This window comes from Phoenix dactylifera, chromosome 1 (assembly GCF_009389715.1).
Source record: "Phoenix dactylifera cultivar Barhee BC4 chromosome 1, palm_55x_up_171113_PBpolish2nd_filt_p, whole genome shotgun sequence".
In the NCBI taxonomy this organism is placed as follows: Eukaryota; Viridiplantae; Streptophyta; class Magnoliopsida; order Arecales; family Arecaceae; genus Phoenix; species Phoenix dactylifera.
Window position 1 is genome coordinate 12,229,467 of NC_052392.1, and position 121,896 is coordinate 12,351,362.

General features: G+C 39.6%; 4 protein-coding genes and 2 long non-coding RNA genes across 9 annotated transcripts; 3 read left to right on the forward strand and 3 right to left on the reverse strand.

The window, feature by feature from the left end:
* Positions 1 to 8,760: 8,760 nt before the first annotated feature.
* LOC120110852 (methyltransferase N6AMT1-like) lies at positions 8,761 to 13,371 on the forward strand. The gene is made up of 3 exons (XM_039126706.1): positions 8,761 to 8,891; positions 12,109 to 12,196; positions 12,356 to 13,371. Exons 2-3 carry the CDS (start codon positions 12,131 to 12,133, stop codon positions 13,118 to 13,120), a joined length of 831 nt encoding a protein of 276 aa, XP_038982634.1. The 5' UTR covers positions 8,761 to 8,891; positions 12,109 to 12,130; the 3' UTR covers positions 13,121 to 13,371.
* A 13,659-nt stretch (positions 13,372 to 27,030) lies between these two features.
* On the reverse strand, positions 27,031 to 35,677 carry LOC103699172 (spermidine synthase 1-like). The gene is made up of 9 exons (XM_008781228.4): positions 35,283 to 35,677; positions 33,261 to 33,337; positions 33,019 to 33,141; positions 31,078 to 31,182; positions 28,562 to 28,634; positions 28,038 to 28,109; positions 27,766 to 27,961; positions 27,537 to 27,666; positions 27,031 to 27,455 (listed from the first exon to the last, which is right to left on the reverse strand). Exons 1-9 carry the CDS (start codon positions 35,482 to 35,484, stop codon positions 27,390 to 27,392), a joined length of 1,044 nt encoding a protein of 347 aa, XP_008779450.2. The 5' UTR covers positions 35,485 to 35,677; the 3' UTR covers positions 27,031 to 27,389.
* Positions 35,678 to 59,258: 23,581 nt separating this feature from the next.
* LOC120105135 lies at positions 59,259 to 63,903 on the forward strand. The gene is made up of 3 exons (XM_039117422.1): positions 59,259 to 59,529; positions 59,627 to 59,709; positions 63,604 to 63,903. The coding sequence occupies exons 1-3, from the start codon at positions 59,475 to 59,477 to the stop codon at positions 63,901 to 63,903; spliced, it is 438 nt and encodes a 145-aa protein (XP_038973350.1). The 5' UTR covers positions 59,259 to 59,474.
* An 8,030-nt stretch (positions 63,904 to 71,933) lies between these two features.
* On the forward strand, positions 71,934 to 100,146 carry LOC120110853 (methyl-CpG-binding domain-containing protein 9-like). Of its 3 annotated transcripts, none has more exons than XM_039126732.1 (10): positions 71,934 to 72,590; positions 76,995 to 77,706; positions 78,113 to 79,252; positions 79,385 to 80,056; positions 82,454 to 82,762; positions 83,588 to 83,920; positions 88,023 to 88,121; positions 90,105 to 90,536; positions 94,212 to 96,548; positions 99,196 to 100,146. In XM_039126732.1, the coding sequence occupies exons 1-10, from the start codon at positions 72,106 to 72,108 to the stop codon at positions 99,436 to 99,438; spliced, it is 6,762 nt and encodes a 2,253-aa protein (XP_038982660.1). In that variant the 5' UTR covers positions 71,934 to 72,105; the 3' UTR covers positions 99,439 to 100,146. The 3 variants fall into 3 exon arrangements, with proteins under 3 accessions (XP_038982660.1, XP_038982656.1, XP_038982666.1); XM_039126728.1 differs by having other exon boundaries at positions 71,936 to 72,590; positions 99,187 to 100,146; XM_039126738.1 differs by lacking the exon at positions 71,934 to 72,590 and adding an exon at positions 72,972 to 73,037 and having other exon boundaries at positions 99,187 to 100,146.
* A 12,166-nt stretch (positions 100,147 to 112,312) lies between these two features.
* Positions 112,313 to 112,929, reverse strand: LOC113461434. The gene is made up of 2 exons (XR_005506586.1): positions 112,843 to 112,929; positions 112,313 to 112,717 (listed from the first exon to the last, which is right to left on the reverse strand). It is a non-coding gene; the product is annotated as an uncharacterized LOC113461434 (long non-coding RNA).
* Positions 112,930 to 113,269: 340 nt separating this feature from the next.
* On the reverse strand, positions 113,270 to 114,927 carry LOC120104114. 2 transcript variants are annotated; one of them, XR_005506594.1, is made up of 4 exons: positions 114,845 to 114,927; positions 114,643 to 114,729; positions 114,496 to 114,565; positions 113,270 to 113,807 (listed from the first exon to the last, which is right to left on the reverse strand). It is a non-coding gene; the product is annotated as an uncharacterized LOC120104114 (long non-coding RNA). The 2 variants fall into 2 exon arrangements; XR_005506593.1 differs by lacking the exon at positions 113,270 to 113,807 and having other exon boundaries at positions 114,404 to 114,565.
* Between the last annotated feature and the right edge of the window lie 6,969 nt (positions 114,928 to 121,896).

Genomic DNA, 121,896 nt, shown 5'->3' on the forward strand with positions numbered 1-121,896 from the left:
TTCTCCAAGATAATCCAAACTCAATCCAATCTCCTTCTCTCACTAGTACTTTGTCTCTCAAGAGTTATTCAGTTGGTCAAGCCTTCCAGTGATCATGCTCATTAGAGGAGGATCGAGCTGAGTCGGATTATTGTACCTTAGGAACGAGATCGCTACAAATCCACACGTAGGGAGCAAATCACGTTCTTAGGACAGTATATATCACACGCCTCGATTTAGACGATCTTTTTTTAAATTTTTGAATTTATTTTAATAAATTATTCTTTTGTAATATTATTATAATTAAAATAACAATATAGCAGTTTTTAGACAATAGTTTCCAACAAATTTACCCTAAACTAAACCATTGGTAATTAAGAGAGTGTCGGAGCGAGCATTCTCATATGCAGGGGTCTTTAATTAACATGATCAGTATATGTAGTCCACATATTCCCTGGCGTGTGCAACCACCTCTCTCGATCGCATCTTGTTAATAATATAAGCATGATAATAGAAGGAGATCATAGCATGTTATTTATGCTGCACCAAACCGACCACAGGGATCAATACAACACGATCAGAATATCCATATGTTTTTTTAATTATATACGCTAATTCATTGAACGAAAGCTTGTTTTGGAAGAAGAGAAGGTGGTGGGAGGAATTGTTCGGAGTCTTAACACTTCTTTTGAAGGGACGCGGACGCTGAGCGTCTTTGAATAACCCTCTGTTTTAGTTTAATATTATGTCATGTATTTTAAGGTCCAAATTATTACAGTCGACGTTGCATGTCGTCCATATCCAAAGAATGAAGACAAAAGTTGATGTAATATTTCAGGGGCCCACTTTTTCCTTTTAACGATTAGCTAAGAAAATAGACCGTTGCCCACGGCCATAACCAAGCACTCCGGCCATATCATGGTTAAAAAACAAAAAAAAGTTTACAATGACCGTTTTTTAGTCGTAATCATGGCCATAAAATTAATGGCCATTATCTTTTATATTTCTCTAAAAAATGATGATTATTGAATGATTTTGGAGGCCCATGCAATATATAATACCTCCGCAAACAAAAAGGCACTTGCACGCCCAAACCTTTCACCACCCCATACAATATTATTTTAAAAAATTAGTAATAGAATATGGATGGATAAAAATATTATCCATTTTTTTTGGATTTTTTGAGGGAATGCCCAGTATTTAATTATTATCTTCTTAATAGAATTATTTGTATAATTAAAAAGAAACAGTTGCCTGCTCTTTGAATATTGTGTGGTGTGTGTGTATATATATATTGTATGTGTGCATGCAAGCTTTTGCATTCAAAACTCTTGATATTACCAAAGATACGAAGGAGAAATAAATTTTTATCATTATTTTTGCAAACCTTGTTTTATAATATAGGTACAACCTAATGTGTGTTAATGTAATGTGTTCTCTTTCAATTGTGCTTGGGTTAAAAAAAACTGTTGACTAACCCAATAGTAGCCATCATTTATTCATCTAATTAAAATTGATGTTTTTAAATTCAAATATCTAATCAACTAGAAAAATATAGTTATTAGTCAAGCTTCAAGGTTGTCATCCTATCATCACCATCCATAATATTTTAGACATCAGGGTGCCCGCTAGTTCATTTGATATTGTTACTGGAGATGGATGTCAATCAACTAAACTATTAAGTTGTATGTACACTACATAATTTGTTAACTTAATATATTAGATGGAGGTCAGAAATCCTTTTTTATTGTCTCAAAAAAATCAAATAATTCAAAATGGTGTGTATATATATATATATATTGTTATAGCAGTGCGGAACAAATAATTACAATTTCAAGGGGAGGACAGCTTTGGATTGGAAAAATTGTGTTATTGAAACTGTATTGCTTCATCTCCCGACATCGGAAAATCAAAAGTTTATGGGGAAAAAAACAAAAATGGAGAGTAGAGAAGGAAGGAAGCAGAGAGAACCAATATGAAGAGACTGCCTCAGTATCTAAAAGATATCCATCGATGAAGGAAGATTAAATACTTTATTTTATTAAGATTGCTTCATTTGCTTAAGGCAAGGCTGATCTATTCATGGGTTGGAACATATATATATATATATATATATATATATATATATATATATATATATATATATATATATATATATATATATATATATATATCTTTTGGCAACCTAACAGCTCTGAAGTCTATTGGCAAAATCAAGAACACAGCTAATCCAATAGGTCACATAGTCACTGTCTTGGAACCTCTGTCTACCAACCATTATATATTTAAGCATGTCTAATGGAATTCGGAAAACTAGTAAGAAACTAAGCAAATGCAAGAAAGCGAGCAGACTTGGTCTTCATGATTTAGAAAATAAGCAGACTAAGTAGGGCCAAATACAAAATAAAATAGAATTTCTAATGATTTGGGATCAAGTATTTCACATGAAGTAGCCAACTTGATCATTTGCTAGCCACCTCAGAATTTATGGAAGGCAAAAACTATCATGAAAGAATGGCCATTTTCACCTTATTTGCATCATATTATATACCAATATGATGAACCATGATTTCTCTCAAAAAGAACGAGATCGATGAACCATGCCGCTTATGTTGAAGTGTGTCAAAACTGGATCATACGTGCTTGAATCCTGCAAAGTGTGCTGTGATATATCAACAAGTGCATGAAGTGGTCCTCATGTGATGTTACATTGTTGTTGAGCCGTCACGCTCACTCTATGTGTCTCCTGATGAGCTCTAAATAAGCTACCAATATCCACGGCACTTTTATGTTCTCCAGTAACTTTAGCTGCTTTTGATCTTTGTTTTTTTTGGTGGGGTGGAAGGTAAGAAGTTGCTTTTGAATTGATGGTGGGTAAATTTGTAGTTCTGTCAAACAAACGTCTACGTCTCAAGGTTTTCATAGGCAAACATCTCTTTTTGAGATCAATAGACACCATCGAGATTAAGCTTATTAGTGTAAGCAAACTATTTTGGCTAATTTTATAATCCAAATATTATGATTCACTAAGCAAGCAACTTCAGTATACATGCATGACAAGTATTTTAATATGATTGTCGTGCTTTGGAGCTTGGATTTTCTCTATCTAGGGAGGCAATAGGTTTGAATCGTGCATGCTTCGGAATTATCAAATTATTACATGTACGGTGCTAAATAGAGTTCGGATCCTCTCCAATCTGGATTTTAATTGGAGAGGGAGCCATCTAAATTGGCCTAGTTCTTGAGAATTTTGAAGTAACGTGCCTTAAGGTAGGTACGTAGGTTCCTCCAAGTATAGCCTTTGAAGGTTTAATTAGCCACCACACAAGCAATCAAGCGTGCACTCAAGCACGCACAAAGGCCTACACGTACCCACACGCATACATATAACAAAAAAAATAACAAAAAGAAATGGAGAGGAAAGATAAGTACGAGATAGAACATGATAGCTTTGCCATGATGAACAAAATGAAAACTAGATTTACCTATTTTATTGTTTCATTGTTACAATTGCATGGCCTTGGAAAAGCATTTTTTGTATGCAATTGCAAAAATATTTGCTTCCTACGGCGCCGACTTTAAAGCCGAAAGGTCTAACCATCAGCAAAGTTTACTTCCTAACTTCCCATGAAGAAAATAAAAATAAGTAGCTTTTTTTTTTCCGCAAACAAAACGTGTTTTAATCAATGAGCTAGGGATCTCTTCCCTCCAAATATCTCTAATCCCCTAATTCAAGTGAAAACGGGATTCAACCCTAACTTCTTTAGCCAAATTAAGCTGGCACCTTCGAAAATAATAGTTTTGAGAATTAAAAAAAAATCATACATGGGAGTGTCAAGCTTGCAAAAGATTATTCATGAGCTATAGAAACTTTCTATCTTAAAGTTCTATGCGCATTGGCCCTCAAATCTTTCCACATATTCAAATCATACTCTTCTGTAAATAGACTCATCCGATCCAACTCATCTTGTTGACCGACTTTTTTTTTTTTTTTTACTAAAACAGATGTATCATATATTACGGGTATGAAAACAACCAAAATAGTCGAAAAATAATAGGTTCCAGAGTGCACCAGATAACTCTCTCTCCCCATCCAAAGAGTATTTTCGACATGATTGGCTACATAAGATGCCACCCAATCCGTGGCTCCGTTGGCTTCTATATACATATGCTTCGTCTGGCCATCCCACCACAGACTATAGCCCGGATGTCCCTAAGCAATGAGTAGTAATTGCCCCACTCTACTTACGTTCTTTTGGATCCAGCCAACGATTGTCGCTGAATCATCCTCAAGCAGTACAACTCTAACCTGCAGCACCCGCCAAGCATAACTCGAGTCAGCTCAAGTCGCTCTCAATTTAGCCCGAAGTGTGAAAAATTTGGCCACCGTTGTTTTTTTTTTTTTTTTTTTTTTTTTTTTTTTTTTTTTTTGACAACTATACTGCATCAGACAAGCATATTTCGGATTTCAGATTCCAGATAAGAACCTTTGCTGATCCAACAATGACAATAGGATGTGTACGCACCAAAGGTCACGTTACTTGCGAATTTATTCAGTCCAGCTCCCAAGGTTACTGCAATGGAATTGAGCCACATGTTCCAGGGATGGGACCGGCATTTTGGCAAGCACTCAGAGTTCATATCAGACTCTTCTCTCCCACGAAGAACGTGGCAGGGAGAGAGAATGAGATCAGAAACTGAAGAAGCCTCCGGAAGGCGGTGGGAAGGCGAGATTTTGCACAGCCAAAAACAGTGGCGCGGATGGAAACCGACGCATCGCTTTCTCGTCGTTTTCTTTCGCTAATAAATTCGACTCTCGAACGTCAGTCCAAAAGTTTAAAGACGGAATGATTAAAGAAATCAAGGTTATGAAGATTAAAGAAATGGGAAAAGAAAAGGAGCCTAAAAGAAGGGTGTAATAAAGGGTGGTCCATCTTATCTGTGTTGAAACCCCTGTATGCTTTTCTGACTGGCTTCCCACTCGTCTCGTTCTTGCGTGTACTTCACCTGCTCTTCCTCACCAACTCGTAGTAATCAATTGCTTAACTCATTATTCAAATGTACATGTTTATATCAGCATATAGTTTATTTGATGGGTTTAGGTCAGCAGTCGGCACACACTCTCTTTCGCCGGATTTTGCCGCTGATTCGTGCAGCTGCCGGTGGCGGCGCTATTCAACTCTATGGCCTGGATTGAGCTCAGCCAGTTTGATTCTAACAGGCAAAACTGAAATGTTTAATCCAGCTTAAGCCCTGATATGCACATAAGAGGCTGCGAGTGATTTTAAGTAGAATTGGATTTGATATAAATAAATTTGGATCATAAATAAATCAATCTATCTAAATCTGTTTATTAAATAAGTTAAATTTAAATTTAAACCTTTAACTTGTCAGGTCATAACTCAATCCATTTAATTTGTTTAAAATTTATTTAATTTGTTTGAAACCTTCTTTAACCTATTTCTAATTTGTTTAATCCGGTATGCTTAACTTATTTGACCTGTCATTAAAAATCCATCTAACCTATTAAATCTGATTTGACTTATTTAATGAATCGATTATGTGGGTTGGGTCGGATATCTATTTAATAAACACGTGGGGTTCAAATTTGAAATTTTGACATGTTTAATAAATATGTCAGATATAGGTTGATGAATTTTTCAACTCGATCCGATTGCCACTCTTAGATAGAAGATATATAGCATGCTTCTTTGTGCCAGTATAACATCTAGGGAAGGTAATGTTAACAAAAATAAAAAAAATAACAAACAAGAGATTTTTTTCTTAACGTGGCTTACTTTGACGTCTCAAGGGCCACGGCCCTACATATTTGTTATATATATATAATTTTATTTTATTCACTTTAGCTGCTTCATTGTTAACTTGAAAAGAAAGGAACAATGAAACAGATTTGTAGGGCAAGGAATTTGAAATGGGAGGAAAAAAAAATCTTTAACAAATCCAAAGATAGCGGTTTCGCGTGCAGTTTAGGTCCGACACCCAGCGTTTGATCATCACCAAGACCCATGTTTGCACGGGCTTCGAATATTCGCAGCCCAAATTGCATCGGAGCCCGTCTCAGCGCGGATGACCTGCTGGGGCCCCAGCAGTTTAAATGGGACGGAGGAGCCTTTGCCCTCTGGGAAGAAGGCTTTGGCTTTCAAGCCTATTAAACCAAAATGTTTGATCTAGTTTTCTTCTTCTTCTTCTTCTTTTTCTTTCCTCTCTCATGCATTAATTTCAACTACCCATGAAATAAACTGATAGGTTTTCTCACCCTTTTATATCTAAATAAAAATATTTCCTGTACATCTAAAAATAATATTAAATTTTGTAAGAAGTAATAATTTGAAAGTAATAGATATTTGCTTGTTACGTAACACTAGAGTAGCAAATAGCAATGAACACACAACTTTCGCAAATTATAGCTCAATTGTCCAATTTCTTGATCTCATGATATTGCAATGAAATCGAGTTCAAACCATTATAACAGCCATCAAATCACTAAAAAAACATTTATCATAATAACCAATGATCATTTGTAAAACATTGAATAATCTATAGTTGTCTAACATTTTTGGATATTGGAATGCTACGAGGAAGGTGTCTAAGAGTTTCCAAACCTAGGACAAGAAGAGGAGGCCTTCTTTGTTGGCGACGGTAGTTCGATGGCATGTGGAAATAACGTGACGAGTTTGAGATCGATCAGATTATGTTTAGTAGTGTCAACTCTTAGCACCAGATAAATATAGGGGGTAGAATCTTATTTCACCTTCTGTACCAATGAGAAGTGGTGAAAAACGAAAGGGGGAGGAACGCGGAAGAGAAGGGGTGCATTTCGGAACATTCAAAAAATAAGAGATGAAAATAGAATATATTTTCTTTTCAATAATGGCTTACAGCATTGGGCGTCCAAGAGGCACAAGATCACATTAAACCATTTTACTAATGTTAGAAATCAGATTAAATTTTCTTAACATCTAGAGGTACTAAGGCCCTATTTGGGGGAGCTTTTGGAGGGCCAGAAAGCACTTTCTGGCCCTCCAAAAGTACTTTTAGATGAAAAACTGTGTTTGGTAAATTTTTCAAAAAACTGTTTTAGCTTTTGCGGAAAGCTGAAAACAGCTTTTGGGAGGAGCTCCAATTTGGAGCTTTTGGGAGGAAGCTGTTTCAGCTTTTTCGGAAAGCTGTGTTTTTGACAAAAATGCCCATATTAAAATAATATAATTATATAGTTTGTCCCTTTATAAACCTAAAAATCTGCTGGAGCCAAGAACCCTAGCCGTCAGACTCCCTTCCGTAAGAAAAATGTATTTTTCTTTTCAATTTTTGTATGCATCTCTTGAACCACATTTTAGAAGAAAAAAAATTTAATCCTTTTCCATACCTTCCAAAATTAATCTATTGTTTTTTTTTTATTATCAACCTCGCGGCCCACGCTGAGGTCCTCCTCGAGCGTGGACCACGAAGAAGAGCCTTTGGACCGCGGAAAATTATTTTATAAAAAATTATGAAAAATTATTATGAAAAATTATTTTATACTAATAATTATAATATTTTATACCTTTATTTTTGTATTATACTATAAATATAATATCAAATTATATTATATCATAATACATTAATATGTTATGTTAAATAATTTAATATTATTTTATATTATGAAAAATTAATTTATACTAATAATTATAATATATTATACCTTTATTTTTGTATTATACTATAAATATAATATCATATTATATTATATCATAATACATTAATATGTTATGTTAAATAATTTAATATTATGTTATATTATGAAAAATTAATTTATACTAATAATTATAATATTTTATACCTTTATTATTGTATTATACTATAAATATTATATTATATTACATTACATTATAATACATTAATATGTTATTTTAAATAATTTAATATTATGTTATATTATGAAAAATTAATTTATAATAATAATTATAATATTTTATACCTTTATTATTGTATTATACTATAAATATTGTATTATATTACATTACATTATAATACATTAATATGTTATTTTAAATAATTTAATATTATGTTATATTATGAGAAATTAATTTATACTAATAATTATAATATTTTATACTTTTATTATTGTATTATACTATAAATATAATATATATTACATTATATCATAATACATTAATATGTTATGTTAAATAATTTAATATTATGTTATATTACCAAATATTAATTTACTCTAGTAATTATATTACTATTATGCTATATTAACATAATATTATTTTATATTACAATAATATTATACTATATCGTATATTTATGTATTAATTTATGTTATGTTTTATTATGTTCTGTTGTATGATACTATGCAATATCCTTTATGGTAATTTTGTCATACAAAAGTACTTTCTCAGTTTGTTTACCAAACATACCACAGCACTTTACGAATGTAGTTACTAAACAGCAAACAGCTTTTTATAACAGCTCTACTTCAGACAGCTCTACTTCTAATAGCTCTACTACCAACAGCTCCCCCAAACAGGGCCTAAGTAAAACTTATTTTTTGATAATTTTCTTACACTCATATTTTAACAACTATGTAAACCCAAAAAAAATTTCCGGTTCAATGAATGCCGCCCGCACCTACCCATTTTGGAATCTCATGTCCAAACTGACCGAATAAACCAGCTTTTGGATCTGAATTTGGATTAAAATCAGGTCGGATTAGATTAAATTACTGACTCTACGGAACGGTTAAAGAGCGCCATGTAACTTGAGCCAATCTTTTAATTAATAAATCGAAATTCTCCCCCTTCCCTCTCCCGTCTCTTGGGTTTTACGGCCGCGGACCGCCCAGAAACCCTAATCCTATTTCCTAAAATCGCAAGGGGGTTTTCTTCTCCGGCGAGCCGTCCACCAGGGTAAGCCGATTTTTCTTCTTGCCTACTTCCTCTCCTCCTTTTGTTCTGCTAGCTTTGGTCTTATCTTCTCTCTTTCTCTTGGATTGGTTCGTAGTTTAGTTTGTTCGCAGAAAGGTCACTATTCTGTTTGATCCGTAAAGCAAGAATTCTCATTCTTGGAGAGAAAAAAAAGTAGAAAGAGAGTTAAACCAGTTAAACCAGTTTGGTTGGTTTCGAGATGGAATTTTTGGAGATCAATCCGTTAAACCAGTTATGTTTTGGTGGATCTTAATGATTCTCGGAGGGAGTTGACGCATCATTGTTCATTCTCTGCACCATTGCATTGATCCGTGCTAATCTTGGCTTAATCTTCGTCTATTACCTGCTCCAGCATCGTAAAAACTCATGTTTAGATTGTTTTCTATGGTGAAGCCTTTCGATGATATCGATACGGAGGGATAAATGGCGGTTTTTTAAGGACTTCTTGATTTTTTGGCCTGTGCCATATGACGAGGTTTTTACCTGTGAGGCCTTCTTGTCCCTTTCTTTAATAGTGGTCGGTCAATCCATAATTTCTTGACTCAATTTTATCTCTTCAATTATTCATATTGGAGCAAATTCAGCTGTAACTGAGAATACAGTGTTTTATCTTTTACATTAGAAAATAATATAAATCTCAAAGCTACTTAATGAAAATTTTCGAAGTTATATAAAATGTCTAGTATTCCATAAACCAGTACTCTGTTACTTTGAAAATATACTGTGCTTCAAGCTTGTGATTTATGTGTTCATGAAGATGTTAATAGATATGTTAAAACACATGTTCTTCTGTAAATAAGTATTCTACATCGTGGCTAAATTAGCATATGCAAAGAACTATAGATAGTTATACAGCATATTGATATAAAACTATAATAATATAGCTAATATTGTAGCTTCAATTATTCTTATAAGCATCCAATGAAATCTAAGTGGCCTGGTCCAGTGTTACCGGTTTCCAGCAGAATTGAGCAATATTCGATGAGGTGGGCTGAAATAGGTTTGTATCCTTTAAGGAACCCCATTTTAGTTTGCTAAACTTTGATACCTTGGGAAACCCTCTATATTATCAAGTCTTTTATTTAAGATTTTTTAATTAAAGTGTAACCCTAGAGTGCTTCGTCATAGCCTCTGCTTACAGATATCTGACATCTTGGAAGGTATCTCCAAATTTTTTGGGCTACTCACATGTTTAGAGCAGCCAAACAATCAGCTGATCGGTTACCTGGTGCCAAACAAGCCCTTTATTTCTCTGCAAATGATTTTGTTGGTTTTTCCTTTTTCCTTTGATCTCTGCTGATTGTTTAGGTTGTATTTTTTGTCCGCAATTGAGGCTTAGCCTCCCTTTGATGACAAAAAATAGAAGAAACCTATCAGGAAGTAGATTTTTACCGGGTTTGGTAGATAAGGATTTGTTTGTTTTTGATTGATATCCATCAATGCAAGCAACAACCTATAGAATGACCTGAACATGATGTAATTTACGATCTTGTGGAAATAAGTTAATATTAATTAACCTAGAAACCTAATCCAAGAGGATCACCATATTTGATATGGACTATTTTGGTCATTATAAGTATTCAGGAGGATCATCAGACTTGATGTGGATCACTTTCGCCACTACGGATATCCAAGAGGATAACTTAACTCGATGTGGAGCACTTTGGCCACTACGAGCAAGGCTAGACAGGATTTAAGATGAAGATTTGCTACAGGGTCTGGAGGGCGGAGCCCCTCCTCCAACCCGCCCCCTCTCTCTCCTTCCCTCCCCCTCTCTCTTTCCTCTCTTTCGTTCTCCCTCCCCCTCCTTTGGTGGTTTTTCGTTTTGAATATCGGGACCGTCTCGGTTCGCTACTAGCACAGCTTGATACACTCTGAACCAGGCAGCTCGGGACGGTTCCACATTTTTTGGATATAATTCTATATAAAAGGAAGTTAGGGTGTCTTTCACATTTTGTTTAGCTAATGGTAAATTATTGATGGAGATGAACATATACTTTGGAGCTCTGAAATGTTGTTCAATGGAGACAAGTTTCTCCATGCAGCTTATAGTGGTTTTGTCACTATGGCTCTAAAAAAAAAGTTGGTCGGGTGTAGTAGTTTTTGTTTTCCTCTTGTGAGTTCAACGAATTATAAGAATATCTTGTAACTTGTAATGATTTTTTTTTTTCAATTCTGAGTTTTTTCAATCTTGAAGTTTGTACCAAGTTTACAATGCCATCCGTTTGAACTCTTAACCTTTTTTAAAAAAAATATTTTTCCTTTATTCTTTTGTTAATTGTCTTTCTATTTCTCTCAAACTTGCAAGATCCAGATTCGCAAATTTGTGGTTGAGCTCCTACAATTATCATATTTTGAAAATCTTACTTCTGGTGGGCTGCAGCCATTTGCTGGTTGGTTTTTTTTCATGTTCTCTAAATTTATACCCCCATTATTGTACACTATTGATACGGTAAAACACTACATAAAACCAAACCAACTTTCACTTTAGTAAATCACAATCCTGTGGCTCTTAAGTAATCGCCATTGTTAATGATTGGTACAATCTAATTTTGTTCATCACCACTATTCTTATCGGCAAGTAGCATGGGATGTTATATAGCTAAAAAAATCCAGTTTGTCTTATGATCTTCCAGTGCTTGTCTCTTAGACATTCTTATCAAATCTCTCGAAAATTGTGATTCAAGTCACCTGATGGTGCGAACGCATACTTATCCCAAAAATGTCATGTTTTACTAAAACTATTTATCTTATGTGCTGACATTACATTCTTCCTAGTTTTATTGCTGTTAAGCTTTCTAATGTGTAAATGGAGTTTTGTCCTCTTTTGTCATAACTCATCATAGCAAGTATCATAGACTATATCGCAAGGTTCACCATCTTGGTACCGGATCTTGTACCAGTACCATCCTATTACAGTGTTGTCATGCAGTACAGTACAAGATGATGAGATGTACCGAGTGTCGGTACGGTATGAGCATGCGTACCAGTAGCAATATGGTACAGTATTGATTGGTACGGCTATTATTCTTTTGGGCTCATTTGCATCAAGTTTATTTATACCTTATTGATTTTTGCTATGTTTGAAATGAACCAATGATATGAGAAATAAATATGCATTAATTTTGATGCATTCAGGTTCTCTCCATCATGTAAGAATTGTGCCGTTCTAATATGTGGCATCTATTTATTTGGCTAGGTTCTTATGCCGGACAGCTGCCATGGACTTTGGTATAGATATCGGATCCTCTAGTTTTCCCACAAAATGCAAGTTGAGCAGCAGAACTGTAAGCTAGAACCAGTAACATCATGCCTCATGGCAGGGAGGGGAAGGATTGGGATACTTGAATTATTTAGACCATTTAGTTATGGAATAGAAAATGGATGTTATTTGTGAATTTCGCCTTTGAACTGATTTCTGAAACTGAAACTGTTATTCTTGGTAGGTTTCATCAGAGTCGTTATACAAAACTGCTCAGATTCGACTCCTCAGCTGCCACCCTGAGGTGTATGAGCCATGTGATGACTCATTTGCCCTAGTGGATGCTCTTCTAGCTGATAGAGCAAATTTGTTGCAGCACAAGCCAAGGTTATGCATGGAAGTGGGCTGTGGGAGTGGCTATGTGATCACATCTTTGGCCCTCATGCTTGGGGAAGAAAACTCTGGAGTCCATTATTTTGCAACTGACATCAACCCACATGCTGTGGAGGTGACTCGTGCGACACTTGAAGCTCACGGTGTACATGCAGAGATCATCACCACAAATATTGCTTCCGGGCTTCACAAACGCCTTGCTGGCATGATAGATGTGGTGGTCGTTAATCCTCCTTATGTGCCAACACCTGAAGAAGAAGTTGGCTGTGATGGGATAACTGCTTCTTGGGCTGGAGGAGAGAATGGACGCAAGGTGATAGACAGGATCCTTCCTGTTGTAGATGAACTACTTTCAGGTAAGGGTTGGCTTTATATGGTCACCCTCACAGCCAACAATCCTTCTCAGATTTGCCGTTCAATGAGAGAAAAGGGGTATGCATCTCGAATCATTGTCCAGAGGTCGACTGAGGAGGAGAGCCTCCATGTTATCAAGTTTTGGCGTGAAGATATTGCAGAGATGGAGGGGGCCAGAGCTGTTGCTTCGGGATCTGAGTCATGGGTATCGCATTTTCCTCTCAGATCCTTCTGGCGTGGTAATAATGTGAGTAGTGGCTGAATTGAGGAAAATGAATGCATGGACCTCTAAACTTGGTATCTGTAGTTAGCTTTTTTTCTTTTGATTCATCTGGATTGATTGATCACCTCTTTGCCTGTTTGTTTCACCAGCTGGTGTCCTTTTATCTGGTAGGTAATCATCTGCTAATATTGTGGGGGGTGATCTGTAATATTTGGATGCTACCAATAGCAGTCTTGCTGATTGATGCTTGTCAATGTGCACGAAAGGTTCTATTCAGGAGTTGTACATTGTATGCATCATATCTAGTATAGGATATTTGTATCAGGTGTCTTTGAATGAAAAATTATGGGTTTTGAAGCCTGTATCTCCATTTTCACTCAGGAAAAGGGGAAGCCTTATTTGTATGCCTCCTATGCTGGCTTGTTAAGCAAGCAGGAAATTGGCCTCATTTGTATGATCTATGCAGTGTTTGGATGCAGTCTTAACGGACAAAACTCCACCTCTTCTACAATGAGTTAAAACTCCCAAAAATCCAAATAAAAAAAGAAGGCTTTTTTAGGCTTCTACAAAAGCAGCCGCCGCAAAACAACACAAAAAAGGAGAAAGAGAAGTCTATTGTTAAAACCCCCCAAAATCCGAGAAAAGATGGCGAAAGCAGAACATACAACCATTACCCACCTAGAACCTAGAAGAGAACAAGGACAAGAAAGAGAACTCCAGCCAATCTTGAGGAAGAAAACTGGAAGCTAGCTGGGGAAAAAGATCCCTTCCTCGTTGTGGTCTTCTCCTTTCCGTCTAACAACGGCTTCATGTAGGTTGCAATGGTTGAGGATGGAGCAGCCTCTTTCTCATCGAGCAAGAGGATGATGAGGTCAGTGAGGACCTTAAGGTTACGATGGAGCTGGCTCTAACCAAGGGTCTTGTGGGAAAGACTTAGGGCTTGTTTGGTTCGCAGAAAAAAAGGAGGAAAAGTGTGGTCAACGGGAAAGTAATGAGATACCTCTTGTTTGGTTGGAGTTTTCAAAGGAAAGAGATGAAAAAGTTGTATTCCAATGAGAATATGATTCTCATATTTCATGGAAAAGTTTTTCCCATGAGAAACATGAGAAAGTTACTTTCCCATGAGGCGGAAATTACTCCATTTTTATTTTTTTCCAAAAAGGCCCTTCAGCATTAAAGAAGCATTAAAGAGGCATTAAAGAGGCATTAAAGACCTAATTTTTATTAAGGGTATAATAGAAATTATAAATAACTTTTCCAGGGAAGTGGATGGTCAACTCAACATAAGTACTTTAGAAATTTGTCACTTTCTCATGGTTAACCAAACATGTCAAAAGTACTTTCCTAGGCATTCTCTTCCTAGGAATCTACTTTCTAGGAATCAAACGAGCCCTTAAGGGAAAGAAGGACAATCTTGGAGAACTTCTTGGTTTTAGTCAATCACATCAGTAATAGCATTGCGTAGGTTTGCTTTTATTTTTTTAATTTTTTAAGGCAAAGGGAGGCAAGGAGCTACCCGTGATACATCCCTAATAGCATTGGAGATGTAGAGGACTTTGACGCTATGCTCGAACAAGTTGAAGATAAGATGGTTGAGGGGGATGTGAGAGAGGATCCCTTGCTCTTGAAGAGGATTGCACGAAACTCTTCTTGGAAGACGTGGAAGGTGTCTAAGAGCTTCCAGACCTTGGACAAGAGAGAGGAGGCCCTCCTTGTTGGCAACGGAGGATAGGTGAAAGAAGAGGAGTACAATAGTTTGATGGCATGTGGAAATAACGTGATGAGTTTGAGCTCAATCGAAGTACGTTTAGTACTCCCGACTCTCAGCACATGGTAAACATGGGGATAGGCTCTCATTTCATGGTCTCTACTGATGAGAGGTGGTAGGAAAGGACAAAGGGAGGGACTCTAGAGAGGAGGGGCGTATTTTGGAAAGAAATAAAGAAAATATGAGACGAAATGATGGTAATTATGTCCTTTTAGATGGTGTCATAGCAGTATCGGGTGCCAAAGGAGGCATAAAACCATATTAAACCACTTAACTATTGAATCACTTTACTAAAGTTAGAAATCAGATTACAATTTTTTTAATTTTAAGAGATACCAAATCAAGCTGACCCTAAATTTAAGGGAGTTCCAATATTTTTCTCTTTCTCATATTTCAACAACTATATAAACCAAAAGAGAAGTCCGGTTCAATGAATCTTGGCTCGGACCGACCCATTTCAGAACCTTATGCGTGGTCCGAAGCTAACCGAATAACCTAAATTTTGGATTTGGATCTGTATTAAAATCAAGCCGGATTAGATCAATTTATTGACTCTACGGACCGGTTAAAGAGTCGCATGCATCTCACATGTCCTGGAGCCAATCTTTTAATTAATAAATCGAAATCCTCTTCCCTCTCTCTTCCGTCTCTAGGGCATTTGCATTTTTCGTTACTATTATTACTTTTGATTGTTATAATAACCAACTCATGAGAAAAGAATCTTGCTTATCCGTGAACAAAAGTGCAAAGAGAAAAACATCTTACCGCACCAGTGAGAAGCAATAAATCAATTTTAATTATTCCTTCATGAAAAAGTAGGTTGCTGAGACTACTACTTGGTCGCATACCACTTTATCCTCTTAATAGTATAGTTTGTGCAGAATGATATCTTCGGTGCTATTTGATGGGAAAACAATCCAATTAGTAAATTTGTAATCTTTTTTTTTAAGGTATGCTGTGTTGGAACCGGGCTAATTGGTAAATATGTAACCTTTTTTCTTGGTCTGCTGTACTGGAACTGGGGCCCGGACCGATTGCTCGGTGGCATGGGTCAGTACTCCCCCGTACCATTCCATGCAGGAGGGCCTGCGGAGGCCGGCAAGCTCACAAAGGAGGTGGAGGGGACCTGGAGGTGAAGCCCCTCCTCCGCCTCCTTCGCATAGCTCACCAGCCTCCGTTGCCCTCTCTCTTCCTTCCTCTCCCTCTTCCTCCCTCCAAAGCCCCTCCTTTGTCAAATTGACTGAATTCCTTTTCTCATCTGTGTGAGAATCTCATTAAATAGAAAAAATGTATAGAAAAATTAGCTATAGACAGCTATACATGGCAACTAGCTATAGACAGCTATACACAGCAAATCTGCCAATTAGTTCTGCTAACTAAATTAGAAAAACTAAGCTGTACAGAGTTAATAGAAATAACAAAGGAAGTGAGTAGATTATGGAAATAATAAAGGTAATTAAATTTGTTATGAAAACCATAAAGAAATAGGATCTATCGATCCTATTAACATCCCCCCTCAAATTGATGCTGGCTAATCAAGAAGCATCAATTTGCCAACTAGATACTGATGACATTGACGAGTCATAGCCTTGGTAAATATATCAGCAATATGAAAATCCGTGGTGATATGAGGAAGAGTGATAACACGTCGGTCATAAGCCTCACGAATGGAGGGACAATCCGCCTCAATATGCTTGGTTTGCTCATGAATGACTGGATTAGCTGCAATCTGAATCACACTAGTGTTATCCACATGAAGAGAAGTGGGCTCTAATTGAGGGAACCCAAGCTCAGCCAACAATCCATGAAGCCAAATAATCTCAAAACATGCAGAGGACATGGCTCGATATTCAGACTATGTTGAAGACTTAGAAATATGGTCATGTTTCTTACTCTTTCATAAAATGAGTGCATTGCCAAGAAACATGCACCAACCCATAACTGAACGATGCATATCTGGGCAGCCAGCCCAATCAGCATCACTGTATGCACTCAATTGAATAGGTGAACCAGCAAGAAAGAATAAACCGTGATCTGGAGCCTCTCAGATAGCGAATGATATAGCGGACAACAACCAAATGAAGGTGCTAAGGAGTTTGCATAAACTGACTAACTTGCTAAACAACGAAGAAAATATCAGACCGAGTTATGGTCAAATAGTTTAGACTCCCAACTAACTGCCGGTACAGTGAGGGATTAGAAAGAAGCTCGCCCTCCTCTCAACGATACTTCACATTCACCTCCAAAGGTGTGTCAATAGAAGAAACATCCCGAAGTCTAGCCAAAGCAGTCAAATCCTGCATATACTTATGTTGATGCAAAAAAGGACCCGCAGTTCTAGACTTCATCTCAAGGCCCAAGAAATATTGAAGAGAACCAAGATCCTTCATGTGAAATGAAGCCCGTAGGTGCTGTTGAAGCTGCTGAATCAACACAGAATCTGTCTTCGTGATAACTATATCATCGACATACACTAAAAGGAGAACAATAGCACTCTTAGTCTTGCGGAAAAACAAAGAAGAGTCATACTGACTTTTGACAAAGGAAAAACCAAGTAATGTGGAGCAGAACTCATCAAACCAAGCACAAGGAGCATGCTTCAAGTTATAGAGAGAGCACTTCATCTTGCACATATCAAAAGATGGGGTAGTGAATAAACCTGGTGGAGGTGTCATAAAAATTTCTTCTTGAGATCACCATGCAGAAAAGCATTTTTAACGTCCATTTGACATAGGGCCCAACCTTTAGAAGCAGCAATGGTAAGAACTATCCATACTATAGTCATCTTAGCTACCGGAGCAAAAGTCTCATCATAATCCTCTCCATATTCCTGCCTATTACCAAGAGCAACCAACCGAGCCTTATATCTTTCCACAATCCCATCAAGACGTAGTTTTACAAAGTACACCCATTTACAGCCAATAGTTTAGCATCAGAACGATCGGGAACAATATCCTAAGTGTGATTCTCTTGTAGAGCCTAAAGCTCATCTTGCATGGCCTTCACCCAACATTCCTGCTTAACTGCTTGGGAATAACAAGTAGGAATCATGATGGTAGACATAGTTGCATTGAGAGATGTATGTGAGAATCCATACCTATCTGGTAGATGGGAGGCTCTGGTGGACCTCCGAGGCGCAGGGACAACAGGCTCAGGTGGTGGATCAGTGTCGAAAAGGGGCTGAGGTGGCCAACGTCTCTCATACACAATACCTGGTTTAAAGCGCTCAATAGAATGATATATATCATCAAAGCTAGGAAGCATGCCAAGATCAGATGATGAGGCAACATTGAACTGAAAGAAATACTGATTTTCAAAGACATGAAGCCGGTTATTAGCAGCATCATAACACACAAAATCCTTTTGAGCAGTACTATAACCTATAAAGGCACACCGAACCGATTGGGCAGAAAGCTTGTAATGTTCATTAGCAAGTGAACAAAGTAAACACATCTAAAACTTTGAAGCTGGTTATAACCAGGATGCTTGCCATAGAGACGAATAAGGGGAATCAAAGTCCAAAATTTGAGAAGACAGTCGATTAATCAAATAAACTACAGTAGACAAAGCTTTAACCCAAAATTTAGGAGGAATAGAGGATTCAAGCAACAAGGTGCGAACAATATCCAATAGATGGCGATTCTACATTCAACAACACCATTTTGCTGAGGTGTATAAGGACAAGAGCGCTGAGAAATTATACCTTTCTGATGTAAGAACGCCTGAAAGTCATAAGACATATATTCTCCGCCTGAATCAAACCTTAATACTTCAATACAGGTTGAGAAATGAGTCTCAACATAAGGCACAAAGGTTTGGAAAACAGAAAATATTTCGGATTTGGAGCGGAGAAAATACACCCAAGGGAAACGACAATAATCATCAATGAATGTTACAAAATATTTATATCCGACATAAGATATTACAGGAGTAACACCCCAAACGTCACTATGAATACTATTGAAACATTTTTCAGCTTGACTACCATGATTAGGAAAAGATAGAGTTTTGCTTTTTCCGAGTTTACAAGTAGTACAATCAAAAGACACGCTGTGAGAAGAGAACTAATCTTTATTGCCCGAAAAACCATGCTTCAATAAATGAGACAAAACAAGAGAGTTAGGATGGCCTACACGTTTATGCCAAACCTCACTCTGATTTGTTACAGCAGTACAAGCCAAAGACAATAGACTAGGAAGAGTAAAATGCAAAGAAACAATCTTCTAAAACAATCCTCCAACTTTAGGTTCCTTCGCGATCACTTTTTTCGATGCCTGATCCTAAACCTGACAATCATTACGAGAAAATGCACACCACAGTTGTTATCAACCAATTGACTAACTGAAATTAAACTAGTAGAGAGTCCAGGTGACACAAATACATTGCGGAAAGGTGAACTAAGATCTCCAACAACAGTAATAGGAAGATTACTTCCATTAGCAATTTGAATGTGTTGTGTACCCTTATAGGACCGAACATTATGCTGAAAATCATAACAGCCAGTCATGTGATTCGATGCTCCAGAATCAACAGACCAAGGATGAGAAACTGTCTTACCATTACCTTGAAGTTCCAAGGTTGAAAAGGCTGAGATAATCATCTGTTGCACCATCTCTGAAGTAAGAACAACTTGGCTAGGACCTGCTGATGTGGCTGCAGTAGATGCGATACTTGCAGACTGATCCACAGAAGTAGAAGAACTGACCACAGCTTGAAAAGCATTGGCTTGGCGATTCTGAGGTCACGTAGGACACTCCTTAATGATATGCCCGGATTGCTTACAGTAGGTGCAGATATTTTTGCTGCAGTTGCGAGCAATATGGCCAAATTCCTTGCAGCAGTAGCACTAAACCTTATCCTTGTCCTTTTCCTTCCCTTGAGCAGCATATGTAACATTCACAACATCTAAGGACAGCTTCTCTTGTGCCATAACAACCTGAGTAAAAGTACGTTGCTCCTCACGAAGCAATTCACCAAGACACATCCAAAGAGAGAACAAGATCACTGTTTAATAGCGCAACCCTAGTAACTTCAAATTCAGGCATGAGTTTCATCAAAAATTGATCACATCTGTTGGTTGCATGAACCTCTTGAATAGCGGATATTGCTTCTTTTGGCACTTTAGCATGAAGAATTCCGGAATACTCGCTCCACAGATTAAGAAAACCAGAATAATACACCTGAATGGAAAGATTACCTTGGCTGTAATTTGCAATCACCAACTCCAAGTGAAACCACCTTGCAATGTTGTCTTGGTTGTAGATACGCTTTAAATAATCCCACATCTCCTTGGCAGTCCTAAAGGACTGCATATTGTTCACCATGTGTGGCTCAACGGATCCCAAAATCTAAGAAATAATCCGAGAATCCTTGGTCTTCCATTGAGCAAATTCCTTAGCATCAATTGGTGCTTTAGAAGAGCCATCAATATAATCCTAAAGCTCCTTGTCTTTGATAAACATCCTAAATTGAAACTCCCAAGCAGAGTAGTTCTTCCCAGTGAAACGAACACAAAAGGCTTTTGTAGACATTGTAACCAAAAGAAAGAACACCAGAAAGAGAACTCCAAGAAAGCCAGAAACCAGAAAATTTTGCTTGTGAATTTAGATTTCTTTCTTGCCCTAATTGATCATGTGATATGCTTATTAAAATTTTGGATTTTATTAGGATCCAAATGGCTGCATTTTCTCATTCTTGTACTATCGTAGCGGACCTTTGTTTGGTTTTATGTATTTATTTGGGAAATCTCTTTTAGCCCTTTATGTTTTGCTGTTTTATATTTGAGGTTTTCTTAATTTTTGATGTAATATCAACTACAAGGAAATCTGATAATGATTGATAAACAACTTCTTATTTACTTTTTATTTATGATTTCATGGTTATATGGTTTCTGAATACAAACTTGATTGGTATCAAATATAGCATTACTTGGCATCTTTATATTATTCCATATGAAATGGATCAAAATTTGTTCCCTTGAATCTATCAAAATGTAAGATATTGTTTCCTGCTAGTTTTGCTTAAAAATTCTTTAATTTTTTGTTGATATAAATGGTGTTGTTAACCGTTTAAGGCACTCTCATCTTGTGGGATTCATAGCTTCTCTCTCTCTCTCTCTCTCTCTCTCTCTCTCTCTCTCTCTCTCTCTCTATTCTGCTCCTGACATACGCACATAATGGATGTCAAAAAAAAAAGTAGAAACATTGCTATCGAAAGAAGTGAGCCGTGTATGCAGTACATTCACCAAATCAATGCATCACATGCATTTGCATGTGCTTGCTTGTATGTGTATATGTATGTATGTATGTATGTATGTATGTATTTGTGCGCATATCATAGGTACTTCTTAGTTGTGATATTTTGTAGTACAATAATTTGACTGTTAGTTCTGCTATAGCCTGTAGCCTATGAAGTAATGTAGGCTTTCATTTTGATAGTGCTGAAATGTGGTGGCAAAATGTATGACTATTGCTGAATACATCAACCTGCGGTGTTATACTTAGTTTCAACTGAAAACGTAGCATTATATTCTAATCAAAATGTTCACTTAACTGCAGTGTTTGGGTTGCTCGACGGCCACCTGGCTATGCATTTGTCGAATTTGATGATAGAAGAGATGCATTGGATGCCGTCCGTGACTTAGATGGTATGTAAGTTTTTATGCTTCTCATTTGTGAGACGATCTATGGATCCTCTAGATTGAAATTTAGGTTTTCTTTCTGCAATCTGATATTCATGTGGAATTAAATGTTCAAATCCATTACCAGAAGTGCTTGATATTTGTTCCATTAATCTCTACAGTGACACTATCTCAATATATATATATGGTGGATTTTTGATTTAGGCATATATTTTTATGAATGCTGAAACTGAGGGCAATGGTTGTCCAGCACTTGGAAAAGAAAAAGAAAAAAAAAACGAAAACATCTAAACTAGTTTCATAACTAGTATCTAAATAAAATTTCATCCGAGTGCAATGGGTTATTTATGGTGCCAAATAACAGTTATAAACATCAGCATTGATGTTCTCCTACTTTTGCTGATGCTCCTATTTCTTACATTAATATGAACTTTGTAGTATTTTCTTTCTCATCATTTTTTATATGTAGATGCAATGAAAGGCGTATTGCATTAGTTTTTTACATAACATTTTATCATGATATATCTGTCCATAATATTTTAATAATTTGCATAATATTCTTTGGTTTAAAATTTCATATAGCACACAATGAGAGGAATTCTAGAAAGTAGACGTCCGTTTGCATTAGCTGATGCTATATGAAAGGATTCTACTCTGTCAGCAAGCTCGCAATAGTTGCATAGGTCTCAAAGGTCTTATTTTATCTAAGTCCTAATAATAATTGCTGTAAATGGTTTAAGGGAAACATGGTTGGCGTGTTGAGCTTTCTTATAAGCCTATGGGTGGTGGCGGTGGCCGTGGACTCGTGGTGGACGTGGACGTGGACATGATCAGGACGTGTAGTGTTACAAGTGTGGCGAACCTGGTCATTTTGCATGGGAGTGTCACGTTGCTTGCGCATTGGCCCTAGAGGATTAGGAAGTGGAAGGCGTCGAAGCCCCAGCCTTCCTCAATAGCCATCTCTTTCTATAATTCTGTGGGGTGGGACGTGGAGTGAGAGCATACCATACCAAACTAGATGGTACATACCAAATGTACCGTATGGTACCGGTTTGATACCAGTACCGATGGCATACTGCATACCGTACTGTACCATACCGACGCTATAATAGTGTGGATCAGTATAAGGTTCGGTACCGGTACGGTGAATCTTGAGTGGGAGTACGCTTGGATCAAGATTCAATTATGATTATCTAGTCATGTTTAGTCCGATTTCTACGTGGTACCATTATAAGTTGGGGGGAGGTAATGGGTGTGCCATCCTGCAGAGACAACATCCTTCCTCTGCAATTTAATGCTTGGGGGAAGGAAGCCTAGACCAACTTTGGGTTGTCCAAGTAAGAAAAAAACAAAGAAAGATAAAAAGGGTGGCATAATACAAAACTCCTTGTAGACTGTAGTCTATGTAAACCATCGCAAAACCAATCATGATTTGGAGAAGACCACCAACATCACCAATCATCACAAGTTTGGAATCAGCCTTTCACCATTTCTGCTGCATCCAGAGCTATCAAGTGCATTGACACTGCCACATCTTGACCTCTGCATCCTAGATATTTGTACAACATCCATGTCCTTTGCCTGCTGAAGACCTATCCAATGCTGTAAGATTTGAGTCGATCTAAACGACCATGGAGGGGAATCAGAAGATATTTGAACTATGTTATTTCTTTTTGTCCAGAAGGACCAATTTTAGTGACAGCAATTAACTGCTGCAAAGGTCTAAAATTTTAAGTTCCTCTTTTAGGACGATTATGTTGACAAAGTAAGAAAGGGAGCTGAGGTTAGTTACTTTAGCTGACCTTAAACATGACATGAAATCTCCATTGCTTGTTATGATTTGTTTTCCCTATTTTCTAAATTATTTATCTTTTCCTTCTCTTGGTAGCAGGAGTTACAGCCCACGTAGAAGAAGAAGGTCCCCTCGTCGTCGCACCCATTCACCTTATCGAGGCCGGAGCTACAGTCAATCACCATCCAATCGCCGTCAAGATTTTCCTGACGCCGCAGCTATTCACCTCGCCGCAGGTCACCAGCATATCACCATGAAGATTCACCTCATTCTAATGGGTAAATCGGTATATCGCTTCTGTGTTGTTGAACCTGTGACTGCTGCTTATAGTTCCTTTTCTTTATTATGCCATTTATATTTGCATCACCTTTGATTCCTGGCAGGGTTGGACACGGAAGTGGCAGTTGAAGTGCACAATGCTTTCTATAAGAACAAAATGATATCCGTCTGTTACTGTAGTCATTCAAGAAACTTTGCCTTGTTAGACCATTGAAAATGTCCTTTGATAAATATTTGGCTTCAGCAAAGTGGTTTAACTGCAATGTGAAGCTTGTGGACTCCTCGCCTTTACTCAAAAGCACTCTCCTCAGAATGCTGGCGTTTGGAGAGGTTGCCAACTCTACTTTAGTATGTATTGTGCTTCTTCTCTATTATAAATCTTGAATATTCTACTTTTGGTGGCAGTCGTGGATTAATTATTCTGTTTGCTTTTGAAATGATGTTTATTAAAGCCTTTTAACAAAGGCATGTCCCTTTTTCTTTGTTTTAAGGTGCGGTTCCGCTAAAGCCTAAACGGCAACACCCGAGGGATCTTCTGCTCCTCATTGACATGGGTTTTTCTGCATCTGTGCTTACCATTTCGCTCGCTACTTCGCTCACCTGCAGATAGGAGAAAAGCTTGGAAGTTTAGTATGCCACTCACTCTGGCCGCCACCAACAAACCCTAGTTTTGGCCCATTACTTAGTTGCCTTGTCCAGCATTGTGGGTATTTTGAGGTAACGTCAGCATGGTGGGTGTCACGCCCCCGCCTGCGCAGAGCACGTAAGGCACCCAGTGCCCACATGGAGAACACATGAGGGGGAAACACGAAACTTTCCTGATAGGTATTGTCCGGTTTCGGGGCCTGCACGCGACACTCAGACCCCTCTCCGATTTTGTTTTCCATCCAAAACGCGTCTGTAGGATTTAAAGACACCTGTCTCATATGCCCATGCTCTGAAACGAGTTTAGCTGATATGGAATCTTTCATTCACCCACCATCGGATTAGAGTCGTCCTCGGCTCTGATACCAAATGTCATGCTTCTGCCTGCGCGGGGCACGTGAGGCAACCAGTGCCTACGTAGGAGCCACATAAGGGGGGAACACGGGCTCTCCTGCCAAATATTATCTGGTTCTGGGCCCCACACGCGCCACTCATATCCCTCTCCTATTTTGTTTTCCATCCAAAACGCGTCTGCAGGATTTGGAGAAATCCGCCTCATATGCCCAAGCTCTGAAATGAGTCTAGCCGATGTAGGATCTTTCAGTGGAGGCATGTTGTTGTGCCTTGATTCGGTCTCCCTCATGTCCAACCAATGTGGTCACCATTGATTGATGTGCAAATGTTAATATAAACGATTTGTTTCAGGATGGTATATATGGAGCTACTTGGTTTTCCAAAAGCAGATTTGGATGAACTCACTACAATTATCGTGTGTGCATGACTGCATGATAAATATTCATGAGCTAGTAGGGCTGGAGATGGATGGGATATAATCAGGTGGCATATATATTATCAGAAAATGGCTCTATATGGATATCTAGTTGTTGTGAACCTTTTCCAGATATGCTGATATGAATACTCATACCTATCTATATATGGATATTAATATCTTGAAAAATGGTTGAAAATGTAGATGTTGACATAAAAAAAAAAAAAAAAATCTGTTCGCTGAGACGGAGTCTTTATTTTTTAATTTTAATTTTTATGTTTTTCGAATCTAATCAAATTATTAGTTTTATATTGGGCCATACTAGCTTGTTCTGATTTGATTTCTTAATTTGTTGTGTAATTTACCTATGATATTTTTAGTGCAAATATTGATAATACCAAAATGGGAGTTGCGTCTAGGCTTCGTTTGGTTGCAAGTGGGTGAATTTTTCTGTAGTTTCAACCATTCCAAGTAATCTTCACTAGTGTTTGATTTCATGTATTATCTGACATAATTGCAGCTATTACAAACCCAACATCAAATTTTTGACCGAGCAAATTTCCATTAGCAAATTTCCATTAGCAAGCTTTACAAGGTAGTTTTGACGTTATTCTACCAAATGCTTGGCTGGCATTAGGTTTCCAAATGCTTGTAAGAATATTTTTTGGTCTTTTTTTTCAACTAACAATTAAAAAATTACAAACAATAATTTTATGTGAGGAACTACAACAACTTTCTTTATAGTAATTATATTGACCATTACTAAGTACCACGAGTACAATTATTATCATCTGAATACTGAGTACTTGCTTGAATGATTCTTTGCCGCTTGAATTTAATGGTTTCATCCTTCGCTACTTGGGCAAGAGGATGGAGGTTCATTTTCAGTTAAAGCCTATCCTCCAATGATGGGATGGGCATATGGTAGAAAGCATAGTGTCTGGGTATATAGTAGAAATCATGGTGTCTGTGTGTGTATGTATATATGTATGTAGCAAGGTAAATAAAGCAAGATAATTAAAAGGTAAATATAAAAACAAAGTAAAATAAAGATAAGAAAAATGATAGATATTTGATTGGTCAAAGATTTGCATTTTACAGTTACATTCCAATATTTGTACGGCACATTCTAAAATGGTTAGGTAATCCACCAGCTCTTAGTATCAATAATCATTCATGCTTGCCGCGATATTGCTATTGTATTTTAGTAAAATCTTGCATTTCGGTTGGTGATATAAATATACTACAAGCATTATACTTTATGTTTTATGCAGGTGAATGATGAATACTGAAAGAACCCTTCTTTGTATTTGTGTGTGTGTAGGTATGGATGGAAGAATGGATAGATGGATGAATGGATGATGCATGCATGTTTGCATGGATATATCCATTAACATGGATATATGTGTATAGATGTATGTATGTATGTATGTATGTATGTATGCATACATGCACGCATGTCTATGCATGGGCAGATGAATTTATGCATGTACATATGTGTGCACACATGCATGTAGAAACTAATGTTTGATTCAAAACATGTTTGGTAAGCATAAGGCATGCTCTAAAGACCCCTGGGTGTTGAGAGCGCCGTATAACCAAAATCATGTTCTCTTGCCTATTTATAGGATTTTACTAATATGTAAATTATGTAAAAGGTTTTAAATTATTGTTAAGCAGCAATCCGCAAAGGCTATCCCATATGCTCCCCCCTTGTTCTCCAACAAATAATAGAACGCCCACTTGTTCTACAACGCATTAGAACGTAAAACAAATGATTGCAATATGCCGCACGTCTCAGGTATCATAACTGGAACAGGTTTTAAGTCAGATTTCAAAGAAAATGCTGTAAGTCAGCATGTCATAGGTTCAGATGCGACATATTGACTTTTTCATGAAAAGATTCAGGTGCGATTCACAGGGTTTACCTTGACCCCCTGTCGCATGCCAGCTCTCCATTGTAGTTTGATGATAGGAACGGGCAAACGTTGGTAATAGGAAGGGCCCCTTAACAATGGTCAACAAGAAACTTGACCCATCAATAGACCTACCAGAGTAAATAGCAATGTAATCTAATTTTTCCAAAGATACAATACTAGCACTAACCACATGCCGCCACGCAATGAGAGAGACGACATCGAAATGCGTTCTGGATGGGGAAAAAAAAATCTTGTCACAAGGACATCCAATAATATCTCAGATCATCCATAGAAGGAATCATAATAAAAGCTGCTAAACATATTGCTTCTGTAGATTTGACTTCTGAAGGGGGCAAGATGACCCACCAAATCACAGTCAACTTATTTTCCAGCCATACATTGCTAACATTTGAAGAGAACATATATGCAGGTTGAGCTGCTCTGATATTTTGCAGTCATATCCCCATCCCGCACCTATTCTCTCTCTGGATGAAGCTTAGTTGGCTGTAGAGTCGATAACCCTCTTTGCGAAGGATGGCAAACAAAATGCGGCAGAATGTATCTGAAAAAATGCAATCCGAATAAGGAATGACGAGAATAAGAAATCCTATAGAAACAAAAGAGAGACAATAGGTAAATGTACCGCTTTGTTATAAAATTTCAAGGGCCTCTTTGTTTTGTTCGATTTCTCATCCTCGTCTATATTATACACAGGATGCTGAAAATCAACTGGTGGACCCTCAGTGGAACAAAGCATGAAACCAATCACCCCACTGCATGAATGAACTGATACTTCAACACATGTCCATTTAATAGTCTAACTTAAAGAGAAATTTTTGAAAAAGAAGCAATGCATTTAGAGTCGAGCATGCCTTGGATATGTTGGCACTGTTGTCCAAGCGTAATTCACAGAGCCCTTAAAGATTTGACGGCAAATATTAACAATATCTTCAATGATGTGCATATGTAGCCATATGCTCTCTGCCTGAGTGCATACAACTCCACCCGGACGAAGAGCTCTAGCTACAGATTCAAAGAAAGGCTTCTCAAATAGTTCTTGAGCGGGACCTGATTGACCAAAGAAAGGAGGTTAGAGCTTGTGAGAAGCAATAAAAACAAGTTAACTTCACCAATCTTGCCATACCTATCGGGTCAGAAGAATCCACGATGATTGCATCGTAAGTACCTTCTGAAACACTTTTTAAGAATGCAACTCCTGTATGTTGGTTATCCAGTGAGTGAAAAAAGCAATAAAAAGGTCTACCATGATTAAGTTCTCACTCCAAGTCCCTAATAAAGGTACACCCAAATCTTATAAACATATGCATATGAAGTACTTAATGAAGTTAACAAGCAAAAACGCAAGTGAGATAGTGAGAGTTGAAAGACATTTAAAATAAAAAGGTTCATCCTCACTCAAAATTGGTAAAAGGTATTATAGTTCGCATAAAATTGAAGCTACTCTTTACTGCAAGGAATGTGGGTTGTAACTGAGCCCCTTCACCATCACATTGAATGTGCAAGAATCTTAATCACTTCAAGTGGCAATTTCAATTTTTAATACAAATCATTGGCCTCAATGTTAAAAGAATGGGAGGTGAGGATTTATTTATTGTTATGCTCTTGATTTATACGAGATAACTATTCATAATTAAAAAAGCATCTCACCATCACCAACGTGAAGATTCACACGAGGATCATCAAACCCAACAGCCAAGTGGGGGAAAAATTGCTTAGAAATCTGCAAGAAAAAACAAAGCAAATAAGCGCAGAATTATAAGTAATATATAAATGAATTGTAAAAAGATACAGAATTTTATCTAGACTGTTTAAATGGCAGAGCTTACAATATATGAAGATGAGAATAAATTGTTATGTCGACTTATAATCAGAAGAGAGCAATAGCACATAAAATGTTCATCATAGTTCAGAGGTCTAAGTAGAGTAGTAGTGTTAGCTGTAGCATGCGAGTAAATCAGAATGCTATGTACATAGCCAGCCTTCAAACTTTTGATTCTTATAAGTTTTTTCACTATTATCCATACTAGGAAGTACCACATGCAATGCACATGGAAGGCTCAGCAAATACAGAGATCCCATTAAGAAATAACATGTTAAGTTTTTCCCCCTTTCCCATTATTTATCACAACTGGCTAATGCACTCTCATATTTGGTAGATGTCTTGTTTCTGTCTTCCCAAGACATGTTTGGTAGATGTCTTCCCAAGATATGAACAGAGAAGGGTACCAGGAAAGGTGTTTTCCTGATGCAAAGATGCACTCGTCTTTCATTATAATATAAGGTGTTAGCTTAGTCCAGGGTTGTAGCATTATATGTAATAGAGACGCATATCTATTACCTGGTGAATTGACTCATCCCATACATATTTGTGTTGTAATTTGTAAGTTTTAGATGAATAACGGTAAAATCTTTGGGGTTGGTACCAAGGACCTAGGTTTTAGTCCCGCCTCCCCCGCCCCCGCCCCCCTGGATTCTGGCTGGGATTTCTCCTATTCTAGTTCTCAAAAAAGAATAGAATGATAGTCTTAATACCTTTATTGGTGTTTTTATTTTAATTAAATATGTAGATACAATTTTCAATCCTATATAATAGCCAAAAAAAACAAGAGGAGGTCCTTGACTGAGAAAGGGCAAAAGAGAACAACAGGAAATGACTTTTTATATGAATGCTATTTTTTTCAACCTCATTTTTCCTTCTGCATTAATCACATTTCATTTAAATAAAATCCAATGCCATTATTTTGGAGTTTGCATTATGATCTTGCTTTATAGTGATTCATATAAAGGGCAAACTAGTTACGAAGCAACCAAAGGGGGAAAAGAGAAAAAGATTGAGCTATTAGGAACTACAATTGAGATCATCGTAACACTCATTTAAAATGATGTTGAGAGTAGGAATCAACATTCCTTTCAAGATCTTCTTAATATATTAAGAATTGAAAGTGGATAACAGGCACAGACATGGCTCCCTGAGTAGACTTCATACTGCATAGAGTAATTTTTTAGCCCTAGTCCCATCCCCCTCAAAAAGGGAAAAAAAAAAGGGAAAAAGGAATAATATAAAGGTTGTTAGACTATATCACATGCTCCTTATTCATGACTAAACGGAAAATCATATTTTCTTGCATAATTTGCAATTTGCACAAATTTCACATCACTTTCATGACAAATGAGAAATAGCTAAGTAGTGTCCTTTTTGGAGCATGGACTAGCATAGATTTTTGAAACATCAGTCATATAGCATGTGCAGAAAAAGGAGGCGGTGTATTGGGTTGTGCCTAAAATACTAGAAAAAAATATTAAAGGGAAATTCTTAACTAGTCTAAGCAAGCTGAGGTTCCCACCAGTCTTAAAATTAACTGCAAGCTTAACCAAAGCACTATCATTTTACACACTCATAGAATCTACCTCTAATCAAATGTCCAAAATTCGACCCTTGATTGACGTTTCTGGGAAACTTCCATTTCATACATTCCAGAGCAAATAGGGTATGCCAATAAAGTCGCTTTACGTGATGTCTAATATAATCGGATAAATTTCATATGAAATAGAAGAGTCCCTACTAGATCGCTCAGTAGACTCTTCAAGCAAGATGAAGTATTAGATTGTGGGAAAAGATTCAACAGAAAACAGCAATGGTGTCGTAGAAATATTTTCAGAGTCCCAAACAACCCATATACTGGGAGTGGGAAATATCACCTGTACAAGCAGTAAACCAAGCAGCAATCAAACAGGACAGATGATAGGTGGGCTTCAATTGGTTTTTATAGAATATAGGGTTTGGCTTATCTATATGATTCTCTTTACATGGAAAATCATGTGGAAAATCAATAGATTATAAGAAAAATTGCAGGAACCAACTTATATTATGTAAAGTTAGCTGGGAATTTCCCTAAACTAGATATGTAATTGTGAATGATACTTGTATCGTATTCTATGTTGTGTAGATTAAGGAACATCATTAAATAAACCAGTGACATTCATTGTTACAATTCGCTGAGTAACTTTTCATGATTGAGCACAACCGCATGCTGGAAGCATCATGTAAATGCTCAGATGAAAGATGAACACTTTAGTACAAGAATCACAATTTTATTATTTTTATGTTGCAATACAGTAATATTAAAGATAAAAGGGCAATAAGAAGAGTTTAAATTACTCACATCCACAACCATTTTATCAATTTCACATATGTCTATTTGCTCCACGGCAGAATAGCGTGAAACTTCACGTAAAACGCCACCATCACCTCCACCAATAACCAACACCTGCAACAGTAACAGCTGTTTCAAACAATAAAGCACATGAAAGGTTTCAAAATCTTAAAGGAAGAAGCATGCTTATCAATTTCTTGTCAGTTTGTAATAAAATATTAAACACAATGCCTTCATCACCGCATGAGTAAATCAATGGGAAAAACTAGAGGAAAATCATAGAAATAAGCTGTACGAGTGACATGTCAAATATAGCCATGAATTAATTTATGGACTAACAAAGACGAATTAACTTTGCCTGGAAACAGAATAATATCTTCAACAAAACTGGTGAATTTATCTATGCATTGTGGCGCACACCGCTTGTTTGTGAAAGACCTAATTTAAGTGTGTAAAAAAAATTCTCTATCGAAACTGGCAAACAAAAATAGAGGATAGGTATTGCTAATTCAGTATCAAACTGTTCTATTATCATCAAGGCTAGGTTTTAATTAAAGATGCCAAGATTAGTCATGGCAGAGGAAGTCCATCCCTCACCAAAATGTGAATGCAGTGCAATAGCATGCTTGGTGCTTTGTGTGGAGTAGGTTAACTAATAGTAATGACCAGTTGTTACTTGAATGTTACAACTTTGAACTAGTATGTTAATGGGTTTGCTCAAATCAAGTTAGATTCAACCAAACCACACCTGACCAAATGTTTCTTTAGCTGAATCAAATCTACTACATCCTGACCGGTATCAGTTAAGTTTCTGCTTGACAAGATATGATGGATAAGTCAATAGGGCATGAAGAGAAAGATGCTATTTGAGTGTTTCCACAATTTCTTTTGAGCTGCTGAGCATCACATAGTTGAGAAATCAGATGGAACTAGACTAAGTTAACAGTCCTTTAGTAGCTCCTTCTTCATGCCTCAATGAGGAGGACTTTTAATTCATCATGAGATCAGCAGATTGAAATGCAACCATAGCTTGAACCAAGGGTTTAATTATTCTTCCTTGAGATGGAGGAATTATGCCCTTAATACTCTCAGAATGCTAAAAGAATAATTGATAAATCAAGTGCATTGCCTGATAAAATCATTCGACACCTTAGCTGATCTATTATCCTTCTTATGATTTCCCAGAGACTAATGTTACCTCATGATGTGCACTCTAATGATAACCAGTCAACGATCTTCAGATGAAAGAAATTCAAAACCTTCCAACCCTATAATAATCAAATTCAAACTCATTTTTTCAAGAATTATTTCAGCATTTTTCAAGAATTATTTCAGAGAACTATCTTGAAATGTGTCAATCGAAGAAAAAACTCTACAAAAGGTTGTCGATAATTAGCCAAGTCCACTTAGACCAAGCACATGTTGTCATTAAAACACATCTACTTTTCTCTCTAGATGAAAATGGAGATATCAAAATGCAATGATGCCACTTTGACTACTCAATACGAGCATCATTACATATTTCACAACATCAATCCTCTGAAGAGGCTCCACTTATCAATCTGCAGTTACACGAACAGGAGTTATCACATGTCAAATTGAATGAAAAAGTAAATCCAGAATAGCTTTAGCATGATGTGTCAATCGCAATCAAGTGGTGCAAGATGAAAAGTCCAACAGCCGAAACTTTAACTTTCATCCATAAACACTGATTCAACCATTTAAAATGAAAAGAAACTCATCCACGTATTCATTTAATTTTCTTCAAAGAGATCATAATGCATACATGAAATCCTGAAAGAGAATGTTCCCCATTTGGAATAACAGACAAATGATGTTTAACTTAATCAATGAGACAACATCTAAAGCAAGATTTCAAGACAAAAGTTTTAGTCTAAGATAATTTACAAAGATAAATATGGAGCATTAAGCTTAATATGACAAAGCTACCTTTTTAGGATTTGGAATAGAGCAAAGTGGTAGGTGAGTAATCATCTCTTGGTAAGCGCACTCATCCCTCTCAGTCACTTGAATGACTCCATCCAAAACAAGAACTTTGCCATAAGTCAATGACTGAAACCATAATAGCACAGGCATGTTATTCACAGTACAAGTATATCTATAAAAAAAAAAAAGAAGGCATGCATTACACCTACAGAGAATATTCAGGGTGTCTCAAAGTGGTGAATTACCTGAAAAACCATGACATTTTGGTATTCCGATTTTCCTTGGAACAAAATCTTCTCTACCTTTAAGGAGTGAGCCTCTCCTGTAAATGGTACGAGGCATTCTTAAAAATCAATTGTTGTCACAGAAGACATCAAGAGCGTGACATCACCAGGCTTTAATTTATAATAAGCATAACACGATGAATGCAGAAATGTTGACACAATTTAGTCATTTAAGAATGTATGGAAACCCTAAAATACATAAACATTGAATTTAGTGAAGTTTGAATAAAATTACAACATAATCTAGCATCATTTTTCCACAATCCCTTATATGTTCAGGAGTTTATTTTTAGCTTAGTAGTGTTAGAATTATTTTTAATACTCAACGATAATTTCCAGACTCATGCCTTCTAATATCATTTTATTCTCAGAGCCAGAGAAGTCAATCAACAGTTGAATATTCACAAGACATATTCCTTGTTTCTCTCTCCAATAACTTGTTAAATAGCAAAAGAAAAAAAAAACTGGGAAATTTTTAGCAAACCCTAATAATCCTACAAGACCAAATAAAAAGAAGCCTTCGATCAGGCTCTGTTTTGATACTAGGAAAGTAACAGGAAAAGACAATGGAGGTCTTGATCGGAGCAATGCAGCCATGAGTAGCAATTATTTTTCTTGTTTTAATTTCCCTTACTTTCTTGGAATCCAAACCAAACCAAACCAAAGAAATGCATTGACAATCATTAAAGCAAAAGATGGCCTTTTTCTTGATCTGCAAAAACAAATTTTCTTAAACAATAGCAGATCCGCACACAAAAGACAAAGATATTTAAAGAGCAACAGTTGTCCTGTAATAATCAAAATCTACTTAACATAAAGCTAAACATCTTACAAGACCGAGAACAGAACAAAGTGCTTAACATGAACACATGATAGATATATATTTATAAAAAAACATGGAAAGCTTGCAGAGGATCTTCAGACAAAGTTAACCCATGGAGCATCAGTCATGAGAGTATACCTATCCGGTACGAAAATAACAGCAGTGACCTTCACTAAAATTTGGAACAGATAAACATTGTGGAGTTTTTCCAATAAGAAATAGTCATTGGAAGGAAAAAAAAGGAAAAAGGAGACCCAACATTCAGCTAAAAGGTAATATGGACACACACACACACCAACTAAACAAGAAGCAACGGTAGTGAATTAAATTGTCAAACTTTTAAGTATAAGCAGAAAAACAATAAAGCTAAAGGAGTCTTAACATCCAAGAAAATAACAGATTTTTCAATAACTTTTTTGAGTTATGCTTCGACCCAAAACAAATGAAACACAGAAAGGTGGATAACCAGAGTAGGAACTTATACTCGGATTATTTCTTGTCTCTGTTATTCGGTGAGACAATTATCCCACCATCCTCTTAATTCGATCCACAAATATACATAGATAGATATAGATATAGATGCTTGGCCCTTCTTTCAAGCATCATCCATTTGTAGAGAATTAAGAAAAATAAAAATACAATAAATAAAATCCAAAGAATATTATTTTCTTGAGATAACTAAAAGAAAAGAAGAAGAAGAAGAACATTTCAAGCAACTCGAGTCTTTACAACCAAAAAAACAAACCAAATAACCACAAAAAAATATTAAGCATAATATAGGTCAGTTGCATGTGTAAATATAAAAAGAGATCCATCTATCATCATAAATTAAACAGTTAGAAGAGAAAGAAAAAGAACTAAACCATCAAAAATAAAACTACTCTTCTAGACGGAGAAAAAAAATAGAAGACTCGATCTTGAAACACAGGACATAATATTTAGTGTAAGTTAAACAGTTCCAGAAGGGAATAAAACCACATTAAAAAAAAGACTCTTTTAGCAGGAAAAACTATAAAACACAACCTTGATAAGCAAAACAGAATTGTATCCAAATATAGATTTCAATATCAAGATCCATGACAAGAGAGGTAATAAATAAAAATTATCCAGAATCGGCCTCAGTTTGGAAGAAAACCCAAGAACCAAGATCGAGCACCCACCGGGCCACATGGGGCTGATCTCGGAGAACCACCCGGGGATGACAGCGGAGATGCCGTTCACCGGCTTCCCGTCCTCTGCCGCCGCCGCCGCCGCCGCCGCGGCCCCGTTCCCGTTGTTCTCCACGCCCTCTTCGCTCGCCCTCACCCTCTTCGCCGCCACCTCCTCGCCGGGCGCCACCGGGACTCCGCACTCGGCTTCCATCGGATATTTCGAGCTCTCCTCTGTCCTTCTCACCCGCTCTCGGCCACAGAGGCTCCCTCTCTCGCTCTCTCTAAAATCAAAAGCAGGGTGGACACGGACGAACGGCTTTATTTATTCTACTCTCCGGGATTGATAGCGTATGTATGATGGAGTCCTCAATTAGGGTTTTGGGGGCCCGGGCCCTTTGCTTTCCGGAATCCTATTCTCACTCCACTTTCCCACACGCTTTTTATATATATATATATCAATAAAAGATTATAAATATTCAAATTAAAAAAAAAAAAAGGCGTTGATGGCATCGTTGGCTTGTCATTATGGGTCAGCGGGGTTTGCGTCGTTCAACCGATGATTAAGGAGATTGCGTCCACTCCAAAAATAAATTTATAATACTTTCACCTCATAAATAGAAATAGAGTAATAAGCATGAAAAGTTCTATATATCCATGGCGGAAGATTATCAAAACACATGTAAATTATTGCTAAATAGAATAGGAGGTTAATGTTAAGTTGCTAGGTTTTTCGTGGTGCATGTCATGAGTGCCGGCCCAAGAAATCTTAATGCTGTCATCCAGTTTTGCAATTCTTCTGGCTAAGTTATATATAAAGAGGGCATATATAAATATATACAAATATCATTTCAATATAATTGAAGTTATATATGTTAGAGTTTTAATTAAAAAATAAAAATATTTAAATTTTCTTATCTCCTAATTTTTAATTATTTTAAATGTTTTAAAATACTCTTTTGTGAGGCACAACAATTGTAACTCTTCAAAAAAGAATATTGGATAGAGTCTATAAATAGACTCCTTGATTAATCCAAAACAATTAAATCTTTCTCTTTCTTACTTGTACTTTATCTTCTAAAAGTTTCTTCTAGAGATAAACTTCTTTTACTCTTTAAGTTTCTGCTTTGTCTCTTTTTCCATGTAGATTATTCCTTTATAATATTTTTATAAAATAAAATCTAGATAATCTTATTTTCAACAGTATATATAAACATTTCTTACATACAAAAGAATTTGTTAATCTATATAAAAATTGACACAATAAAATATTTTTCTACCGCCTTAGTAACTTACATATAAAGAGTGCATATATACAACTATCTTTTCAATATAATTGATGTTATATATATAAACATTTTTTACTTATGAAAATTCCACTAATCTATATAAAATCTCACAGAATAAAATATTTTCTATCATATTATCATAAAATATCTAACGTTTCTAATTTGGAATACAGTGTTTTATTTTGCAACCAATAATTTTGTCAATAATAATTCCTTTTTTCTTGTCAGAATAGTAATAACAAGTTGATGGGTTTTCAATCTTTAGTTATAATAAAATTTTCTTAGTTGCGAGATGAAAATTGTAGATAATACTAACAAAATAATAAAAATAATAAAAAGATCATTGCTTATACATTAAAAGTTGATTATAATTGATATCTATGTATATTTATATATGAATCAAATATCAAATCTATCGTCCATCATGACAGGATCAATCAATTGGCCAATTTAGATTATAACAGCGGTTTCTATGAGATATAAGCAGAGCATGATAAGCGGCATCCATGAAGTGCTCCCATGCGACAAATAGTTTTGATACTGGCACTGCTGTCGGCCTCCCTCATGGTTGCGGGACCCACACGAGTGGATGTTATTCCACGTGCATCGTAGGTGAGAATTGGCTTGTTTTATTATTTTAAAATAATAACAATGATAAAGAAGAAAGAAAAAAAAAAAAAAAAAAAAGGCAATCTCTGGTTTTAGCCATCCTGTCCCTCGTCAAAAGTGAAACGAGGTGCGTGACTCCATGACGAAATGGGAGGTGTGCTTATCAAAATCTTCGTGGACCGTAATTTTTGACTCATTTGGCCATCGGGTGACGAAAAAGCTGGAACAGTGGCGTCGGAAAGCTACGCATGTTTCACACCACGATCAGATCCCGTGAGATGGGTTTCTTCCCCAGTCGTACGCTGATGTTGGGATGTACTTTTTTTTGTAAAACTTCCAGTGCTCCATGATTGACCGAATTATTGGGTATCTCTTCCACCGTCTGATTTGCAATTGGCCGGTGATTTTGAAGCTCCGTGCCATGCCCTGCGGGGCCCAAAGACTGTGCCAACTTCAAGATCCATGACGTACGTGCGATAGGTGCAACTCCTCGGGCCGGCATGATACGTTGAGTTGTGGTTTGACGCCCCCAACGAAACGTGGCAATCAAAAGCTTCTTAAGGATAATAACACCTGTTCCTTGAGCTTTTTTTTTTTTTTTTTTTTTTTGTTCAGGTAACATGTGAAAGACAATGTCCCATGCGCGTCGACTGGTTCAAGTTATCCAGATGCAACTTGTTCTTATAAGCGAACCTATATTGTAATGTGAATTTATGCCTAAAGTCGTATTCATGTGCAACTTCTAATCTGGTTGGATTTGATTAAACATGACCTGGTCTAAATTGTGTGTGGGTCGAGGGATCTAGAGTTTAGCCGGAATTAGAATTGGGTGGTCGGGTCTAGGTTGGGTTTTGTCTTGAACCTAGTTCGGTTTTTAAGTTGGATTACGTGCTAGAAATGGGTCAGGTTGACCACGAGAAAATACAATGGGAATCAGAAGCTATAAGTGGCTTCGACTTACAAATCAAGCCAATTTAGTAAACGAGTTTTCGTTCGGTTTCTTCAAAGCCTGTCTAGTTTTGGTCCAGCCGGTGGAAATCTTACTCTCAAAGGAAGAAATGTCAAAAGTTTACTATATTTTTTTAAAAAAGGAAAGTATAAGAGGTGATACCAGATATTGTTATCTGCCTGCATAAGTCAAGGTACCTGCAAGGTCTCTTTGAACCCTCCACCAAATCTAGTAGATAAGACACAAAGATGGCGAGAGTTATGTGACGCATGCTCCTAGTAGCGTCAAAAGGGCCAGATCAGCCTAATAGGCAAATAGGTCCAGTCCGCTGTTTTAAAATGAAGCCAGATAGCCGTTCAAGCTGCATTGCATCAGTTATTTGACCTTGGGCCCAGATTGTGTCGAGTAGACTTTATTTTCTGCATCAGTCTAATAAAGCTAGCATCATCTTCAGCTTACTGCTGCCAATAAATAAATAAATAAATAAATAAATAGCTGAATCAGTGAGGGTCAATTTGGCACCGTTTTTTGTTTTTTTAAATAATATTACAAAAACCAAAATGAAAAACATTTTGATACTATTAATTTTACCTTTTTATTTCCAAATATGGTTTATTATTTCTAGAAAAAATAAAAATTAGAAATTTTTATTTTTATTATTTTTAAAAATAAGAAATTTATATTTTTTTGTCAACATCTCTGATGGCGCCATCATCTATGCCACCATTCTTGCCACCTTTGCTATCCTACTTTTTTAACTCTACTAAGATAGCCACATCAGTACCATCATCATCGTTGCCTCTATCATATTGCTGGCATCCATTCCACTATCACTGCTGTCAGTATTGTCTCTGCCACTATCAACAATGTCAATGCTTCCTCCGCATCTCAAATGCTACTACTATTGTCTCCATTATCATTATCAAGTTGTATTTTAAAAAAATACTTAACTATACCAAACATGTCAATTTTTTAATTTTTTTTAAAAATATTTTTTTAAGTAAAAAAAGATGGAAGTGGTGCCAGGCAGCATATAAGCCACTCTATTTTAAGCTCTATGTCAGGCACCCTTGGACATGGATTTTAGAATAGCTAGAAAGGCAGTATGTTCATATGTCCAAGCATAGCTGAAATTTGATAGCCAACCTTGTGGGTTGAGTTAATAAATACAATATTAGTCGGGCACATAACTTTGCACCTTTCTCATCATGGCAAAGTTTTCAGATTTGAACCCTCCAATGGTGTTGAGCCCCCACCGAACTGGAACAGGAAAAGAAGACTGTGTCCCCACAGAAGGTATTGTCCGCTTTAGGAAAGTGCGTACGTATTACGCGACGCATGTCGTGGACAGCTTACTCTCCTCATGGTTTTGCCCTTTAAAAGGCACCTCCTGAGGGAAAAATAATCGGGCCCTCCATTTAAGGCACAGACCTTTTCGCTATTTAGTCGATGTGGGACTAAGTCTGAGACCCTTTATTTCCACAACAAATGGTAACTTTATTGGAGTCCTGGATTTATGCCACCTGCAAGAGCGTTTCATTGATTGCTCAATGATGGAAGGAGTGTAGATCAAGAAGGCCTTGAAACTTTATCTCAAAACGGATGAGGATCATTAAACATAGAAAGATGGTTTTCTAAACCGTGAAAGACAGATTTTTTTAGCAAAACGGATAGGTTTGATGGGATGTCTGGTTACTCTATTGGACTCAATTACTAGTTTACTACCAACTATTTGACTACTGGGACTGAGGCGTACAGTATCCGCTTGAATTTTTTGCATCGTAACGAGTAGGCCAGCATCACTGAGCCTGCCACTGTCAAAAAAAAGTAGTAAGTAGATCAATGAATGTGTGGATCGCACGCTTAGCTCGGAGGTTTCAGGCTCGGTGGCTGAACATCCTTGAATGTATGAATGTTCAGGTGTGTCTTTGCACGCCAACGCATCAACCTTATCACCTCCTGCCACTCCTCTTCTCATGTAGTGCACGCTTAAATCGCACTCCGGAAGTCCCTTTGCCTTTGCTCTTCTTTCTTCTGCAAATGCTTACTAATAGGAAATTAGATACATGTTAGGAAAGACCCTTTACTAGATAAAAAACTTTCCTATCTTTGTGCGAGTAGAATGAGAATACCACAATAATTAATCAATGTAAGAACTATCAAAAAATCAAACTATAAGAAACCACAAGTAAAAGACAAGAATTTTTTAGGTGGAAAACCCTCTAATGTGAGGAAAAAAATCACCGGACCTAAGTCCACCACAAACCTCCACTATCAACAATAATAGGTTTATAAAGTAACTTCTCTAGGCTAAGCTAGAGGATCACATACATCAAGGATCTCTTCCTTGGATCACAAACAAAGAGTTTATATGGAAAAAGAGTTTAGGTTCCAATAATAAAATGAGAACAATTTCACCGAGTGTAGGTTTGCACAAGGTTCTTCTTTCTCTAAAGATGCCTTGAATAAGATCTTCACCTCCTTCTTGAGATGGATTCCACAAGCACTTCACCAAGACGGCTGCCCTCTTTTTCTTCTCATCCACCCTCTAATAGAACAATAAACCCTAACCTCTCTTTTCCTTCTTTTTGTTTCCTTTTTTCTTTTCTTTTTTTAATTTAAATTGCTGGGTCCCACCTCACATAAGGTGGGACTCGGCCAACAATTCTCCCCCTCCCACCTTATATGAGAGGCTCCACCAAGCTTACTTTAAGCATACAAATATCATGCTTCTTCTTAGGCAAGATTTTAGTCATCATATCCGACCCATTCTCATCGGTATGGATTTTCTCTAGATGCAAAAGCTTTTCTTCCAATACATCCCGAATCCAATGATACCTCACATCAATATGCTTCGACCTTGAATGAAAACTAGAATTCTTGCTAAGATAAATGGCACTGTGATTATCACAAAGAGAGTATACTTTTCTTGTTTCAAGCCCAATTCTTGGAGGAATCTTTTCATCTACAACATTTTCTTATATGCCTCTGTCACTGCAATATATTCAGCCTCTGTAGTGGATAAAGTAACACATTTCTACAATTTTGACTGCTATGAAATAGCTCCCCCTACAAAAGTCATCATGTATCCCGATGTAGACTTTTGAGTATCAATATGACCACCCATATCTGCATCTGTAAATCCCTCTAGCATAGTTTTTTCATTTCCAAAGCATAAGCAAGCTTTGGAAGTACCTCTAAGGTATCTAAGTATCCATTTGACTGCAGCCCAATATTCTTTGCCAGGATTCGAGAGAAATCTACTCACAACACCAACTGCATAGGCTATGTCTGGTCTTGTACACACCATGGCATACATCAAACTTCCTACTGCTGAAGCATAGGGAATCTTTTGCATATCCTCTTTCTCCCTTTCACTTGTAGGATATGCTTGTTTGTGAGTTTGAAATGATTTGCAAGTAGAGAGGAAATCGGTTTAGCCTTTTTCATATTAAACCGCTCAAGCATCCTTTCAATATACCTTTTTTGGGATAGCCAAAGCTTCTTGATCTTTCTATCACGAGAAATTCTCATGCCAAGCATTTGCTTTACGTGCCCCATATCTTTCATGGCAAAAGACTTGCTTAAATCTTTCTTCAACCTATCAATTTTTTTATTATCATGGCTAATAATCAACATATCATCTACATAAAGCAATAGAATGATAAAATTACCATCACTAAACCTTTGCACATAGACGCAATGATCGGATTTTGTCCTCTTGTAGCCGTGGCCCATCATGAAAGAATCGAACTTTTTATACCATTGCCTTGGTGCTTGTTTAAGCCCATATAAGCTTTTCTTCAACTTGCAAACAAGATGTTCTTTGCCCTTAGTTTTAAACCCCTCAAGTTGCTCCATATAAATTTCTTCCTCCAGGTCTCCATGCAAGAAGGTTGTTTTCACATCAAGCTGCTCAATCTCAAGGTTCATACTAGCTGCCAAACTCAATATAATCCGAAGAGATGACATCTTTACAACTGGAGCAAAAATTTCATCAAAATCTATACCTTTCTTCCGACCAAAGCCCTTGACATGGTGTACAAAGCAAGACTAGTACACCAACTGCCAGGATTTCATTTCATCTTGCATAGCTTGAAACCATTTATCCTTGTCCTTATGATTCTGCACTTCTTGGATGCATTCTGGCTCCCCCTCATCTATAAGAAGAGCATACTCTGAAGCAGGATATCTAGATGATGCCCTGTGTTGTCTAGTAAACCTTCTGACATCTGATTCTGTCATTTCAGACTGACTTGACAGCTCACCATGTTCTAAAACTTCACTGTGACCATTATCACCGGTAGAACCCTCACTAGCACCTGTATCACTATGCTTACTGTCATCCTACACATCTCCCCTATCATCATCATGTACCATAGGTGGAGGAACTAGATCAAGATTAATTGGAGAACTGTTCAAATACTTCAGCTTCTCTTGCTTTCCAAAGTCTTTAAATAAAATGGTCTTCAAAGAAGACAACATCTTTACTCATGATCACCTTTTTGTCTTTTGGATCCCACAACCTGTATCCAAATTCTTCATGGCCATAACCTAAGAAAATATATTCTTTAGACTTTTCATCAAGCTTAAACCTTTCATCTTTTGGAATGTCAAAAAATGGCTTACATCCAAACACCTTCAAATGACTGTAAGATACATCTTTTTCTGTCCAAACTCTCTCTAGCGCATCACCATCCAAAGGAGCCGACGGAGAAAGATTGATCAGATCCACTGCAGTCCTCATAGCTTCACCCTAAAATGGTTTTGGCAACTTTGCATAAGAGAGTATATATATGATTCTCTCAATAATTGTTCTATTCATTCTCTCTGTAACTCCATTTTCTTGCGGTGTTTTAGGAATTGTCTTTTGGAGCTTGATGCCATAGTCTTTGCAATATTTTTCAAATGGCCCTCTGTATTCACCTCCATTATCTGCCCTGATACACTTTAGCTTCTTGCATATCTCTCTTTCAACCATGACATGAAAGTGTTTAAATATATCCAAGACTTGATCCTTGGATTTCAAAGCAAAAGTCCATACCTTTCTAGAATGATCATCAATAAAGGTAACAAAATAAAGTGCAACACCAAGAGTTCAACTATCCATCATGCATACATCACTATGTATCAAATCTAGAATGTTAATTTTTCTAGATATAGGTGTTTTATGAAATGCAACTCTATGTTGTTTTCTAACTAAACAATCAACACGAGTTTTTAAGGACACACCTTTGGTATTTGGTAGCAACTCCTTCTTGGCTGGAATTTGAAGTCCTTTCTCACTCATGTGCCCAAGCCTTTTGTGCCAAAGCTTTGTAGAGAAATCATCATCAATTGCATTCACCTCTCCTTTCTTTAGCTTTGCTTGCATCATGTAGAGAGTATTAATTTTCTTTCCTCTTGCTATCAACAAAGAGCCTTTCGTGAGCTTCCATTTTTCTTCACTAAAATGATTGCCATAACCTTCATCATCAAGCTTGCCGGTAGAGATTAAATTGAGGCGGATGTCCGGAACATGTCTAACATCTTTGAGTAGCAACTTGCACCCTATATTGGTCTCTAAACATACACTTCCCATGCCAACAATTTTAGATAAACCATTATTTTCCATCATAACATAATCAAAATTACCGGAAGTATAGGATATGAAGAAACCACCATGTGGAGTGATATGAGAAGAAGCACCGAAATCGATCACCCAGTTACTATCTTCATATGCAAGATTGACACAACCATCACTAACAACAATGACATCTGCATCAGCTGCAACTGCTGTAACATCCTTTTTCTCTATCTTTGCTTCACCTTTTTTCATGTTCTGCTCTCTTTTCAATGCTCTGCACTCTCTTTTCATGTGTCCTAGTTTGCCACAATGATAGCATTTTATACCTTTCCTTGACTTTGATCTACCCCTGAATTTATCTCCATTGTAAGGATGCTTGCTTTTTCTTCTATCTTTTTTCTGTCACAAGTGCCTCAACTTCAGAAGATATTTTCTATTTCTTTCTTCTAACCTCTTCATTTAGCATGCTATTCTTTACTATATCCAAAGTGACTTTGCCATCAGGTGCAAAATTGCTTAGAGATACCACAAGAGTCTCCCAACTGTCTGGCAAAGCACTAAGAAGTAACAAAGCCTGCAACTCATCATCTAGGACAAGCTTCATTGTAGTCAACTGATTCACCAAGCCTTGAAAGTCATTCAAGTGTTTTGTCACACTTCTCCCATCTTTATGCTTCAAGTTGACAAGCCTCCTAATCAAAGAGGCTTTATTCTGTGCAGTCTTTCTCTCATACATGGCCTCTAATTTCTTCCACAAAGAGAATGCATTGGTTTCTTGAGCAACATGATGAAATATGGTTTGATCAACCTATTATCTAATTTATGCAACTGTCTTTCTATTCATTATCTTTTATTTTTTGTCGATCTTCTCTTTTGGCCTAGCCTCATCTCCATTGATAGGTTCATACAAATCCTTACAATAAAGGATATCCTCCATCCTAGGTTTCCAAATGGCATAGTTGGAAAATGTCAATTTGATCATGCCTCCCATAGAATCCTCCATTCGAGTCACACAAGAATTTTATTAAATATCTTGTTGGCACAAAACATTGCTCTGATACCATTTGTTAGGAAAGATCCTTCACTAGATAAAAAACTTTTCTATCTTTGTATGAGTATAATGAGAATATCACAATAATTAATCAATGTAAGAACTACAAAAAAATCAAACCACAAGAAACCACAAGCAAGAGACAAAAATTTTTAGGTGAAAAATCCTCCAATGTGAGGAAAAAAAACCACCGGACCTAAGTCCACCACAAACCTCCACTATCAACAATAATGGGATTACAAAGTATCTTCTCTAGGCTAAGTTAGAGGATCACATACATCAAGAATTTCTTCCTTGGATCACAAATAAAGAGTTTATATGAAAAAAGAGTTTAGGCTCCAATAATAAAATGAGAACAATCTCATCGAGTGTAGGTTTGCACAAGGTTTTTCTTCCTCTTGAGATGCCTTGAATAAGATCTTCACCTCCTTCTTGAGATGGATTCCACAATCACTTCACCAAGACAGCTGCCCTCCTTTTCTTCTCATCCACCATCTAATAGAATAATAAACCCTAACCTCTCTTTTCCCTCTTTTTGTTTCCTTTTTTCTTTTTTTTAATTTAAATTGCTGGGTCCCACCTCACATAAGGTGGGACTCGGCCAACAATACATAGATGGATCCAGAGCCTGGTTGTCTACTTCCCCTGCCCCGTATATATCGAGCAATGCAAGCTTGGTCTCTATTTCATTACGGACTCAGACCTGGCGTTGAGGTCTTTGTGGCTTTTATAACACACAAAAAGAAAAAGAGAGAATCATACAGGATAGGCACAAATAGAGCATGCATTACTTTCTTTTTTTTGTGTACCTGTTTATTTTTAACTGGATTGAGAACTGATGGATCTAATCCAACTAATATTTTTTTATGCGACTCCAAAAAAATTGCGCACAAGATGCACTTGAAGACATTGCAGGAGGGCACAAGTTGTAAAAGCGGGGACTGATTGCTCCTTCACCCATAGTGCAATGGAAAGTTGGACGTCCATGTGAAAGCAATCGCCTAAATACTTGAGTTTAGCAGAGCAGAAGGGGTGGATTATTAGTTGGCTTCGGGCGTTACGGGTGAAAAAAAGATTGGGCTAATAATTGAAGAAAGATCGCGCTGCACCAGTAGACGCTGAGCCACACACGCGCCGCCTTCTAGATGCTAATGTGAGCCAACTGTTGCCATCATCAAGATCATCGCTTTAAGGTCGACTCTGAGCTTCAGATGTCAGTAATGATGAAGGAAAAGATGTTGCTGACAGCGATGCAGAGCTTGCGTTGAGTGTGGTGTCAACATCTGCATCAATGATGACAACATAAGCGTCGGACAAGCAGCCGGCTACGGTGGATATGGGGCTTGGAGAAGTCTTGGCGGAGCTAGGGGATATGCGCAATCGGATGAGCTCCCCGATTTCAATAATGATGGAGGTTGGTGGAGACTAGGAGAACAGTGATGAGCATGACACTAGCTCGGCAGGGTAGGAAGTCTAGTTTTGCCCCCTGGTTGGCGACAGTGAGGATCCGAACGCTGAGAGTAATATATGAGATGCCAAGGATTAGAACGACAACTGAATCAACCCTTGAGTCATCGAGGTTGGTATCTTTCTCATCACAGCCGGGCTCCCTCCTAACCGTCCGAGTTCACCAGTTCACTATCAGACTCGAAGAGAGGGCAGAAACCGACGATCGCTCCCAAAAGATCGGGTGGTTGAGGATGGCAGTGACCCGAGTGCGGCGACAACTCATGTCGGGCTTGGGTCTAGGTCAAACTTCGACCCACTTAGAAAGTTGAAAGCTGGTTGACTCGGCTGGGGAGGAGAATCGGGCCGAACCATGAGAGAATTCAAGCCGCCTAGGAGCCCAATCACAGATGGGGCTAATGCGGGCTAGCATGCGGGGGAAGCAGGCTGGTTGAGCATCCAGGAAGAAACTAGCCCGACTAGAGGCTTTGTTGCGGCCTAGAGGGACAAGCTCGCGAGGAATTTTGGGCTGATCCTTGTTGACGAGCGGGAGTCGAGCCCGAGCTCGCCTCATTCCTTGACCTCAACAGAGAGGGAGGGCCCAACGGCAGGACGGATGGCCACAACATCCAATGGCCCTCAACTGAAGAGGGTTGGGGAAGCTTCTTTGATGTCGGTGGTGGGTGTTGGGGTATGTGGGGACCTTTGGTGATGAAGAGAATTGAAGGAAAATCAATTCTGCATAGTTTTCTGTCTGGCGGACTGTCGGAGTCGACTCGAGCTTCAGTCGAGTCGACTCGGGAACAGTCGAGTCGACTCGGGAACAGTCGAGTCGACTCGAGGTCTGTCGAGTCGACCCGAGAGGAGAAAGCCGCAAAAACCATATTTCTGTCTGGACTGTCAGAGTCGACTCGAACTACAGTCGAGTCGACTCGGAGCATCGTCGAGTCGACTCGAGATACAGTGGAGTCGACTCGAGATCGTGCCAGTTAAACTGGAAGTTGTTCAGACGTGCCAGAGTCGACTCGGACTTCAGCCGAGTCGACTCGGGCTCGCGAAAAATCGTACGGACGATTTTCTTTTGGTGTTTTTTGGTGGCGTTTCGACGGCTATGATCATCTGAAGGTCTTGAGACTATATATAGGACTCATGAGAGCCCTAGGGTAAGATTATTGGCCGTATATTTGAGAGAGACTCTTGTTTGTGAGGCTAGGGTTCTAGAGAAGAAGAGGATTGGGATCCTACTTCTTGTGCAAAGGGAATTCTGTGTGAATCTCTTGTAGATCAATCGCTTGTGATCGTTCGGGTGTGTGCTATCTCTGTAATCAGTTCATCCTTATTGAGATTTGGAGCGGTGGAGGACGTAGGCTATTTGTAGCCGAACCTCGTTACATTTTTTGTGTTTGCTTTGCTATTTTCTTCCTTCTTCTTCCTTTGATCTTTGATAATCCGTTGCGGTGCTCAAGTGTTTTATCCTACTGATACCACGGGGTAATCTTTTGCCCTTCGTAGGCGGAGCGAAGAGGTGATCCTTGAGTCCGGAGTCGAGGGAGCGAGAGAGTGCTTATCCGTTTGTATCTCTCTTGCTTGTCCGACGTCGGTGGCGGCGCTGGTGTGAGTGGGTTCCGGTGCGGGGCGCCGACAACAATTGGTATCAGAGCTATTGGTTATTCTGCAATGGCAGATGAAGGGAAGTTGCGAATTGAGAAGTTCAATGGCACGAACTTCGGGTTTTGGAAGATGCAAATAGAAGATTACCTTTACCAGAAGGATCTCTATTTACCTCTTGGAGGTAGAGCAAAGAAACCAGAGAAGATGTCCGATGAAGACTGGGAGGTCCTCGATCGGAAGACGCTCGGCACCATCAGATTGTCACTTGCATCCCAAGTGGCATTCAACATCAAAAACGAGAAGACGACGATGGAGTTGATGGCAACATTGTCGCGGATGTACGAGAAACCCTCAGCATCAAACAAGGTATTTCTCATGAAGAGGTTGTTTAATCTTCGTATGAAAAATGGCGGCAGCATAGCAGAATACCTCAACGAGTTCAATGGACTCACGGCCCAGTTGGAGTCAGTGGAGATTAGTTTTGACGATGAGATTCGGGCATTGCTAATCCTCTCCGGATTGCCTGATAGCTGGGAGGGCCTGGTGATGGCGGTGAGCAACTCTTCGGCAACGGGGAAGTTGATTTTTGATGACGTTGTGGAAGTGCTTCTGAGTGAAGAAGCAAGAAGAAAATCTTCTGGAGCTACGGAGTCGTCTGGAAGTGCACTAAACACCTCTGACCGGGGAAGACAAAAGAAGGACGGTCGATTTCGAAGCGACTCGAAGTCGAGATCCAGCAGGTCTCGAGCACCTCAGAACAAGGGAGTGAAGTGCTGGAACTGCGGGAAGACGGGGCACTTTAGGAGGGATTGCAAATCTCCTAAAGGGAAGCAAGGCGACCACACCGAAGGAGTCAGCAAGGATCTGGCAAATCTTGCTGAAGACGGTGATATGGATGCCCTCGTTCTATCTTTGTCTACCTGTGACGAGTCTTGGGTGATAGACTCGGGCGCGTCTTTCCATGCTACATCCCAACGGAAGCTTCTTGAAGGATATGAGAAGGGAGACTTTGGCAAAGTCTACCTAGGGGATGGAGAGCCTTGCACCATACAAGGAAGGGGAAGCGCGGAAGTGAAGTTGGTTTCTGGATCTTCACTTGAGCTTGAGGACGTACGGCACGTACCTCAACTGCAGAGGAATCTGATTTCTGTTGGACAGTTGGCGAGCCAGGGGTACAAGGCTACTTTCACAGCTGATCAGTGGAAGATATCCAGAGGTTCGTTGACGGTGGCTAGTGGCAAGAAGGTTGGGACACTTTATGTCACCAACAGCACGGAGAACTCTATTGGAGTTGTTGCAGCAGATGTGGACACCAAGTTATGGCATTGTAGACTTGGGCACATGAGTTATCAGGGACTGGAGGTGATGCACCAGTTGGGAAAGCTGCAGGGTCTCAGGAGTGTTGAGATGGACTTCTGTGAGGATTGTGTTCTAGGAAAGCAGAAGCGTGTTTCATTCAACAAAGAAGGTAAACCTCGGAAGCAAGAAAAGCTAGATCTCGTGCACACGGACGTGTGGGGGCCTGCACCAGTTTCTTCCATTGGTGGATCTCAGTACTATGTTACTTTTATTGATGATGCTACCAGGAAGCTTTGGGTGTTCTTCTTGAAGCACAAGTCAGAGGTATTTGGGGTCTTCAGGAGATGGCAGGTGATGGTAGAACTCGAGACAGGAAAGAGGTTGAAATGCCTGAGATCGGACAACGGTGGTGAGTATTGTAGCAGGGAGTTTGAGGACTACTGTGCAGATGCTGGGATCGTCAGGCAAAGGACAGTTCCAGGAACACCACAACAAAATAGAGTTGCTGAAAGGATGAACAGAACAATTAATGAGCGTGCCAGGAGTATGAGGATACATGCTGGATTGCCACAGCAGTTTTGGGCGGAAGCAGTTAACACTGCTGCCTACTTGATCAACAGAGGGCCATCAAAGAAACTTGAATTTGGGATTCCTGAGGAAGCATGGACAGCGAAGAAGATTGATTTGGCGCACTTACGAGTATTCGGTTGTACCAGTTATGTCCATGTTGATTCCAGTCAAAGAAGCAAACTAGACGCCAAATCAAAGAAGTGTATTTTCGTTGGATACGGAGGTCAACAGTTTGGGTACCGGCTTTGGGATCCCGAACACAAGAAGATCATTCGTAGTAATGATGTGGTATTCAATGAGAAAATGCAGCAGAGCACTGAATCAGAAACAAAACCTGTTGAGCCGTGTTTTGTGGATCCTGAAGAGGAGTCTACAAATTCTGGTCAGAAGACTCAGTCAGAGCAAGAACCTGAAGCATTGGCACCCCCTCCACAACTAAGAAGGTCCACTCGTAGTACTCATGGGAAGCCTCCTCAAAGGTATGATGGGACTCTTAGTTATTTGCTGCTCACAGATAATGGCGAACCTGAATGCTTCACGGAGGCATTGGAGGTTGATACCAGGAAGGAGTGGGAGTTGGCCATGGATGATGAGATGAAGTCATTGGAGCAGAATCAAACGTGGGATTTGGTGGATCTGCCCAAGGGGAAGAAAGCACTGTCAAACAAATGGGTTTACAGGCTGAAGGAAGAGCAAGGCGGGAAGAAGCGATACAAGGCCAGGCTGGTTGTAAAAGGATTTCAGCAGAGAGCAGGTATCGACTTCATAGAGATCTTTTCTCCTGTAGTCAAGATGAGTACTATTCGAGCGGTGCTGAGCATGGTGGCAGTAGAGGATCTTCACTTAGAGCAGCTTGATGTGAAGACGGCCTTTCTCCACGGAGATCTCGATGAGGAGATATATATGCAGCAGCCGGAGGGATACATTGCAGCTGGCACGGGTGACTTAGTCTGCAAACTAAAGAAAAGCCTCTATGGTTTGAAACAGGCACCCAGACAATGGTATCTCAAGTTCAATAGTTACATGCTTGAGATAGGATACAGGAGATGTCAGGAGGATCACTGTTGCTACTTTCGGGACTTCGGTACATCTTACATTATCTTGCTATTGTATGTTGATGACATGTTAGTTGCAGGAGCTAGCATGCATGAGATTGCAAAATTGAAGCTGAAGCTGTCAAGAAAATTTGCAATGAAGGATCTAGGAGCAGCAAAACAGATCCTTGGGATGCGGATCAGTAGAGATAGGTCTAAACATATCCTCAGACTATCTCAGGCGGAGTACATCAGCCGAGTACTCAGGAGATTCTGCATGGAGGGTGCCAAACCTGTTGGCACACCGCTGGGTGCCCATTTTAAGCTCTCAAAAGGGCAAAGTCCGAAGACGCGGGTGGAGGAGCTCAATATGTCAAAAATCCCGTATGCATCGGCAGTGGGGAGCTTGATGTACGCTATGGTGTGTACGAGACCAGACATTGCTCAAGCAGTGGGAGTTGTGAGTCGCTTCATGAGCTGCCCAGGCTTGGAGCATTGGCGCGCAGTCAAATGGATACTGAGGTATCTGAAAGGCACTGAGCACATGTCATTGTGCTATGGAGGTTCTGAGATCCGGTTACAGGGCTATGTGGACTCAGACATGGCAGGGGACTTGGACGGCAGGAGAAGCACGACAGGGTACTTGTTCACCTTGGGCAGTGGAGCCGTCAGTTGGATTTCCAGGTTGCAACCAGTTGTTGCATTGTCGACTACGGAGGCGGAGTATGTGGCAGCCACAGAGGCGTGCAAGGAACTAATATGGCTTCAAGTCTTGATGAAGGAGCTTGGAAAGGAACAGAAGGATTGCATGTTATATTCAGATAGTCAAAGTGCAATTCATCTGGCAAAGAATTCAGCTTTCCATTCAAGGACGAAGCATATTGACATACGGTACCACTTCGTGAGGTCATTGCTCGAGCAGGGACTCGTCAAGTTGGAAAAGATTCATACAAGTCAGAATCCTGCAGATATGTTGACGAAGGTCGTCACGGTGGAGAAGCTGAGGAGTTGTTCAGCTTCTGCTGGTCTTCATGCTTGAAGACGTTGAGGAGGCATCGTACCTATTTCACTAGGATGATTTAGTTTCAGTGGGAGCACAGAGGAGAGCCAAGTAACAAGAGGATATACCCAAGGTCTCCAAGTGGGAGATTGTTGGGGTATGTGGAGACCTTTGGTGATGAAGAGAATTGAAGGAAAATCAATTCTGCATAGTTTTCTGTCTGGCGGACTGTCGGAGTCGACTCGAGCTTCAGTCGAGTCGACTCGGGAACAGTCGAGTCGACTCGAGGTCTGTCGAGTCGACTCGAGAGGAGAGCCGCAAAAACCATGTTTCTGTCTGGACTGTCAGAGTCGACTCGAACTACAGTCGAGTCGACTCGGAGCATCGTCGAGTCGACTCGAGATACAGTGGAGTCGACTCGAGATCGTGCCAGTTAAACTGGAAGTTGTTCAGACGTGCCAGAGTCGACTCGGACTTCAGCCGAGTCGACTCGGGCTTGCGAAAAATCGTACGGACGATTTTCTTTTGGTGTTTTTTGGTGGCGTTTCGACGGCTATGATCATCTGAAGGTCTTGAGACTATATATAGGACTCATGAGAGCCCTAGGGTAAGATTATTGGCCGTATATTTGAGAGAGACTCTTGTTTGTGAGGCTAGGGTTCTAGAGAAGAAGAGGATTGGGATCCTACTTCTTGTGCAAAGGGAATTCTGTGTGAATCTCTTGTAGATCGATCGCTTGTGATCGTTCGGGTGTGTGCTATCTCTGTAATCAGTTCATCCTTATTGAGATTTGGAGCGGTGGAGGACGTAGGCTATTTGTAGCCGAACCTCGTTACATTTTTTGTGTTTGCTTTGCTATTTTCTTCCTTCTTCTTCCTTTGATCTTTGATAATCCGTTGCGGTGCTCAAGTGTTTTATCCTACTGATACCACGGGGTAATCTTTTGCCCTTCGTAGGCGGAGCGAAGAGGTAATCCTTGAGTCCGGAGTCGAGGGAGCGAGAGAGTGCTTATCCGTTTGTATCTCTCTTGCTTGTCCGACGTCGGTGGCGGCGCTGGTGTGAGTGGGTTCCGGTGCGGGGCGCCGACAACAGTGGGTGCCCCTGAGCCAATCCCTCCCATGGACTGTTGGGCTAAGGCTCTGTTGCCAGTGGTGCTAGCACCCTGTCCAACGACTGCCACAAAGCTGGTCAGGGGCGATGGCGGCGGCGGCGGGGGGGGGGGGGTGTGTGGGGAGGGAGGGCGATGGGTGAGGCGGTGGCTGACGGGGGGCGGCGGGATAATCACTTGTTCGCCGAACCTAGGGAGCATGATGCGGCGGTAAGGAGGGTGAAGGGCACTTTGGGCTTGGGAGAGAGGGCTGAGGGCTCTAATAGTGGGCCGGCCCAGCTACGAGAATAGGAATAGTGACCCATTGTGAGGAGGAGCTAGGTCCACCAATGCCTCATGTGGAGGAATGAAGATCTTGGTCTGGAATTGTGGGGAGGCCGGCAAGCCCTCCTTCATCTCTTCATTTAGAAGACTAATTCAGGTGCATGACCTGAATATCTACTTTCTTTGTGAGACACATCTATTTGGAGGTAGCCTCTTATGGATCCAGCAGCGTTTTCTGTGACTTGGGATTCTTATGCCATTGAATCCTAGGGCTTAGCAGGGGGTATTATTGTACTATGGAAGTGGGGTGTGGCTTCAGTGGATATCTTCCACAAATGCCTTCAACAAGTTGTAATGGTGATTTTTGAGACTAATAGATCTCTTTGGATCTTGTCGGGTGTGTATGCTAGCACTTACTATAGATCGAGATGACTAAGCTTATTGGTCAGGGGATCCCAACCTTAGTTCCTGGTGCCTTCAATTGTATGCAGGGCCCTTGGAGAAGAGAGGAGGCAAGATCTACTCTGACAAACTTAATAGAAGGAAGTTTCGAGAATTCATTGGAGCCAATGGGTTGGTAAATCTTGGCTTTTCCGAGCCAAGATTTACCTGGTGCAACAACCAGACAGATAGTACCAGAGTATGGGGGAGGATTAATAGGGCCTTAGCCACAATGAACTGATCCAACGCTTTTTCGTCTATCAGGTTCGTCACCTCCCTATATTGCTTTAGATCATTGCCTAATGTTGATTGGCAGTGTCACCAGTACCAATCACCACAACCTTTTTTGCTTCAAGAAGCTGTGGCTATCTTACTCGTAGTCATGGGTTATTGTCTAGGGATCTTGGAGGGTCCCAGTGCGAGGGTATGCCATGCGCAGGGTAACCTGCAAGTTGGAGCTTGCTAAGCGGAGGTTGTGGCGATAGAACCAAGAGATTATGGATGATATATTTAGGTGTCTGGATGAGGTGGAAGTGTCCATTGCTACCCTTCAAGGGAGGGAGGATAGCAATGAGAGTGTGTGGTTGATGAGCTAACCAAACTTCGGGAAACCTGACATTGCAACATTATCTTCTACGTCAGCAGGAGGTCTTCTAGTGGTAGAAGTCCCAGATTCAGTAGATCAGGAAGAAGGAAAGAAACACCAGATTCTTCCATCAACCTACCATCGTCAAGAGATAGAGGAATTTGGTTCGATCCTTGAGAGATGATACTCGGAGGACAGTGGAGGAGGAAGGCGAGATTAGATGGGTGATGTTCGATTTCTTCAGATCTAGATGGCCCGAGAGTCGAGATCGGGATGTTGCCTTTGATTTTTCTCTCCCAGATGCAGGGGTTGGGACAGAGGAGAATGATGGCCTCATTGAGCCTGTCTTGGAGATCGAGGTTCGGAGGAACTTCTGGGCCATGTTGGAGGATAAAGACCCAGGGCCAGACGGTTCTTCTCCGTTCTTCTTCAGGAGATACTGGAGCATTATTCGAAGAGAGGTGGTGGAGGCGGCCCAGCATTTCTTCACTACAACTTCTTTGCCGGATGCTTAGAAGAAGACCGACATCACCCAGATTCTAAAGAATTAGGATGCATTAGAGCCTAGTCACTTCAAACTGATCAGCCTGTACACCACTCTCTACAAGGCAGTTGCGAAGATCATGGTTGGCAAGATGAAGCCGCTATTGCCTAGACTCATTAGTCTGGAGCAGGAAGCTTTTTTTTTGGGGGGGGGGGGTCGGAGCATTACGAATAATATTCTAATCGCCAAGGAAATGATGTTTGATCTGCAACGTGCCCTCTGTGGACGAAGCCTCATGATGATGAAACTCGACATAGAGAGAGCCTACGACCGAGTCTGCTACCAAATTGAGGGTGAAGCAAGCTATTAGGGATTTCTTGGAAATGAGGGAGCAGGAGGGACCGTGGAGCTACCTAGGTGTTCCTATTACTGGAAGGAGACTATGAACGACTGAGTGTCATAGTCTGATGCAGCGTGTCCAGAAGTGGCTGGAGGGTTGGAGATCCTCTTCCCTATCCATGATGGATAGGCCGAACCTTGTGAGATCGGTGCTGAGCTCCATGCTGGTCTACCTCATGTCGAACACCATCCTTTTGAGCTCTATGCTACTAAGGATCGAGTAGATATTTCGTAGCTTCTTGTGGGGCTCATATGATGGTGGGCATGGTGTGCATCTAGTCATCTGGAGAGTGGTCCCAACCAGTACAAGACGAAGGGTTCAACTCTAGTCTCTGATGAGAGAAGAGAGGCACTGTTTGTCAAGCATGCTGCGAGGTTGGTTCTGGAGCTTGAGAGTCTTTGGAGCTTGGTGATGAGGGCTAGATATGGCCCATGGGGTGCTGATGGGGAGATCAGGAGTGGACGGAAGAGCTCCTTCATGTGGAGGGAGATCTATGAGCACGCTCTAAAAGTCTTGGCCAATTCCAGATGGCTCATTGGGGATGGGTGGAGTGTGGACATTTTGGGTGACCCTTGGATGGATGCCCTCCTGTTGAGGCTGTCGCTTATCATGATCAATGTTGAGGCCATGGAAGAATTGCATGTCTGCAATCTTCTCTGCCCCAATGGGCGAGGGTGGGACTCTAGCCGGATCGGCCATTTTTTTGGTGAGCACTTGGCATAAAGGGTGCAGTCAGTGGCGGTTTCGAGGTGTGATGCTCCGAATGTGAGGGTTTGGAGCTTATCTTGTAGCCCGAGAGTCCGAGAAAGGGATCTCTATGGCCTCTTCAAGAGTGAGCAGGTTTAGAGGTGGGAGTGTGCCTGGATATGGGGGTTTGGTCTTTACCCGAGAGTTGCTCTATTCCTTTGGAAGGTGACTTGGGGACAACTTCTGACTAGAGTGATCATGAGCAAGCGAGGGTTGAACCTTCCACCAACCTACCTAGGGTGTGGGGTGGAGGAGTTCGTGGACTATGTACTTTTTTACTATGATTGGGCAGTGTGGTTGTGGAGACTCTCTAACATTCAGTAGGAGATACTCCGTGACATGACCTCGGCTTATGCCTTCCTCCAGCTAGTCAGGAGGTGGTCGGGTAGTCCTCATTCCCAGCTTAGGGCACTTGTGACTATGTATGTTGCCTATCATATTTAAATGGCTAGGAATTTCTGGATATTCAGAGAGAGCAATCCACTGCCGAGGTTTATTTTGGAGAGGGCGCACATGCAGGTTATGAAGATCATCCAAATAGGTTCGTTTGGAGAGCTTATAATAGCTCGAGGTACCTGAGACTCTACCTTTACTCTTTTAGCATCTTGGACAGTGTTTATCACTTGGGAGCCCCCATCTCTGAGCTTTCTTAAGGTCAACTTCGATGGAGGTGTATTGAACGGCGACAGGAAGGGTGGATTGGGCTTTATGATCAAAAGCCCGGACTCTAAAGTGGTAGCGGTTGAAGGAAGCCCGATCTTCGACATCTCGATCTGTGAGCTGAGAGCAGTCCGACGTGTTTTGAGGGCCAATGCCATCCTATTAGAAGGTGACTCGACCACAGTGGTTGAGTGGATCCGAGAGCGACCCATGGAGGTTGGGTGCCACCATCCCCTGCTTTAGGATATGTGGGATATGGCTAGTGGAGGTATCACTGTCGGGGCGAGGCATGTTTACAGGGCGGCGAATGGAGCTACAGGCTAGGTGGCTTCCTTTGTGGTGGATCACTCGGATGGAGTCCTATGGACTGGTGAGGCAGAGCTGCCTCGTGCTTTCTGAGATTTGTTTTTTTCTAATTTTTTTGGATGTATTCATATCAGAGTCATATGAGTAGTCCGTTGTATCAAAAAAAATCTTGGTACTCGCACTTGGTGGGGAGGATCTGGCTGCCAATCCGGCTAATGGCTAGAAGTCATTAGAGAAGTATAGAGATGGTGATTTATTTTGCCTGAGTGCCAAACTAAAATATAGGTTGAATTAGGCAATAGAAATTTAGAAGCATTAAAGATATGTATGGATATTTCTATATGGTTGGGCTAAAAATTCTATAGAAATTAATCACATATCTAGCTTGTATTTTCTAAGAGCCTATCTAAACTCGATCCTAGCTTTTGGGCTGTAGGACGAAAAAGATCTTCATAGAGCTTTTTTTCCTCCCACAAGATTTATATTGAGCGATGTTTAGTTGATACAGGATCATGCTTAAATGGACAATTCAATCTATGGAATCTATGAATTCTATAAAATTTTCAGTCTAATCCTATCAAAATATCCAAATAGACCTTAAAAGAGTGAAAACCATGTGAGCTTCTTTTTTTTTTGGCATAAGCGGGGCTAAGCCCAAAAGAAAGTTATCCTTGTTGAAATCCTACTCCACTAGAGTGTTAGTATAGTATGCAGAGAGGTTGGAGAATAGAGTCCTTGGCATTCTCCACATACCTTTGCAAGGCTTGAGAGGCAATCCAATCAGACACTTGATTTCCCTCGCAAGGTTGTGCCATGCTTTGAAGTAGACCATAGCTCTCTTCCATTGCACTATAGTCCTTTAACAATGGATTGCCTACATATTGAGGGGAGGGAAGGGCATTAATCCATGCAATAACAATGGTTGAGCCTCTCTCCCACATCCAGTCCTATCTGTCTCAGTACTCCAATTGTGTGAACCAGAAAGATCTAGTTGACTTCTTTGAGGGTTACCTCTTCCAGATTCTCAAGGGTGACAGACAAAAGAGGTCCAAATAGGGAGCTCTGACTCGAAGGATCATATAGCACCCACCAACTCTGCAGAGGAGATAGTGCAGGGGTTTGGCCCCAATTCGACAGCCTTCAATAGGCGTCCTTAGTAATCCCTTATAAGATACCTGCTGCAGCAATGTCACCATAAATAGACTCGTCAAAATTAAGCTTCAGAACACCAAAGGGTGGGGAAAGCTAGTGAACTAAAATCATTGATGTGTGTGATGAAGGATAAATTTGAAGACCACCCTATAACCTTGATTGTATTGGGGCTAACTGAAGAAGCATTAACAGACAAGGCCCAGAGCATAATAATATTATAACAATTCAGGACCTCACCCAAAATTGCTAACATAATAATACACAAGATCTACCTGGCGAATAACCAATGTTGAACTAAATACACGCCCGCACGGATCCTCATATACTTGCCTATTTAAGTCCGGACGTCCTCGTCAGGCAAAGAGTTCAAATCTATTCAAACTTAATCACAAACACCACGATCGGCCTATGGTCAGTCCTAATGAATTCTTGTTGCAGTGTCTCCTAGTCCACATATGTTATAAACCGGTTCCGCTCTAATACCATTTGTAACAATTCACGATCTCACCTAAAATTACTAGCTGAAAGATATTATTTGGGTTCTTTGATCCTATATAAATACCTAAGATTTATCCAATAAATGATTGATGTGGGACTAAATACATGTCCTCACGGTCCTCACAAATACTCTTGGCCATAGCTGCCAACATTGGATAGCAAAAATATATTGAACTCTTATTTGTGCTAACATTGTCTACATGATCGTGGCAAAGGTAGCAAAATATACTATCAACATCAAGTATTCCCTGCTCGTAGAGGAGTTGCTTACATGAAAAGTCATACAGTCTTTTGACGAAATCCATTGGGTGGAGTTCGAATAATAAGATTGCAAGGGAACACTAATTTGGTGGACCTACTTGAATTTATTTTCTTAAATAATCGAAGGTGCAAGTGCAGCATCAATAAAGTTAGGAGGGTTAAGACTTAAGAGATAATATTCTCTTTTCATAATTCTTTCTTCATTATATAAAAGAAAAAATATCAGCATAAACTTAAATGTTGGACTTCCACATGACCTATTTTTTTTTAATATTTTAGGTAAAATGATGATTTTACACAACCCTAATATACACAACCATTAACATTAACATTGGAGTATAAAAGATCTGTAGCTAAGAAGACAAAGATACAAGAGCACCGATCTTTTATAATTCATAATTTACTATACTATTTATTTTTTTATAAATATAAATGTTTTGAAATGATACAAATGCAGAAATCCTTTCCTTGCATCCATCAAAATGGAAACGAGGCATCACGGAAATGTGCCATCTTGGGACCTTTTTATTAAATTCTCATTTGAGGTATAAAATTTGGCATAAGTCCCCACTTCGATGGCAATTATATTTTAGTTCCTCGACCTTCATTAAATAATAACGAGATTGTTTATTTTATGACCTACCTACAGAACTCGATAGCTCTTCTTCCGATCCTCCTCCTCTGTCCTCCACCTCCGGCGGCTCTCCTCTCGCCGGAGGCCATGGGAGCTCCCTCCGCCACCTCCTTCGATCGTTTTTCTCTCTATATATATCTCTTTATTCCGTCGATGGTCCAAATCTTTTCGCCAGCAGCCCCACCCAACGAGCACCGACCTCTATCGGAGATCTAGTCTCTCAGCATTTCCAAACTACCATGGCCTCCTTTCTTATGCCTTCTTTTGATTTCACCAAGTTTGGATTTCGTTCCCGTGAGTCATCCATGGTTCCTTTTATTTTGTATTTTTCAAATGGTGGAAACTACTTTGTCCCCCTTTTTTAATCCAAAATTTCTATATCCTGAGTCAGGAATTAGGATTGATACCTCGTGGGTTGATGCCTACTCCGATGTAATTGGGAGGTTGGACTCACTTCTTCCCCAAATTTCAGAGGTAATTTTTAACATAGGAACACAAAATATTTCGATTTCATTATTTTTTAAAATATCTCTATATCTTGGGTACTTCTTATCGATAATAAATTGATTTTTTTCCTCTCTTTTATTTGACCTACCTGTTTCAAGATATAATACTTCCTTTCTGCTATTAAATGTTGCATTTCCTGCTTTTGTTCCTAGGGCTCATCCTATTCTGGTAATTATCCTATGCTAGAGTGGGTTGAATTTGGTAAAAAGCATTCTTTTGACATGATTATCTTTGGTAAGCAAACCAATGGAGAAAAGAAAAACTCTTTGGGACATGCAGATGTGTTTCATTAAAGTATCTGCTAAGGCCTAAGGCATACCATGCACTATGAGGTCAGGGAAACTATGTTTGTGAAAAACACACGTTCGAGCTTGTCTTTAATTCGGGTAAGCGATTGATTCTTTTTTCGAAACTTTTGATACCTTGACTTACATTTTCTATATGATGCTTCAATCTTTAGTAGTTTGCTCTTGCTAGCATCATTATAAATTGCCTAGATTGTGTACATAAGGTGAAAGCCAATTGATGATGACAATATCCGAGAGATCTTAGCCTTGTATTTTTACCACTGCATACACATATTCTGATAATATTCAAATACAAATCACCTACCGTTATTTCCTCTGTTAACATCCAAAAATAATAATTGAACCTAATTCTGCATCTAGTCTCTTTACATTCCTCCTATAATCGCTGCAAAGATAGATGAGCGACCTATGCATGCATCAACTAACATAATGATGTTTATCACACAGTGTATTTGTTTACACCAAGGCTAGCAAACTTGAAAACAGTCATTATGCATTGTTGGAGGATTGATGTTTTCTGTGGGTGGCATTATTTACTTTGATTGCTGCCAACCTGCCTGAAATAAAATGGGTTTGAGTAAGGGGTTTCTGCAGTCAGGTCAGGAATGGGTTACATGAGATCTACGTCATTATAAATGGCTCAAGTTCAAGTTTGGCCCTTGGATCCAGCAGGTCATTATCGTTGTGTATGCCCTTAAAACCGATCCTAGGCTTCTATTATAGCGGTGATAGTGTGATGAACCTGGGGCTAGTCGAGGCTTGGTTCAGGTGATTTGAAAGGCCACACAATTCATGTTTGAGAGAAAGAAGAACAAAGTGGAAAAGATATTGTGTTTAGGATTTATCCTGTGTACTTCTCTGCATTAATATTTTTGGTGGTTTGGGTGCAGATTCATACAAAATCAATGGGCCAAGTATGGATTTATTCTATAAACTGATAATAAATAGTTTAGGCATTGGCCAAAGGTCTTTTATCCTGAACCGACCAACCTTTTGCCACTCATACTTTCCCTTGTGATTCTCGAAACATCTTTTGGTTATATAGGTACATCTGTATGTAACTACACAAGAAAACATCACCCATGTCCACACATCATTAAATCATTTTCTAATTTTGGTCATTCTGTTAGCAGAAATTTAATTCAAAAGGTTTAAAGGGGGCGAACTTTCCAAAGCTAGGGCGGATTTTCCTATGCAGTCGATAGGTTATAAATTAGAAAGCAAAGGAGAGGCGAGTAACAAGAACCAAGTTACGTGACAGATTTGCTAACAAGAGTTATTTGTTTATCTAGAATGATGCTTAGGGAGGCAAATATGAAGGACACAATCTTTTTTTTCTGTTATCAAGAGGGAGATGGTTGCAATACCATCACCAATGATTCCCAAGCCTTTCATTGAGAATCAGAGTTCGATCCTATCTACCTTCCAAAAGGTACAGGCTTTTCCCTCAAACAATTAATAATCTGTGTTTCATTTCTTAAAAAGAAAAGCTGGGGCTTTGCTTGCACCACTATTCAACTATTTTATTACTCTTTGTTTGATTTGCAAGTATTTTCTTTCAAAAGATATCGGGAGCAATCAAACATGGTAAACCTGGTGTTTGACATGATTAAGGTTCAAATGCAGTTGACTATTGCAAATTTTGCTTTCAACATATTTTATTAACATTGTGTTTGGAATTTGGATCACACGAATTTGGTTAAAGGACAGTTAGTTTTGAGCTGCTAGGTTGGTAAACATCAATATTTTTTACTAGATGTCTTGCTCTTTGGAAATGTTTGGTCATGCCTACAAGCAACTGAGCAAGAGTCACCTAGATAAGATCTCTCTTTATTAAATATATCATGGTAGTGGTGATTGCAGTTCTGCTCTTCAACTAGGGTTTTACAGTCTCAAATTTTTAAAAATGAACCCAGTTCATACTTTCAGCTTAGTGTCTCTGTCTCTAGAAGATATCTAAAGCTGAAAACTGACTTAATAGGCATATGCTTCTTGTTGTTATTAACAATCAGCTCTCTTTATGTTAAAGTGCAATCATTGGCTGCTCAATGCACAGGATGAAGATAAGAAACAATAGTATCATCTCGTACAGCTAGTAGATAGAAGACTGACATTTGTAAGCAAATCCATCCTTCAATTTGCTTTACAAGTGTTAAAAGATATGATGATACCATTGCATGCTGGACAGAATTGATTGCAACTATTAGATGAACAAAGGGGTACCAGCAAGAGCATATGACTGGGGTTGTTGTGGGATGTTCCCTTATTGGTGTATGTTGGCAGCAAGGATTTATGTGCCACTGGCATAGGCACCCATTTGCACCCCTTGCACCCCAATTAGGTGGCTGCCAACTTTGACAGTGCAATGACACCACAATCACCACCATTGCTATGCAATTTTGTGATGGGAGAGAAAAATCTTTTGCTTGATTAAAAAAGAAACAAGAAATCCTTTCATCCATTTAATTTGAGGATACAATCCTCATGTATGCTGCGTGGAGCTACGGGGAATTTCCCTCTTAAATGCGAGATTGAAGAAGAAAGAGAGAATCCTTTTCTTTATATGGAAAGAGATGTCTTCTCATGATAGATCAGAAGTATGGAGAAAGTGGGGACCACAAGGGATGTGTATAGCACATGAGGCATTTGAGATTTACCATGAAGGGGGGTTCAGCTGGGGCTCCAATGGAACAGGGATCAGGTGCTGTTTTGCCCATAGACAATCGTATGATAAGAATATTTCTTTGGATTCAAAGCTATCAATTGCTCCACTAGGCTCTATACTGCTTGGTCAACATGAAACGTGCCCTCAAATATCATAATTGGTAGTTTGACCTAAATGAAATTATGTCTCCCAAACATGTCCAGGGTTCTGGTGGACTTCCCTATCAAAATAATCAAAGATTAAAACTTTGATTACTTTGATGGAAAATTTCATCGGAATCCCAGACTAACCGAAAATAGTCTCCCATCTCTTCGATATCTCTAAATCTTTCACCTTTCCAGAACTTATATTGGGGGGGGGGGGGGGGGGGGTGGCAACTGTTAACAATGAAATCCTCTCTTGTTGTCCTTGGTTAGGAGCTTAAGGAAAAAGGATCTGATGTTGTTTGAGGTAATTATATGTGTGTAAACTTTTCAGAATGAGTATCAGTATCCTCTAGAGAGGTCTTTGTGGAAAAAAGTTGCTCTCCCTTAATTCTTTTCGTAGTGCAAAGCATTTTCCACAGGAAATCAAATTTTTATATTGTCATAAACTATGTTATGTTTTGGTTTATGTTATTTGACATTTATGATTTCTTGATAAGGGGAATGAAATGGTGTAACAAAAACATAGTACCATCTGCAGATAATGCTTACTTGACATGCTTAATGATTTTTCAGAAAATTTTCCATTTATATTATTCTTTCCTTAGATGTGCAAGTGTGTGTATATGCATACAAACACTGCTTTTCTACAGTGTTTATAACTTGTCCTCTGAATACAGGTGCTCTATCTGGTACAGAAGTTTTTAGATCATTCTGGTATTGAGCATTTTGATTCTGAACACAGGAGTTGTATGATATTCTGATAGAGGACCACTGCAGGGAGAATAGGAAAGGAAGAGGAAGAAGAAAAGAGGAGAAAGAAGAAGAGAAGAGGAGGAAGGAGGAGAAGAAAATGAGGCTAGATTTTATTCAATTCTTCAATGCCCTAATTCATGAGAGGGGTGGCCTTTATATAGGCCTTACATCAGGTCAATCAATTGACGACATATCAAACTTGGACTCTTGCATCAACTCAATCAATTCACTAAGTCAATTGATTGATTATATATCAAAATCGATTCAATCACTCGATCCAATTACATGACTTATCAGCTAACCCAATTGACTTGTTTAATAACAAACAATTGACCAAATTGACTTGACTAAGAGCAAATGACCAAATTGACTCGATCAAACAAAAGTAAAATGTAAAAAATAAAAATGATGCAGACTAGATTGGACCCAATCTGGGGCCCGACTCAATCTGGTGGCTTAAGATCATCTTCCAGCTATAATCATGTTAATTCTTGGTGCGAACGAAAGCGAGTGGCTCTGATGGCGTGATTGTCTGAACGAACGGCTCTAATGTCTCCATCATGCTCTAATGTCTCCATCATATTCTTCATATAACAATTGAACTACCTAAAGCTCCTTGGGAGTTTCCAGAGTCTGTGGTATTGGTAAAGATGTTTCAGTGTTTTATATTGTGATACATGTGATTCTGAATATCATACATGCTGTTTGAACCTGCCACTTGCTCGGATAACGGGAGGGAACTGGTACTGTCCATGTGTTCAGAGTCAATCTCAAATGAAGGATCTGGGAAGAGCACTGGTACTGTCACCATATGTTCGGAGCCAACCTATAATGAAAGATTCCTGAAGGGAACTGCTTAGTCCGCTATGTGTTCAGAATCAATCTAAAATGCGAAGCATACTCAGTTTATCAAATGCCATTGGAGGAGACATCCGGGTGAGGAAGCTGTTGCTTTCTGGGAGGCTCTGAATCATTTAGCAATCACAATAGAAGAAAGAGAAATATTAGCCATCATGCATTTTGAACCAATGTAAAATGCGAGCTTCGTGCCGGCATATTCAGTTTGTCAAATGCCATCGAAAACTTGGAGAGGAAGCTGTTTTTTCTTCACGAGCTCTGAATTAGTTAGAACTCTGGTGCCTGAATTAGTTAAAACTCACAAAAGCAAGAAAATCACCTTTTCTCATAGAGAATCAATCATGACTATTTTATGACTTCCTCGATCCAATCTGTAACTATCAACTCATTTAGGACTCCAAAATCGTCCAATAAGGACTTAAATCCTAATATCATCCCATTAGTTGCAACGACGCTAAAATTAGAAGTCGGCATGCTAGAATTACTATGCAGCAGAATGCTTTCCCTGGATCAAACAATCAAAGAGGTCTTTTCGTGAATAAATTTTCAATGCCTCAACTCAACTCTCTGTTGTACAGATAAGATATCATTTCCAGAAAGATCAAAAAGTCATTTTGTTAATCGTGGATCCAATATTACATGCCTTTAATTAATTAATTTGATGTCTTGTAACTGCATGATCAATTGGCAACAGAAAAGAGGCTCAAATTTGAAAATACCATGATATGGTCCTAAGCTACATGCCAAATGGTACAGAATGGACTCTGTATCATTATTTATCAACATGCCATAAGGTCGCTAGAACATTAAGGGATCCATGTAATTGTTTATCAATCTAAACCACAGAGCATTGCACCACACCAATATGTTAGTCACTCATTGAATCATGCCAACGCTTCCCTAGAATATAACAAACTATAATATGCAACAGAAGACTATACCCATGTAACTTATCATGATACGGCTAGAGACCAGGAAAGGAACATTATCCAAGATTGTCACCAATAAATACACTGAGAAATAGGAGATTATCTAGACTTCGAGAAAATAAGGCATTTTAATATGACGGTAAAACGTGCAATTCTAATGTGTCCAAGCTCACTTTTTCATGTGGTTATCAGTAAAATTAGTCAGGAAAGACTAAAATCAAAAGAAAAAAAAAGATGATCACAAATTTATCAATAATGGCTGGATAACCATGAGAGTGCTTCTTCCATCACCAATTTGTTGCAAGTTTTTCCATCCATGGTGTTTGTTCGGATACAGACTAGAATGGCCCCCATGTCCGTCAATCAAATTTTGTTTTAATGAGGATTAAAGAAAACAAGAGGAAGCTTTGAGTTGTGCAACACAGATTACTTATTCAAATAATATGAATACAGGAGCTGTCACTTGTTCCATAGAAAAATTCATGTTATTAAAGAAAGTATTTGTAGAAAGGAAATGATTTACTATTTAAAGTTTTCGCCAAGATTCATGATAAAAAGACGAATTCCTTGGATTTTCTGAAAGTTTTTTCTAAAATAAAGTTTTCCTGTTGATTGTTTAGTACTGCTGAATTTACGGAGATAGCTCTATTTTCCAAATATCATGATAATTGTATTTTTCCATTTTTCTGTCTTAGACTTTCTTCCTTCATAATTCATACAATTATTGATTTTAGACCTACAAACTTGGTCCAGAAATATGACTTTCGACAATGCGATAACCATCCACTACAAATACCCATCAGTATACTTATAGTTTTATCACTTCTCTTACTCTTACCATAATGGGTTTGTCTGGACATTAAATGATTTTCTATTAAGCTACAACTATAAGTACCATAGCATATCAGCAAATGATTTTTTAGAGCAATGGATGGAGACCTACATGTACTACAATTAACTAGATCCAAATTTTTAAAAATGCACCTATAACAATCCAAGACCTCACTCAAAATGACTAGCCGGAAGAAATTATTTGGGTTCCTTGATTTTACATAAGTACCTAAGATCTATCTAGTAATAACTGATATGGGACTAAACACATGCCCGCACAAGTCTTCGCATACTCTCTCCGTGTGTTCGGTCTCCCTCCTTCGCCATTTTGATCAATGACTCGCCCACACATTTCTTCGAGTCATTTGTTGGACTGCGGCAGGGGCTTCCACTATCGCCACTGCTCTTCATTTTGTGCTGGACGCGCTATCCAGAGATTTGTGGCGTGCAGCAAAGTCTCGGGTATTGGAGGTGTACAGCTCGGGGGCGGCGACCACTCAGATATCACACTTACTTTTTGCTGATGATTGTTTACTTTTGGTGCGAGCTATAAGACAGGCTGCTAGGGTTATACAGAGAATTATGGGGGAGTATTGTGCAACTTCAGGCCAGCAGGTAAATCTGGCCAAGTCAGCGATCAGTTTCAGGCCCAAAATCAAGGCGCAGCTAAAGGCATCTATCAAGGAGATATTGGGGGTGGGTGAGCGGGAGGGTACTATGAGGTATTTGGGGATCCCTATCACGGGTCATCGGCTTCGGAGGAGGGATTGTGCGAATGTGGAGCTTAATATCAGGTGCAGATTGGAGGGATTGCAGACCAGAGCTTTGTCGATGATAGGCAGGGTTACCTTGGTGCGATCGGTTCTCACCTCCATACCGATCTATCTGTTGTTAAATACTATAGTGCCGGTGTCCCTACTGAGGTCGTTGGAGCAGTTGCTCAGAAATTTCATTTGGGGCAGCGAGGAAGGGTGAAGGAGTATACACCTGATGGCATGGGAGGTTGTGTGTCAGCTGATACGTCAGGGTGGTTTGGGGATCCAGTCCTTGGTGATGAGGCAAAAGGCTCTCGCAGCGCAACATGCAGCCAGATTTATAGTGGAGCCCGATTGTTTATGGAGTGCCCTACTGAGGGCCAAGTATGGAGTTTACACAGCGACTAGAAAGTTTCAAGCTAGTCGGCGATGCTCCTTTATTTGAAGGGAGATTTTCTCCTATGCACTAATGATGCAGGCTACGGTTTGATGGGCGGTGGATGATGCGTGCTCTATAGATGCGCTGGACGATAGCTGGGTATTGGAGGGTGTTGCCCTAGGTGACAAGCCGAGAAGGAGGGGGAGTGAATTGGGTTTTCTAAATTTTTAATCCCTTAATCAAATTGATAGATAAATGGATAGTTTAACTAATATTAATTAAGTGCGTGTAGTAAAATTAGAAAGGCACACAATACAAACACATAAGAAATATAGTGGTTCGGTGCTCTCCTAAGCACCCACGTATACTTCCCAAGGGTCCCCCTAAAAATTCACTATAATCCCATGGATTACCGTTGGATTATTTTCCGAGCTCACAATCCAAAAACCTTTACACTTTCACCAATAACCTACGTTGGTTTTGCGGGCTCACCAACAACCTACAATGTTAGTTTTACGGGCTTACCAACTAACCTTACAATAAAATTAATAAGTAACAAAAGAGAGCTCCCAAGAGAGCAAATAAAGCAATTATAAACTACAAAGAAGAGTTTAGAAATGTTTATCGTTTTGGAGGAGCTATTCTCTTCTTTGTCAAGCTTGCTTCACTTCACAAGGATTGGTGGAGCTATTGATGACTCTTTGAAATTTTTCAACGACTTCTTTTGGCCCTTTTGATGAAGCAATTGATGAGGCTTTCTTTTCTAGGGTTCGCTCTTGAATATTCTTCTTTAATATCAAAAGATATCTTTCTCTGATGAATAGTATCTCTTAAATACCTCCCCAACCTCTATTAGTCACTTCCCAACTGTTTGAATTTAAAAACTAACCATTTCTAGCCGTTGGGAGCTCAAAAAGCACTTTTGCAGAACTAGCCATTGGGCTGTCACCCGTATTGGGGTCGACCCAAGCTCAAGTTACTGTTTATCAACCTTAGGGTCGACTCAAACTTTTCTTGGGCCGGCTCCTGCTACAGTGGGGTCGGCCTTCTCAGGAACCACAGAACCTTGTTTTTCTGACTGTTTTCACTGGGGTCGACTCATGCTTTCTTGGGGTCGACCCATGCTACAGTGGGGTCGACCCAAGCTCCATTAGGGTCGGCCCTCTCAGGGATTCCAGAGACATAGTTTTTGAACACTCATTCTGGGGTCGGCTTAAGGAAACTTGGAGTTGGCCCTCTCAGTAAATTCTAGATAGTTGTTTTCTTTGAGGTTACAAGTTGGGGTCAGCTCATGGTTCTTTGGGGTCGGCCCAAGGATACTTGGGGTCGGCCCCAGTTACTGTTCATCTGTGCCATTTTTGCAAGAAAGTGCCAGATCGTCCCAAAACGTGCCAGGATCGACTTCACTTCTTCTGGGGTCGACTCCTACTCTGTGCCAAATGTGTCACTCCGTGCCAGTGCGTGCCATATGTATCAGAGTCGACTCCAAACCTCTTTGGGGTCGACTCAACTCACAATTTTCTGCATCTTAAGGTTAGACTAATTTATAAAATCAATAGAACATATTTTAAATAATTTTGAGTGTATGACACGATAGAACTTCATACCCTTAACAATGAAAATTACAGTTTTGCCCTTAAGAGTATACTTGACTTGAAACTTTGCTAAAATAGATTTAAAAGCTCTCTATCATTTTCTACTACATATTTTATTTCGTTGTTAATCATTGAGAGTCGTCTTGATCTCATTTTCTCAATGTATCGTGAATGTATCGAAGGTGTGGTATTTATTAGTGATGTATCAAGTTAAATTGTATTATTAATTTGATATTCCCTCCGTCGTTGTGTTAATCATCGAAATAACATTATCATCCTCAGAGAGGACACTTTGTCGTATATCGACCTTCTTTGATCCATTAAAGCTAGAGGGATGTCCAGTGAGCGACATGATTGTTTTGGGCTGGAGCGGGTGGGATGAGTCACTGATTCGGAAGATCTTTGGGGTGTAGCTGGTTGAGTTGATCCCGACTATTCCGCTACCCGCGGTGGAGGTGACAGACAGGTTGGTTTGGACGGCTACATGCAGTTTCAGGGTACGTATTACGAATATCTGGAGGCTGATGGGAGGGGAGGTTGTTAGGCAGATGGATGGTAGGTGGATCTCGTGGTTGCGGGTCCACCCTTGTGTGGCTTTGTTTTTATGGAAAGTGGCTTGGGGCTGCTTACTATGAGGGGAGTGCTAGCGGGGATGGGTGTTCAAATCACTTCGAGTTGTGCCTGGTGCTCAGATGTGGAGGAATCCATCAATCATGTGTTGCTTGGATGCGAGCGGGCAGCACAGATCTGGAGCTGCGCGGGCCTTCTACAGTGCCAGGCTACCCGATCTGCGGATGACCTACTACACTAGCTGAGGGTGGCTGTGCGGAGCCCCAGGACAGTGGCGTGGAGGATCCAATTGGCCTATATGGCATACCACATATGGTTGGACAGGAATGCTAGAGTTTTCGACGACAAGCGGGAGTCTCCGTGGAGTATTGTAGAGAGAGCCCGTATCCAGGCGACTAAGATCATTAGGGTTACTACTATGATGAGTCAACCTAGAATGGCCAGGGACATCTGGAATCCCTGTTCGGCTGCTTTAGCGCCTAGGTTCTTTCTTATCTCTTGGGAGCCCCCACCCTCCGGCTATTTAAAGGTGAACTTTGATAGTAATAGTTTTGGAGTCGGCGGCAGGGCCGGTGTGGGTTTTGTTGCTTAGGGCAGCCTGGGAGGGTATCTCATACGCGAGACGGAGGGTGGGAGCTGAGCATATTATTCTTGAGGAAGACTCAGCTATAGTGATTGATTGGATATAGGAGGAGGGATGGAGGGGGGATGGGAGTTCCTTGCTTTGTGACATCCGTCTGATGCTGAGAGACTGTAGTGCCTCTCAGGCAGTGCACGTGTATCAGAAGACGAACATGGCTACAGTCTGGGTCACTTCCTATGTCATGCAGCACTTCGGAGAAATATGCTGGCTGCATCAGGAGGCTCTCCTCACATTTGTGTTAGATTGTAGCTTTTGATTCTACTGCCTCCTCCTACACCAGAGCAGGGTAAGCAGTCATTGTACCAAAAAAAAAATGTTGTAAAACCATTTGAGCCAATTGAGTATGGCTAGAAAGCGCATTATTTTTGTTTTGACATGCTTCAGATGGCACAATCACACCGTTTTTTATAACTTTTCTATAATAATTCAAATTTCATACTCTCATTTTTAATAATATATATTTTCTTTCTTTAACTATTAAAGTGATATATTGAATGATTGACCTCAAATATTGTGACATATGTTGATTTAAGTGTAAAAGCCTAAAATCAAACCCTAGCCCTATTCTTTAATATCCCATCCCAATCTTCTCCATGTGGCGGCAAAAATTAGCCTTGTGAATATATTTACCTTGTTTACAATGATAAAATTGGTACAATAAGAGAATTTTGATTGCTGTTTAGGTATAAGGCCAGAAGAAAGGGCCTTTGTTGATAAGGTAACCATTGATTTCGCCTTAAGAACTAAATAGCTTACATAGATATATGGTAAAGTTTTAAAGAAAAAATCAATTTTCATGCATATATTGGGCATAACCTAACACGTGACATAATTTTCTATATCCTTTTGTTTAGATTGTTCTTCTTAAGATTTTCTTTTTGAGATTTTTTGATCTTGATTCTACAAAATAGTTTGGTTTATGTATAAAATAGTCATAAAAAGGTACAAAACTACATTTTTTTTCTTCCATGCCAATTTTAATTTTGTATTTATTTCTAAATTTTAATTACCAGCGACAAAGAAGATTCATTGGAAGATCCAAATTTTAATATCTTTAAAACGATATCTCGGATATTAGATCTACAGAAGGTATAGTGTAATAATAATACACAATAATAGCTAATCATCGAAGCCTTGAGGCAACTTTAGAAACTAAAGTTTATTTTTACATCAAGTTCGCAGAGCGATAAATTTATATCTTAAGACGGTAGATTTATAATCAACCAATACACATATTTCTCCTATTTATCTAATAAAAAAAGTAGCATGTAATGCAGTATATTTAGCTTGTTTTCACCCAATGTTTGTGCCTTTGCTTATGAAGTATAATTGTTATAATAATACATGAAGGAAGCATGTGCACTAAAATGATAGATAATTTATTTTGTTTTGTTCAATATTTTCTTAATATCTCCTTCATCTACACAAATTCTATACTGATTTGAATGTCCTAAATAATGTATTCATTTATTAATATGTAATTATCTTATTTAGATAATATATTTTTTGTGCAATTACAAAGGGAACTCGAGAAATTAAGTATATGAGCTAAGTTCCTTCAAACAGTACGTGTCGAATCCTGGCCCTCGAAGAAGTTCAAACTGCTGTCCAAACTCGCATCCGTCCCGTTCAGTCACATGTACCCCGCAGGCCCTGCCACTTTTGACTTCCGTTGGTAGCTTCGGAAGGTCGCGATCACCTACTCCCCCCAGACACCAAACTCCCCAACTTCCATCCGACCACTCATCTCCACGCGTCTCACATCACTCCCGAACCTCTTTTCCTCCGCCGCAGCCCGGCACCTGTTTCGGCCGCCCGTCCTCCCCCGCTCGTGGACCCGATCGCTCTCCTTCCCTCCTCCCCTCCCATTCGCCAAATCCCTAGATCCCTTCCCTACCCTCCCGGATGATGGCCCCAAACCCTCGTCCCTGATGGATCCCCGCCCCGCCCCCCTCTCCATCGACCTCAACGAGTTCCCGCCTCCCCACTGCGACACCCCTCCCGCCGCCCCCGCCCCACCTTTCCTACCCTACGATGCTTACGCCCTGGCGTGCAGGTTTCATGGGAATATCGCCCCCGCCGCCGGCCTCCCGGCGGAGTTCCCCGGGGAGGCCGGCATCGGCCGGCCCTTCCCGTGCGGGATCTGCGGCCGCCCCGAGACCCGGAGCGGCACCGTTGTCTGCGACGGCTGCGAGAGGGGGTTCCACCTCAGCTGCGCCCGGGTTCGGGTGCGGCAGCATGTCGCGTTCGAGGACTGGGTCTGCACCGACTGCACTATAAGTGGGGTGCCCAATAAGAGATGGGCTCTTGGGGCTGCCAGGCTTCTTGATATCAATGCCCCGCCGCCGAGCGAGGGAGATGGGGAAGCGAGCACCCCGGAGGAGTTGCACATCGGCAGGAACGCTGGGCTTAGCAGGCATTTCATCTCTTTGCTCTTCCTTTTGGTTCTAAAGTTCCCAAATCTCCTTTTGTTTTTGTTGTGCTGGTTGATTCATAGCATCACAGAGCAGATACCACAGATTATTGCTACAATGCTTTCTTTGATTATTTTCATGTTCTCTATCTTCTTCTCATTTCCACCGATGAAGGTTTGAAAATGCCTCATGAGTGCTCGTAAAGTTAAAGCATGTGAAATTCTTTGCTCCCAAATGACAGAAGCAAAATAAATCAGGAGGATTTTCTAATATAACAAACCGAAAAATGAAATCAGTGGAACTTGCAGCTGTGCAACTCATGATGTATGTGGACAAGCCTCTGGTCATGCCGGATGCATGAGGAATCATATAGTATTCATATTAGTTTTTCAATCAAAAAAGTTGGGGCAAATGAAGGTTTATGAGGGAGCATAAGGATGAAGGACAAGGTCAGTAATCCTACACCAAAATTTATGTTTTTTCATCAGATAACTTAATGACATACTGTGGCTTTAGCTCCTTTGCTTATAACTTAGGGGTGGAAATGCGATAAGTGAAAGGGACATAATCTTTTTGTCTGTTATGATTGGAGGCGTTACAAAGATCATGAGTAGGAGAGCAAGATGGGTTGGATATTGAACTTTAGCAACTTCCATGCTTTGATGCTTCTATGCTTTGGATCACTATTGATGTAATTCTTAGGTTACTGGATCATGCTTAACATGCTGGGAGTGCTAGAATTTTGAAATCTGATGGCTGTATTCGATTTTGATGCTTGTGTCCTCTCATAGTCTTTTTATGGGAAGATTAACAACATATCTTATAGATAAGGAAAAAGAGTCGTTGCAGTGAGTTCTCAAAGTATTGGAGGATCCCTAAAAGCTAGGAATAATGGGTAGTTTCAATAAGTCTTTGGTTAAGCAAGAAAGAGGTTTCAATAAGTCTTATGGTAGTTTCCTAGCTTTGCTTTTCTGAGTATAATAGTTTTCCAGTTTTAGCTATAGTCAGTCTGCTCTACAGTTTACACTGGTCTTTGGGCTCTTAGCATCTTACTATCATGCATCAGAGTGTTTCAGCTTGGACTTTACTGTACATGGTGGCGTGCAGTGAAGCTAACAATACCACTCTTTGTGAAGCCCAAACTTGGTGATTATTTCCACTTCCTACGTTTCCTCTCCAACCTTATTCCGTGCTCAAGTGCTTCTTTGGCCACAAGGCGAGAAATGTATAGATCTTATGTTGCCTCATGTAAGATGAATGGGCTCCATGAAAGTAGTCAGCTGCACGGTCAATTATTTGGGTTGGCTATGGTTCACTAAACTTTCAAAACGTCAGAGTAGCTAAGGAGTTTCATCGAATATTCATGAAAAACAAATACGAAAACTTTCCTCTTTAAACTTCACCCATGCACAAATCCAAAAGTGGGATCAAATTAAAAACTATAGTTTTTTCCCCCCACACCATATGCTTTCATTGTGTAGAAGCTTCGTCCTGAGTTTGCTTTTTGACTCACCATGACTGTAGGCTCAAAACTATAGATCTAACTTTAAATTCAGGAAAGAAAGTTTAAGGACTCAAAAAATAAATATTAATATACCCTGCATGAATATTTAAATTATTTTTCTCAATTACATGACATGATGAGGTGTTCTTGATGCAACTATATGATAGTATGTCTTTTGTCCTACTATGCTTGGATGATGATTGGGTCGTGGAGTTGTTCAAGTGAATGCTATTGATCATCACCTGTGTCACTTTGGATCAATCAAGAGATGGAGCAAACCAAGGGTCCATATAATCACTCAAGGAACACATCACTATTTTACTAGATTTTATCATTATTAGCAAACAATCTTGGATCATCTTTTTAATTCCAGATCCTTGATAATCACCATTCCTTCATTTGTTATCAAAGTTTTCATAGTCATGTTGCAAGCTGAAGGGTCAATCGACTTGTAGATTTTTGACTATAATATCTATAAGCAATAGATTTTTGAGGTTCATCAACTTCATCTGCCTGTGCCATATCTGTTTCCTTCATGAGAATCATTAGTTCATTGGATTGCATTGATAGATTATCTGTAATTTGTTGCAAGCAGAAATCTGATGATGAGAGCTATCCAACTAATCATCATGCTGCTGAAACTGTGGTCACATTTCACATCCATCAATGTGTTGATGCAACCTACCATCAGATACTCACAATGACGATCTCCCTATTTGAAGGCACCAACCTTACCCTAAAACAACAGTATTCTTAAAGGCATTTTGAATTTCTATCTTTACCCTAGGCTTCTTTAAATATATTTTGACTTGAGAATGAATTATATTTCTCTTCTTAAATACACATGGCTTCAAAATATTAACTTTGACCCAAACAAGGGATCCATGGACATTCAGGTTTTCTTCAAATTCATCCTAATGTAGGATTTTAAATATGCCATAAACAGAAAAATAAAAAGTACTTATTATGTTTCTGAAACTATTGGGCACAAAGTATGCAGCCATGGGTTTACCTAGTGCCAGCTGAAGGCCTCGAGTTCAAGACGCATAAAGATCCAAGAAGTTAAGAAGAGTTGAATACACCTAAAGAAGAGGAGAGAGAATAGGACAAAATCGTGTCCATGATATCATAGAGAGGGAGAAGAGACAAAGGGATCTCTGTGCAAGTGAGGGGGATGGAACACATGCCAAAATGGCAAAGGGCGTAATACACATGGCACAGAAAAAGAGTTAACTGTCACAAACTCGCAATTCTCCCAATTTACAAACATAGCTCGAATTGACCTGATTTATAGTCTATTTTCCATTTTCTTCATGCTCTTTCTCATTATTCCCTTGGTCCTTTTTTTCCAATGTAGCTTGGAGCTACAACTGCCATACTGCTGATTGGAGTTGTTATTGTTGCCTTCAGTGGTAGGAGCAATCATTGCTACATGATCTGGAGGCAACTAGTAGAGGGGAAAAATGTAGCTTGGAGCTACAACTGCCATACTGCTGATTGGAGTTGTTATTGTTGCCTTCAGTGGTAGGAGCAATCATTGCTACATGATCTGGAGGCAACTAGTAGAGGGGAAAAATGAAGGTGAGACCATGAGAGAAGGAGTGAAGGAAGGAAAGGAAGAGAAGGTGGTGGAGGATAAAAACTGGTTATTATTGGTGTGCCATGTGCCTTTGCTACTTAGCTGAATGCCTTCATTTCTTTCCTATCTTCCGCTTTATTCTCTTCTACCATCCCATCCTTCTTCCTTTCCTCTCTTCCCGTTCAGCACTAATGCGGGGCAGAAGGATAAAGAGTAAGGTGTGCCCCAATCTCACCTATTATGGACTGCAATGCTGGGATACAAAGGGGGGTTAGTCACATAGAAAAGCATGGTAGAGATGAATGTTTAGGTGACAAGACTCAAGAGTCAAGAAAGATAATTGGGGAAACATTGAAGCTGCAGTAATCCAGAATTCTGCAGCGGAATTGACTTGGTCGGCAGGAAGCTTGCATCTTCAATGAGATATGCTGAAGCTCTACTAAGGAGAGTGACCCAGATTTGTGTTGAAAGTTATACTAAAGAGAAAGTAAAGAATTTAGAATGCATAGATTGAGGTTGGGATAAAGGATTTTGAATAGTATGCAGTGCAAAAGGATGTAGCTCTTAAAAAGGAACAAGTTAGTAATTGGGGAAACATTAAAGCTGCAGTAACCCAGAATTCTGCAGTGGAATTGACTTGGTCGGTAGGAAGCTTGCATCTTCAATGAGATATGCTGAAGCTCTACTAAGGAGAGTGACCCAGATTTGTGTTGAAAGTTATAATAAAGAGAAAGTAAAGAATTTAGAATGCATAGATTGAGGTTGGGATAAAGGATTTTGAATAGTATGCAGTGCAAAAAGATGTAGCTCTTAAAAGGAACAAGTTAGCAAAGGAGTATTTTTTTGAAACCAACCTGAACTATTGGGATTCAGTTTGTTACTTATGGTTGTTGTAATCTGATAATATTGCCACATGATTATCTCAACTATGTAATCATTTACATGATTGCGCTTGCAATCTTTCGTGGTAACCATGTCAACTTTATGCTTTTGTTTGTTCATCATGTTTATCCAAGGCCAAGGGTCATAAAATTTTGTTTATAAGCTTCCTCAAAATGAAATCTGCATCTTCTTTTCCACCTATGGCTAAGTCATCTTAATGGTTTTTCAATCTAAAATACCTATTATGAAGCAGTTTTTAATAGCAAGATTTAAAATTCTATTTCAGGTGTTTTTGATCAAAAAAATTGCATATAACATACTCTTATATTTCTTAAACTTTTTGCTGACCAACAATTATTATTCTTAGTGCTGTTTAGTCTGTGGTCATTCCTTTTGAACTTACTGATACAAGTGACTGATTGTAATCTATATTGTGTGCAGAAAGAACAATCCTGATGGAGCCTCATTTAGTGGGTTTGGTGTATCATTTCCACAACAAAATGTTGGTCCCAATCGAAATGCTTTTGATTTAGTGAAGGATACTGAAACAGTAACTGATGATATGAAAATAAGTTCGGAAGGTTTACCATACCATGGACTATTTGCAAATAGAGGTTTTGAAAATCCAGTTTCGAGCTCTTCTCTTATAGGAAGGTCTGCAGTCAGTAATGCAACAGTATCAGGACAATCGCAGGGAGAGATGTTTTTGCAGTTCTTAAGAAACTTTATTATGGAAAAGGGAGGTTTTCTGGGTGAAGGATGGTCTGTAGAGTTTAAAGAATTTACAAACAAGTCTTGTCCATATGCTGTATATTGTTCCCCAGATGGAAAGAGGTTTGAGTCGATGTCTGATGTTGCCCAATATCTTGGGATAAAATCAAGCTTCCCTTCTATGGACATTGATGAAATAAGTGATGGTTCTGGCATTGCACAGAGGTCATTGACTTTTGGTAGAAGGAAGAAAGATCTTGCCAGAAATTCAATGATAACAAGTTCCAATGAAAATCAAGACAGTGTGTGGGTCAGCTGTGGCATGGAGCCCTCATCTGATACGGAGGTCATGGAACCTCAGTTTTCTGATGTTAGAAGTGCTTCAAGAGTTGCAAAAACTTTCATGGAGGAAAATTGTGGCAATGGATCTCAAGACGCATCTGTAAGCAGCCACACATTTTACTAAATGTTTTAGCTTTATGTGTTCTGATTCTGCTTTCGTTCATGCTGTCATTCCGAGCTTAGAATGTTATTGCTTATTCCTTGCATGGATATGTGCATATCTGCTTAGCTACCTGCCTACCTACCTACATGGATATACATAATCACATATCATACCTACACATACATGCATATATGTATTTCAAACAAATTGTACATATAAACATACACTACGCATGCATGCATATATGTATATATGAGGTGATTGAGTATTCCATTGATATGTATGTGTATTATTTGGATGGATAAATGCATACGTCATATATCTATTCCTTTTTTTCTGTTAATTAGACTATTACTGCTCATGCTTGATTTTTTTTTTTTCATCTTCAAAACTCTGCTTCTAGGTTGGACTTCCAGTTCAATACGAAGATTTCTTTGTGGTTAGTCTGGGGAAGATTGATTTACGAATGACATATCATGACAACTATCAGATTTGGCCTGTAGGATATAAATCACACTGGCATGATAAAGTTACAGGTTCGCTTTTTGAGTGTGAGGTGTCAGATGGTGGTAATGCTGGGCCTGTTTTCAAGGTGCGTAGGCGCCCATGTTTAATATCACCTATACCCAGTGGTGCAACTGTTCTATTACATAAAAATGTTAACAAAGATGATATGCCAGAAAGGATGGAAATTTTTAGAATGACTGTTGATGCAGATTGTGATAACGATGATGACATTCTAATGCTGCTATCAGTTCCAGATCAATCACAGCAGGACTTGTTATCATGTTTTAGCAGCAATCTTGGTGAAACATCATATGAATCCTCTGTGCAAATTAATATGCAGAAGCCTACTGTTCTAACACCTGATCTGAATTGCCATTCAGGAAGGTCTTCTGACGCTTCAAGAATGAGAGATGAAATAGGGGAATTCTATGTAGAAGGAAGATCATCACAGTCAGTATGGAAGATGGTTTCTCATACTCTTCTTGATGCTTGCCGTGAAGTGTACAAGCAGTCAGGCTGTTTGCAATTTTGCTGCGGGCACAATAGTAGAAAGCTTTCATCATACTCAGGCAATAGAACTCTAGAAGCTCTAGATCATCTTGTTCCCCTAGCTAAATTTTGCTGTTTCCATGGACCGATTGCTACATCACGAATAATTCAGAATGACAGTGAACTAGAAGCTACATGCAAATCACTTGCAGAATGGTTAAGCCACGATAGATTTGGATTGGATGTGGGCTTTGTACAGGAAATTATTGAAAGCCTTCCTGGATCTCATGCTTGTTCACACTACCAATTTTTAAATGATAGGACTGATTTTTCAACCTCATGGACTGTTGCAAGTGGGTTGCTCTTAGCCATTGAAAAGAATGGAGAACAGGGTGAAGAAGTTGCATCATGTGGTTTATATAGAGGGCACACAAAGTCAAGGCTAAAGGACATTGCTGAAGACAGCCAATCAAGAGACCACCAGACTCCACCTGGGAAACCTGTAAGCAGTAGGCTTCCTGCTGAGTTGGTTGGGGATGTTCTTCAGGTACTGTTATTCACATTGCATTTTTTAAAATATTTTTCTCTCCATTTAAGAACATTTTATTATATTTGTTTCAAGCTCTATATTGTATGTTGCTGCCATTTCACATTTCTTCTTTTTTCAAAATTTTATTAGATATGGGAACTGCTGTGGCGTTTTTATGAAATTTTGGGCCTGAAAGAACCTCCATCATTTGAGGAACTCGAAGAAGAGCTTATTGATCCATGGCCTATGGGGTCATATAATTTGGAGAATCTAGAAAAAGAAATCCAGAATAGTAATAACAGCGCAAATGGTCCAACCTCATTTTCAACTGGTGAATCTGGTCCAACAGCTCACGAACAGAGTCCATTCATATTCATGCCAATTGAAACAGCTTCCGCAAGGGAAGCTGCTCGAGCTAGATTGGCATCACGTACTTATGGCAGATGCAATGGAGTGGTTTTAACAAAGACTCACATTGCATTGCTGAAAGTGTTGGTTGGTGAGCTACTTTGCAAGGTTGCAGGTTTTGTAGATCCAAATTTTGATGCTAGAGAATCAAAACCTAGACGTGGAAGAAAGAAGGATATGGATAACTCCCTTCCTGCAAAAGAAACAAAGATCGAGATGCTAACTATTAATGAACTGACATGGCCAGAATTAGCCAGGAGATATATTTTAGCTGTCTCATCGATGAATGGTTGCATGGATTCCCCAGATGCCTATAGTCGCGAAGGTATGAAGTTGTACCGCTGCTTGCAAGGTGATGGTGGTGTGCTCTGTGGTTCGCTTTTTGGAGTTGCTGGAATGGAAGCAGATGCATTGGTAAGAGAGCACATTTCATTTTTATTGATCCTCATATGATCTGTGTTGTACCATAAATTTTCAATCGAAGCTATATTTTGAAAATTTGGTTAGTGCCAAAATGTACAAGATCCATGACTTGCATTCTATGAATTCTTTTCTTAATAAAAACTCACATTACCTTACGCATTGTTAGGTGAGACCATGAGAGCCTAGATGTGTTGGCATGTTCAGACACCTGGATGACACTATATTCAATACTAGAAGAACTTTAATATACATTCTTATTGTTTGATAGTTTTTTCATTGATAATTTGATATTTATTGACTTGTTCATCAATATTTTGTAACAACAAACATTATAAACAAATGTTGCTGTCATATATATGTCGTGCATTGATTAATGACACTCCATTGAAATTTTCAGTATTTTTATATATTGTCCTTTGATACTTCGAGCACTATAGACATGGGAAATATAAGTCACAATATTTTTGTGTTGTGACATGTTTGGAGGTTGTGTTGAATGCACCTTTGACTTGGATACTTGGCACTTGAAAAGTTCTCAAAGTAAGATTGATTAGAACTTCAATCCATCCATGTATCGGGGTAAGCCTTATTTGACTTAGACTATCAAATATGACCATCTGCCAAAGAATCGAGCATTGAATTGTTGAGTGATAATCAATGGTTCAATATTAGTTTTAGATATTGAGAAAAATGTGTTTCGGTGCTTGTGTAATTCCATTATTATATTAAAAACCAATGAAGATATCAAGGAATCATATGACACATGAATGAAGAACGGCAACATGTTATTCAGTTATGATAACAATTGAACTATCTAAAGCATAGCTTGGTAAATATCTAGAAGACTTAAATGGATAAATATACAGCTGCACAGGGATTTGAACTTTGAATTATGATTGCCATCATATCAAGTACCAAGGACCAATATATTAATTACAATCTAGAAACTCTAAAAGACTACAATTAGATATTAGTCATCTAGCTGTTTATAAGACTTGAGATCAAACCTCACATATCTGTGCTCAAATGTCAAAACCATCAATGATCGGTTGCAGATCCCTAATTTCCTTAGGATATATACTCATATGCATTGTGATTTCCATTTTATGACCAGTCAATTTTAGATACCGTAGAAAAGATATATGCTGTGTTCACCAAATTAAAGGTTCACATATCCAATTACCTAAAGACACTTGGCACAGGTCCAAATGTCCACTTACTCTACATCTCAACCTCAAAAAACCAAAAAAAAGGGGCAGGGGGGCACTTCCATACAGTATATGTAATATACTTGTTTGAGAACATGTTAACTATAAGACTACTTAGCTGTCATTGACACTTTCTGTCGAAGTTGCATTTAACACTTTAGGCAGCATAACCTAGTGCATGGATTTACTCACCAGTCAATACAAGGGTTTACTGTTCAGTCCATATCATACAGGGGTCCCTGCCATGCCAGCCGGTATACTGTGTCAGTATGGTGTTCTACTTTGGTCCAAATCATACCTTGGTAGTTTAAACTTTAATCTTAATTTAGTACTTTATGTAGTTTAGAATTATAAAATGCCCTTTTGCTGGATACTCCAAAAACCATGCCAAGTGCTGGCACATTTGGCTGATGTAGCATGATATTTATTCTTTTTGGAGTGCCAAGGAGTGCCTTATTTTTTATATTTTATTTGGAGTGCCAAGGAGTGGCCTATTTTTTGTAAGTGTCTAAAAGTATCAGCACTCCGAGATTCCTAAAAAACTGAAGTGTCTAGGTGACACCCTATCCAATTTTTTTGGGTAGGGAAACAAGAGAGCTGAAGAACATGCACGAGCAAGGCACGGAGAGAATTCTTAACTCATATAGGTTGATATTATATTTATATGTACATGTATGCATGTGCATGTATACTACATAATTTAGTTTCATCTCTAAGACTTTTTGAGTAACTCCACTTTGCTTACCCATGCGGCATATAATATAAAACAACTTCTAGTATGAATTAGCTAGTATGAAACCGAAGATTGTATAGTCTTTCGACAGAGAAATCAAGATTTTGATATTAAAAAGTGCCTATTGTTGAGAACTGGCCCCATGTATGACGTCATCTATGGATCACCATATATTTTCTTTGAACAGCTTATGAGGTCTTGGGTTTGAACCTGCAACCTGTCACAAATTTTTAAATTTATGCTTAATGTATATGCTGTAAATCTGGGATACTGAATGGGTATCCATCTGTTTAAATCTTGGTCAGTGGTTATGGTTAAGAATCTTTGGCAGATTAGACTGAACTTGTTCAAACTAAATTGTTCAATCCTCCGCGTTTAAGTATTTATGCTTAAGAATCTTTGACGGATCAGACTTAACTTGTTGAAACTAAATTGTTTGATTCTCAGCTACTTGCAGAGGCTGAAAGGCAAATATCTGGTAATACAAAGCGAGATAATGAAGTTTTTCCCGTGGACTCCAAAGATTCTGATGGAGCAATAATTGCTTCTGAGCCAGCTGTTGTGAGTAGCAATAGCCTTCCTGAGTGGGCACAACCTTTGGAGCCTGTGAAAAAGTTACCAACCAATGTGGGAACAAGAATAAGGAAGTGCATTTATGATTCTTTGGATAAAAATCCTCCAGAATGGGCAAAGAAAATTTTGGAGCATTCAATCAGTAAAGAAGTTTATAGGGGAAATGCATCAGGGCCAACCAAGGTAAATTTTTCACTGTTTTATTATATAGTGCTTTAATTGTCCAACATTTTCTCCAAAATTATGACGAGTTTTTTGCAAAGATTTGAAATTCCTCATTGCGTGAGGCATGTCACTTATAATTTTCACCATTACTCTTTAGTTTTAGATTTTTTTTTTTGAATGTTTTCAAATTGCATATGCACATATTACACTTTGTTTGTTAATGTTTTAAGTCGACTTTGTTTATCTTTCTTTTTCATTAATGATCCATCTATCTTATCTATGGATTACATGATGATGTGAATGAATATGATATAAACATTTAATGTGGATTCTCCAAAGCTGTCATTCTTGGATTAGTATGATAGAGTCATAATCTATTCTTTAACATTGCCTAGTTTAGCTGTCAGCACCATCACCAACTCCTCCATGGCAGCAAGATGTTATTAGAGAATTCATCTCAACTATGAGACACACTTAACTATCACTACCCTTGGCCTGTAAAAGTTGCTGTCTTATTATTGCTAATGTTAGTTATTTCTTAGCTTACTCTGCCTAAATAATTCGAATAATGAGCTCCCATATTTTGACATGCTTCAGACCCTTCTGATCTTTGTATGTTTTCCAGAATTGCATATGTGAAAGCTTAAACTCTGCACGTTCTAAATTTTCTTTCATGTATCTGCTGCTGTTGAACTATCATTCTTTCTTTCCCCAGTGTCTGGGACATCCTCTAATCTTCTACTGCAACCTATAAGAGACTATATTGTCTTGTATGCTACCACTACTACTACTAGTAGGAACCATGCGATCAATCTGTTGACATTTCTTGTTGGTTGGGTACAGAAAGCTGTTCTATCTGTGCTGGCAGAGGCATCTGGTGGAGGTCTGAAGCGGAAAATCAAGGGACGGAAAGAGAAAAGTCCTATTTCTCTATCAGATGTCATTATGAAAAAATGTCGTACCGTGTTACGTCGTTCTGTTTCTGCTGATGAAGCAAAAGTTTTCTGCAATTTGCTTGGAGCTGCCCTTACGAATTCAAATGATAATGAGGATGAGGGTATTCTTGGATTTCCTGCTATGGTTTCTCGCCCTTTGGACTTTCGTGCAATTGATCTAAGGCTAGCTGTTGGGGCTTATGGTGGATCACATGAGGCTTTTCTTGAGGATGTTCGGGAGGTATGTCTTTTACCTGTTTCCTTTTGTTTTAGATAACAATGAAAATTTTATTTTTTGATTGACCATTTTGTGGCCTTCTCAACGTGTCTTCAGGAGTGCATTGCTTTAAAGCTGGTATATAAGTTTTCCTTAATCATGCATAAATAGCTGTGATGCAGCTCATATTAGTTGCTGGGGTGGTGCTGTAAAATTATTCGCCGCATGGTTATTATTTATATCTTTAACCCTTTTGTATATGTTTTTATTTTGTATTCTACTCTTTTGCAAATTAAACATGGGAAATTGTAGTTTTAAACATACTAATATAACCATGAGGTCAGATAATTTGATTGACATGTTATATTGCTATCATAACTGCTAAGAGATTGTAGCTTATTCATATGGAATTTGTGTTGTTTGTTATCAAGAAAATTCAAATTGGTTTTTTCCTTTTCTGGTTTAGCCCAAAATATATTTTTAACTATAGAGTAAGTGCATGAATGAAATCTGAAATAATCTGCTATTGGAGGCAATAATTCAATATATACATTTATATTAGGCTATTCACTTAACAGTCTGCGTGCTATTGCATTTTGTCACACTGTAAAAATATCCTCCAGTATCTCTGACATCTCTTTTTAAAATAGTGACATAGTTTAGAATTATCTATGACAGCCCAGCATTTAACATTATCTCTGACATCTCCCTTGACACTCTTAAAGGATTTAGATCAAGAGTTAGTGCATGGTGGTGTGAAAATGAGCAACATGGTTCTAAAATTGCAGTGCTTGTTGCTGTTTGTCCATGTATGATGTATGTGCCAAAAGATTGAGAAGGGAGGTGTATAGTTAATGTGAGTGAAACAGCTTCAATATTTAGGTGTAGAAGATTCAAAGTCAACACTTTTTCAAATCTGAAGAAGAAAAGTGGTTGAAAATTCCATGTTGCATTCCTGTCAAGTTAAAAGACAAATAGACAAGCAGTTTCTGGTGCTACCTGAGTTAGTATGCAAGAGCTGGGTTCCTCTTAGATAAATTGACATGATATAACTTGGGGAGAAGATCATGCCTCCCATACAAGACACCGACTTTAGCACCAAAATGTCCAGTTTAGAACTGTTTAATCTCAGGAGTGTTTTAATTTGTCCTAGGAGTTTTTTAGTTGACGAGTTTTTATGTATTTTTGGTCTGATGATTAAGGTCAGAGGTCGGATGCAGTTCCTTTTGGTTTGTTTACACAGCATTTTCAGTTCTGAGGGCCATAACTTATCGTTCCAGCCAGTCCATGGCCATCTGCTTGTTTGTAGTTTGCCTTTTCCGCAAGGTTTAGGCATGAGGGATCTATATGACTTCTGTAGCCTGCAGCAAAGAAGGCTTTTAGGTATGGCTTTTGGGTACTGGGAAAAAAGAGTAAAGCAAAGATGGGAAGGACTAGGGAGAGAAAAGAAAGGAAAGAGGAGAAAGACAATAAGGGGAAAGAAGCTGGGGCTAGCTGCACACATCCCCTTTCTCCTTTTCCCCTCGCATCACTGGTCCATTATCTCTCTTTTATTTGCAATCATTGCATTGTTGGAAAATACTAGCGTTTGTTAAATAGTTCTCTCTCTTTCAACTATAGGGTATAAATTAAGAGGTGTAACAATAGATTTTTGATAAAATTTCACAAAGCTTTTGCTTTTTTTTTTCTCATCCCAATGTTCTCTGTAACAATCTAGGCCTTGCCCAAAAAGCTAAGCTAGAAGATATTATTTGGATTTCTTAATCTTGTATAAGTATCCAAGATTTCATCAGTGCACAACTGATGTGGGACTAAATACAAGCCCACATTGGCTCTTACATACTCCTTCCTGTTTAAGTCATGCCATCCTCGCTAGGCCAAGGATCCACAATCAACCACAAACACTACAATTGACTCGTGTTATAGTATCTCTTAGTCTATATGGGTTGTCGGCTAAGTTCGATTTGATATTATTTATAACAATGTAAGACGTTGCCTAAAAAGGCGAACTAGAAAGTATTTTTAAACTCCTTGCCCCATGGTTGGCGGAACTGTCCCGAACCTCCTGGTTCGGGGCATACCGAGTGTACCGGCAGCGGACTGGGACGGTTCTGGCAACCAAAATGAGAAATTAGCGACGGAGGGGGAAAAGGAGAAGGAAAAAGAGGAAAAGAGAGAGAGAGAGAGAGCGGGGGAGGGAGAGGGAGAGGAAGGAAGAGAGAGGGAGGTGGAGTTCGGCTGATGGAGGGTCGGAAAGTTGTGCGGAGGAGGCGGAGGGGCTTGCCTTCGGTTCCTCTGTTTTATTTGAAACAAGGGTCTCGAAGGAGGTTCTTTTTATTTTTGCGATGTTTAAGTGAAGCCGGCAAACTCCTTGCTGATTTTACTTAATTTTTTTTTTTAAATCTGGGACCCTTGTTTCGAATGGAATAGGAGAACTGGAGGCGGAGCCTCTCCTCCGCGCCTCTGCGCGGCTCGTCAGCCCTCCGTCGGCCTCCGCCACCCTCCTCTCTCCCTCTCTCCCCTTCTCTCTCTTTTCCTGTCCTGTTCTCCCTCCCTCATGCCCTCTCTACTGTGTTGGTACGAGCCCGACATGGAACATGGGGTTGTACTGACTCATGCCGCTGAGCAACTGGTTCGAGCCCCGGTTCCGGCACAGCAATTCTTGCATTGCTCTATATTAGCACTCAAGATCTCCCTGATGCACAGTTGATATGAGACTCAAGATATTGCAACACGAGCTCTTTTAGGCCCGACCACAAACCAATCGTGGTGTTTATGATTAAATTTGAACCCTTAGCCTGGCGAGGACACCAAGAATTAAATGGGGAGAGTATGCAAGAGCTTGAGTAGGTGTGCATTTAGTTCCACATCAGTTGTGCACTGGGGAGATCTTGGATACTTATACAGGACCAACCAAGGAGTCCAAATAATTTTTTTTGGATAGCTTTTTCGAGTAAGGTCTATGGTCGTTACATTCTCTATCATTAATTTCTTGGTTGATTGCTTTTAACATGAGTTTTAGTGAAAACCTCTAGGACACAGAAGGCATCCAGCACACCATAACATGTTGCAAATAAAACAAATTTTGATATCTATTGCAGTTTAACTTGGATCTGAACTTAAACAACTAGAAGGCCATCCAATTCACTCTTGCAATTATCCAAGGCCCGGCCTCAAGATTCTTGTCTGCCATCAAAATCTGGTTTGGGACTTGGATTAAGCCTTTTTGTGACTTTCTGGACCACCTTCGTAAAGTTCAATTGGGCATATCCTTTTTCTCTGTCCCTTCTATTGCTATTTGTCCCTCTTCTAAATGGATCCTCCTATAGTCCAAGGCTCCAAGCTATATATCACAAACCAGCTCAATTGCCATTACCAAATCCTTCTTATTTTCTTCCTTTTTTTCTATTTCAAACTTTCTTGGATTTCCTTGCTTCTAACAGTGTGGATATGCCTGTGCATAGGAAATTTGAACTACCCAATTTATATGCATTTTCCAAGATAATTGAGTGCTGATATATTCTTGAATCTCATCTAGAATTTTATTTTGTGGATGAGAGTTACGAGCGCCTATGTTATATATCCATGTTCTTATTGCTTCTTAGGTATGTTTAGTCATAAACATGTCTTAGTAATTCAATAAGCAGAGGTAGCCAAAACAAGAGAGAAGGTTTGGGATACTACATAATTTGAATTCTAGGATTTTATTCTTGGGGAAGTGTAGTGGCCTATCATGGTGTACCATATATGCACATTTTATTGTTTCTATGTTCATGGATTCATCTGTTCATTCTGTGTTTGTTAGCTGATTATATTTGTAATTAATTGGACATGGACCCTTACTTAAATGATCTTTCACATTCTTCGGAGTGAGTCTACAAGTGTGACTACTATTAATTACTACACATTAGAACTAACCATGTCACCTGCATGTTTTAATATGAGAAATTATTGGTTTGTAGAATTGGTTTTTTTAAGACGGTCTGCAATTTACATCTGGACATATACATATGCACATATATGCATGTATGTACACTTTCATGTTTCCATGTAAATAAAGGGGTAATTAAGTCAAAATACAAGTGTTCAACCTTATGGCACTACTAAATCTTGCTTTTGATGGCAGGTTTGGCATAATATATGCACAGCATATGGGGATCGACCTGATCTGATGCAATTAGCTAAAACATTGTCACAGAAATTTGAGTCATTGTATGAGAAGGAGGTCTGTATGTAATCTTCTAACTTCATAATTTCTTATCTTATATTTGCAGTTGCCATATTACCTGCTAATGAAGTCTATGGTAGTCTTTTATAATTGTTACTGCATTGGGTACATAATAGAGTATGATGAACAAAGATAAGGTTGGAGTGTGTGGATTGTTAATTTAGGGAAGGATAAAAAAAGTCAACCTAGTCTAACCACTATGGGGTCTGGGAATGCAGCCTTACCCTGCGTGCGGAGAGACTATTTCCTTGTTTTGCTCTCATGACACCCAGATCACAATGGAGCAACCTTACCACTACGCCAAGGCTAGTCCTCTTTAAATCAAGGAAGTCAAATCTAAATTTTTATTCTCTTGTTATGCATAATTGGCAATGCAATATCTCTTTCTTTGTCATGTTATGAAACAATTTTCAACTAAAACGCATATTTTATAATCAAATTTTGATATCAACATTGAAATTAGACCTATTTAAAGGACATGCAGGGTGGCTAGGTTTATCCTAAGGTGTCACTTAATTTAGTCAAACTTGAGCTTGGCCCGACGTTGGGTCTACTTCCCAAGCTGAAGCTCGCTGCTTTCTCGGGCTTTGAGTTTCGAGGCTTTGGGTTGGGCCTCGGGCTTCCTGGACCTTTTTCTCTAGTTTAAAAAAATGTTAACAAATTAAATATTTGATAGGGATTGGTAGGGCTGCGATCAAGGTCCGCCGTACCGGTACCGGTCGGCGTACCGGTGGCCGGCCGGACCGGTACGATACCGGTCCGTACCGGCTGGTACCGGTACCGTACCGGCCGGTATGCGGTGGTTTCAAAAACCACAGCACGCGGCGCTGTGGTTCTTAAAAAAAAAAATCGTACCGGTGCGAACCGGTTCGAACTGCGTACCGGCCGGTTCGGATAAAAAACCGGAAAATACTGTTTTTTTATCCGTTCCGGTACCGGTTTAGGACCGGACCAGTACGTACCGGCCCGTACCGGCCGGTACGGCATTCCATGGCTGCGATTGAGGGGGTCTCACCATTGGAGGGAAGCTGCTGACAATGATTGGAGGAGAGGAAGGCCATGCTGTGGTTGAGGGGGAGAGAAGGAGGCCTTGTGGCAGTATTCCACTTCTCCATCTGCTTTAGATGATGAAACAGCTACAAAAACTGCCATCGAATGGGGTTTGGTAGGAGATCTTTGCTGCATTGAGGAGCGGTGGTGCTGTGATCATGGTGGCAACTAATCTGCTGGAGTTAGGGTTGGATAAGGGAGAGGGGTCGAACGGGAGACGAAGAAGAGAAGGGTGGCCCCCACGGCTATGACGAGTGAAGAAGAGGAGAGGGGGAACCGGCAGCTACAATTGGAGAAGAGGAAGAGGACAAGTTCTTCTTGAGGCGGAGAGAACCGGCACTCTCCTTTCCAATATGTAATAAGTGGCAATAGGTGAATAGGCCAAGTGAGCTGGATCTAAGTTAACCTAGGTTTATATATAGAGGGACAGAGATAGATATTGATTGGTTGGTTGGTTGATTGACTGAATGAATGAGTGAATTGGGTTGGACCGAGCTCAGGGCGGACTTTAATGTCTAAACCCAAGTCCGGACCATTTAACATATGGGCTTATTTTGTAGGCCTGGCCCTGCCTACCGGACTTAAAAATTTTGGTCCAGGTCCATCCAAAAGCCGGGCGGGCTGTTCGGCCCGTAAACAGGTCTAATTGAAATTAAGTGGAGGTACATGTCTAATGTTTCATTAGTCTGAAATTTTTTTTTGTCTAGTATTTCACTCCTATAATTCCTTGGTAGGGGGAAAGAAATGATGTATAAGAACATAATCATATGCAGATAATATGTTATTAACACATACTTGATCATTCTGCAGAAAATTTTCAATTTATTTTCTTTTGCTCCTCACATGTGTATATGTATGTCTAGTGTGTGCATGTCTACACACGTGACCACTTCTTTTATACTTCACTAAAAACTTTTTCTTTGAATACAGGTGCTAAACCTGGCTCAGAAGTTTTTAGATCATGCTGGAGCTGAGCATTTTGACTCTGAAACATGGAAGGAGCTGCATGATGTTCTTCTTACAGCAAATGAACTCCCTAAAGCTCCTTGGGAAGAAGGAGTCTGCAAAGTCTGTGGCATTGATAAAGATGATGACAGCGTTCTACTCTGTGATAAGTGTGATTCTGAATATCATATGTACTGTTTGAACCCTCCACTAGCTCGAATTCCAGAAGGGAATTGGTACTGTCCATCTTGTGTTCACAGTCAGTCTAAGATGCAAGATTCACGGACACATTCTCATTTTATTAAACGCCATCCGAGGAGACATCTGGGAGAGGAATCTCGTGCTTTCCAAGATGCTCTAAATCAGTTAGCAATCACAATAGAAGAAAGAGAATACTGGGAGTTCAACATAGAAGAGGTTTGCATCCCCCCCCTCCCTCCCTTTTTTTTTTTCCTTTTTGGTCTGCAAACAATGCATGACTATGCTATGCTTCCTTTTATTCTGTGATCCTGTGTCATTAGTCTCACTAATGTCTAGCACCTCACAATTTTTATGTGATCACTTACATTATGCATTTGTTTGTTGAATATCATTTCAAGAATTGAATTTTATGAACTTTGCAGTTACATGGTCCCACAAAAAATGACTATATGACTCACATTCCCAACAGTTTTTTAAGAGGGGGAACAGAAACTTCTGTCCTTTGCTTTAATGTAGAGCCCAGATCTGGTACTTAGCAGTAGAGCCTTGGAGTTTGTATTTTGTTTTTCATTACCTTAGTGAGAACTTGTTAGACACTTCGTTCTAACTTTTCCTCAAAAAAGAGAAAAAAAACTTCATAATTGATTTTTTTTTGTGTTATGAGCAAAAAAAAAAAAAAAACAAAGTCTGCAAATCTAACAAGTTGTTTCCCATTGGATTAAAATTTGCTTCCTACTTATGTAATAATCAAATTTTTTATGGGGCCAAAATACAACATTCCTGATATAGAGGCAACATTCAGAATATGGACTGTGACCTTAATATTCTTGGTCATGGAGAATTCGGTCTTATATATAGTTCAAGGTTTTGTTCTGTTCCTAATATGTCATATTCAAGTATGTATGGGTCCAAAATACAACATTGTAAAATATTGAGGCATCATTTGGAATATGGATTGTGGCTTTAAACATTCTTGGTTATTGAGAATCTTATTTTAGGTTTAGTTCAAGGCTTTGAAGCATTCTAGGACATGATATTCTTTTTGTCTATTAAAGCCATACTTACCTTTACTGTTTTCCTAATTATCTTCTCTACTAAATGTAGAGCAACTCTATTACTAAGGTTCTATCTTATACAATCAGCTTTGTGATTAGACCCTTGTGCTCCTCCTTCATGGGCTTTTCCATTATAGACCTCCAAATTCGAGGTATAATTTTGCTTTGTGAAGTGAATAATAAATTTGAGACTTCCTGCTCTTGATCTCTCTAAGAGAGATCAGTTTCTTGAAGTCTTAGATTTGGTAAATGCAATAGATGCATGCTGTGTGATCATAATTACTCTAGGTAAATCTGCCAAACCATGTGACTTTTGCATCTTGGCAAATATCTTGAAATTAAGTACCTTGCTTTTTCCATATTGGGGAAGCTAATATGCATTTCTTTGTATTATAAGCAACTTAGTTTAGTTCATTTGCTTGTTAGTGTTTTGGCACATGCCTGGGAACCTATTCTTCCCATCATCCAACAGTATTTTACTCTTACTATCTCCATGCCTTCAATTGTGCATTTTATCAAGTGAGCTTGCAAGGTTATAACATGCTCCTTGTGCAGCGGCCTTTCATTGCTTCTAAAGCGGCCTGTAGTTGCATGTTATTCAAATCATATCCCTTGTATATTGTCTATAGGTTGAGGATGTTGTTGCAAAAGAGCTTGTAGCTGATAGATTGATTGATTTCTTATCAAAAAATTATTTGTTTAGCTTTAGTTAATGTGTATGCAAATGACAGGATAGTAATGCTGCCTCCAAAAGAAAATGTTTGCCTTCACAGTCCATGGGTCCCAGTTTCAAGTCATAATCCCTGTTCGTGATGCACGTGAGACATGCTGCGGAAATTTTTATATCCAGAATAGTGCAGTTTGTGGCAGAGTCTTTCAAGGCCATGGCTGCAGCTATATCAAAACATAAACAAATGGCATATAATGGATGTAAAATCTGTAACTGTGGTCTTCATATTCGAAGAAATTTTTTTTTTCTTCACTTTTTTGTGTAATAGTGGTCTTTCTCCAATAATATGTTTTCTTTTGATCAACGGACCAGAATCCGGGGCACGTTTATTGCTATATTAAGTCAGTTAGATGATTCTGTTTTTTGTCCGTTCCATCCAATACATATGACCAAGATATGCTTTCTTGGTATTGGACTCCGTACTAGTGCCACTTTATTACTATGTCGGTATGCCTGGTACTGGGGTCGGTTCAGCATACGGAGTGTCGGTACACTTCCTGTACTGTATGCTGATATCAAACCGTTACAGGGCACACCCCCTGTACCGTATACTAATACGAAACTGGTATGGTACAATATGCCTCGTACCGTCTAGTTCAATACAGTATGGCATACTATACAAATGACCCTGTTAGTTGTGTGGCATAACATTCATTTTCTAACATGAGGACTAGACCTTTTCAAGTAATCTTGTATTATACTTAATTCAGGTTAGGGCATATTGAAATTTTATAGAAGTAATTTATTGCATTTTTCACCTTGTTTAGTCTCTTTGTTTTGTTGAACTATACAGTTGGAAATGCTCCTCTGGTTGCTTAGCTTTGCTCAGTTAACTTTGTGGAAATGTGCCATTCTTTTTATTCATGCTTGAAGCCTTGACAGCTTCGTGTTTTATCTTGCTTGCCATTACCTCTTGTCATATTGGCCACTATGCCCACTCTTTTAGCATTGCATCAATCATTTTTCTTTTTTACACCATGATATCAATTTTCTCTCTCTCAGTTAGCTAGATATCAATGAACATGCAATACAATTATGAAAGAACAGTAGGTTGCAACAAAATTGTGTGATATGTGAAGAGTTAAGTAGGCTGACACATTTAGATGGATTTAACTTTTTGGGTTCTTTCAAGACCAATTCGTCTGTTGACAGTGTCATGCTTGTCGTTGTAATATTAGTAATGACTAAGTTGTAGATCAGCTGTTGTCTTATTATTACAACCACTAGGTAATAGGTATGTTGATGCTATCTGGCTTTGTTTAAATTTGGCTAGACAAAGGAAAAAGTAATGAACAGGATGATATGTGTTCAATCCTTATGTAGTATGCAATATGCAGTCTGACTTGTTTGAATTGCACAACAAGGGTTACATCATATGGATTAACAGTCATAAACTCGAGGATGTCTGGCCTTCCTGTAACCATATGATCCAGTGATGTTTGGTTCATAAATTACTGGGCGCCAGTCATGAAACCCATGAAATCTCTGATGCATGGGCCTGTTCCATCTTCATATTGGAATGTGATTTTTAAAAATGGCAGGGAGGCTAACAATCTAAGATAGTCTCAGTCCTTGTTTTGCATGCCAAATAATATCATTCTCTCCATTCTGTCTCTTGTGCTACAGTGTTGTATATGATCCGTTGTTTCTTTAAAATTTTATAAAATGGTTTATGTATTTCTTGTTGGCTGATGGTCCAACCCATTTAGTGATTATCAAGTTACAGAGTTTACCATTCCAGGTTTAATTTTATCAATTGTTCTTCTAGTGTTTTTTTGGCAGTAACTTAGACTTAATGATGGAAACAGAAAGTACATTTTTGTGTGCATGCCCTTGAATTTGCAAGCATGGGGATTTTGTGCTTGCATTATAACATGCTTGTGGATGCTTTTTGTGAACTTCTATCTTGAATTTGAGCTAATAAATTATATGAAATCTTAAATTGTACCTGTTTTATTTCTTAGTATGTGGTCCTCTCATTATATTGTGAATGTGATTATTGAAATGTTTTCCCAAGCACTTTGCTTGCTTGGCTTTCCTGCTACAGAAAATTTTACTTGCCATCTGCATTACTCTCATATTTTCTGTAAAATCTGTTGATTGCAGAGGATATTTTTGCTGAAATTTCTATGTGATGAAGTGCTGAACACTGCATTTATTCGAGAACACCTAGAACAGTGTGCTGATAAATCAAATGATCTACAGCAGAAATTGCGTAATCTAGGTGTAGAGTTGAGAAACTTGAAATCCAGAGAAGAATTGCTGGCAATGAGAGCTGTAAAGGAAAGTACGAGCAAATTTAGTGCGATTGGTGATGTTCCAATGGAAGAAGATACAACTGCTCTGTGTGCTAGCCATGGTAGCTTGATGGGACAGCAACAAAATTTCAGCAACAAAATGAACTATATTGCAACAGGTTCATCAAATCCTTTGAAGGGGGCTTCTATAACCATGGAGGACTGCCTTGAGGAGAATGGACAAGGTGCTGTCAGCAAGAATACAGACCACTTTCTGAGGAGCATAACGGATACAAATGCACATGCTAAGAAAACCCAAAAGCTTACCAGTGATGGCCCTGCTTTGAATACAACATCAGTTCCGGGAAATTCATCCTCTAGCATGAATGTCAGTAAAGGAGATCCATTCAATGGACAAGATGAAAAATCAGTCATATTTTCTTCACAAAGAGAGAGTGATGAAGCTGGGAGAGAAGTGGCAACGAACATTGTAAATATTGAAAGGCATACCCTTGTGCCATCAAAAACAGATACTACTCATGGATCTCATCAGTTTTCTGATAGTGGGAGAACTGATATCGAAGAGAATACTCATTCAGTGCTGATGGGTTCTGTAGTCAATATCCTAGCTGGAGAACTGCCTGCTTCCAATCAAGATAGAACACTCCAAGGAAGTCATGACAACATTCATGCCAATGTAACTGAGCCTGAATGCATTAACCTTGAGATGGACTCTTTAAAAAATGAAATTTCAGATATGCAGGATTCAATTGCCAGTTTGGAGTCACAACTTATGATGACATCTATAAGAAGGGAATATCTGGGTAGGGATTCATCTGGTCGATTGTACTGGGTTCTAGGTAGGCCTGGTAAACATCCATTGCTGGTGGCTGATGGAAGCATGCCTGTGCCACATGAAAGAAGAGATATGTATCCTAGTGGGTCTCATTCTTGTAGCCCTTCTGATTCTAATCTACATAAATGCTGGGATTTATTTGAATCCGATCATGAAATTCAAGAACTTGTTTGCTGGTTGAGAGATACTGATCCTAGAGAAAGAGAGTTGAAGGAATGCATCTTGCAGTGGCTAAGACTTCTTATGTACCAGGACATGAACCATGCACCTGATGATTTTCAACAAATATCAAAGTCATCCATCTGTGAAAATTCTGCAGCTCCACACTGTTTAAGTACAAAGGCTGAAATGATTCTTGGGAGCAGGTATGGTCCTTTCTTAGAGCCAGAAGTAAGTGAAATCCCGAAAAAACGAGGGAGGAAGGCAAAAATAAGTCATGAGGAGAGAATGTATAGATGCGAGTGCTTAGAACCTGTATGGTCTTCTCGACACCACTGTCTTTCTTGTCACCAGACGTTTTGCGCTGTAACTGAAATTGAAGGGCATAGTGATGGAAAGTGCACTCCAAGCAATCCGGCTTCTGATGAAAGCAAAGAAGGTGATGATCAATTAAAAGGAAAGGGAGCAAGGTCTGAGAGCATCAAAGAAAAGGAGAACTCTGATGATGTAGATATTGTTGAGACATCAAAGAAACAAAAGTTAGACATCTGCTCAAGGTTGGTTAAATTTCCAAGGAAAGTATGCCCTTACGACCTTGATGAGATAAGTAAGAAATTCATCACCAAAAATTCTAATAAGGAGGTGGTGAAGGAAGTAGGGCTTCTTGGTTCAAATGGGGTCCCATCTTTTGTCCCTTCACCTGTTTTTTTTCTTGATCCTGTATTAGTGCTGAACCAAAGTAAAAAATCTGATACTGGCTTAGCCTTGTCTGAAGAATGGTTGCCGATGTCCATACAAAGGGAAGAAGCTGGCGCAAATGCATCCCAAGATGACATAAGAAATGGCACTGAACGAGCCACTAAGTCAGCTCAAAATTGTGTTGGCAATGGTTCTGATGACCAGTTGGCAAAATCAAAGGGGTCCGCATCAGATTATACAGGTGATGGGGAATGCACACCCTCCCTAACTACTAATACACATGGACTGGAAGTTCCTTGCAGCTGCACAATTCCGGAGTCATCTTTGAGGCCTCTTGTGGGGAAAATTTCTCAGATATTAAAGCAGCTCAAGATTAACTTACTTGATATGGACGCAGCCCTGCCTGAGGAAGCACTGAGACCTTCTAAGTCTCACTTGATGAAAAGATGTGCTTGGCGTGCATTTGTCAAGTCTGCAGAGTCAATATTTGAGGCAAGTTGTCCCCCTGTGTTACTCTTTCTATTGCATCTTACATTGCAGCTGTCTTGTGGTTGGACATTGATTTGATTTTTTCCAGTCAGATTGCTGTTAGTTTACCAGGTACAAGATTAATGTTTAGCACTTCTCTAACACTTGTATTAGATGAAGTGCAGCAAGTAAGATAACATCAAAAAGTTGGATGCGTAAAAACTGCTGACCGGATTAATTGCTGGCTGGGGTGAATCCTAGAGGTCACTAATGAGGCACATAGTTTGTAAATATATGTATATGAAATAATGTTAGAGAACCAAAGTATTATGATTCCCAGAAGATGCGCATTGATGTATCCTAATAAATATATATGAGCTGGGGATTATAACTCTGAATAGCAAAACACTTTAAACCAAGGTTCGCCGAGGTTTTATTAGGATATAACGTATCAATTACTAACCATACATATAATTTTGGATTTATGCAATGTACTGCCTCTTCTTCCCATCATGACCTGCTAACTTGAGTATCTTTAGAAGGGCATCCCAATGCACAAGGCTCTTGCTACTATAGGGTATGGGAAGGGTCAGATGCACACAATCTTACCTTCATGTGTGGAGAGGCTATTATCGTGTTTCGAACCCACCACACCCATGTCACAAGAGGGCAACCCTACGATTGCACCAAGGCCTGTCCTCTAATTTTTGCAACGTGATTTCTAATTTTGTGAGGCCCCATCCTCTTCTCTGATAATTTTTGCAACGTGATTTCTAATTTTGTGAGGCCCCATCCTCTTCTCTGATATGTTAAAATGAGCTGGAGGCTTTCCCTTCTCTTACCTGCACCTCAATGCCTATTTTTTTTGTTTCATTTGGTTAGAAAGGCATGAGGCCTTAATTAAAACCTAAATGGAGAGTTTATGGTAATTGTGTTTCCATTTTTGTATCAAAAACTTTTATGGAAATTATCCTCTGCATCATGTTGTTATGTTTTTGACTTGTAGAGTAAGCATGACCTTATAGTTAGCTAGTTGATGAAGGACAAAATAGTCAGTCAGTAGTAAGATCAATAAGCATTTAGTCGAGCAGCTTTACTTGTTTAAGGTAGCGAAGGCAAGGTCACCCCTAAATCAGATATTATCAAAGCCCAGTTCCTCAACTCGCTCCAAAACTTCTTCCCTCATAAGAAAAAACATTCACTATAAAGCTTCCATGGCAATCAGGAGTGCTGCTTGCATTTGGGCCAAGAACTTGTATGAACAAAATGTCATGGATGTCACTTATGACCAAGGTACGCCAACTCGATGCCGAAGCCCGTACCGGTACCTATCTATTACTGAATTGGAACATCCAGTACGAGGGTCAGTTGGGCGTACCGCGACACTCAGCACGCTGTCTGTACCGCATATTAGTTTGGTACTGGTATGGTACGGTACAGTCGGTATGCACGGATACTAACCGGTACAACATTCCTTGCTCATGGCCATGCTAATACATTTTGCAGTTCAAGATTCGAACCAGAAGTAAGCATTAAACTTTAAGCATCAATGAGCAAGAAGACTTATTATAGACTTGTGTTTGCTATGTGAGGAATGTTATGTAGAAATTTAATTACATTTTACCTATAGAATGTTCTATCTTGTCTATACTATATATAAAAAGGGGAGTTTCAAATTTTGGTATAATTTCTGATAGATTCCATCTATCAAATTCTGTCACTAAAATACCCTTAGTAATCATCGAGGGAAAATATGACAGGTTCTAAAATATCTTTTTTAACGTACATTTGAAAAACTAAAATTAATTTTGAATTCCTTAACACTGTTTGTCAGATTAGAGACAAATTGGTAGGTCTCAAAAAAAAAACTCTCGCTCACCTTCTCTATCCCCTCACGCTCTTTTCCATATTGGTGTTAAAAGGTATGCATGCATGCATGCATATATGCGCATATCTATGTATGTACCAACCTCTTACTCGTCCATTCTCCACCTCTACCATTCTACCCTCTCTTGTGTATTCAATTCATCTAATTTTTATTTATTTTTTAATAAATTCAAGCACTCGAAATATTATCCTTATTTATTTTCAATTTTTTTTGGAGATGTGTATTTCATGTGCCCTAATTTTTTATTTTATTATTCTTATATTTTGTTTTTTATTTTATATCTATTTAGATTTAATATAATTTAATAATATATAGTCAGTTTATTTTTATTAGTTCTTTTATAAACATGCATTGCACGGATTGCTAGTGGCTATAAGAAAAGAAGTAAATTTGGTCATTAGGTGATGGAAAGTTTTAACGCTGCAACAAGCTTTCCTTGTTTAGCTTGGTTTCATCAGGTTTGGCACCAAACGACTAATTTAGCTAATCTAGTCCAGAGATCCTATACCTGAGGGGTTTCGCTAAAAATAAAAATATCTTTTCTTGGCATAGGTAAGGCTAATCTTATCCAAAGTAGTAAGCTTAGGAGCTTATTACATGAAGATTTTTCATAAAGTTAGTTGTAACTTTTTGGTACTCAAAATTTTCTGAATTTTTTCTCGACCAATATTAGCTAAAGGGTTGCAAAATTGGTCTAGTAGGAATAAGCAGTTATGAAATGAGATCACCACCCAGAAACTAGGTCTGACTGTGTCTTTATCGTACTACATGTAGATGGTTCAGGCAACAATCTTATTTGAGGGCATGATCAAGACAGAGTATCTGAAAAACAGTTGGTGGTTCTGGTCCTCCCTCACAGCTGCAGCAAAGACACCAACAATTTCATCCCTTGCTCTCAGAATATACACTCTTGATGATTCTGTCATCTACACCAAGGAGCTGCTTCCCAGTCCAGACCCAACAGATAGTTTGAAGATGACAAGCAAGCTAGGGAAGAAGAGAAAGGATGTCGAAGTAGGATCTTAATGGCGCTGTTAATTTACTGCAACCAAAGTTTCATTCCTGCAGGGTTTGTGTGGTGGCAGCCTTTGATAATTTGTATCGGCTCCCACTCTGCCTCATGAGTCATGATTCTCATAGTTATAACCCAGAAAAAAGAGATGATTTCAGTGTTATTGCCGTTGCTGCCTGTGTACATATGCTTGAAGTGTTCAACTGACAGCACTGACAGAATAGAAAGGTTGCCTGGTTGAGAACCAGAGACCTACTGGGGTTTTGTCTAATTTGGTTGGATGGAAGCTGGTTGGGCTGTCTGCGATGGTGCACAAGTTTCTTCCAGAATGATTTAACTCAGCAGCAAGCTGTTTGCAGAGGGAGTGACCCTCGGGCGGCAAAGATTCATATGGCATTCAGAATGCAACCAATGTAAAAGAAGCTGTAGCTGTACCTAAGCTTGATCAAAGTACCAAATATATAACTTGGTTATCTCTCTCTCTCTCTCTCTCTCTCTCTCTCTCTCTCTCTCTCTCTCTGCGCGCGCGCGTATGTGCTTGCGTGCATGCATATGTATGTGGATGGGGGCAACATTTCTTACATTTAATTGTGATTCTTTATTCACCTTTTATTTCTTTCTATCATATTTAAATGCAATTACACCTTTTAGTTAGGGTTATGGCTGTGGTTTTGTAAGGTTGGAAACAGGCTTCTATTAATTATTACTGAAGTTTTTATTTATATGGGTGGGATGGTGTCTTGGAGCGAGCAAGTAGGCAGCCAGATGGAGTTGCATCATCATAATGTCAAGCAAGATCAGCAGACAACATGTCAACTTTGCCGGTAATTATTAGAATTTCTGTAGCAACTTGGAGTAGAAAGTATCCTAGCTGATACCGTGAAAATAACAAAGCTTGATGAGAAGATAAATAGCTGATATATATATATGGATATTTGTACTCATTAATTGCAAATCTGTTATGAGAGGGTGAAATGAACGTTCATCTGATCTACTCTTGTTTGTGTCTTCTTCTGCTCGACGGGGGCTTCCTTCTTTAACCATCATAATGGTATTGATGGTTGGTTTATCTTTTCGTTTTTTTTTTTCGGTAGCAGGTGGTTTATTTTTTATCTGCCTATCCGCAAACGTTTCAAAAAGCAAAATAGTGCCGAAAACCTCAGCATTTTGCAGTCAACTTTTCTCCCAGTTGTCTTGCATTTACGGCTTTTGCAAAGGCCCACATGTTGGGTTTGGGCCGGCCTCTAAGCAAGGGCGGCCCAACACATGAAAAAAAAGAGGAGGGAGACTTTCGATCGGAGTCTTTCTCCCTCCCCGGTTTCAAATTTTTTTTTCCCCTCCTCCCGAATCCACTAGAAGGAGAGATCAAGGGTGATCACACCCTACTATATTTGGGCCAATCTTCTTTCATAAAAGACCTCCTCCCTCTCTTCCTAGAGCACCAACTGAGAGATTCTTTCAAAAAAAAAAAAGAAAAAGAAAAAGAAGAGAGATAGAGATTTGGAGTTCTAGGCGAACCATGAGAAACTTGGGTTGTTCGCCGTCGGGCTTGCTGGAGAAGCTCGCCAGAGGCAAGGTGAGCATCCTCTCCTCCTTCTCCTTTGTCTTTGGGCTATTTTTTCTTTGGGAATACGGCCGGTAAGCCACCGGATTGATGGGGGAAACCGAACCTCCGTTTGGTCTTTTTCCTCTGTGGGCCGCCTGGTGCCGAGCACCCTCTCCCTTTTCATTGGAAAGAAGGAAGAAGAGAGAAAGAGAAAGGGAGTTTTCTTCCCCTTTCCTTTATTATGTTTCTCTCTCTTCTCTCTAGTCTTTCCCACTTCATGTTTTCTCTCTCTACACTTGGATCTAGGGAGATCATTGCTTTGAAAACTATAGATAGTCATGAAATGCTAGATTTTAGAGGACCCTTTAGAGGATCAAACAGGGGTCCTGGATTGTCATATATCTTTGATAAATTTTAATGATGACTTGGTTCTGTAGAGGAACAATCTGTTGGACGAGAGGATACTGAGCGGGGTCCTGCGCATCCCGGTTCATAAATCGCCGTGAGGGTGGGTGATTAGTTTGTCTGAGTTTTTAACAAAGTGTAAGAATCCTTGTACGCCGACTTGCATGATATAAATATTTTTGCACCTATATATGTATGATGTGTTATGTTCCATATAAGTAAGACGAAAGAATAGTTTTATATTAAATTATATTTTGATTGTATTTGCTTGTGATTGGTATCATGATGGATGCATGCATGCGCATAACCTACACCTACATAATTGAATTTATGAATGTGGTTTTTATGATATTTTGGTATTAAATCATATTTTGATCATGTTTGTTTGTAATTGATAGTATGATATATACATTCCTGAGCATAACTTACACTTACATAATTGGACTAATGGATATGGTGCATGGACTAACCATGCTATATTGATTGCCCTGTCACTGGCTGAAAACGTGACCATGGTTAGTCTAGGCTGGATATAAAGTGGAAAAGGAATTGATGTGTGTATGTGAATTGATTAAATGAATAGGGACTTTGGGCTTATCTCGTTACTATCGATTGCCTCATCACAGGCTGAAAATGTGATACTATCAATTGCCCCATCACAAGATAGAAATGTAATATTATCGATTGCTCCGTCACAGGCTGGAAATGTGATATTATTGATTGTCCCATCATAGGCTGGAAATGTGATATTATCGATTGCCCCATCACGAGCCGAAAATGTGACCGAGATTTGGCCCAAAGTCGGAAAGATAATTGATCCGGATCAAGTTAATATAGAATGGAAAGAAAAAGCATTGAAAACAGTAATGAAGATTTATGAGCTATCATATGCTATATCATTCCTGTGTGGCTGGACTTTCATTGATGTTTGACGTACATACTTATATTGATTATTTGAGCCTTTTGGAAGCCGTTTATGATTTCATAAAATGTGCATCGATTTGTCATAGTTTTTCAAATTCATATTACTATTTGTGTTGGTATGGATATGTAAGGGTTCTTACAGGGCTGTAAAGCTCACCCTCCTTCTTCTTTCTCTTTCAGAGTTGCAGGATGCATAAGCATGGAAGGGTTGAGCGTGGAGCGCGAGTATTAAAGTTATTAGCTAGTTAGTTAGTTTATCTTTCTTTGATGTCGATGAACATTTGAAGATCTTGTAATTGAACTAAATTGATTATCTGGATATGTTGGATTTGTCAATTTGAATTAATTAATTAGTTGTGGTTTATTGGATTTTTGTTTATCTTAAGCCATGCATGATCTTTAGGGCACTACTGTAGGGCTCATACGGCTGGTTGCGTACCGGACCTGGGTGCTGGGTTCAGGGCGTGACAGAGTGGTATCAGAGCTTAAGATTTAAGTATCCTAGGATTTAGGCTCGAGTGAGTATGAGTGGGATATATATATATATATATATATATATATATATCTAATGACTTATTATAGTACACTCTAGATATATTTTTCTTTGCAATCTTAAGATGTTAAAAGTAACTTGTGTAGGTTGATATGGCACGAGGGAGTGGACGTGGGCGTAGTAGGAGGCCGACTCGCTTTGCCGATGGCTCCACTACTTGGACGCCCTCTGAAAAATAAGAAGGTGCTCCACCCTCGCCGGTTAGGAGTACGCACTAGCAGGAACACCACGTCAACCCAATTGGGAGTGCTCCGGAGATGGAAACCCCGGAAACTCCAAGGACAGGAATCCCTGATGAGCTTGGAATTCAGCCTAATGAACCATTGAGTGCTTCTTAGATGATGCAAGCAATGATGCAACAACAAGCTGCTTCCCGATCAGACATGATGAGAATGATGGAGATGCAACAACGCTTCATGGAACAACAGCAACAATTTATGCAGCAGCAGTTGCAACAGCAACAGTTACAATACTAGTCGCAGGTGTCTCCTCAGCATCTACAAGGGGCTGCAATTCGGCAGGAGCATCATGTTAGTTTGGCAGAATTCAAAAAGTTTGCACCTTCAGCTTTTAAAGGCACTTCTGACCCTTTAGAGGCCGAGACTTGGCTGAACGAAATGGAAAAAGTTTTAATGCCCTAAGATGCCCAAATGAGGATAGGGTCACTTTCGCTACATTTATGCTGCTGGGAGAAGCAGATATTTGGTGGAATGTGGAAAGAGGAAAGATGGGATAGAACGTTGCATCTTTGACTTGGGAAGGATTTAAGGAGATTTTCTGCGACAAGTATGTTCCCCAAAGTGTGAGACGGTAGAAATTTTGAGAATTTACCCGGTTAGAGCAGGGGAACATGACGGTCGCGGAGTATGCTGCAAAGTTTGAGGAACTGACCAGGTATGCTCCAGGACAGGTGGAGAATTAAAAAGAATGAGCTGAGAAGTTTGAAAGTGGATTTAGAGCCCAATCAGACAACATGTGTCTACCTTCGAGCTTTCTTCTTATAAGGATGTGATTAACAAAGCTTTAGTAGTTGAAAGGGGCTTGAATGACACTCAAGAAGAGAGGGAAAGAATTTTCAAAAAGAGGAACAAACAAGCTAAGTTACAAAATAAGCATGGCAAAGATACTGAATCGAGGCCCAAGAAACAAACTATTGTGAATGATAAAACTTAGCACAAGGATATTATAAAATGCTATAGATGTGGCGGTCCCCACTATTGAAGAAACTGTCACTGGTTCAATGGGAATTGCTTTTCGTGTGGCCAATAGGGCCAAAGGGCAAACACCTATCCTAATCACAGAGAGCAACAGACTCGACCAGCATCTCAGCCTATTCGGGGAACTCCAACCAACCAAGCACCTCCTAATGAACAACAACGAGGAGGACAACAGAGTTCAGAACTTAGGGGCAAGTCTATGCTCTTACACAATACGATGCCAACACCTCTAACACTGTGGTGACAAGTACGATTGAAGTGTCATCCACCAATGCCTATGTTTTGATTGATCCTGGAGCTACTCATTTTTTTGTATCTGTGGATTTTGTTAGAAGAAATAGTACATTGATTTCTTTGCCATTGAGACTGAACTGCGTGTTTCCATCTCTAATGGAGATGTAAACTTAGTTAACCCTATCTGCAAAGATTGTATCTTGAATATTGGAGGTAGGAAAATGAAAGTAGATTTATTGGTCCTAGAGATGAAGGATTTCAACTTGATCTTTGGGATAGACTGGGTGGCAGCGTATCATGCCACTGTTGACTGCTTCGAGAAAACAGTAAAATTTCAAATCTCTGGTCAGCCAGAGTTTAGTTTTAATAGTAACAGAATGTTACCTCCGCCAAAAGTAATCTCAGCCATACAGGCCAAGCGACTTCTTCGGAAAGATGGTGAAGGATTCTTAGCCATGGTAATGGGCACTCAGCCGAAAGAACTCAAGCTAGAAGACATTCATTCCTATTGTGAGGGAATTCCCTAATGTCTTCCCAGAGGATTTGTCAGGATTACCTCCTAATAGGGAGGTTGAATTCTTCATTGATTTGATTCCTGGCACTGGACTAATTTCCAAGGCCCCATACCGTATGGCTCCAACTGAATTAAAAGTGCTAAAGGAACAACTATAGGAGCTATGGGATAAGGGTTTCATCAGGCCTAGTGTTTCTCCTTGGGTTCTCCTGTACTATTCGTAAAAAGAAAGATGACAGTTTTTGGCTTTGCATAGATTATCGAGAAATGAATGAAGTAACAGTGCAGAACAAATACCCTTTACTGAGAATTGATGATTTGTTCGATCAGTTGCAAGGGGCACAAGTCTTTTCAAAAATTGATCTATGCTCCGGATATCATCAGTTGAAAATAAAGGCTGAAGACATACCGAAGACAACATTCAGAACTAGATATGGATACTATGAGTTTTTGGTTATGCCCTTCGGGTTGACAAATGCACCGGCAGTCTTTATGGATCTTATGAACCGGGTGTTCATGCCCTAACTAGATTGATTTGTAGTAGTATTTATTGATGACATTCTAGTCTATTCAAAAAGCCCACAAGAGCATGAGGAATATTTGAGGATAGTATTGCAAGCTGTTAGAGAAAACAAGCTGTTAAATAGTGTCACCTTTCTCGGGCATGTGATCTCCAAGGATGGCATTTCTGTGGATCCAAAGAAAGTGGAAGCAGTAGTTGCTTGGAGTAGATCTACTAATGTGTCCGAAATGTGCAGCTTTTTGGGAATAGCGGGATACTATCGGAGATTCGTTGAGGGATTCTCTCGTATTGCCATGCCTCTATCTCATTTAACTCAAAAGCAAGTAAAGTTTGAATGGAAGGAGAATTGTCAGCAGAGTTTTTAGGACAGGACATTATCTAGAGTGATGCATCACGGAAGGGCCTTAGTTGTGTTCTTATGCAAAATGAGAAAGTGATAGCCTATGCTTCCAGACAGCTAAAACCATATGAGCTGAATTACCCTACTGATGATTTGGAGTTAGCAGCTTTGATCTTTGCTTTAAAAATATAGAGGCACTATTTATATGGTAAACATTGTGAAATTTTTACGGACCACAAAAGTCTGAAGTATATCTGTACTCAAAAGGAGCTGAATTTGAGGCAAAGGAGATGGTTAGAGCTATTAAAGGATTATGACCTAACTATCAATTATTATTCGGGAAAAGCAAATGTTGTGGCTGATGCTCTAAGCAGAAAATTTCTAAGCAAATTAACGGTTCTGATCACTACACAAAGAAACATTTTGTTGGACTCAGAGAAATATAAAATTGAAGTATGACTACATGATCCTCAAGTTCGACTTGCTAATCTTATGGTGCAACCTACCCTGATTGAAGGATTAAGTCATCTCAGATAGAGGATTCAAAATTACATAGGCTAAGGAGAGCAGTAGAGTCTGGTGTTCAAAGTGAATTTCATGTGCATGAGGATGGTTCCTTAAGATTCGGTAGCAGATTGTGCGTTCCTAAAGTTCCAGAACTAAGGAATGAAAGTTTAGAGGAGACTCATAGCTCGGCTTATACGATGCATCCAGGAGGCACTAAGATGTATAAGAATTTAAAGAAACATTTTTGGTGGAGTGGTATGAAAAAGGATATTGCTCAATTTGTAGCTCAGTGTCCACCATATCAGCAGGTAAAAACAGAACATCAGAGACCTGCGGAACCATTACAGTCTCTACTTATTCCTCAATAGAAGTGGGAGCATGTCACCATGGACTTTGTGGTTGGTTTGCCAAAAACCCTACGAGGTAATAATGCCGTGTGGGTAATTGTTGACCGGCTAACTAAGTCAGTACACTTTTTGCCGTTTAGAGTCGGTTTCTCCTTAGAGAGATTGGCAGGTTTATATGTAGAGCAGATTGTGAGGTTGCATGGGTCCCAATTACTATTGTGTCAGACAGAGACAGTAGATTTGTATCACAGTTTTGGAAGAGTCTTCATAAAGCTCTTGGAACCAAATTGAGCTTCAGCACAGCTTTCCACACCCAAATCGATAGACAGTCAGAAAGAACTATCCAAATTTTGGAAGACATGCTGAGAGCCTATGTCATGGATCTAGAAAAAGCGTGGGATAGTCATTTGTCACTAATAGAGTTTGCTTACAATAATAGCTATCAAGCAAGTATACAAATAGACTTGGGCATCGGGCCGTGCCGGGACGGCCCGGCCCAGGCCCCCCGGGCCAGGGGTCTAAACGGGCCGTGCCCAGCATGGCCCGCTCAGCAGAGAACCGAAGCCCGGCCCGGCCCCAGGCCCGTCGATTGGCGGGCCGGGCCCGGCACGGCACGAGACGGGCCGTGCCTGGCACGGCCCGTCTGGAGAGGGGGGGAGAAAATAGCCGTTTCCAACAGCTATTTTGGGATTTTTTCAAAAATGCCCCTCCCAATAGTCCAAAAACGGCTAAATTGAGGGGTATTTTGGAAAAATTTTTTTTGGACTCCTATAAATACCCCTTTCCTCCCTCATTCTCACCACACCAAACCAACTATTCTCTCCTTCTCTACTACTATTATTTCTCTCTTCTAAAGTGCTCTTCTAGCAATTTAATTTTTAGTTTGCATTTAGCAAGTGTTCAAGTGCTACACAAGAGGAGGTTCCTGTTGAGAAGAGAAGGTCACTCCTGTTGAGAGCACAAGAGGAAGCTCAGAATCTCGGCTCTGCCTCTGCCCTCCGACTCTCTACTCAATTCCTCCTTGTGGTTAGTTTTTATTTTTTGAATTCATCAATTTAGATATGTCATCTTTTGAGGAAAGTCATTTTGGCATTCCTCCTGTTTCTGAGGGAGAAGAAACTAATCCCCAACCCCATGTTCATAGTTCCTCTAGAACTAGTGAACCGAGTGAAGATCAAACCTCTTCTCGTAAGAGGACTAGTGCTGTATGGAATGAATTTGATAGAGTTATGGTTGATGGAGTCTGGAAAGCAAAATGTAAAAAATGTGCCAAACTTTATAGTTGTAGTAGTAGTGGGGGAACAGGCCATTTAAAAAGACATCAAGAGAGTCATAGGATGCATGATTCTCATGCTCAAACTCAAAGTACCCTTAATATACAAGGGGGATTACTTGTAGGTAATTTTGCATATAATCAAGAAAATCAAAGAAAAGCACTTGTAAAATGGATAGTTAAGGATGAATTACCTTTTAGTTTATGTGAATCTTTTAATTTTGAAGAATATGTTCAATTAAACCTACAACCTGCTTACAAAAGAACTACTAGGCGTACATTTAGAAGAGTAGCTATGACTAACTTTTTAGCAATGAGACAAAGTTTAATTGAAACACTTTCTACTTTAAATGTAAAAATTTCATTAACTTCTGATATTTGGTCAGCATCTGTAGGTAGTAATTGTTTTATTGCCATTACTGCTCATTATATTGATAATGATTGGCAATTAAATAAACGTATTCTTGCTTTTCGTGCTTTTGATTTTCCACATTCTGGGCAACAAATTTCAAATGTCATTTATCAAACTGCATGTTCATATAATATTAATGATAAAATTATGTCTATTACTTTTGATAATGCATCTAATAATAATTCTGCTGTTACATTATTAAAAGACTCATTGCATCCCATGTTAAATGGAAATTTATTGCATATTAGATGTGCATGTCATATCTTAAATCTTTCTGTTCAAGCTGGCATGGGCATGATTCAAGATGTGATTTCAAAAATTAGAAATGCAGTTTCTTTTATTCATGCTTCAAGATCAAGACTTCAAGAATTTAAGGAACTATGTATAAATCATGGTAAACGTTTTAAAAAATTTAAACTTGATGTAATTACTCGTTGGAACTCAACATATAGCATGATACATGATGCATACCCATATAAAAACTTATTAAGTGCATATATTAATGATCGTGGATTAGGCTTTACATTGACTGAAACTGATTGGAATAAAGAAAAAATTTTGGAAGATTTTTTGCTTAGTTTTTATAATGCTACCAATGTTCTTTCTGGTATTTATTGTCCAACTTCATGTTCATTTTTACAACAAGCATATATAATTAGTCAAAAATTTGCAGAACATAGATATGATGATGTTTTAATGCCTATTATTGAACAAATGGAATCTAAATGGAATGAGTATTGGGACAAGATATGTTCTATGCATAACTTAGCTGCTGTATTTGATCCAAGAGTTAAATTGAATGGCGTGCTAATTTTACTTAATGCATACTGTGAAAATATGATTCAAGATCCTGAACCTGCTAAAAATGAGGTAAAACAACTTCTTTATGATATTTATGCTATATATGATGAAAAAATTTGTGGATCTAAATTCTCCGTACAAAGCTCTATTTCTTCTTCTAGTAGTTCTCGTTCGTCATCTATTTTTTCATTCATTGCATAGAGAAAACACACACATGCTTCAAGTTTATCTTCATCTTCTTCATCTTTAAGTAGTGAACTAGAATTTTATTTACGAAATGATCTTCAGTCTGCATATGATGAAAATCAAATAGAGAGTCTAGATGTATTATCTTGGTGGAAGAGTGTTAAAAATCAATATCCTATTATGTCTGCAATTGCACGCGATATTTTAGCTGTGCCGATATCCACGGTAGCATCGGAATCCGCTTTTAGTGCAGGTCGGCGTGTTCTTGACGAAAAGAGAAGTAGGATGACGGGCGAAACGGTTGAGATGCTTCTCTGCTTCAAAGATTGGTTGGATGCTGAGGCAAGACTTCAAGATAAAGGTGGACATAATACAACATCCTCTGATGATGATGATACAAACACTACTGAAGAGTGAATACTGATTCACTGAATCACTGATGATTAGTAAGATTTCTTAATTTTTTATAATTGTACATTTTTATTTTTTTAATTGTTAAAGTGAGTCATCTCTATTTTTTCTCCTTTCTTATTGTATTATGGAGGTTAGACCAAAGTCCAAACCTCCCTTCATGTACCATTTTGATTTAAATTAATAAACTGGTAGGGGTCTATGCCAAACCCCCCACCATTAAGGTGACTTTATATTAATAAATCCTTAGTTTTCAATATTTATTAATTTATTAAAAAAAATTTATGAAGCATTTATTTTAATGGAGACGGGCCGTGCCTGGCCCAGCCCAGGCCCGGTTTAGGCCCTTATTCCGTGCCTGGCCCGCGGGTCGTGCCCGGCCCAGGCCCTTATGGGCCGTGCCGGGCTGGCCCGCGGGCCGTGCCGTGCTTGGCCCGCGAGCCAAGAGCGGGCCGTGCCGGCCCAGGCCCGAAGCGGGCCGTGCCGGGCTCGGCCCGCGGGCCAGAAACCCGTGACCCAGCACGACCCCCTTGAATGGGCCGTGCCAGGCACGGCCCGGTACTGTAGCTAGCGGGCCGTGCTAGGCACGACCCGCTTCGTGCCGGGCCGTGCCGGGCCGTGGGCGGCCCGGCCTAGTGCCCAAGTCTATATACAAATGGCGCCTTTTGAGGCGTTGTATGGCCGGAAGTGCCGATCTCCTATTTGTTGGGATGATGTGGGCGAGAGAAAATTATTAGGCCCACCAAAAGAGTTATGCTGATAATAGAAGAAGAAAATTGAAATTTTAAATTGGAGATCATATTTTCTTGAGAGTGTCACCCACAAAAGGTGTGATGAGATTTGGAGTTTGTGGTAAATTGAGTCCTAGGTATGTTGGTCCATTTGAGATTTTGGACAAGGTTGGGAAGGTGGCATATCGATTGGCTTTACCACCGGCTTTATGCAGTGTGCACAATATTTTTCATGTGTCAATGTTGAAGAAATACGTTCCAGACCCAAGTCATGTAGTAGCATATGAGCCATTGCATCTTCATGAGGATTTGACCTATGAGGAGTTTCCGATATGAATAGTGGACAGAAAAGATCAGGTACTACGACATCGAACCATTCCTTTTATTAAGGTACAATGGAATAATCATACGGAAAGAGAGGCTACTTGGGAGCTCGAAGAAAAGATGAAAGTCAAGTATCCGCAGCTATTTGAAACCTCATGTATGTCAATTTCGAGGACGAAATTTTTCTTTTAGAGGGAGAGAATGTAAAGGCCCACATGTTGGGTTTGGGTCGGCCTTTGAGCAAGGGCAGCCCAACCCATGAAAAAGGGGGAGGGAGACTCCCGATTGGAGTCTTCTACCTCCCATGTTTCAAATTTTCTTTTCCCCTCCTCCCGAATCCACCAGAAGAAGAGATTTACGGTGATCAAACCGTACTATATCTGGGCCAATCCTCTTCCATAAAAGACCTCCTCCCCCTCTTCCTAGGGCACCAATCGAGAGATCCTTTCAAAAAAAAAGGAGAAGAGAAAGAGATTTGGAGTTCTAGACGAACCGTAAGAAGCTTGGGTTGTTCGCCATCGGGCTTGCCGGAGAAGCTCGCCGGAGGCAAGGTGAGCACTTTCTCCTCCTTCTCCTTCATCTTTGGGCCATTATTTCTTTGGGAATACGGCCGGTAAGCCACCGGATTGATGGGGGAAATCGAACCTCTGTTCGGTCTTTTTCCTCCTTCCATTCGGCCGGCTGTCGCCAGGCTGCCGACACCACCATGGTCGACGACCATGGGGCATCACCGGCCATGCATGGGCTGCCTGGTGCCAAGCACCCTCTCTCTTTCCGTCGGGAAGAAGGAAGAAGAGAGAAAGAGAAAGGGAGTTTTCTTCCCTTTTCCCTTATTATTCTTCTCTCCCTCTTCTCTCTAGTCTTTCCCACTTCATGTTTTCTCTCTCTACACTTGGATCCGAGGAGATCATTGCTTTGAGGACTCTAGATAGTCCTGGGATGCTACATTTTAGAGGACCCTTTAGAGGATCAAATAAGGGTCTTGGCACTACAAGAAAATTCATCTTTTCCGACGCTTTTTAGAATCTTTATCGACGCTTATAAGCGTCGGCTAAAGTTCTTGCGACGCAAATAGAAGCGTCGCAAAAGCGTCGGCGATACCGTATGAGAAAGCGTCGGCAAAAACAGGGCTTTCCCGACGCTAATAAAAGCATCGCAAAAACCACATTCGCCGACGCTTTAAAGCGTCCGGAAAGGCCAAAACGCCGATGCTTTAAAGCGCCGGCAAATATATTTTTAAAGCGTCGGCGTAGGCGTGCCACAACTTTTATTTACCAACGCTTTAAAGCGTCGGAATTGCTAATTTTTTTAAAAAAATAAAAATACGAATGTAAATTATAATATGAACCTACATGCACATGCAAATCTACATGTACATGCAGTCATAACCAGCATCTGGCAAATAAAAGTTTTGAACAACTAATGACTCATCATGCAAATGACATGACAGCCAGCAATGATTACATTTCGTAAACTCAAGAAGATATAGAAAAAACTAAAGAATACATGGTCCACAAGGAAAAGCCCAAGCAGAGATAGTTATAGATCCACAAGTGGCAAGCATCGCCACGGGGCAAGGAGTGGTAAGAACATGATACAACCCTCATTCATACACAAAAAGGAAGAAACTCAGGAAAATATTATAAACATAAAGGAAGCAAAGCAGCTCCGACTAATTTATTGAGTAAATTGCTAATGCCAGACTAGACAAGCATCAACAAATAAAACCATCCAAGCATTTTAAATTAGTTTCCAGTCATCCGAACCCACTTAACACACTTGACGATCCCAAATATGCCTGCTCAAAGAAGATTCATATACAAAGAACCAGCAAGTCTAATGAGTAAAACATGACCATATTAATGAATATACAAAGCCGGTAACCGAGCCCATTAGCTGTGACACAGAAAATTTCCTGAAGCTCAGTCGGATGCATTACCACGATGTGATAAAATCAGAAGACATCAATGAGCACCAACCAGGAATGGGTGCTGCTGGCACACACCACATTCTATTGTTTCAGACCCCGAGGCTGGAACTTGAACCTGCAAAACAACTTGTATCATATAATTCGGGCCAAACAGCATGCGGAAACAGTGCGCAAAATAATCAAGAGAATGAGAGAAGGGGAAGAGAAAGGGGCGGGGACCTAGCGCCCTAGGTGCCTGACCTGAAGATGGACTGTGCAGGTGGGACATGCAACTTCCCTCATCTGCCTTGCAGAACCATCAGAGGACTTCGAACCTACAAAATAACTAACTGTTAAATTTGGTGCAAAATGTACAATATGAACCATCAGAGGACTTCCAATATCTCATGCATACGGGCAAACAACATGTCATCATACCATTAATCAGGGAATTTTATAGATAAATACAGTCACACATAGCAAGAAAAAGGTCTCTATTAGGACACGTTAGCCACTTACATTCAGATGGCCATTTCGCAGGTGGGTCCTCGTCCGGAGGCTCGAGTGGGTGATCTACCGGCTTGAACCTTGCATGGATCTCCACCACCACATCGTCTTCTTCCTTCCCAGCATCACCATGGACATCGATTTCATTGGTCCCGGCTTCCTTTGCAACCTGCCTTTCCTTCTTGTCCTAAAACTCACAACAAACCCAAAGCAGACTAAGAAAACCCATTTCTATCACTACAAATCCACTAGGAAAAACATCAAATGACAAGATAATAGAAGTCAACAACCCCAAAAGGGATCTCTTACTAAACCATCCTCACACGGATGCCCCATCTACACAAGCTACCAGCTTCATCAAAGCTCAAAGAAGTGAGAAGGGAAAGCACCATTTCTGTGCAGAGAACTGATCAGAACATTGGAGCTCTACGTCTGCACCATTTCTGTGCTTATTAACTTGTGAGATTTGTTCTTTAACCAAACAAGCAAAAATTAGGAAGAGCAATTGCTGAATGCTGGATTGTTTTCCTAGATGCAGCATGTAATTGTTTTCTAAATATGCTTACCATTCTCTTCCACCAAACATGCCTAATTTTCATGTAAATGTTATTCCATCCGAAACTGCAAGCTCTTCTACAAATCTAATCAAGAATCCACCATACCACCTGGCACTTGCTGCATAATCTTTTTTACCATACAAACACCATCTTCTCTCAAATCTGGAAGTAAAAACAGTGATAATAAATGTAATGCAATTATAAATAAATAAATGATGGGATAATTTACTTCTCGAGCCTCAAAACCAGATCAAGACAGAGGTGCCAGCCAGCAAACTAAAATACAATTGGTCATGTCCAATTCATCAATCATAATTTTCTCCGAATTATATTAGCAACACAATCACATTTCCATCATTGTAGTTTGTACTGGCATGGTCTAAATCAGATTTCCAATGAATGAGTCGATAAAAGTAACATTTATATATGACCAATCATTCATTCGAGCAAGCTCTAAAAAACTCTTTAACCGGTTTGCAAAAAATTTATAAGAAAATGAGTTCATATTGAATAAAATAAATTGCCCTACACAAAAACTATCTATAGCTTTATTGGAAAACATATTTGGGCATCATTGTCTAGAATTTACACAGTATTTTATTACATCAACCACAGTTACTGAGACAAGCAAAACATTTACTTGGAGTCCTTCAGATGTTTTGGTAATGATCTCCAAATAAATGGATGGTATACAACTACAATAAAATGGCACATATTAGAGGTTCTAAGCAATTTAAAACAATCAATTCAAAATTCACAAGAATCCCCCTTTTTTTTTTAGCAAAACAGAGGGAAGGACCACAATACATAAGAGTTCCAGATGTTTGGAGCACTTAAGAAGCTTCATTACCTTAGGCATTTCAAAGCCAAGTAGCTCAATTTCCCACTGAACATAAGCTCCTTCAGGAACACTAGAAGGCCTGTTCATGAAATCTCATTAGTATTTTCAAGTGTTTTGTTCAGAAACCAAGATGACCAATTGGTTTATAAAATTGACCTTGTAAACTTATCATATGCATAATCTGGAGGGCAAGTAACAAGCGAGATCTCTTCAGGAAGCATTAAACGAACACAAATCTCCATACTAAAAGTAACAAATCTTGCGTTAAGTTCCTAGGAATACTCTTGACCACTCCTATGAGTAGTGAAGCCAAGGGAGAGAGGTTAAAATGTTAGGATTTAATTCCCTCTTTACTTACCAAAAGTGCAGGTGTGGGAGCAGATTCAGGTTCAAATGTGGTACAGAAGAAAATGATACCTCCAGCAATTCCACGGAGCTTGGAGATTCGACGGTAGAGGGGCCACTGTCCACCCTCGAAGCCCTTACGGACACTGGGCCTTCTCCTGACTGGCGGCGGAGAGCTGCAGAAGGCGGAGGATGGCTGGGGTGCGGGCGGCGGCGAGGGCGCGGAGGCAGGGGAGGGCCTCGGCGATGCGGCCGCCAGAGCCGTGCTCCATGTCGACGACCACATAGTCGTAGCCGGCGAGGCCGGCGATCTCGGCGAGGGTCGGGGAGGAGCGCAGGAGGAAGAGGCCGTAGAGGGTCTCGCCGGCGACGAGGCGGGACTTGAGGATCCGCGGTTCGGGGGAGAGAGGGGCGAAGTTGGGATCCAAGGAGGCGGCGAAGAGGCGGGCGAAGACATCATCGCCGGAGCCGTTCTGCTTCTTGAATCCGGAGGGGGTTAGGGACGGGGGGCGATGATGATGAGAAGGCACCTTTGATGGGTTAGAGAGAGAGAGAAGACGAGGAATGAGCGAGAGAGATGTGGGTAATACTACTAGTTAAATAGAGAGAGGAGGGCGGTGGCTGGGAAAACGGAAACCCGAAGAGAGGAGGGAGGAGGGATGAGAGAGATGAGGCTCGAAGGTAGAGAGAGAGAGACTGGTGTGTGAGGGTGGCTTCCGACAGGGGTGGTCAGAAGAGGGTTGGGATGTAGCCTGATGCGTTGGCTTCCGACGACGCTTTTTAGCGTCGTCTTAGGTCCAAGACTACACCGATGCTTATTAGCGTCGTCTTTTGCCGACGCTTTTTACAAGCGTCGGCAAATTTTGACGCTAGACCGAAAATTGCCGATTTAAAAGCGTCGGCAAAAAAGCGTCGGTAAAACCGACTTTTCCTGTAGTGTGGATTGTCATATATCTTTGATAAATTTTAATAATGACTTGGTTCTGTAGGAAAACAATTTGTTGGACGAGAGGACGCTGAGCGAGGTCCTGCGCATCTCGGTTCATAGATCGCCGTGAGGGCGGGTGATTAGTTTGTCTAAGTTTTCAATAAAGTGTAAGGATCCTTATACGCCAACCTGTATGATATAAATATTTTTGCACCTATATATGTATGATGTGCTATGATCTAGATAAGTAAGAAGAAAGAATAGTTTTATATTAAATTATATTTTGATTATATTTGCATGTGATTGGTATCATGATGGATGCATGCATACGCATAACCTACACCTGCATAATAGAATTTATGAACGTGGTTTTTATGATATTTTAGTATTAAATATTTGGTATCGCCGTGATCGAAAGGGCAGCATGGCCTTAATTGTGGTCAAGTTAAGCTCTTAGAAGGAACAAGTTTGCAAAGGAGTATTTTTCTGAAACCAATCTTTCGTGGTAACCATGTCTACTTTATGTTAATGTTTGTTCATCATGTTTATCCAAGGGTTATAAAATCTTGTTTATAAGCTCACTAGAAATGAAATCTACATCTTCTTTTCTACCGATGGTTAAGTCATCTTAATGGTTTTTCAATCTAACATACCTATTATGAAGCAGTTTTTAATAGCAAGATTTAAAATTCTATTTCAGGGGTTTTTGATAAAAAAATTGCATATAACATATACTCTTATATTTCTTAAACTTTTTGCTGACCAACAATTATTATTTTTAGCGCTGCTTAGTCTGTGGTCATTCCTTTTGAACCTACTGCTACAAGTGACTGATTGTAATCTATATTGTGTGCAGAAAGAACAATCCTGATGGAGCCTCATTTAGTGGGTTTGGTGTACCATTTCCACACCAAAATGTTGGTCCCAATCGAAATGCTTTTGATTTAGTGATACTGAAACAGTAACTGATGATATGAAAATAAGTTCGGAAGGTTTACCATACCATGGACTATTTGCAAATAGAGGTTTTGAAAATCCAGTTTCGAGCTCTTCTCTTATAGGAAGGTCTGCAGTCAGTAATGGAACAGTATCAGGACAATCCCAGGGAGAGATGTTTTTGCTTATTAAGAAATTTTTTCTTGAATGAAATATTTTGAAGTATTAATCGAAAATTTTCAACTGAAAAAATTTGAATTAAGATATTATTTTCTTTATTAAACCAACCAAGAAATATTAAATAATAACTAAAATTCCTATTATACACAAGCTGCTGTACAGAAATGGTGATGACATAATTGTTGTTATTTGGTTGCTATTGTTGTCTCTCTTTGTGCTTCCGAGCTCTGTATCCTTGCCGCTCCCGCGTCAAAAGACGATGGCTCAACCCCAAAAGTAGATAAAAATAGGTAGAGAGGCAGGGCAGAGCCTACGATATGAGGCATCGATGATATAATTTGGATGGTGATTTGAAGTGCTTGGTCTCCATGTCTGAATTTATAAACAACAGGTAGCTAGTCTTTCCACAGTCAGTATCTTGTAAAGTATTGGGCAAACGTCTCCCATGATTTTTGCTTTCTACCAACATTTATCGTCTTTCGTCACCAACTTTTCATCATGCTTGATAGCTTTTACGGCTAAGAAAGAACCAATGACATACAGCTACTCAGAAAGAATAGATTAAGAGATTTGAACTTCCCGTTTCCAGTATTGCTTTGATCTTAAAATTACACTGCTTGTGCCGATTACATGAATGCATGTCACATCAACGCTTTTTTATTTGTAGTACTGGATGATACTAAAAGGGTTTCTGGAATAAATGGTCGAAGACTTGGAATTGTGGGGATGAAATGCCCAATTCTAATCCATGGTATTTTCAAAACCAGAGGCTAGTGTATCCCAGATGTTTCTAGAAACCGGGTTGTATTTTTCAATTTTTTACCGCAACACCAAACGCAACATTGTCCCAAGATAAAATATTTTTAGTGACGGACACACAAACTGATATATATATATATATATATATATATATATATATATATATATATATATATATATATATATTATATATATATATATATGTATATATATATATGTATATATATGTATATATATGTATATATATATGTATATATATGTATATATATGTATATATATATGTGTATATATATGTATATATATGTGTATATATATATATGATATGATATTTATTGGAGCTTTCATTTTTAGGAAGACGTGCTGCATCGTCCAATATCGCGATTTGGAAGGACTAGCACATGCAACAGGGGTCCGCAAGAGTCTACCATGGAGCACATGCAACCTCACGACGAGAACATGATCTCCTTCGTGACATGAGCACCCCGTCTATAAATACGGCAAACGTCTTGATCTTCATCGCCCACCGAGTTTTCTCCTCTGGAAACTCTTTGCTCTTCGTCCATCATGGCTTCCCCTCTTACCAACCTATACTTCATCTGTCTCATCGCTTTCATTTTCCGGTATGCCCATGGCAATGCCGTAGGGCTTCACGAGTTCGACGTCCTGGGTTCCTGGAGCAACTACAGCTGCTCTTCCGGCGGGAACATCACCCGCGGCTTGCCGATAATCCATCGGCTAAGCCCTTGTGCTCCCCAGAAGCTGCGTCTCAACTTCACCAGCGAGCTCGACCGGCATCACCTTGACGCTAAGGTGAGGCTTGGAACTGACTCCTGACTTTCCCGAGAGCGCACCTACCTCGTCGTCATTGGGCTGGGCACTCCCAAAAAGGATTTTCACGTGATGTTCGACACCGGCAGCAGCCTTACTTGGGTCCAGTGAGAGCCTTGCAGGAGGTGCTACAACCAAGCAGATCCAAAATTCGAGTCGGCTCGGTCCTCCACGTACCGTAGGGTACGTTTCACCTCCCAAGCTTGCCACGAGCTTCCGTACCGTAGCGGCCGGACCCGACAAGGTTACTGCAAATATAAAATCACGTACTTCGACGACGACTCTTCTGAAGGAACCTCCTCCAGCGAGACCCTCACTCTCGGATCAGCGGACGTGATTCCAGGATTCCAGTTTGGGTGCGGGGTCGATCAAGAAGGAACTCTCTGGGATGCATACGCTGGAATCCGGGGTCTTGGAAGGGGCCCCGAATCGCTGCTGTCCCAGACACCGAGATACGGTGGGATTTTCTCCTACTGCCTTCCGATGGCAACGTCGCGCGGCTACTTGGCGCTGGGTGACAGAGGAAGCTCGTCCTCGAACATCAAGTAGCGCGGCTACTTGGCGCGGCTACTTGTCGGGTCCAGCCGCTACGGTACGGAAGGTCGCGGCAAGGTTGGGAGGCGAAAGGTATCGCACGGTACGTGGAGGACCGAGCCGACTCGAATTTTGGATCTACTTGGTCGTAGCACTTCCTGCAAGGCTCGCACTGGACCCAAGTAAGGCTGCTGCCGGTGTCGAACATCACGTGAAAATCCTTTTTGGGAGTGCCCAGCCCAATGACGACGAGGTAGTTGCGCTCTCGGGAAAGTCTGGAGTCAGTTCCAAGCGTCAACTTATCGTCAAGGTAATGCCGGTCGAGCTCGCTGGTGAAGTTGAGACGCAGCTTCTGGGGAGCACAAGGGCTTAGCCGATGGATTATCGGCAAGCCGCGGGTGATGTTCCCGCCGGAAGAGCAGCTGTAGTTGCTCCAGGAACCCAGGACGTCGAACTCGTGAAGCCCTACGGCATTGCCATGGGCATACCGGAAAACGAAAGCGATGAGACAGATGAAGTATAGGTTGGTAAGAGGGGAAGCCATGATGGACGAAGAGCAAAGAGTTTCCAGAGGAGAAAACTCGGTGGGCGATGAAGATCAAGACGTTTGCCGTATTTATAGACGGGGTGCTCATGTCACGAAGGAGATCATGTTCTCGTCGTGAGGTTGCATGTGCTCCATGGTAGACTCTGAGGAAGAAGTTGCATGTGCTGGTCCTTCTAGTCCATTTCCATAGAAAGAACCTTGATGCTTTCTCCACCTTAGAATAGAAATGTTGCGTTTGGTGTTGCGGCAAAGAATTGAAAAATACAACACGGTTTCTAGAAACATCTGGGATACGCTAGCCTCTGGTTTTGAAAATACCATGGATTAGAATTGGGCATTTCATCCCCACAATTCCAAGTCTTCGACCATTTATTCCAGAAATCCTTTTAGTATCATCCAGTACTACAAATAAAAAAGCATTGATGAGACATGTATTCATGTAATCGACACAAGCAGTGTAATTTTAAGATCAAACCAATACTGGAAACATGAAGTTCAAATCTCTTAATCTATTCTTTCTAAGTAGTTGTATGTCATTGGTTCTTTCTTAGCCGTAAAAGCTATCAAGCATGATGAAAAGTTGGTGACGAAAGACGATAAATGTTGGTAGAAAGCAAAAATCATGGGAGACGTTTGCCCAATACTTTACAAGATACTGACTGTGGAAAGACTAGCTACCTGCTGTTTATAAATTCAGACATGGAGACCAAGCACTTCAAATCACCATCCAAATTATATCATCGATGCCTCATATCGTAGGCTCTGCCCTGCCTCTCTACCTATTTTTATCTACTTTTGGGGTTGAGCCATCGTCTTTTGACGCGGAAGGATACAGAACTCGGAAGCACAAAGAGAGACAACAATAGCGACCAAATAACAGCAATTATGCGATCACCATTTCTTTACAGCAGCTTGTGTATAATATAATTATATTTTTTGACAGAACGGCCACTAAAAATGTATATACGCCCTTCACGAACATCTATCGATCAGCAATGTCGTCGAAATACAGGGAAGTTCCTGAAGACATATACGACATATGCTATGATTCGGCTGATGTCAAGGAGTCGTCCCTTCCTACCATTGAACTACATTTTGAAGGAGTTGGTGCTGTCCCGATGACCGAGAGAACGATGAAACTGAAATCCAACAACAAACTCTACTACTGCCTTCCGTTGGTTACTACCACCAACGGAGAAGACATATTGGGCACCTTCCAGCAAATTCGAAAGGAGGTAGTTTACGATCTCCAAGACAGAATGATCGGTTTTGGAGACGGAAATTGTTAGTTCCGCTCTTGCTGCCGCATGGTTCGGAATAGCCATGCTTTGAATCTCCAGTACACTGAGGCAATAAAATTTAGCAATGCTATCGCTACTATTATTGCTACATTAATGCTTTCTTTGATTATTTTCACGTTCTCTTATCTTCTTCTAGTTTCCACCCATGAAGTTCTGAAAATGTCTCATGAGTGCTAATAAATTGAAAGCATGCGAAATTCTTCACTCACAAAGGACTGAAGCAAAATAAATCAGGAGAACTTTGTAATATAACAAACCAAAAAAAAAAAAAAGAAATTGATGGAACTTGCAGGCGCGTAGCTCATGATGTATGTAGATAAGCCTCTAGTCATGCCGGATGCACAAGGAACCGCATAGTCATGTTAGTTTTTCGATCAAAAAAGGTTGGGGCAAATGAAGGTTTACGATGGGGCATCAATCCCAAGTCACTCATCTCAAACGGATTCATCATGTCTTTCTTAAATCTCTACTCATGGACTCGGCATCTTTGAGGAAGCCTTTCATTCGTTGCAGTTCTGTTCTGACCTTCGCGACTGGCCAGGGCCGGACTGGGGTGCTGCCGCGCGTCGCCACGAGACGCAGACGGATAGGAACCGGATGTAGTCGGATTTTTTTTTTTTTGGTGAGGAAAGTGTGTTAAACACCATCTTAAATAGGATCATAATAGAACCAATCTTGAAAGGAAGCATACCTGGATCCATGATAGACTGAACGATCAAAGCTTCCTTTGTTTTCTGGATGATCAGGTCCTTAGTTCGTATCTCCCTCTTGGCCCCTGTTCGACTCAGGAGATGGAGTCCTATTTTCTGTTCGCTTGCTAGGCAGAGGGTGAGACCCGTTATGTTATCCTACCATCAAGGATAATGCTTCCACTTCTCACGGAATCGTAACTGACCACGATGTGGTCATGTGGGTCAAAACCCAACATTCTCCCACTTGACCCATATGACCATACTTTGGTTAGAATGATATAAACATTAGGCGCGCATCATTCTAATCCACAGTCAGTTGGGTCATCATAATACCATAATTAAACAACTTACTAATGCGAG

Excerpts from the sequence above, each read along its gene's own strand:
- LOC120105135 (XM_039117422.1), top strand. The coding sequence starts at position 59,475 with ATGGCCTCCTTTCTTATGCCTTCTTTTGATTTCACCAAGTTTGGATTT. Across the intron at positions 59,530-59,626 it reads CAAGTTTGGATTTCGTTCCC|GAATTAGGATTGATACCTCG; the intron begins GTGAGTCATCCA and ends ATCCTGAGTCAG. Across the intron at positions 59,710-63,603 it reads TTCTTCCCCAAATTTCAGAG|GAGTTGTATGATATTCTGAT; the intron begins GTAATTTTTAAC and ends TTCTGAACACAG.
- LOC120110852 (XM_039126706.1), top strand. The coding sequence starts at position 12,131 with ATGGACTTTGGTATAGATATCGGATCCTCTAGTTTTCCCACAAAATGC. Across the intron at positions 12,197-12,355 it reads GCAAGTTGAGCAGCAGAACT|GTTTCATCAGAGTCGTTATA; the intron begins GTAAGCTAGAAC and ends TATTCTTGGTAG.
- LOC120110853 (XM_039126728.1), top strand. The coding sequence starts at position 72,106 with ATGGATCCCCGCCCCGCCCCCCTCTCCATCGACCTCAACGAGTTCCCG. Across the intron at positions 80,057-82,453 it reads GAATGGAAGCAGATGCATTG|CTACTTGCAGAGGCTGAAAG; the intron begins GTAAGAGAGCAC and ends TTTGATTCTCAG. Across the intron at positions 96,549-99,186 it reads CTGCAGAGTCAATATTTGAG|ATGGTTCAGGCAACAATCTT; the intron begins GCAAGTTGTCCC and ends TACTACATGTAG.
- LOC103699172 (XM_008781228.4), bottom strand. The coding sequence starts at position 35,484 with ATGGAAGCCGAGTGCGGAGTCCCGGTGGCGCCCGGCGAGGAGGTGGCG. Across the intron at positions 28,110-28,561 it reads GAATCTTCACGTTGGTGATG|GAGTTGCATTCTTAAAAAGT; the intron begins GTGAGATGCTTT and ends ACCAACATACAG. Across the intron at positions 27,456-27,536 it reads TGAAATTTTATAACAAAGCG|ATACATTCTGCCGCATTTTG; the intron begins GTACATTTACCT and ends GCATTTTTTCAG.